Genomic DNA, 144,179 nt, shown 5'->3' with positions numbered 1-144,179 from the left:
TCTTCATTATACAGTTGCAAGAAAAAGTATGTGAACCCCTTGGGATTACGTGGAGTTTTGCATGAATTGGGCATAAAATGTGCTCTGAACGTCATCTAAGTCACAACAATAGAAGAACACAGTCTGCTGAACATAATACTACACAAACATTAGATGTTGCCATGGTTTCATTGCACATAACATGGAAACATTCACAGTGCAGGGAGGAAAAAGTATGTGAGGCCCTAGCTTAATGACTTCTCCCAGAGCTAATTGGAGCCAGGAGTGAGCCAACCTTGACTCCAATCAGTGTGATGATATTGGATGTGTTGCTGACACCTGTTTTGGGTTTACTGGTTTCAAGAAGCACTGTCTGATGTGAACCATGCCTCGCAGAAAAGAGCTCTCAGAAGACCTACCATCAAGAATTGTTGACTTGCATGAAGCTGGAAAGGGTTAAAAAAGTATCTCCTTGAGCCTTGATGTTCCTGTGTCCACGGTAAGACAGACTGTCTACAAATGGAGAAAGTTTAGCACTGTTGCTACTCTCCCTAGGCGTGGTCGTCCTGTAAAAATGGCTGCAAGAGCACAGCGCAGAATGCTGCATGAGGTAAAGAAGAATCCCAGAGTGTCAGCTAAAGACCTACAGAAATCTCTGGCACATGCTAACATTTTTGTTGACACATCTACAATAAGGAAAACATGAAACAAGAATGGAGTACATGGGAGGACACCACGGAGGAAGCCATTGCTGTCCAAAAAGAAGATTGCAGCACGTTTGAAGTTTGCAAAAGAGCACCTGGATGTTCCACAGCACTACTGGCAAAATATACTGTGGACAGATGAAACCAAGATTGAGTTGTTTGGGAAGAACACACAACACTATGTGTGGAGAAAAAAAGGCCCAGCACACCAACATCAAACCTCATCCCCACTGTGAAACATGGCGGAGGGAGCATCATGGTTTGGGGCTGCTTTGCTGCCTCAGGGCCTGGACGGATTGTTGTCATTGATGGGAAAATGAATTCCAGAGTTTATCAAGACATTTTGCAGGAAAATGTACGACCATCTGTCCGCCAACTGAAGCTCCGCAGAGGATGGGTGATGCAACAGGACAATGACCCAAAGCATACAAGTCATTCAACAAAACAATGGCTGCAACAGCACAGAATACGCCTTCTGGAGTGGCCCAGTCAGAGTCCTGACCTCAACCCCATTGAAATGCTGTGGCATGACCTTAAGAGAGCGATTCACACCAGACATCCCAAGAATATTGCTACACTGAAACAGTTTTGTGAAGAGGAGTGGTCCAAAATGACTCCAGATCGTTGTGCAGGTCTGATCCGCAACTACAGGAAACGTTTGGTTGAGGTTATTGCTGCCAAAGGAGGGTCAACCAGTTATTAAGTCCAAAGGTTCACATACTTTTTCCTCCCTGCACTGTGAATGTTTACATGTTATGTGCAATTAAACCATGGCAACATCTAATGTTTGTGTAGTATTATGTTCAGCAGACTGTGTTCTTCTATTGTTGTGACTTAGATGACGTTCAGAGCACATTTTATGCCCAATTCATGCAAAACTCCACGGAATCCCAAGGGGTTCACATACTTTTTCTTGCAACTGTATGTAGTTTATATTATTTGAAGTAAGGTGTCTGATTGCGCTTGTTTTTTGTGTTTTTAAATGTGATTACTGGTGTACTGACGGGCAATCTGATGCCATCTGGGAGGGGTGTGAAAACCACTGGAGCGCGAATCACGTATATATATGTGATTTTGCGCACTTGTGCCTCCCTGTAGCAGTATTTCTGTTATAGGGCGGTCAGGAAGCGGTTACATAAACAGTTTGTGTTACGTAGCTGCGTTACTTTAACTGACAATTGCATGGTCATGCAACACTGCACCAAAATTAAATTTACATCTTTTTTTCCCCATGAATTGGGCTTTCTTTTGGTGGTATTTGATTTCCTGTGTGTTTTTTAATTTTTTGCGTTATGAAAAAAAAGACCAACAATTTTGAGAAAAAAAAACAATATTTTGGACTTTTTGCTATAAAACATATCCAGTAAAATAATTTATTCTGCGACATGTCTTTGCTAAAAAAAAAAATCCCTATACGTGTAAATTAATTGGTTTACATGAAAGTTATAGCATTTACAAATGGCGGTATATATACCAGATTTTTTTTATATAATAATAGTGGTGATCAGCGACTTATGGCGGCGATCAGCGACTTATGGCGGGACTGTGGCAGACATTCTGACACTGGGGGGGAACTGACTTGGGGTCACTGACATCCCCAGTGACACCAAAACAGTGATCAGTGCAAAAAAAAAGCACTGACACTGTACTAATGGCACTGGGGAGGAAGGGGTTAACTTTTGGAGACAATCAAAGGGTTAACTGTGTGAGGGGAATGTTTTACTAGGTGGCGGGGGTGTGTACCACTCTGTTACACACTGATCCAGAAGGCTGTGTCCAGCGATCCCAGAAGAGTGTGCTGAAAGCTGACAGGGAGGAGAGCTCCATTGAAAACAATGCAGCCTCCCTCTCTGTCAGTGATTGCCGGCAATCGCTGGGCTCCGGCAGGTAATCACCAGCTGGGACCCGGTGATTGACACCCGCGGCCACGATCGGGCCCTACCCCGGCATGCAGGATCACGTTTATATATGTGATCCTGCACACAGGGGCCGCCTTGTAGCAGTATATGTACTGCGGGCGGCCCCCTAGTGGTTAATTTAACCGATTCCTATCCACCCTGTAGCGGAAGTACTGCTACAGGGTGGCACGGGTGTGCTAAATCAAGTATATATATATATATTTTGCACTTCTGGGTAGGGGGCGCCCTACCCACGCTGCCGTTCGCGGCCTCAGCTGTCAATCACCGGGTCCCGGCTGGTGATTACTTGCCAATGCCCAGTGATTGATGGGCATCCCTGATGGGGCAGAGAACTGTTTGTAAACAAAACAGTTATCTCCCCTGTCAGCTCCTGTGTACTGCTTTGCGGTAAAGCAGTGTGCTTACAGTGAAGCACACACAGGACACAATATAAAACAGCACACAGTTAACCCTTTGATCGCTCCACATGTTAACCCCTTCCTGCCCAGTGCCATTAGCATAGTGTCAGTGCTTTTTATTAGCACTGATCACTGTATTGGTGTCCCTGAGGATGTCAGTGACACCAAGTCAGTTCCCCCCAGTCTCAGAATGCCTGCCGCAGTCCCGCTATAAGTCGCAGGTCGCGGCACTAGTAAGTAAAAAAAAAAAAAGGCCAATATATATACCGCCATTTGTAAACGCTATAACTTTCACATAAACCAATTAATATACATATAGCAAAATACATTTTGGCCTAAATTTATGACAAAATTAGATTTTTTAATTTTTTTACTAGACATGTTTAATAGCAAAAAGTCAAAAATATAGTTTTTTTTCGCAAAATTGTTTTTTTTTGTTTATAGCACAAAAAATAAAAACTGCACAGGCGATCAAATACCACCAAAAGAAAGCTCTATTTGTGGGGAAAAAAAGGCTGTAAATTTCATTTGGGTGCAGCATTGCATGACCGTTCAATTTTCAGTTAAATAACGCAGCGCTGTAACACAAAAAATGGCCTGGTCAGGAAGGGGGGGGGGGGGTGTAGATCCTCTGGAGGGCAAGTGGCTAAAAAACTGACTTTAGTAACACTCTAATAGTAAAGCAGATAAATATTTTAAAAATACGCCGTATTTCTTCATACGTGGTATAAACTGTGTGCAGGAATTAAAATGTGTGTAAGGAGTTTAGTGCTAGAAGAAACTGAACAGAAACTCAAATTTCTTTATCCGAGACAGCATCATCTTATCAGAATTTCCCTGAAGAATCAATTTATCAGTATAATTCAATAACAAAATAAAACCCACTAAACAAACCTTCTCAAAACCCAAGGCAAGATAAAGTATCAATAAAAAAATAGTAGTTACTTTGCTTATAATTAGAATGATTCTATTCATCAGCCAGAGATCTTGATATTACATTGGATTATTGGATATTACAGGTTGTGGCCTACACAGTTTCCATAACAACCAATAGTACTGTTGTACTTTGCTCATTCTTAGACTGAATCTCTCCAAGCTAAATTGGCTCATAATATACAGTGTGACAGCTCCAAATAGCTCTGCTTTAGTTGTCTGATGGGCTGTCAATATTCAGTACACCTCAACTGTTATCGAGGCAACCAAAATACTTAGTGTCTGCTTTCCACTACACACTGACTACAAACAAGAACTGGGAGTGTACTCCTACTGTAGCAAAGGTGTCAGGGCTCCAGGTATGACCAGAAATGTGTGGACTGACACAGGGAAACACAGGCTCCAGGTATAGTATAAACAATACAATTCATTAAAGACTAAACAATACATAAACACAGTGCAACCAAACCTCCAACAGATAATAATAAGAACAATACTAAATGTAGTCGGGCAGGCCGGGTCGGTAGCAAACGGGCAGGCAAGGTACAAGGAGCAGGCGGAAGAGTAGTCAGGAATAGCCGAGGTCAGGACAGACGGAGTTCATTCGGAGTCAGGATCAAGCAGAATCAGGAATCAGGCAGGAAGCAGACAGGATGTAGGTACAGGGGCTCATGGGAAACATACACCAAGGCCCTGATCACAGGCCTGGTACTGCTTAAATACACCTCCTGCAATCAGCTTCAGGTGATGGCCTGATTGCAGGAGTGAGATTCTGGCTGCTGAGAGCACCCGCTGGCCAGCCTTGGTACTGCAGCCCACAAGGCAGGTGAGTCCCACCACCATTGGCAAGTCCATTCCTGACAAAAAGAAACTGACTATTTTTATCTCACTGACATCAGTGCCTAAGGGGTGTGGGGATGGTCTTTCATTACTAGAACCAGTGTCCAAAAATAGTCCCCATCAAAATGAATGCCAAACCCTTTGAGTCTGGTATGGATTTTAAGGGGTTACCTCATACAAGAAAAAAAAATGTATGTGGCCCCTCTCCCTCTTGAACCATACCAAACCACATGCTCCCCCCCATCTCAGCAAAACACCTTTATCCCAATTTGAAGAAGGCAAGGGCCTCTTTACCAGACAACCCTGGCCAGTAGTTGTGGGGGTCTGTGGGAAAATTTGGAAGCCCCCCTTGAATAATGAGGCCCCCACAAATACCCCCCCATTTGACTTGGTATGGGGTCCATAGTATTCATTTACAAAAAAAATATGTAATCTGCAAATAAAGATATGCAAATATTTGACAATTTCTGTTTAAAAAATAAAAATTCCCCAAAAATGTCCCTCTTTGTAAATGTGTCCTCAATCACAATGCTAGCAACAAGACAGGAGATGTGGTGTAGAGGATACTGAGTGCAGGTATCCAACAGCAGCAGGAATCACTAGTCCAATGTAGCTGTACTTAGGAAACTGGAGTCAAACTGAGTATGACTGACCAGAGGATTTACCCCTCTTTCTGACCAGAACAATTTTTGCAATACTGCGCTGCATTATTTTAACTGACAATTGCGCGGTCATGCAATGCTGCACCCAAAAGAAATTTACATCCTTTTTTCCCCACAAATAGAGCTTTCTTTTGGTGGTATTTGATCACCTGTGCGTTTTTTTCTTTTTTGCGCTATAAACAAAAAAAAACAATTTTGAGAGAAAACATTTTTGTACTTTTTGCTATTAAACATGTCCAGTAAAAAAATTTAAAAATCAAATTTCATCGTAAATTTAGGTCAAAATGCATTCTGCTACATGTATTTGCTAAAAAAAAATCCCAATACGTACATGTAAATTAATTAGTTTACGTGAAAGTTATAGCATTTACAAATGGTGGTATAGATACTGGAACATTTTATTTACTAGTAATGGTGATCAGCGACTTATAGCGGGACTGCGGCGGCATTCTGACATGGGGGGCACTGACTTGGTGTCACTGACATCCCCAGTGACACCAATACTGTGATCAGTGCTAAGAAAAGCACTGACACTGTACTAATGGCACTGGGCAGGAAGGGGTTAACATGTGGGGCAATCAAACGGTTAACTGTGTACTGTTTTACTATGAGACTGTGCGCTGTGTTTCACTGTAAGCCATACAAAGCAGTGTGCAGGAGCTGACAGGGGAGAGATCTGTGTTGTTTATACACAGGTCTCTCCCCCCTGTAGGAGATACTCAGAGATCACCGGGTGCTGGCAAGAAATCATCGGCGAGGACCCGGTGATTGAAAGCCAAGGCTGCGAATGGCGACACAGGTAGGGTGAACCTTCAGGTTGTTCTCGGGCCCTTTCCATGTCCGATGTTTTACTGCAGCAGGACCCTTTCCTGCCCTCCATGATTGTGAAACATCAGGGCCTGGTCGCATGTATGACCTTTTCGACCTGGTAATTTTGCCATTGTCTCACCTCCACCGATCAAACACACGCAGGGCTCATCTCCACCGATAGCACACACACACAGAGCTCACCTCCACCAATCACACACACAGAGCTCACCTCCACCAATCACACACACAGGGTTCACGTCCACCGATCAAACACACACAGGACTCACCGCCACCGATTACACGCACACAGGACTCACCTCCACCGATCACACACACACAGGGTTCACCTGCACCAATCAAACACACAAAGGACTCACCTCCACCGATCACACACACACAGGGTTCACCTCCACCTATCACACACAGGACTCACCGCCACCAATCACACACACACAGGACTCACCGCCACCGATCGCACACACACAGGACTCTAATGCTCAGGGATGGTGAGCTGGCAAGCCCAGATTGTGATCAACAGTTTGTCAGCCCCTGACATGCACTTCCCTGGTTTGAGGAAACCACATCATAGGGCTCTGAGGGCCACAGGTTGAGTACCCTGCTGTATACAAATGGAGGGTAGCTGACATAAACAGGGAATGACCAGGACTGGGAAAAAGGGGAGGCAACAGGATACAGGGAACTAGATGCAAGGTATAGGGTAAGGCAGAGATCAGGATAGTTAGCAAGCAGACATATGGCTAACAAAAAAAAAAAACACTGAAGCACTACTGAAAATCAAGGAAGGGGTTATAAACCTTCCAAGCAGCCAGCATCAGGTGGAGCCTAATTACTGGGATCTGCTGGCTGCTGAGAGACACCTGCTTGTGACAACTCAAATTGGGCTATTTAGCTCTGGGAACCACAGTACCAGCAGGAGGTGATCCAGGTTCTGATGCTCACCCCTTCCTTAAGCACCTTAAGCAGTGTCCTTCAGATGTTCCACTTGGCCTACAACATAATAGTCCATGTCTCTTGTGCTGGATAAATCCAAAAAGGCAAAAATATCCCATATTCCGTGTCTGAAGACTTTCCTGATTTGGCCTAGAACATAATAGTCCATGTCTCTTGTGCTGGATAAATCCAAAAAGGTAAAAATCTCCCATATTCCATGTCTGAAGACTTTCCTGATTTCCCTAGGCCCTAGCCCTTCAGCCCACAGAATACCCCACCACCAGGGTCTGACTAGATGCCTTTCCATTGGTGACTGGAAACTGGCTGGGTACCCTGCTCCCAAGGTCTATGAGCTGGCTGGATGCACTGCAGATCAGATCCTTTAGAAGGCACAAGACTTGGAATTTGCAGTTCCACAAGGCAGCACATATCCCAATGCTGGGATGCCGTGGATCATCTGAGGACTTGACACTAAGGTCCTTAACCTATATAGGTATTCTGAAGCCAGAATGTCCCTTCACCACTGGACATTCCACATATGAGTTACTTGTCTGGCTGCTAGGAACTGCTTTGCATTTTAACAGCCACAAAGGTCTTTCCAAAGCATTGGTTACCCAACTCTGATCCCCTAATGCATATGTAGTAACAGAGACTACACCTAGGTCAAGACAAATTTCAAATGGAACTCTACTCATCCCAAGAAGACATCTACTACTGGAGCTGTTATAGTAAATCCAGTTATCTAGATGTGGATGTCTGGACCACCAAGCTAAACACAGAGCAAATGGCTGCAAAAGGAACCCAAAGCAACTGTAAGGATCTTGGACAAGGCAGGTAACTCATGCCAGATATTCAACAAATGTGGAGACTCACAGCTATCAGACCCAGGCTGGGCTAGAGAAATAGGCATTGGATCAGATTGGGTTGGAGCAGCAGGCATCGGATCAGGCTGGACTGGAGTAACAGGCATTGGATCAGGCTGGACTGGAACAGCAGAAATTGGATCAGGCTGGATTGGAACAGCAGGGATCAGATCAGGCTGGACTCGAACAGAAGGCATCAGATCAGGCTAAACTGCAACAGCAGAAATTGGATCAGGCTGGACTGGAACAGCAGACATTGGATCAGGCTGGGTTGGAGCAGGAAGCATTGGATCAAGATGTACTGGATCAGCAGACATTGAAGCAGGACTGAAGCAGCACACATCAGATCAGGCTTGACTGGAGCAGCAGGCATCAGATTAGGATGGACCGGAGCAGCAGACATTGGATTAGGCTGGACTGGAACAGCAGATATCAGATCAGGCTAGATTGGAACAGCAGAGATCAGATCAGGCTAGATTGGAACAGCAGAGATCAGATCAGGCTGGACTGGAACAGCAGATATCAGATCAGGCTAGACTGGAACAGCAGAGATCAGATCAGGCTGGACTGGAGCAACAAGCATTGGAGTAAGCTGGACCAGGGGCAGACTGACTACTTGGAAACTCGGGCACTGCCCGAGGGCCCGGGTCAGTAGGGGGCCCCATGAGATGCCCCTGGTACCTTTTTCATAGGATTTTTTGAGTTTGAGCAAGGACACAGGGGCCCCATGATCCCCTATTGCCCAGAAGCCCCATGAGTTGTCTGTCCGCCCCTGAGCTGGACTGAACAGCAGGGATCAGATTAGGCTGAACTGGAACAACAAGCATCAGATCAGGCTAAATTGGAACAGCAGGCTTGAGTTCAGGCTTGACTAGAACAGGAGGGTTCTGATCAGGCTGAATGGAACAGCAGACATTGGATTAGGCAAGACTGAAGGGAACAGTAGTCATCAAATCAGGCTGGACTGGAGTATCAGGCAAAGGATTCCTGCAGTTGTTTGTTGGGCTCCGAGCAGATTGTGTTGTTGGTGGGGGAGAAGTGACAGTACTGAGAAGTGGAGAAGAGAAGGTAGCAGTGGTAGAGGAAGATTTTTGAGAGATTGCCAAGAAGCAGTGTACCAAAAATTGGCAACCACCCCAACCTATAACTAGTCTTTGCAGTAAGGTGCACATGGAAGGGCAATGCACATCACAAACAAAGATTTCCCAGCTCACTTAGCAGCTAGCCTGCAAGAAAACCAAACTGACCCTGTCCTTTATTGTTGATCAAAGAATGTTCAGATTTACCTGAACCATGCCTGAGTGCAAGGCCCCCACATTAGGGGGGCACTCGAAGCAAAGTAAACATAGAAAATCTGTGTGCATGTGGAGATAACACAAATCCAGTAATGTATAATAAAGGATTGCAGAGGTTGCTGTCAACACTGACCCTGTACTCCCTGTGACATTTTTAATCAAGAACAGCGGATATCAGGAACACAGGAGGCGACTTCAGAATTGTTGCTGCTGGTCACAAATCCCCTTTGCTGGCTGTGCAATAAGGAGAATCTGTTTGGTTGTTTTAGCAGTGTAGATGTATTGACCTCAGAGTTTCTGGTCATTCCAGCCAGCATTGAAATTAACCTTGCATGCCTAAAAGCTGACAAGATAGATGTTTGTAGTAGAGCCACAGTTTAAAGACATTTGTATTAGGGTTATAGAGTAATTATTTGTAGGAGTACAAATGTCATAAGATAATATATTGTGATGGCAATTTTTATTGCTACTAACTCTTTTTTCTTACTTACTACTAACTCACGTCTTTTAGCACTTGCTTGCTGTGACAGTACAAGGACTTCAGCTGGAAGTAGTTTCGCTGGGAAATGAAGGTTAAAAGTTAATTCCATGAACTGATGCTATGCCTTTTCTGGTCCTTGTTAATATATTGACTATGCCGATAGCTTTTCTGCTACCTTGATAGGGAAACACTTTGTTAGGATCACTGATAATAGGGGAATTGATAGGGGCCCCATTCAGATTTTGCACTGCAACCCCATGATCTGTAGTTTCACCCCTTATCACACCTACCTTATTTTCTCCAATTATATTGATAAAGATTCTATTGGAAAAAGCTTAAATAAAACATGGATTCTGCTCAGTACCTCAACCCAGATCAAGATTATATATTGGTGTTAACATAGATAAACTGTATGTCTAGTGAAAAAAGTTTACTGATGACAGATAGCTTTAACTAACTAATTCCATGTATTTGTTAAAAACACAGCAAACTCAACATATAAACAAATCCCTTAATAAAATCTCAAAAGGCATGTCTAAGGATCAATGGAATATCTTGAAACCGTATCTATGCATATAATTACCATATGCTCATATCAAAATAATTTAAATTACCATTCTAAACTGATAGCTCTTAGAGATAGAGGGACAACTGTAAGAAATAGAAAATGATAGATAAGGTGGCCACAAAAATAGATAAATGCACAGCATGCTGGACAAACATTTCCAAAATCCATCCTTTAAGCAGTTGGCAAAAAATATGGATGAGGTGTTGAATATGAAGATCTAACAGTATAATGTGGACAGGAGATGAGCCAGATTCATCCCAATATTCCTTGTATTTAGGATCACATCAACTGTGGCTACATTGAGAGTTCCATAAACAATCAAAACTGGATATATTTGTCACAGCCACAACAGTCCAAACTGCAGGGAACAACTGAATGTGGTCCAGAGGAGGAAACGGAACTTCTATAGGGGATTCTAAAATGTACAGATCAACCCTGTACGACCGTCAACCTCCCTCGCACAGCTGGCAGTTGCTATAAAAGACATCTACATGGATTCTGACATACTGTACCTAGCATTCGATTTTTAGACTGATCATTTCTTTGTGAGTGGGCATACATTCAAAATCAGCAGGGGATCAAATACTTATTTCCTTCACTGTACATATTTATTTAGCCATGTCTCATTTAATTTAACAAAGATATCCATAATTCTCAGGTTACAGCTTGCAAAAGTGTGGAAGTTCATATCCATCATATTCATTTTCATACGTATTCATATGCAATTTTAGTTACATGTGAATATCCCCATAGATGTCTTCTTTTGTAAAAAAATTAACAATACCTTTTTATGCACAATTGTTTGGAAACTTGCTTTTTACTTATTATATACCAGGCCTCATTGTGGGAAAAATAACTTTGCTAAGATGATTGGTGTGATATTCCATATTCCATTTTTGTCTATATTTAATAAATAATTATTTGTCCTTTCATTAGGCCCCTTATTCTAAATGGCTTAGCATTGCCTATAGAAAACAATAAGAATCAATTATTGAGACTGTAGAAGATGGAAATATACAGTTGAATCAGATTGGTAGTTATAAGTGACCTTTGACAATTCTTATGCAACACCTTCCAGGTTAGGCAGATAGGCGGTTTTATGTTTTTGTATTTTTTTAGGCAGAGGCTGAGTAGCAGCCTGGGATGAGTCAGCCTTTGAGTGAGACAGGAGTTCACCTCAGGACAGGCTAGGAGGCTCTATCAGGTCAGGGCTTCTGGAGCCCACCCACATCTCCAGAAACCTGAGAGCATTCTGGAGGAGGGATGGGAGAAGGGAGAAGGCCCAGATCTGCATGTTTGAGGGACCCTGTCCAATCCCCTGGCAGGACGCTGGGCATGGCGACCAGGGCAACCTTCAAATGTGGTAGAGCTTGGGGGGAGGTGTGCAGTGTCAGGTGGAAGATGGAGTGAGGAAGGCTGGAGTGTGGAGCCTGGGAGTGTGGAGCCCCAGCAACAGGCCTGAAGGCAGCCAACAACCTATGAAGCTGACAGGAAAAGACAGTGTGAGCACTCTTACACCCCCTTGGCCAGATAAGGGGAGAGGGCAGTCAGGTGAAAGACCCAACTAGCTTCTCATCTGGGACTTGTGCTAAATTGGCAGCTTCTTGGCCCCTTGCCCAGGGAATACCCTCAGTGCACCTGTGTGAAAAGAAGTAATCATTTGGGGTCTGAGGAGGTACATTAGGAAGATTCATTGGGGCTCTTCAAGGAAAGAGGATGTTGCTATCCACATTTTTGTACATAGTTACTAAGGAGTCCTCAAGTTCTACAGTACCTCGGGCATCCTATATACCCCTAGGTCCCATCCAAGTTCTTAATCCCTAATAAAATAAAAAAAAACAAGCTCAAGGACTGTTCTTTGACTCCAGTGTGCAAAGTGTGGCAAATGCATGTTACCTGGCCATGCAAAACATAGGGGGACCCAAAACTCAGCGACTCCTGAAGGGGTAGTGCTACTCTTATTCTGTATGAACTGACTACATCAGCCCTTTTAAACATTACCAAAAGTAAAACACACTTTTACAAAACTTGGCAGCACAATGTGCTAGCTATTAGCTTTACCATTTAGAAGCACCTTTTCTGTGCATCCCTCTAAAACTGGTTTCACTTTGTTAACCTCCCTAGCGGTATTCCCAAGTGTAGCTCGGGGTAAAATGTCAGTACCAAAAGCGGTAACCCCGAGCTACACTCGGGCTTACCATGCGGCGCTGCATAGGGAGTCCCTGCAGAGCTTACCTTGTCCTGCGCTCCCGCAATGTGTCCCCTGCAGCATCCCCGCCCATCTCCTCCGGCTGATGCCGGCATCCGGCTCCTGTGTTCCGGTCGGGACGTACAGGTGCCGCCGGCGGCGGGAAATTTGAAAATTTAAAAAAATTGTCATTTTTTTCAAAACACATTTTTCATAGTAAAACATTGCTGTTTCAACCCATTTCACATACATATTGTCCCTAGTGCTTTGTCCTGTGCCCTGCCTGCGTTTTGTCTGTTCTTTCTGCCTGGAAACTGAGAAATGTCCATGGCGTCCAAAAAGTGTCCCTTTAGGTCAAAAGTGGGTTTAGATCAGCTAGAGAACAGCGATAGTAAATTAGAACCACTTGCAGAATTGAGTGATAATGATTCGTGGGGGAAATTCGTCATCAGACACTGAAAACGATTTTGCGACTTTGCTCAGCAATGTGCGAACTTGGCGCTATATTTCAAATTTCAGTGTTTTCGGTTTGATTATATTATTGAATTAAATGTATTTAATGTATATTATTATTTTTTATGATTATTTATTAAATTATAATTTATGATTTCGTGTTTCAAATTTTATCATACCCGGGATGTTTAATAGACTCTTGTTCGGACAGATTTCAGTGAGTAATTCCTAAAAATTACAGCCTACAATACAAAAAACTACATATTTCCATGCAAAATAATGGTACCGCTTTCAGCACCAAAAATCTGAAATAATCATACCGCTAGGGAGGTTAATAAAGTCTCAACTTTCATGATCTGACATCCACATGTGCAATGTATTAGCCTCAATAGCCAATAAGGGACCCTATCTTTGAACAGAGGGATGGTGAAAAGGTGGGGCTTTGCCTTGTAGTTAGGCAAATTAGGTTATTGACAGGGCACACAAGCTTATAATATATTAAAGGTGATATAACATGATTTGTGGCACCTGGGTTTAGCTGAAGGTATCTGGGTTCAGTTCAATGCAGGTTTGGCAAACATGACTTCAGTTCCAATTCCGAATCCAAGCCCCACTGAATTCTATGAATATCGAACCTTAAAAATTAGTAACAGTCAATCAGTATTAGTATTTCTGAAGGTTTGAACTTATGTTACAGTGGGGAAGATAAGATTGCAGTCCATACTTTGGCAGTGAGGAAAGATCAAAGGGAAGTGCAGCCAATGTCCGGTGTCTACGGGAGCCGGCAGTGGTGGGCTCAAGAGGCAGAGCGGCAGTGTATAATTGTGCTGTGTGTAGGAACAAAAGGGCTTGATCCAGGGTAGTCAGGTGGCGGGGGCATCCCTTGTTGCTATGAAACCATGTATGTGAGGAAAATTAGGAGGTAAAATTGCAGACCCGGCACGAATGATCTGACTTAATTCATCCTCAAATTGACTTGACAAAGGAGAAATCACTCCGAAATCTATTGTCATAGCAACCAGTAAAACAATTGTCTGGTGCAGCAGTGATAGGCCACATTCAGCATTGGATGTAGCAGGGACAATTTACAGTAGATAAAATCTACCACAAAGTGTGTACTTTGATTAAAAAAAAGCTATAAATTTCATTCTAATTGCTAAGCTGTGTCAAAACAAGTCATATAGCATAGTTTGTGATCTCCTTTTTCAGTACCACACTGTATTTGTACAAAATATGACAAAATGTCAGCCCAGTGTAAAAAAGGTTCATTGTACGCTATTTTGAGAAGACAATTGTGTGTGCATGCAGATGTTTCCAAGCATAAACTCTGCAAGACATGTATTAACATACATGCGCAGACGTATTGGCATGCATGCTAAGCAGTATGTGCATAGGCGCACATGCATGTTTGACACTGGTACTGGTGCCAAACAACCTATTTAAGCTGCAATTTTACATTGGCAGATTGTTGAGTGGCATTAAGCTACTTCCTGATATGCCTGTGACCTGACTTGCTACTTTTGCCCTCCCATGTATGACCAGACTTGCCTTTGAGCTACCTTTCCTGTCTACCCTTTGTAACCTTGGCCTGTGTTTTGGGCTCTATCCTGCTTTCTGATTTAGTATCTTGCTGCCTGACTGTGATCTGACCTTTGCTTGTACGACGACTCTGCCTCTGCTTTATGTTCCTGTATCCTGCTGTCTGGCTGTTGATGACCATAGCCTGTATCCTGAAAAAATCCCTGCCTTCTGATTCAGTACCTTACTGCCCAGCTGTTGACAGCCTCTAGCTTGTGTCCTGGCTTTTTTCCTGTCTTCTAATTGGATATTACCATGTTCCTGTCTCTGGTCCTCATTTGTTGGCCCACAGTCAGCATCCAACAGCTGGAGCTGTCCACAGCATCGGCCTTCATGCCACTCTGTTTCCTCACATCCACTGCCACTGTCACCACTATCAGGAAATTTGGACAAGAGGTGCAAGAGAAGCCCTCCTCTTTAACTTAATCTCCATCAGGTACGTCACATCCAGGGTGCCCCAAAACACCTAACAACCACAAACCTACAACCCAGTGATGAGGCAGTGGGTAAGGTGAACTAAAAATATTGCAGGCATTATATGTAACTAAATTTGAGAGAAATGTCCAGCACAATAAATAATAAAAACATAACTAATTTGTTCAGCAGTATGTACTCTTTTTTTAGCTAAGATGCGATGTCAGCGGAAAAGAGCACACAGGTTTCATCTTAATTCAACAAATACCAGTGTATTATGAAATGAAGAACTAAAATAGTACATATTGGAGCAAATGCTTTTGAAGGCTTTTTGTGTTATTTCAGAGGGCAAGGACATGCAGGTTTCATAAAAAAAAATAAAAATAATTGTCTTTTTTCTAGGACTAAAGACTGAAACATTTTACAGATTTAAAGCACACCATTTAAGCCTTTTTTGGATAGGCAGCAATTTTTGAGGGAGAGAGTAAGCACATTGCATCTTCAAATAAAAAAATACTGCATTTTTTTTTAGGAGACAGGTGATGGAAAATTGTTATAGACTTGCACCACAAATCTTAAGTCTTCATAGACTGATGATGCCAAAATTCTACAGTTTAGCATAACATAAGTTTGTGTGAATAGACTACAATTTCCGAGGTACTGAGTGTTCATATTGCATTTGTAAATAAAAAAATTGTGTCCTGATTCAGAGACTGCAGAAGGAAAGAATTTAGTTTAGTAAAAATGTTCAAATGTAAAAGAAACAAACTGCACCGGTTTGCCGCACAACAGGTATGCCTTTCTAAGATAGGCTGCAGTTTCTGAGGGAGAGAACAAGCATGTTGGTTCTGGAAATAAACTGACTTTTTCAGGATACTGCAGATGGAAAAATGTTACAAATTTTCACCATGGATCTTAAGCCTATATGAACAGGCTGCAATTTCTAAGCAACTGAATAAGCATTTTGTATCAGGAAATTTCTTTCAGAGACTGAAGAGAAAAATAATTTACAGAGCAGCTCCATAGCCATAAAGCCTTTATTGGACAGGCCACAGTTTTCTGTAAAGAAAAAAATAGTGACTATTTCAAATTAAAAGAAAAAAATTGGAATCCTGGGTCTATTTAATGTAATAGTTTTAATGTTTCATATAAAGTCTGCCGTAACAGTTTAATTTCTTGTTTATTGAACTTTGCAAAGAACAACGTGTCTTATCCCAGGAAATCATTATTAGTACCATGTATTATGTCTTAGTTTAAAAAAGATCATATATTATTCCTGGAGGAATTAACACAGCATAGCTGACATTCTTTGAATTGCAATATTTGGGAAGCTTGGAGAACTTTTAAAACTTTTACAAAATATTTGCAAATTTCTACTTCTCCGAATAAAATCCAATGACCCATGGATTAAACATATTATCTTATCTATAGTTGTAAATTGTGCAGCTGCACATTGAGGAGATTATTATTATTTATATCTTATAAATGATGTCAGAGTAATCAGTATTCCCTTTCTTTCTTGTTTTGTTTGTTTTACTTATTGTTTTAGTTAGCTCTCTGTCTGCTTCGTCTCTGCAATCCCTATGTGGTAAATTACTTTGTTAGTAAGCCAACTGAAGGCAGAGAGATAATGAAAATGTACAAAATGCATTTTAGAAAGCCCCAAGCCATTGCTGACACCTTTTTGTTTACATTTTAAAATCAGTATTTTTTGCTAGAAAATGTCTTAGAACCCCCAAACATTATATAAATGTTTTTGCATTTTGTCACACTGTCACACGGTATTTGTGCTACGGTTTTTCAAATGCAATTTTTGGGAAAAAACACATTTGAAAAAAAGATTAGAATTTTATTGCACAAAACACAATACATAACACAATTTTTTGTAAAATATAAAAGATGATGTTTTGCCAAGTAAATAGATACCAAACATGTCATGCTTTAAAATTGCTCATGCCCATGTAATTGCGACAAACGGCGCAAATTTTACTATTCACAGGCAATGTTTTAAAAGCCTCTACAGGTTACCACTTTAGGTCTACAGAGGAGGTCCAGTACTAGAATTACTGCCCATGATCTGACAATCTCAGCAATACCTCACATGTGTGAGACGATCACTGTTTGCATGTGTGGGGGACCGACACATTTGTTCGCCTTTGTGCATGAGCACAGGGGGGCACTTTAATTTCTTTTTTATTATGAAATTTTTTTTACACTGTCACTTTACAAAAAAATTCTGATCACTTTTTTTGCTGTCAAAAGGAATGTAAACATCCCCTGATAGACACATCTGAGGTATTTTTAAGAGGAATCTGAGGTCTTTGAGACCCCAAATCCCTCCTTTGCACTTGAAAGCATTCAAAACACCAAGATCAGGAGGGCACACAGGTGAAAATAATTAATAATCAGAGATGCTTGCCATGCTATCAATGCACAAGCATTACCAGCTGACATATAGAAAAAGACATGCTAAAACATTGGTTAAATAATAATCGACTCAAGGTGAAAGTAAACACAAAATAATGTAAATCTAGTGTAAAACACTGCACTAATACTGATTGCGGGATGTTGACTAACCACAAGATGGCAGTGTTCTGAGGTTTTGATATTCAGACTTCATTGAAGCAAAGAAAAGCCTTGTAGAACTTTAATGCTGATGGCAGCACTTCTGCACTCAAAGAGTGAACAGACTACATTTCCCAGAAGAGCTAGTAAAGGGGTGGAAGCATAAATATTGAGAAGCCCGGTAACTTTCCGGAAAGAAAGTAGATGGTGAGAGGCCGAGGACATGTGTGTGGAGAAGGCAGTGTGGGACTCAGGGGATCCAGGCTGGATCGGGCCACATCGCTGCGAAGGAAAGAGAGACTGAAGACCGCTGACATCGCTAATGAGCAGGATAGTCAATCCTGCAGGCAGACTGATAGAAGGCATTGCTTCTTTGACAGAGGGATCATCAGAACATGGGGGACCCCTAACAGGGAGACCATTATTCTTCAGCAAACACTGTAGGCCAGGTGGGAGGGCTCCATAACCCAGATCATCACAAGTTGCAAGTGACTCTGTTATTTTCAACAGTTCCAGTTCAGTACTCCTTACATTACAGTTTATCACATTGAGACACAGACTGCCTAGCCCAGGGCTGTCAAACTCCATGTCATTGCGAGCCATATCAGCATTAAAGTTGCCCCCAAAGAGCTGGTTGTATCTGTAAGACTAGATGTCCAGAGCACCCCACCCCCATTACATCAGATGTCAAGAATCCCACACTCTCCCTAACGTCGCCGTGCACCCCCTTTAGGGGCAGAGCTGGAAAGCAGAAAGTGCAGGGTCTACAGGAGGACCAGAGGAGGAGTGCAGTCAGTTACCAGAGTTTGCTGAATGCTGAGACTAGGGGAGGCTGAGATGAGGGGGTGCTGCAGCTGCACTGAGAAGTGCAGGATTTGGCAGAGGAGTTCTATTCTCCTCTCTGCTGCCAACTGCTGAGACAAGGTGAGAGTGGTAGACAAGGGAGTACCTACAGGAGAGGTGCAGGGGCCACATGAAATTGCCTGGAGGGCCGGATTCGGCCCGCAAGTCTTGTGTTTGACACCTGTAGCCTAGCCCATTCAGTACTGCAGCCTACTGCTTTAGTGTCTCCCTATTAATCTGAAACTGCAGGACTCTGGCTACAGAGCGTGTTCCATGCAGAGAGGATTACACTTAGTATCTCATCTCAAGCCCCTTCCAGCTCTAAAGGAACGGCCAGACTACTTCAACATCTTTAGGAGTTTAAACTCTGCTGAAGTCTGCATCCAACCCTTTTTTCAATTTTAACAAATTTGTGTATTCATCTGTTAAAGAGACCTTGCCCAGTTCTCAACACCATTCTAAAGGGAATATTTCTGTTGCTTTAGCATCTTAAAGAAATCTTGCTTTACACAAAAAAGGATCTTTTTTTTAGTTTTGAATTTCAAAATCACAAACACAGTCTAAATCAATACAATACAAATAAATTTTCCAAAGCATATTTTTACAAATTCCCCACCCCCCATTCCCTTCCCCCCTCCCCCCAAAATTTACCTCTCCAACTCCTCTCCTGTTCACTTTTTCCATTTTTCTTCTTGCTCCTTCATTAATTTCTTTATTGTCCATCTCCCCCTTCTTTCCTCCTCTCTACCCTTTCCTTCATTTTACTCCATCCCTCTTTCTTCTCTTCATTTAGACTGCTACCAGTTCTGCATATCATTTTGAGATTTTAAACTCTTTCCACCGTTCCCATATTGTTTAGTATGTTTCTGTTTTTTCCTCTCCTATATGGTGTAGTTCCTCCATCCTATATATGCTGAACCCTATACAACCATTCTTTTATTTTTGGTATCTCCTGTTTCTGCCAAAATTTAGGGATCAATCCTTTTGCCACATTTATTAGATAAAATGCCATCATATTCCTATATCGTTTCACTGTTAACTCAGTACAATGGAATAAACATACCCAAGGGTCTTTCAAAATACTCATTCCCGATTATCTGAGTTATTTCCTCCCAAAACTCCTGTGTTCTGGGGCAATCCCACCATATATGTGCCATTGTTCCCTTTATCCCACACCCTCTCCAACATAATAGTGATTTCTCTACTTGTTGCCTATGTCCCCCATTAGGAGTGATATACCATCTCAGCAAACATGTATAATTCATTTCTATTGTGATCATATCTATGGCACCATGTGCTAATTTAAATATTTTCTTTTTTTGCTGTCCATTCAGTTGTGTTCCCAGCTCCTTTTCCCACTTCTCCACACACGGTGGAGAAGCAGGTCCCGATATTGCAGTAAGGATCTTATAAATACGGGAGGTACCGTGTTTTCTAATTATATCTGAACTAAGCATTTGTTCAAATGGATACAGGTATTCCACTGATCGTAATGGCTGTGGAAGCACTGTAACAAAATGTCTTAGTATTGCCACTCATCTAATGTGAAAAACAAATCCTTTTTATTTTTTAAATCTTAAAAAGAACATATTTCCCCTTTTTTAATGATATCTTTTACCTATGCATTATTGTCTTTAATCCACTTTCCAAAAATGTTATCTTTCCCTGGTGGAAAATAGTTTGTTTCTGCCAGTGGTATCAACGGTGAATTATATTCCCATCCCATATTCACATGCAATGAGTCCCATACTCTAAATACGTTCCGCGTTAAAGTGCTTGTGTGTTCAGGAAACATACAAAACTGTTGTGGTACCCAAGCAATCCTATCTAACTGTGTCTCACTTAGTGTCTTTTCCATTTTAACCCAACTTTTTCCTTGTGTATTATATTTCCAATCAACTGTTCGTGATATTTATACAGAGTGATAATATCTCTTAAAATCTGGCACATTTAGGCCCCCATTTACTTTATCTTTACACAGAACTTCGTATTTTACTCTTGGCTTTTTATTTACCCATATATATCTAAGTATAATTTTTTTATAATCTCAAAATATGTCCCTGGTAAATGTATTGGGAGCATTTGAAATTTTTATAGAATTTTTGGCACTATCACCATCTTTACCAAATGTATTCGTCCAATCCAGGAAAGTGGTCCTATTGATAGTCTCCTCAAGTCATCTTTTATCTCATTTATTATTGGGAAGTAGTTTACCTGGTATAAATTCTTAAGGGACGGAGTTAATTTATTCCTAGATCATTTAATTCTTTTGCCTCCATGTGAAAGGAATTTTTTTCAGTAAGGCCCTCTTCTCTATCAGCCGAACATTAATATTTAGAATCTTTGACTTTGAGAGATTAATGTTTAAGTTTGATAATTCTCCATAATGTTTTAATATTCTCATTAAATTAGGTAGCATCAACCTAGGATTTACAATGTAGAACATATCGTCAGCATATGCCACGACTTTATGTTCCACATCTCCTATCTGAATTCCTTTTATATCAACACTGTTCTGTACAGTTGCTCATAATGGCTCTAGAGACAGAACAAATAGCAAAGAGGAAAGCGGGCATCCCTGTCAGGAATGGACTTGCCAATAGTGGTGGGACTCACCTGCCTTGTGGGCTGCAGTACCAGGGCTGGCAAGCGGGTGCTCTCAACAACCAGAGGTTCACTTCAGCAATTAGCCATCACCTGGGGCTGATTGCAGGTGTATTTAAGGGATGGCCAGACCTGCAGTCTGTGCCTTGGTGTGTGTTTTTCCATGGGCCCCTGTACCTTGTAACCTGCATTCCTGTTCCTGTTTCTGTTTCTGCCTGACTTGTTGCCGACCCTGCCTGATCCTGACCTCTGCTGACTTCTCCTGTTTGATCCCTGGCTTGTGACCCTGACCATTCTCTCCGCCTGCTCCTCCTGTACCTACCTGCCCGATAGTTATCAACCCGGCCTGCCTGACTACGTTGTGCTCTATATGTGTATGTACCTGTGTATCTATATCAGTTTAGGTTTGGGTTTGTTTCACCTTGTTGTATGTATTTGTGTTAGCTTGGGGTTTGGTGCACTGTGTTTATATTTGTATTGTTAGTCTTAATAAATTGTCTTATTTATACCATATCTGAAGCCTGCGTTTCCCTGTGTCAGTACACACATCTCTGGTCACACCCGCATCTCTGACAATCCCTGCCTTGTTTCATTATGCATTTTAAAAAACCGTGACAACAAACCATTTACTTTCATAACTGCTGAGGGATGGCTATATAACTTTTTTATCCATTGGCTCATTTTTGGTCCTATTCCCAATACCTCCAGTGTGTCCATCATAAAACCCCAGTCTACCCTGTCAAAAGTTTTTCAGCATCAATCGACAGAATCAAAACAGAAGACTTCTCTGTCTTGCTTTTTTGCAGAAGTAACAATGATCTTAAACCATTATCCCTTCCCTCCTTTCTTAGGATAACTCCCATTTGATCTAAGTGGATCCACTCCGGCATTAGATCTTTCATCCTGGTTGCTAAGACTTTTGCATATAGATTCATAACAGTATTCAATAATGATATAGGTCTATAACTGGCACATTAGGATAGATCTTTCCACTCTTTTGATATAATTGTAATATATTCCTGCAATGACTCCTACCTCATTTCCAACCCCTCACATAATGCATTCATATACATACACATTTTAGAGACTAATTGTTCTTTAAATTTCTTATAATATGTCATTGTATAACCGTTTGGCCTGTGGCTTTTCCCTGCTGCTGTACTTTCAACGCTACTTGTATTTATTCTTGTGTCATTGGTTTCTCTAAGGCTACTAGTCTTTCTTTCCTCAATCTCGGTATTCCAGCTTCTTTTAAGTATGTCTGCTTTTTTCTCCTTCTTTCTGCTTCCACTCCTTTTAAGGCCTTTGGTTTTACCTCATATAACCTACTATAATACTTTTTAAATACATGAGCGATATCAGTGGTTGAATATACCATTTCCTCAGTCTCATCTTTGTTTTTGTCTATATAGTTCATCGCTTTCTTATACCTCAATCTTCTCATTAAATGTTTTCCTGGTCTATTCCCCCAGTGATATCTTTTTTTGCCACCATGTTAAATGTTCTCATTTCTTGTTTCATCAAATCCTTAAACTCAGCTCTTTTTAGGATTATCTTCTGATATATATACAGTTTTCTTTTTGTGTAGTTGTTCTAACACATATACATCCTCTGTTAACAGCTTGATTTTCTTCAACCGTTCTTTCTTTTTTTCTGCTCCTATAGCAATCAAGATACCCCTTATATATGCCTTATGCGCTTCCCATACCGTGGCTACTGAGAACCCTTCCATCTTGTTTGACAGAAAATACCGTTCTATTTCATCTCTAATTCTTATCTCTGTTTCTTGGTCCTGTAAGATCGTCTCATTTAGTTTCCATATGTTTATCTTGTTCTGCTCTTTCCCCCATTGTAACTTCATTGTGACAGGAGCATGATCTGATATTGACATAACTTCTATATTAATTTGACCAGAGGCTCCAAGAGTCTATGTTATACCATTATATAGTCCTAGAATACATCCCATGTGCTGGAGAATAGAATGTATAGTCTCTTTCCCTTGGATGTTTAATTCTCCAGACGTCCATCAGTTGACACTGATGCAACATCCTTTTGATAGACTTTAGACATTTACCTCCATTTCTCTGCACCTGTGACGATATATCCATCCATGGGTCCATACAGAAATGAAAGTCTCCTGCCACAATCAGTTTACCCTTCTTAAAATATATAGGTTTTCTTAATGTATTCTCCAGATATCTCATTGGGTTTTTGTTAGGACAATAGATATTTGCTAATGTACATTCCACTTCCTGTAGCTTCCCTCTCAGAAAAAAAAAATGACCTTCAGGGTCAGTCAACCTGTCATGTACCTGGTTGGGGAGCCTGAACGTGGAGAGAAGGCGTCCTCTTACGATCCCGCTTGGAGCCCTGATAGTGAAAACAGAGGGCGCAGAGCCAGGAGTGGCACGAGTGCCAGGTGGATCTGGAACTTGCGGCAGCTAGCTGGAGACCCAGGGGATCTGGTTGCAGGCCAGGTGCAGATGCAGGAACGTAGGTGCAGCAGCAGGCAGGTATGGCGGTAATCAGGATGCAGACAGGGACTGGACACCGGAGCGTGGATGCAGTAGCAGGCAGGTATGGCGGTGACCAAGATGCAGGCCAGGTGCAGGCCCGTGGGTGCAGTGGCAGGGAAGTATGGCAAACGTCAGGATGCAAGCCAGATGCAGGATCATGGGTGCAGCGGCAGGTAAGTATGGCAGCCGTCAGAATGTAAGCCAGGTACAGGTGCAGGTAAGTAGATGCAGCGGAGTCAGACAAGCCGGGTCAGTATCAAACGGGCAGATAAAATACAAGGGAGCAGGTAAGCGGATGGTCAGAGATAGCCGAGGTCAGTGCAGGCAGAGTTCTTTCTTAGTCAGGCAAATCAGAATACAGGCAACAGGATCAGGTAATATGTGCAGGACCGTAGTAGACCAGAAGGCATTGATTTTACTGTTCTGCAGGTTTAAATAGCCCGCCTGGCATGATGTGCACGCTTACTGCGCATGCGTGAGTTTCCGCGCTACTGCGCATGCGCGCCCGCACAATCCCGCACATGCGCACTCGCACCGCTACGGCCCTAGAGGATCTGTCACCGTCGCACGGCTGCACGGCAACAGGATCTCTGAAACAACCTATCTTCAACATTAAATTTTACATTCTTAGCAAACCCAATTACAACTCCTTTAGCACGTTCTGTGTCAGCAAAATACCAGGTTGGTTAGTACTTGTAATATAGCTTAATATTTGTATTCTGAGATATATGTGTCTCCTGTAAATATACTACTTCAATAGAATGTTGATTTAATTATCTTAGGATCTTATGTCTTTTAACTGGGGTATTCAGTCCCTTCACATTATAGGTCATAAACTTAATCTCATTCATTCCTTATGCATTATCTTTACTGAACTATACCCAATCTGATAGGGGAGCGGATGTATATAATCTGGAACAAGTAGGTATCTCCAGAGGAGTCCCCCCCCCCTCTATCCCCCCCCCCACCCTCCCATTCTCCCCATCCCCAACCCCCCCAGATCCCAACACCCCCTGGCTCATCTTGTGCTTGAATATATTGTGGTTCTATCCCACTGGTAATTCCACTATGGGGTGAAGCTCTGACCACACATGCCTAACCTATGCCCAAGCCCAATCCTTGGGTCTCACGTTTGGATACATGTTGGACCCTCTGAAGCCCTGCCTTTACTATGTTATTCTCTATCTACCTTAAAAATATCTTCTTTCCGACCCACCCCCCACCTCCTTTTTCCTTTCTTTTTTCTCTCTCTGTTCAACCATTATACCTTTCAGATATCCCCTGCTTCATATTCCCCTAACCTCCCCCTCCTTCCTTCACAGAGGGGGAGGGCAGACCACTATTGGAGTGATGTGAGGAAGTGGGGAAGAAGGGGGAGAAAAAAAAAACAAAAACACCTCCCTTCCCCTCAACTCTTCCACCAAGCCTTCCCCCTCGTTTCTACTGCAGTATCTTTTTAGGGACTAATTGGCACTTCTCTTTTTCCATCCCACCGCTATCCTTACCCCCCTCTGACCATACGGGGATGTTTATTGTCTGTAAGTCTAATCATTCACAGAAGTCCTGTAAATCTTCTGGAAACCTTAATCTAGTGGAACGTCCATTTTTCCATCCAATCAGACATGCTGGGAATCCCCAACTGTATTGCACATTTTCTTTACGCATCTGCTCCAATAACGGCTTCAGGGATCTTCTTCTAGCCAATGTTTCAGGATCTATATCTGCAAATATTTGTAGACTTGTTTCTCTATATTTTATTATTGAGATCCCTCTTATCTTTTTCCATATATTTGCTTTAAATCAATATATGGTATCCCCTTAAACAACGTACTACAAAATCCCACAATGCATGTAAACACTTTCACCCCAAAAAGTGTAATGATCTAATAAAATAATATGCTTATAACAAAACCAAAACAATGCCAAAATACCGAATACAAAATACCCAAATCCTGATATCTGACAATGTCCTTCCAAGTAAATAAAGTCACTCAAAAATAAAAGTCATTCATAAGTTCAAAGAAAAACCCCCATGTTGAGAAACAGCCTCCAATAAGACTTCTGGGACAAAAAACTCAAAAAAAGAGAAAAACTCACATAGTTCGTCATCCTTAGCAACTTGAATAAACCACATGTGATTCAAACACAAAAACACTCATGATCACTAATAGTGTCAAAAAGTGGACAATCGTGTAAACGTGTCAGTGAGACAATTACTTGAAAACAATATACTAGCAAAACGGTGAAAAACTTGTGAAAAAAATATATTTGTGAGAAATTGTGTCCACTTCTAAAGTGTACAATTAAATACCCTTACCAAATACAAAACACCACAGGGCTTGTAATCATCAAGGCAGGATGATGTCATATATGTTCCACCACAGAGATCCTCACACCCCTTAGATACACTCCTCTCTAAACACTAGTCTCCATACTCCAAAAACGATGCCCACCAGATATATGGAATAAGTAATAGTGTAAATCCGCATATAACCTTTAAATAATTATTTATATGCTTACATGATTTTCATCTTTAAAATTGCCATTGAAACAAAATCCTAGCAGCCAGACCTCTGGAGATCCTATGAAGCACTCTACCTGTGTATTAGATCGGAATTTCCAGGATCAAAAATGGGCGCTCGGTCACTTCCGGTTCCGCTGTGCGTCTGACATCACTTCCCTTGACGCGTTTCGTCATTGGACTTAATCATAAGGGATGTCAAGCAGGAAGGATGTATTTATACCCCTCTCTGACATGAGCGCCGAGACCAAGGCCGCCATGTCAGGGAAGGGACCGCTGCCCATACTACGATATATCTCTTTCATTGTAAACACCCGTGGCTGACAAACCCGCTGCACTCTGCATAATAATAACTGAGAATGTCCCCTAAGAAGTCATACACATCAAGGGCTGCATACATGATGCTATAAATAATACAATTAAATAATAAATTACATATATGATATTACACATTAAATTAAAATAAAATTAAAAACATATCCTCAAACACCCCTAGAGGCCAAATTAAATACATATCCTAATTACTACATAACTTCCCTTCTTACAACCATATCACATATAAATTTAATACTCTTCTTCTGATACCAACACAATAATATACTTCTTATATATTATAATATATTATAATTAGCCCCTAATTTAAATAAATGTTCTAATAATATTAAAATATAAAATATATAAATCATACTCATATGTCCCTCTATTAGAATAATATATTATTAATAATATTGCACAGCTAAAACATAAATAAAACTAAACATAAATAAATCTTAAAAAATATATTTTAAATGTTAAAATTCATATATTAAAATATAGATTAAATATGAGTGGGACCCTCTCCTCTCTAAATACAGATAAAATATATATAATCCCTATTAGACACTTCAAAAATTAAAAATTAGAAATAAAGGAATTAAGATCCAGGTCTACATTCCAACCATACGGTCTCATAGTCTTAAGCTCAAATATCCAAAAAGTTTTGTTTTGGGACATTAATTTAATTAATTAATTGCCTTTAATTTATCTCCACCTCCCCAATGAGCTTCCATCCTGTCTATTCCGCAAAATTTTACCACACTAGGGTCACAGTCATGATGCTCCCTAAAGTGTCTAGAAAGGCAGTGATCCTTTTTCCCTTTCTTAATATTATTTATATGTTCACCCGATCTAATATGTAGCGACCTGGATGTCCTGCCCACATACTGAAATCTACACGGACATTCCAATAAATACGTTACCTATTTCGTAGAGCAGGTGATAAACTTCTTAATTTTAAAATTAACACCTGTGCTACATGAAGGAAAATCCTGTATTGATCTCTTTTTCATATTGGTGACCTTGCACATAATACATTTTTTACATGGATAAAACCCTTTGAAATCAAATATATGTAATTTATTTCATTTTGGAGGAGAGATAATACTTTTAACTAAAACATCTCTTAAATTAGTATTCTTCCTGTAGATAAAAGAAGGCTTTTCTGGTAAAAATAGGACCCAACACGTTGTCCTTCATCAATATTGGCCAGTATTTACAAACTATGGATTCCATCTCCTTATATTGACAATTAAAACCAGAAATAAAAGCATACTCCACCTTATTAGTCTTATTCTTTTTTAATATCCTTATTTTTTTGTCTCCTATATAACTTTTACTAATTTCATATCTAATTTTCTCCAATACCTCAGGATCATATCCTTTTTGTATGAATCTATTTTTAATTATTTCTGTTTGCTCTATAAATTCTTTTAGCCTCGAGCAATTTCTCAGGATTCTAATAAACTGTCCCTTAGGTATGCCATTAATCCAAGAAGGGTGGTGACAGCTGCTGGTCGGGATGTACCCATTTCTGTCTGTCTCCTTAAAATAAGTCTTAGTAAATAAAACACCATTTTCTTTATAAATACTTAGATCTAAAAAATTCACTGATGTCCTATCCATATTGATAGAAAAACCTAGGACATGTTCATTTTTTTCAATGACATCTAAAAAAGCCTTCAATGTATCCATCGGGCCTTCCCAGATTTAATTTAATGTGTAATATCATATATGTTATGTTTATTATTTAATTGTATTATTTATAGCATTGTATTAGTTATAGCATGCAACCGTTGATGTGTATGACTTCTTAGGGGACATTCTCCGTTATTATTATGCAGAGTGCAGCGGGTTTGTCAGCCAGGGGTGTTTACAATGAATGAGATATATCATAGTATGGGCAGCGGTCCCTTCCCTGACATGGCGGCCTTGGTCTCGGCGCTCATGTCAGAGAGGGGTATAAATACATCCTTCCTGCTTGACGTCCCTATCCCTTATGATTAAGTCCAATGACGAAACGCGTCAAGGGAAGTGACGTCAGATGCACAGCGGAACCGGAAGTGACCAAGCGGCCATTTTTTGATCCTGGAAAGTCCGATCTAATACACAGGAGGAGTGCTTCATAGGATCTCCAGAGGTCTGACTGCTAGGGTTTTGTTTCAATGGCAATCTTAAAGATGAAAATCATGTAAGCATATAAATAAAGTATTATTTAAAGGTTATATACGGATTTACACTATTACTTATTCCATATATCTGGTGGGTATCGTTTTTGGAGTATGGAGACTGGTGTTTAGAGAGGAGTGTATCTAAGGGTCTGTGAGGATCTCTGTGGTGGAACATATATGACATCCTGCCTTGATGATTACAAGCCCTGTGGTTTTTTGTATTTGGTAAGGGTATTTAATTATACACTTTAGAAGTGGACACAATTTCTCACAAATATATTTTTTTCACAAGTTTTTCACCGTTTTGCTATTATATTGTTTTCACGTGATTGTCTCACTGACACGTTTACACGATTGTCCACTTTTTGACACTATTAGTGATCACGAGTGTTTTTGTGTTCGAATCACATGTGGTTTATTCAAGTTGCTTAGGATAACGCACTATGTGAGTTTTTCTCTTTTTTTGAGGTTTTTGTCCCAGAAGTTTTATTGGAGGCTGTTTCTCAACATGAAGGTTTTTCTTTGAACTTATGAATGACTTTTATTTTTGAGTGACTTTACTTACTTGGAAGGACATTTTCAGATATCAGGATTTGGGTATTTTGTATTAAGTATTTTTGGCATTGTTTTGGTTTTATATATATGCGTTTTAGGGCTCACCACGAGCTCTCACACATCTCCACTCCAACTTCCCGATCTCTCTGCTCCGCTACCACTAGCGCTCAGTGTGTGGGCACCGCTTCACTCTCGGTCCCTTTCTTGGGTGGTCCTTGGTGGTCCAATATAGTCCACTGGGGGGAGGAGTCACCCTCTTTGGGACCTTTTGGTACCAGTCTGCTCTGAGAGTCTCCCAGGACTCTCAGCTGTCTTCCACGGCAGGTCACCTGACCTCTCCCAGGGTCCAATACTCCGACTCTCTCTGGCCCCTGCGTCCGCTCCACCTGATGATCGGGGCCTCCTCCTCCTACCAGGACCAGTTCAGGGCTCCCCACTGACTTGCTCTCAACTTGGAGGGTCCAGGCCAGATGAGGGGTACACACAACTTGAGGTAGGGTGATGGATCCACTCAAGTATTTTTCCATCTCAGGATCGGCGTGCTCCATGCACCTCGACATGCACCTCAATGGCGCCATGCTCATGCTCCTCCCCCTGCACAAAAAAGGATCTTAACCTTGATGTGCACCAACTAGGGCCTCATCAAGCATGTAGAAAATGTGTCACCATTTTTGGAGGCGATATGAAAGGGGACATTATTGCTTATAAAAATTCCCAGCTATTGAGAACCCAAAAGTGGGTTAGTCCAGCATCTTGATAGTCCACTTCAGCTCACATGGGGAAAGACATCTCAGAGCTGGAATTGATGTTTAAACTATGATTCTGCAGGACAATCGGGTTTATTCAAAGTGATACTGTGCTTTATTACTCTGTTAAAACTTTTAGAGTGTTTAATTTTTATGCATCTATTGTCATTCTTTTTGTGCTTGCACTTTCTATACCCTGACCTCAATAAAATCAGAATATTTGTTCGCCTTAAACTGTGTGTTTTTATTTTGTGTTTCAAGCCAGGGGGTCCTCCTGGTCAAGGTTTTAAAGTGGTGTTGGCAGGGGCTCTACTTCCGAAACAGGCTCCAAACAGACAGGGAACTCAAAAAAAATACTCAGCGGCTCTCAAGAGGGTAGTGCTACAATAGGAAAAAATAATAAAAATAACAATGAATAAAGACAACACGAGTAAAAAGACCATTGCATAATGCAACCAAATGTAGCAAACTGCAACCACATGTTGTACAAACCGGCCAGAAACCAAACATAGATGAACCCCGAGTATGGACTCCGACTCAAATCAGTCAGTAAGGTCCCACTCGAAGTTCAGACTGTGTGGTATCTGTGTTTGTGAGTGGAAAGTCTGGTATGCCTCTTTTTTTTACATAATATCCTAAGCACAGTGGCTAAATGGTTAGCACTTCAGCCTGGCAGCACTAGGGTTGTCGACTTGTCAGTTTGTCATCCCAACCATGGATCCACCTGCCTGGAGGTTGCTTGTTCTCCCTGTGGCTGCATGGGTTTCCTTCCACACTCCAAAAACATGCTGGTAGGTTAACTAGCCCCTATCTAAATTGGTCCTAGTATGTAAATGTATGAATGTCAGTTAGGAACCTTAGATTGTAAGCTCCTTGGGGGTTAGGGATCAATGTAAACGTACTATATATATATATATATATATATATATATATATATATATGTAAAGCACTGCTTAAATTGACAGTGCTACAATATATAAGTACCTGAAATAAATAAAATAGAAATATCACCACCCCTCCTAGGTTGCACTATTTTATCAATGCCCTGATTCCATAAAGATGCGCGGTCAACTCCATTTCTTCCTGCTGCTGTAGCTGAAGCTGTTACACAGACAGCTCAGCAGCTGAGGATTTTTGAAGCTGGGTGGGCACCCATTATTTGTATACATCTAGAGGAAAAAAGCACACCCAAGGTGAATGTTTATAAGATTCTGCAATGAGCGGAGAATTTATAATGTAATTTACTGTATGTGTAATTATTGAAGGTCAGTATAAAGAGCTTTACAAACATACAGAGAGGTTTTTAAACAAAGTGCCACTACCACCAAAAGAGAAATAAGCAAACAAGAAGTAAAGCAGCTATGCATAGCCACCAATTACATTTCACCTTTCATTCCCTGGTAAAATGGAAAAAACAAGCTGCTTGTTTGCAATGTGCAATTGTTCCACTTTTCACCAGATTTCCTTGCTCTAGATCTTTTATACAAAATTTTAGGTCATTTTTAAAAAGGGAATTATGTTTTTTTTATACAAGGCATTCCTTTCAAAATTGCAAGTATGGGTGATCAGGGTCCTAACTTTGAAAGTGACATCTCTGCAGCTGGCTATACATCTCAAAGAAGGATATTCTAATCTAGGCTATAAGGAACAAGGTTTATTTTGAGTGAGGTTTAAAGGGTTTTTTTTCTGCAAATCTTCTGGCATGCATATTTTGGCTTACAACCATGCAAGTTTTGAAGTATACAGATTTATAGTGTTATTTCACTTTTACCTTCTAAACTATGATTTTTATACATGTAATATAGTTGCATAAGAAGGAAGTGTAAAAAAAAAGAAAATGGCCTGTCAACTTCATGTGTAATTGCTAAGTGATATGCAGTACGCAGTTTCTAAACAGTCTAAACTACACACTAGTTCTGTAACAAAACAAAATCCACTATGTTTCATGAATCCCATCTAAATAATCACTAGCCAAAGGGCAGCTCTGCTAAATTGGTGTACGTATGTAAAATGTTCAGGCTATTCCTAAAATATTAGTACTGACTCAAAAGAGTGCAATAAAATCCTCAGTGAGGAAACTGCTAAATGTTGTTGTAATGGTCAGCAGGACTCTAATATTATATGCACAAAAATAAATAAAGTAATTAAAATTCATAAACCACAGTCCACCTAGGGATTAATTCTCGGAGGGATTAAAGTACTGCTCTGATGGCAAAAGCATGATAGGAAAGAGGAGACGAGGCAGTGCAATTAATATTTTCTTTCCATGTAAATATTATGGTAAAAGCATGATAGGGCATAGAAGACGTAGGCTGTACAAGTAATATTTTTTTCCTATGTAAAGAAACGTAAAAAATAAACAGCTTACACACATTTTAAGACCAAAGTGCTGACTAAAATGCAAATTAAACTGCAGTTTTGATCTTTATGAATTGCTTTTATACTAATTAGAAATGAAAGTAACAGCTGGCTAATTTAAAGATATTCGGATACGTGTATTGAAATACAAATAATCTAAGAATTCTGATACTATGAAGTTACAGTATATGAAGGATAGCATAACTAGTTAAAGAGCAAAGTAATATTTAAGGATGTATGAACACATGCTTTATTTTTTCATTTCCATAACAGAACAGCTTGCTGGTTGGTGTCAAATGGTGATGAAGCACTTGTGTTGAATTTGCATAATGAATATTAGAGGACAATGAAGAGCGGTGAACTCATAGTCATGTTCACATAGTACAAGCCAATCCAAGGTTATCAGGGCCTCTAAGCCACATGGAATGTTGTGATCAAAAGCTTTACAGGATATATTGATGAAAAACATTCTTCGTGTTTAGGTTACCATGGTTGTAAAAATGCTTAAAGGTTTATTTGCATTTTTCAAATGCAGAATACTTACAATGTATTGTGCTATATAACTGAGAGTGTGTGTACGTGTGTATTTATTAACTAGCTAAACTAAATGATTGTATTTTTTTTAGATCAGTCTTTTTAATTAGTGTTCTGTTTCATATGCTGCTGTATACAGTGACATATCTCCTTAGACCCAGTCTGTCCAAACCAGGGGTCCTTAACTACGGCCCGCCGAGGACATTTATCTGGCCCGCCGGACAGGGGCGTATCTGCCGCGAGGCAAGGGACTAGGGTTTGGCAGGTTGGGAGAGCTCGGCAGGGCTTGGGCAGGAGATAGAAGGGCGGGATCAGCAATTCTAGAACAGGGGAAGGTGGACTCGGCTTATGAACCCGCACCACTCACCTGGCCTCTCTGCAGCCAGCCGGCCAACTATTCTGTGATCAGTGCATGCAACCGTCATGGCCAGAGGGCAGAGCCTAGAGCTGACCATGAAGAGGGGGAGCAAGAGAGGAGACTCCATTGCTGCATGTCAGGTATCACGGCCACGGACCCTAGATAAGTGCAATAGATGATCAATCTCCTCCCTCTCTCTTTCCTCCTCTCTCCCTTCCCCCTCCTCTCTCTCCCCCTTCCTCTTTCTCTCTCCCCCTCCGCCCCTCCTCTCTCCCCCCTTTCCTCTCTCCCCCCTTCCTCTTTCTCTCTCTCTCCCCCTCCGCCCCTCCTCTCTCCCCCCTCCCCCCTCCTCCTCCCCCCCCTCCTCTCCCCCTCCCCCTCCTCTTTCTCTCTCCCCCTCCCCCCTCCTCTCCCCCCTCCTCTCCCCCCTCCTCTCTCTCTCTCTCTCTCTCTACCTCCTTATCTTTCCCCCCTCTCTCTCTTTACATTGTACACAGATCTGACCAAACAAGGTGTCCTGCATTTACCGTATATTTTGCTCCATAAGACACACTTGGGGGGAAAATGTCTGTGCGTCTTATGGAGCGGCCGGCCCAGTATTCCCACCGCCGTTGTATGTCCACAGTCTCTGGTCATCTCCTGTACTATGTCTGCAGTCTCTGGTCATCTCCTGTACTATGTCTGCAGTCTCTGGTCATCTCCTGTACTATGTCTGCAGTCTCTGGTCATCTCCTGTACTGTCTGCAGTCTCTGGTCATCTCCTGTACTGTGTCCGCAGACTCTGGTCATCCCTGTACTGTGTCCGTAGTCTCTGGTCATCTCCTGTAGTATGTCTGCAGTCTCTGGTCATCTCCTGTACTGTGTCCGCAGACTCTGGTCATCCCTGTACTATGTCCGCAGTCTCTGGTCATCTCCTGTACTGTGTCCGCAGTCTCTGGTCATCTCCTGTACTGTGTCCGCAGTCTCTGGTCATCTCCTGTACTGTGTCCGCAGTCTCTGGTCATCTCGTGTAGTATGTCCGCAGTCTCTGGTCATCTCCTGTACTGTGTCCGCAGTCTCTGGTCATCTCCTGTACTGTGTCCGCAGTCTCTGGTCATCTCCTGTACTATGTCCGCAGTCTCTGGTCATCTCCTGTAGTATGTCCGCAGTCTCTGGTCATCTCCTGTACTGTGTCCTCAGTCTCTGGTCATCTCCTGTACTATGTCCGCAGTCTCTGGTCATCTCCTGTACTGTGTCTGCAGTCTCTGGTCATCTCCTGTACTGTCCGCAGTCTCTGGTCATCTCCTGTACTGTGTCCGCAGTCTCTGGTCATCTCCTGTACTATGTCTGCAGTCTCTGGTCATCTCCTGTACTGTGTCCGCAATCTCTGGTCATCTCCTGTACTATGTCCGCAGTCTCTGGTCATCTCCTGTACTGTCCGCAGTCTCTGGTCATCTCCTGTACTGTGTCCGCAGTCTCTGGTCATCTCCTGTACTATGTCCGCAGTCTCTGGTCATCTCCTGTACTGTGTCCGCATTTGTTCATAGTTTTTTTTAAACTATAGTCCAGCCCGCCAACGGTCTGAGGGACAGTGAACTGGCCCCTTGTTTAAAAAGTTTGAGGACCCCTGGTCCAGACAGTATAGTCAGCTGCTGATTTGGCACAATCTGTAGGCAGCTTAACTTTTCGATATGACACAGAAGTTGAATCCAAAGCAATTTTACTAATTGCTATTTGCAGTCCAGAGGATGTTTTTCCAGTCTATTGAAGTGTAATAAGACAATGGCTTTTGGAAGCCCAGTCTCTGCAAGTACTAATACTGACTGACGGAACATGGAATAAATGCATGGGGCAGCTAGGACTGAACTAACTAGCACTAAAGAGGAGAGAAGGACAAAAGTAGAAACTAAAATTACAGTATATAGTAACCAATTTGTAGTGGCACAAACTGCCATTTGATGTCAGCATACCCCTGAACAATAATAACCTGATGTAGTTCAACACAGCACATGAAAAAATACATGAAAGTGTCACCATAGTAACACTGAACTACTCTGGGTGATGGTCAGGGATTTTTTTTACACCCTGTAACAGCAATCTTTTGAATTGACATGAATGGATTTCATTCATAACTCGCTGTTTACTATTGTGATACTCTGGTCCACAGCTATCACATGGTACAGAGTGTTGTGATTGGCCTAGGTACCATGTGATGGCTGTGAGCCAATCACAGCATCACAATAGTAAGCAAGCTGTCATGAACAAAAGCCATACATGACAGGTTTGCTTACATGTTATCACATGACCACTATGATTGAGCGATTGTATGATACCTTGGGCACTCGCAGCGACTGGGTACCGAGCACTGTGATCTATTGTGTTCACCAAACACAGAGGTCACAGGATTGCACCACTGCGTGCCCCAGGGGGTACACCAGTGCGCATGAGTACCTTCTTGACATATGGATACGTTGTGGTGCCTGGGAAAGCTGTCCTCCACACAAGTGGTTAAAAAAAAATCTGTGTTTCTTCATTATATGGTGGATTGATGGAATAAAGTTATTTGTGCTTTCTTTCATTCTCACAGGAGGTGAAAAGGACTCTGTATTTTTTGTATGATCAACAAGTATTTCTGTATTTGCTATAATGTAATTATCCTAGTGTAGTACTACCCTCGTAAGGGCTGCTGGATTTGAATTGGGTCCCCCTATGCTCTGCATGGCCAGGCAACATGCATTTTCACACTTCGCACACTGGAGTCAATGAACAGTCCTTGAGTTTGGTTTTGTGGTTTTTATTAAGTGGTTAAACTTCGATGGGGTCTAGTGGTATATGGGATGCCTGAGGAACCATGTACAAAGATTCGGTTAGCAACGGTCTCTTCTTTAAGAGCTCCAAAGACTCATAGGTGTACTTCCTCAGACCCCGGATGATTCTTGCTCTTCAGTCTGCTGCCTTAGGGTATGCCTGAGCAAAGGGGCCCAAGAGCTGTTAATTTAGAACAGTCACAGATGAGAAGCTAGTTGGGTCTTGCACCTGACTGCCCTCTCTCCATATTTGGCCCAGGAGGTGTAAAAGTACTCACACTGTCCTCTCCTGTTAGCTTGGTGGCTTGTGGCTGCCTTCTGGCTGTATGCTGAGCTGGCTCCTTCCCTGTTACACAGGCTGTCCTCCCTGGGAGACTCTGAGGCAGTTAAGAGCCTCTTTTCCAGTGACCTGCCTGTAGGTGAGCTTCCCTCCCTGTTGTCCCCTCCCAAGCTCCACTCTCCGGCCTACCTCAATCCATCTTCCACCCAACGCAGCCCACCTCCCCCCAGGCTCTGCCACATTTGAGAATTGTCCTGGACACCATGCCCAGCCTCCTGCCAAGTGATTAGCCAAAGTCCCTCAAACATGCAGATCTCTCAGGTTTCTCAGAAGGTGGAAGAGCTCCAGAAGTCCTGTCCTCTCAGCCTGTCCTGAGGTTACCTCCCCTGGCTGACTCATCCCCAGGCTGCTACTCAGCCTTTATCTAACAAAAAACCTACACTATATTGCCAAAAGTATTGGGACAACCCTCCAAATCATTGGATTCAGGTGTTCCAATCACCTCTATGGCCACAGATGTATAAAATCAAGCACCTAGGCATGCTGCTACAAAACATTTGTGAAAGAATGGGTCGCTCTTAGGAGCTCAGTGAATTCAAGCATGATACAATGATAGGTCGCCACCTGTGCAATAAGTCCATCCATGAAATGTCCTTGTTACTAAGGCTACTTTCACACTGAGTAAATTTTGAAGCGTTTTTACATTTAAAAAAAGCGCCTGAAAATGTATGTCTATGTATGTTTTCACACTGAGGCGTTGTGCTTGCATTGCAGTATATAAATTCCTGCTTGCAGCATCTTTGGGGCATGTTTGGTGAGTTAAAAAACTGCCCCAAAAAACCTCTTCCCATTGAAATCAATGGAAAACACCTAAAAAAAAAAGTGTTTTTGGTGCAGTTTTTAAGTCAGTGTAAAAATAGCCTAAATATTCCACAGTCAACTCTTAGTGGTATTATAACAAAGTGGAAGTAACTGGGAACAACAGCAACTCATCCATGAACTGGTAGGCTACGTAAAATGACAGAGCGGTGTGAGTGCATGCTGAGACACACAGTGTGCAAAAGTCGCCAACTGTCTGCAGAGTTAGTAGCTAAAGACCTCTGAACTTTATGTGGCCTTTAGATTAACACAACAGTGCATAAAGAGCTTCATGGAATGGGTTTCCATGGCAAAGCATCAGATGCAGTGGTGTAAACACTGCCACTGGACTCTAGATCAGTGGAGACGTGTTCTCTGTAGTGATGAATCCCATTTCTCCGTCTGGCAATCCAATGGATGTGTCTGGGTTTGGCGGCTGCCAGAACGATCCTTGCCTGACTGCATTGTGCCAAGTGTAAAGTTTGGTGGAGGGGGGATTAGGGTGTGGGGCTGTTTTTCAGGGGTTGGGCTAGGCCCCATAATTCCAGTGAAGGGAACTCTTAAGGCGTCAGCATACCAAGACATTTTGGACAATTTCATGCTCCCAACTTTGTGGAAACAGTTTGGGAATGGCCCCTTCATGTTCCAACATGACTGCGTACCAGTGCACAAAGCAAAGTCCATAAAGACATGAATGAGGCAGTTTGGGGTGAAGGAACTTGACTCTCCTACACAGAGCCCTGACCTCAACCCAATAGAGCACCTTTGGGATGAATTAGAATGGATTCTGCGAGCCAGGCCTTCTCGTCACAAATGCACTTCTGGAACAATGGTCAAACATTCCCATAGACACACTCCTAAGCCTTGTGGACAACTTTCCCAGAAGAGTTGAAGCTGTTATAGCTGCAAAGGGTGGGCTAACTTAATATTGGACCCTATGGACTAAGACTGGGATGCCATTAAAGTTCATGTGCGTGTAAAGGCAGACGTCCCAATACTTTTGGCAATATAGTGTATCTAACTAACCTGGAGGGTATAACACTACAAATTGAAAACTAATGCAGTCATCATATGTAAAGACTGATAAGCTGCAAAATATTAGATTTTTGTTTGGGGTATTATTGTTTACTAGATACTGCTGTCTCGAGATGGGCAAAAAAACCCTGTATAATCATTATTGGTATTATTTCTAGGAATTCACTTGATCTACTAATGCAATCTAACTCACAAAGTCCATCCAGTACTCTCATGTTTAATACTTCTGACCTTGTCCTTTTTATTTCTGTCTTGTCTTTGCCCTTTTATATCAAACACCCACTAACAAAGATTTAGCTTTAAATCCAAAACAGGTGCAACCATCCTGACATATGCAGGAATGACTCCTAAATTTACTCTTCATGGCTGTAACCAGCCATTGCTAGTTTGTAGTCTTGCTTTGCTCTATTGCTCCTAAGTGCTTAGCTGTTAACTGTCGGTCCCCTTTTCTGCCACTAGGTATCACTGACACCTTTAGTACTAGTAGGAGGATTTACTGTAAGGCTTCATTATGAATGTTTATATCTGCCCAACCAACCACTGCCCAACTACCAGTGCTCGGTAGGGGTAAAAGTATTTGGGGTGAACTACTGCAAGCTCTCTTCCCCCTGGGCTCCAGCCTGGGGTTGGTGCATGTGATGGAGCTGCTCTGTCAGGCCTGCTGGAGGGAGGAATCCAGAAGATGGCTGGGGAGTTGATAAATGTCTGGGAGGCCTTTCCAAAGTGTTCTTTCCTCTCTGTGGAGTGTTCCAGTTCCCAATGGGGCTTCTGGCCTTTGGAGATAGCTAGTGACCCTAAACCCCTCTCCTGTGAAGGTCCTTCAGCAAGAAATACTAAAAAGACATCCCCTAGACTGAGCCTCAATTGTTGGTGTGCATGGGACTGCACTCATGTGACTGGGAACCACTTTACTACTGTGAGAAACCAGAGTATATGCTCAGTGGCCCCTTTGGGAGTAAACACTACATGTGGGGGCTTGTTAGGGATATCTCTTTGCTATGTGCTGCCGTTTCCTATAGCAACAGACAGAAAATTGTGAATTTGGGGGGTTTCTATTGCCTGTCCAGTTTGTGCATACAGGAGAGAATTGCTGCAGTGGCTGACCATTATTCCTCTTAAAGAGACTGAGTTGGCAGGGGAAATTCTAGACATGAGGCCCTACTCATGCCCATCCATCTGTCTGCCCATCCATCAGGACTTCCCAGATTGAGATCATCCTGTGGTGGATGGGAGGGGTGACGTGCACAGATGCAATGTCACTCCTCATTGGCTGGTGGTTGGAGCTCCAGAAGTCTTAGGGTACATGAGAGGTGAGTGTGACAGGGCTCTTAACGGTGCCTGCTCACAGCAGCGTTACCTGTTCGGCTTCAGAGCAATTTTTTTTATTTTCTGCATACATGTAAAAATCTAAATTTTTGGCAGTAAAATTACTTAATCCCCAAGAACATTATGTATATTTTGTTAAAGAAGAGGCCCTGTAGAATAAAAAAGTGTTATTTGCACATTTGTATGTCACATAATATTTGTGCCACTGTTTAACTTCCCTAACGGTATTCCCGAGTGTAGCTCGGGGTAAAATGTTTGTACTAAAAGCGGTAACCCTGAGCTACACTCGGGCTTACCATGCGGCGCTGCATAGGTAGTCCCTGCAGAGCTTACCTTGTCCTTGGCTCCCACGATGTGTCCCCTGCAGTGTCCCCGGCCATCTCCTCCGGCGGATGCCGGCATCCGACTTCTGTGTTCCGGTCCCTGTGACGTCGGGACGTACGGGCACCGCTGGCAGCGGGAAATTTGAAAATTTAAAAAAAGTCATTTTTTTCAAAACGATTTTACATAGTAAAACATTGCTGTTTCAACCCATTTCACATACATTTTGCCCCTACTGCTTTGTCCTGTCCCCTGTCTGCATTTTGATTGTTCTTTCTGCCTGGAAACTTAGAAAAGTCCATGGCGTCCAAAAAGTGTCCCTTTAGGTCAAAAGCGGGTTTAGACCAGCTATAGTAAATCAGAACCACTTGCAGAATTGAGTGATAATGATTCGTGGAGAAATTCGTCATCAGACACTGAAAACGATTTTGCGACTTTGCTCAGCGATGTGCGAACTTGGCGCTATATTTCAAATTTCAGTGTTTTTGGTTTTGATTATATTATTGAATTAAATGTATGATTTAGAATCTTGTTCAGACAGATTTCAGTGAGTTATTCCTCAAAATTACAGCCTACAATAAAAAAACTACATATTTCCATGCAAAATAATGGTACCGCTTTCAGCACCAAAATTATGAAATAATCATACCGCTAGGGAGGTTAAAAAACGCTAATTTTCACACAGAAATATAAAAAAATGAATTTTAGTGCAAAAACATACAATAGAATATCCATTTTTGGTTAACATAAAAAAAGACGAGGTTGCATCGAGTAAATAGATACCAAACATTCCATGCCTTACAATTTTGTGCGCCCACTATATCGCTAAAAACTACAGTGCCCAATAATCACCATAGGTGATGCCTTAAAAGCCTTTACAGCTCATTAGTTTAGAGTTAACTTGGAGCTCTTTTTCTAGAATTATTGTTATACTCACTGTGATGCTCGCTGCGATATGTCACACGTGTGGTATGATCGTGGTTAACTTTACACGTGCACACTCTGGGCAACGGGGGATGTGGCAATTTTTAAAAACATTTTCTTATACTTTACAATAATTTTACATTTGTTTTTACTTGATTGCTATCACAAGGGGTTAATAAACCCCCATGTGATAGCATTGGGCAGGTTAACAGGTACTCTTCATGGAGACATTAGGGGTCTAATGGACCCCATTGCCTCGCCTGCCCTTCACACCATCTAGCACATACCAGCTTGGTTAGATGTGTCTCCTGGCTGTACTGGCCAGTGACATCACTTTCGGTTTCACTGTTTGCATGCAAGATCAAGGCATGGATTTGCCTCTGTCTCACAGAGCTCTGTCTCCCCTAGCTGGCAGATGTGTTCCTGGGCTCGGGTAAGAACAAGGATTACCGCTGTCGGCTCCGTGAAATTGATTGGCAGCTATAGAGCTGTTTTCGTAAAATATTTTTACGAATTTCAAAGTGCTATGTGGAAAGCCACATATCTTGCTGTACCTCTGACAGTTACTTAGTTTCCTCTACCTATCCCCCTATTGTACCAGGATACTCTGTTCTTGGGCTTAATAGATTGCCCCCCATGAGGGCAGGGCCAGATTTTTTGGGGGAGGGCGGATGTAGCACCCTCTTTTAGTTAGGATGATAGGCTAAGTTTAGTTTGGGCTTCACTGCGGTCAGCAGTAATTGATTAGTTTTGTCTGGTCAAGGTTACCCAGCTGGGTGTTTGATTTCTTTCATCTGCTTCTGCAAAGAGCTTCTAGAATATAGGGCAGGGAGAGAATATCGACCAGCATCCATGGAGTCTCAACACAGCCTCAATAATTAAACCCACTAGGGGGCAAAATGCACAGCTCCAGCCTTGTAGGTGGAGAACAGAGCTGAAGCCACCTTACATTACCTTGTTTAGCATTGGTCACAGTGAGTTTGCATCCTGTGTGTGATCAGTTACCATTTTTCTGTAACCCCCACTGCACTGAAAGATTACTGTGAGGATGGCAGGGGGGCAGTGCATGGACCGAGGAAGATTTCTACTAACAGAAGAGGAATCAGCACTAGAAACACATCCTACTGACTAGGTTATGTCCCTTTGTGTTTCAGATCTCCATCATGGAGTTTAAACAGGACGTTTCAGAGAAAGAAGGGAGCAGCATAATTGTTCTATATGTCAAAGAGGATATGATAAACATGTATAAATACATCAGTGGTTCATATAGTGAACTCGGTGTAGAGTTATTCACCCTGAGGTCATCACAGAGGACAAGGGGGCACTCTTTACATCTGGAGGAAAAGAAATGTAATCTCCAAACACGGAAAGGTTTCTTCACAGTGAGAGCTGTGAAAATGTGGAATAGACTCCCTCAAGAGTTGGTTCTGGCCAGCTCAGTGGATTGCTTTAAAAAAGTCCTGGATTCTTTCTTAGATACACAGAATATAACTGGATACTAACATTTATAGGTAAAGTTGATCCAGGGAATACCCAATTGCCTCTCAGGGGATCAGGAAGGAATTTTTTTCCCTGCAGGAGCAAATTGTATCATGCTTTGCTGGGAGTTTTTTTGCCTTCCTCTGGATCAACTGTGGGTATAGGATTATTATAATTTTTTTTTTTTTTTTTTTAATGGTTGAACATGATGGACTTTTGTCTATTTTCAGCCAGACTAACTATGTAACTATGTAAATATGCAAGAGAGGCATTTCTCTTTACACTATGCTAGTGACACAACTGGAGAAAGTCTGTATGAGTTCTGGAAGTGCAGCTGGAAAAGTTATTCTTCAGTGTTGCTAACATTACTGGATGTTCATTTGATGGTACTGCAATTCTAAATGGACTATCTATAATCTATAGATCTATAATGGAGAACAGACCCACAAAAAAGTAACACAATTATGTATCCATGTGGTGCTATGCTGACATTCCTAATTTGGTGATTACAATGCCACACAGTGTTCCACTCCATTGAACTCATTCTTTGAACTCTTGGGGGTTGATTTACTAAAGGCAGACTGTTCAAGTTGCAAGAAAAATTGCACTCTGCAAGGGAATTTGTTCCAGAGCATAGTGAATGTGGTAAAGCTTCACTTTGCAAAGAATACCCAATCACAAGCAAGGAAAATAATAAAAACAGCATTTTTGCTTGCACATAATTGGGAGATAGAAGTCAGTAAAGCTTCATCACATTTACTAAGCTCTGGATAAAATTCCTTTGCAGAGTGCAACTGCACTTGCAAAGTGAACAGTCTATTTGCCCTTAGTAAATCGATCCTATAGAATTGCATTTTTTTTCTCAACATCATACAAAAAAAGCTCTACTATTTGGACTGAACATCTCTGCTCTCAGGGTCATAACAATGAAAATCTATCTAGACTTAAAGTGTTACTAAACCAACAACAGTAAAATCAGTCAGTATATACAGTAAAGCATGCTTGTTATACTCACTGTGCAATCTAGGTAAAGGTAAATCCTCTGCATTGTGTAAAAAGGCCATTTGATCCTGTTTTCTCTGCTCCTCCTCTTGTTCAAATGTCTACATCTTATCTCCTGATAAGACAGACTGAACCATAGCCATTCTGTACATGCTCAGTTTAATGTGTATTGCTAGAGAGGTTTTTTTTTTTGGGTGGGGGAGAGTGTGCATGTGATCAGCACAGGGCCAATCAGCACTGTCCAGATAGAGGTCAGGCGTTTTGCATCCTCCTAGAGCAGAAAGAGAACTCCTCCTACAAGCTTTAACCAGTACTCCGCTGCACACTGATTGAAGTCTCAAGACTTCTCTAACTGCTGATGAGAAAAGATATTTAGCAGTTTATATTTACTAAAATAATTGCACTTTCATTTTCTTTGTATTGTGGGAGACCAGATATAGTAAATGCAGAGTCCTGGGTTTAGTAACACTTTAAGAAAGCTAAAATATAGTATAACAAACATGTGCGCTGCTATACCATAAAAATAAAAAATATTAAAAAATGAAAAAAGAAAGAGATTGCTGCACTTACTCCCCAAGAGTACTCTCACTTTAAATCAATTAAATAAACAAACATGTGGTGAGCTATTTCCCCATTAAATTGGAAAATTTTAAACAAACAACAAATGCAATCCTCAATCAATCAAATAACAATAGTCCAATCCAACATGCAAAAAAAAAGTTCTGGTATTGCAATCTCATCACAGATTCCACACCGTGCATTTGTTACGGATCCACTCTCTGCTTGAGATTTGACCTACAAATTTTAATAGGTTAAATACACTTTTAAATGGACTGCGTATCCTCCAAATTGTGATCCATGGAATACTCCTTCCAGACACTATATCTTCTTTAAGTCTTGACTCCAAACCTTGTATAAAAAACAAAAAATATTCTGTAGTGCAACACCGTTTGTAATGAACTAAACTCTAAGCAAACTAAGCATATGCACTCACATTAAAGAAAAACTATATACACGTGCTCCAAAATAAAGTGATCCAGTGTTCATATTATTTCACCGTGCCAACAACTTCAGGGTGTTTCCCATCACCGAATAAGTGTACCATGCACTCACCTCCTTCCTAGACCTAATAAATAGGTCATAAACCGAGAAGACGTCACATGATCAGTGACGCAACGCGTCGGGCGGAGCCTAGTGATGTTACTTCCTGTGTTGCGCAAGCCTGAGTGAACAATAAGAGGAATGAATTTTGTTGAGGGAGTTTGATGTCTGCTTTGAATCTGTCTTTGTGAGTTTAATTTTTAATTGAATAACGTGGTTTTATTTTATGGAGTTGCACTATGGATTGTTCTTTCTTCCTTTAAGTACATGCCATCACATTGAGAAGTTTGGAGTTCGGTCTTTTAAAGGGTCAGCATAAATTAAGTAGCTATAAATAGGCAGCAGAGGATAAGCAGAAGTAACCATTGCTTCTAAGCATTTATGACCTATTTTGTAGGTCTAGGAACGAGGTGAGTGCATGGTACACTTATTCGGTGATGGGAAACACCAGGAAGTAGTTGGCACGGTGAAATAATAGTGAAGAAATAGTGTGTAGAAGGAGTATCACATGGATCACAATTTGGAGGATGCACAGTCCATTTAAAAGTGTATTTGACCTATTATAATTTGTGGGTCAAATCTCAGGGTGAGCAGGGAGTGGATCCGTAACACATGCACAGTGTGGAATCTGTAATGAGTTTGCAATACCAGGACTTTTCTTTGCATGTTGGATTGGACTGTTGTTATTTGATTGATTGAGGAATGCATTTATTGTTTGTTTAAAATTTTCCAATTTTAAACAAACAATAATCAGAGTTGGATGGAACTCTGAAAGAAATATTCCAGCAACCACCAATACTGGCCTTCAGACAACCCCCCAACCTCAGAAATAAACTAATCAGTATGAAACTTCCTTCTGATGATGATGTCACAAATAATGGAAGCAAACCCTGCAATAAAAAACGCTGCAAAGTGCAACCAAATCAATCCATCAAAATGTGTCAGACACTCAAAAGGGATCTTCAATATCTCCGGATCATACAGCTGCACCTCCAGTAATGTTGTGTACCTTATCCAGTGCTGAAAGTGTAGCAAAGGATCTTATGTTGGCGAAACAGGACAGAAGTTGCAAACAAGGATGAATCTGCACAGACATACCATCAAGGAACATAAAGAAGATGACCTTTGCACACCTGTGGGACACCATTTCACACAATCGGACCACATTATGGAAGACCTCAATGTTTTAGTTCTTAAAGGAAATTTCAAATCCATCCAGGAAAGAAAAACTTTTGAACTAAGAATGATAATTCTATTTGACACAAGAGATAACGGCCTTAATTTGGAAATGGGATTCCTCAGTCATTATCCAACATATTTATGACTCCCTCTGTGACTGCTGCTCCCCCCCCCCCAGTCTTTGCTTTTTGCTTTGCTGTTCTTATCTCTAGGCCAATCTTAGGCTTGTGTTTATTTCTGCTTTTTTTCTTTTCTCAATCCCCACATATCTTTTAACATTCTGCTAAAACTTTGTACAGTACTACTTGGACCTTGAAGAAGGGGACACTCCCCGAAAGCTTGTCCTCAAAATTGTATGTTAGTGCAAATAAAAAAAAGTATCACGGACAGTACTCAATTGTTTCTGTTTAAAATTTTCCAATTTAATGGGGAGATAGCTCACCACATGTTTGTTTATTTATTTGATTTAAAGTGAGAGTACTCTTGGGAAGTAAGTGCAGCAATCTCTTGGATTGGACTATTGTTATTTGATTGAGGATTGCATTTATTGTTTGTTTAAAAATTTTCCAATTCAATGGGGAGATAGCTCACCACATGTTTGTTTGTTTATTTACTTTAAGAAAGCTATCTAGACTTAGGAAAATTGGCAATAATAGATGATGGACCAAGTCAAGTTCCACTATAGACAAATCAAATAAATTGTATACTGTTCTACTGCTCAGAACATGATGCTAAAAACCTCTAGATTGGACAGTAAAGCTGTCAGTAAGATCATGGCTGAACATAATATGAACACATGCTTGTCTCACTCCTGCCTGTGCAACTGTTTGGGTTTGACCTAAACTCCAGGTGTTTGCAGTTCAAGAAAATGATGAACTATTGTGTTGTTGGCTGCCATAGCAACCATAACCAATAATTCACTTTATGACCAATGTTCCAGCTCCCTCCCTTTAAAATCAATGTTCCAAAGAGGCTTTGTTCATTCCGTGCTGCATCAGATAACAGAGACAGGAGCTGTTGCCTCATTACTATCCTATAGCATATTTTGAAGATTTCCCAGTATATTTTCATGGTAGATATATCTTTCTGTGTGGGTCACAACAACTTCAGTTTTCCTGCCTTAATATATATATATGTCCACAGCCCCCCACCCTGAAACCACCCCCTTACAAAATACAGGGCGTTTTCTCCCCTCTGCCACAGCAGAGGGACTAATAGTTCTCAATGAAGCAAAAGTGTGGTAACATCACGACACTTGTAGTCTGTTGATTTTTCCATAAACAAACATTTTTACTTGGAGGAATAGTCTGTGGGAGCCTGGGCATTGCACACATGATACACTGATCATGCTTGCAATACTTTGCAGGTTCCATTACAAAAAAATGACCATATACACGTTTTTTTTTTATTAATCAACATGGGTGCAGTTATTTTTTGCCAAAAGGTAGAATTTGCATTTAATTATTGGTACTTGGCCCTGTTTAGAACAGGACTCTTACTATCTTTTGCAAAGTCTATAAATCAACTATAAACTGCAATATACACTATATTGCTGAAAGTATTGGGACACCCCTCCAAATCATTGGATTCAGGTGTTCCAATCACCTCCATGGGCACCGATGTACTGTATAAAATCAAGCACCTAGTCATGCAGACTGCTTCTACAAACATTTGTGAAAGAATGGGTTGCTCTCAGAAGCTCAGTGAATTCAAGCGTGGTACCGTGATAGCTTGCCACCTGTGCAATAAGTCCATCCATGAAAGTTCCTTGCTACTAAATATTCCATTGTCAACTGTTAGTGATATTATAACAAAGTGGAAGCAACTGGGAACAACAGCAACTCAGCCACAAAGTGGTAGGCCATGTAAAATGAGAGAGCAGGTCAGCATATGCTGAAGTGCACAGTGTGCAGAAGTCTCCAACTGTCTGCAGAGTCAATAGCTAAAAACCTCCAAACTTCATGTGGCCTTCAGATTAGCGCAACAACTGTGCATAGAGAGCTTCATGGAATGGGTTTCCATGACCGAGCAGCTGCATCAAGCCTTACATCACCAAATGCAATGCAAACCGCTGGTGTAAAGCATGCTGCCACTGGACTCTGGAGCAATGGAGATGTGTTCTCTGGCATGACAAATCACGCTTCTCTGTGTGGCAATCCGATGGTCTCGGTTTGGCGGGTGCCAGGAGAATGGTACCTCCTGACTGCATTGTACCAAGTGTAAAGTTTGATGGAGGGAGGATTATGGTGTGGGGTTGTTTTTCAGGGGTTGGGCTTGGTTCCTTAGTTCCAGTGAAGGGAACTCTTAAGGCGTCAGCATACCAAGACATTTTGGACAATTTCATGCTCCCAACTTTGTGGGAACAGTTTGGGGATGGCCCCTACCTGTTCCAACATGATGTCAGGAATGGACTTGCCAATAGTGGTGGGACTTACCTGCCTTGTGGGCTGCAGTACCAGGGCTGGCCAGCGGGTACTCTCAACAACCAGAGGTTCACTTCGGCAATTAGCCATCACCTGGGGCTGATTGCAGGTGGTGTATTTAAGGGATGGCCAGACCTGCAGTCTGTGCCTTGGTGTGTGTTTTTCCATGGGCCCCTGTATCTTGTAACCTGCATTCCTGTTCCTGTTTCTGCCTGACTTGTTGCCGACCCTGCCTGATCCTGACCTCTGCTGACTTCTCCTGTTTGATCCCTGGCTTGTGACCCTGACCATTCTCTGCCTGACCCCCTGTACCTACCTGTCCATTAGTTGCTGTACCTGGCTCGTGACCTGACTACTCTCCGCCTGCTCCTCCTGTACCTACCTGCCCAATAGTTATCGACCCGGCCTGCCTGACTACGTTGTGCTCTTTATGTGTATGTACCTGTGTATCTATATCAGTTTAGGTTTGGGTTTGTTTCACCTTGTTGTATGTATTTGTGTTAGCTTGGGGTTTGGTGCACTGTGTTTATATTTGTATTGTTAGTCTTAATAAATTGTCTTATTTATACCATATCTGAAGCTTGCGTTTCCCTTTGTCAGTCCACACACTTCTGGTCACACCCGCATCCCTGACATATGACTACGCACTAGTGCACAAATCAAGGTCCATAAAAGATATGGATGAGCGAATTTGGGATGGAGGACTTGACTGACCTGCACAGAGCCCTGACGTCAACCCAATAGAACACCTTTGGGATGAATAGAGCGGAGACTGTAAGCCAGGCCTTCTCATCTGACATCAGTGCCTGACCTCACAAATGCGCTTATGGAAGAATGGTCAAACATTCCCATAGACACACTCCTAAATCTTGTGGACAGCCTTCCCAGAAGGGTTGAAGCTGTTATAGCTGCAAAGGGCGGACAACTCAATATTGAACCTACAGACTAAGACAAGGATGCCAATATAGTTCATGTGCGTGTAAAGGCAGGCGTCCCAATACATTTGGCAATATAGTGTATTTACAGAAGATTTCCGAAAAAATAGTTTTGTGTCAATGTGCCCAGGATTTGACAGTTATACTAGGCCCTATTTAGAGCAGGACCCCTATCATGTACTACACAATCTAGAAATCAACATCAGAAAGCAATGTATTCACAAAACAATTACCCCAAAAAATGTTGTGCCCACATGCTCAGTATTAATCATTTGTGCTAGGTCACAGGTAAAAAAAAAAAATTAAAAATTAGCGCATACTGTGCTAGCTATGGCCATTATTCCAGACAAGACACTCAGTAATCCAAGGGGTTCACTACTCACTTTAAATAGTGAATCATACGATTTAAAAACAGTATTTTTTATTTGCCAGTGCAGAACCTTCTCAACCACTACTAGCTGCATGTGCATAAACTCTGCCTCTTGCATGGTCATTACACAGGAACATTACTTTATTGTTGGACCCATTATTCCCCTCCCTCCTAGATTGTAAGCTCGTAAGAGTAGGGCCCTCTTACCCCTCGTACATTGTTTGTTGTTGTTGTACTGTGCCATGTATTGTCCCCCCTATTGTACAGCGCTGAGCAAACCCTTTGGCGCTATATAAACTCGTAGTAATAATAATAATAATAATAATTATTAACAGGACCCTCAACAGCCGATGTGAAATCTAGAAATCACCATTAGAGTGTCATTTATTCCCAGAATAAAATTAAAATTTTTGTCTAGGTTTTCAGTATAAAAACATTACCCCAAGGCCCCAGTTTGAAGAGGACCACCAGGAAAATTTTTAAAATCTATAAATCGCTATTACGGTGTCATTTATTCCAAGAAAAAAAATCCCACAAAACATTGTTGTGCCTATATTCCCAGTATTTATTTTTTTTTGCACTCAAGCCACAATTTGACTATGACCCCCAACAACCGCTTTTAAATGTAAAAATCATTACAGTATATTTTATTTGCACAGTATATACAGTATATTTTAAAACACCCCAAATATTGTAGTGATTATGTTCCCAGCTTTAGTTTATTAGCACTCAAGCCCCTATTTGAACAGGACATAGTATCTTTTATTTCTGGAAACACACACCGAATGTTGTATTGAGTACATTCCTAGTTCTCATTTATTGGCGTTCAAGTTCTAGTTTGAACAGAACCCCCAACAGCCATTCTAAACTGTGGAAATCAACATAAAAGTATCATCCCACACGTCTACTCACTCTGATTACAACTTTACTACCTCATTAGCATCATGCTCTCCCTGTCTTCAGTCTAATATCCCTCCAACTGACAAACAGTTAACTGTAGAAGTCTTTGCCATTTCCCCAACCTGGCCACTTCTGAGTATAACAGCTTTCAATATGTGATGAAATCTCCAATGTCCAGAAATCTTACCCACTCAACATGGCATGCCCACCTCCACATTCAGTACTTCGCTCTTAACTAGTGATGGCCAAACACCCCCCTGTTCGGTTCGCAGTCGAACATTTGAACATAGCGAAAGTTCAACCATGAACTTTTAACAGAGGGGATAATTCACTGAGCGGTATCTTACAGCATCTGAGTATGTGGTAAGACACTGCAGAGCTATTAAACACATTATTTATTGTCTCAGCGGGGTTCCCTGCTGAATGTAAAAAGAATTGCCGTCATTGTCAGGCAATTACATAAAAAAAAAAAAAACGCATGAGATCCCTTTCTTATTGGAATCTGGAAGCCCCCTTTAACAAGGGGGCCCCCAAATCCTGCCCCCCCCATGTAAATGAGTATGGGGTACATGGCTACCCCCAAATTAAAAAAAAAAGAGGTGTTGTAGAAAAATGTCAGGAAACAGTCTTTGACAAGTCCTTTATTGAAAAAAAAATAGAAAAAATGCAGAAGCAGATCCAATGTCAATCACGATGCCCGCCGCCACTGACCCGAATAAAGAATAAAAAGTGCTCCACTCTCAATGCTGGCTCCCAGCCGTCTGACAGCTGTGCCGTGATGACAGTTCTTAAATAGTGTGATGATGTCACTCCACCCCCTTGTGACATCATCATGCACTGTGATTGGCCAGGTGCATTGCTTTGTCAGTCAGGGTGCAGTGTATTGTGGGGCATGGCAGGTGAAGAGCCTGCTGAATGCCCTTGCCATTCGTGTTCGCCGAACACACGAAAGGAAAATATTCAAGTCGAACTAACATTCAACTCGAACATACAACCCATCCCTACTCCTAAACCTGTTAACATAGGGGAGGTTGCTAATTTTTTTTCTAACTCCCAGCTAACCGCCTGCCCCCTGGACCTCCTTCCCTCACAACTTAATGGTCATCCTGCTTCTCTACTGGCATCTTCCCCAAACCTCTAAAACATACACTGCACTTAAAAAGCCTTCACTGAACCCCACCAATCTGAACAACCTAAGACCCATCTCCTTGCTCCCATTAACCTCCAGATTCCTAGAATACCAAATCTACAACTGACTGACTTAGACCTCATTCACACTGGCATACTGCGCTGCGCAAACTGTTGGCGCTATATAAATCCTGTATAATAATAATAATACTACAGTGTAGATCCGATGCAAGGGACATGTTTGCCAGCACAGGGATGCAAAGGGGTCCCGTGCTCCCTAATTGACAGCCGAGAGGGTGCAAGAGCACTGCCCTGAAAGCAGAGAGTGTGTGTTTGAGTGTACACTTGCACAGCTGTCAAACTGGGAGCATGGAACCCCTATGCATCCCCGAGTGGGCAACCACGGCCCTCGCACAGGTGTACACTGTAGTACACCTGTATGAATGAGGACATACACTGCAAGCAGAGGCTGTAGATCATGCTGAAGAATTCTATCAATTTGATGCCTATTCAAGTTCTTGGGTACTGTCCTGAAGCTAGCCTATATATTCAATATTTTGGGTTCTGAGAATGTGAGGTTGTGGTTTTAAAATGTTTGTGTGGGCTCTCCTTTGACATTTAATTAAATGCAATTAAATGCAGTGTGCTATTGCAATAAAGATAAAGCATACCAACTATACAATCAAACTGTTGTGCCTCTGGTAAGTTTGTACAAAGTTGAAGCTGTAAGCATTATTTTTTTGCAGGCGCAGGAGTGACATCATCTCCACCCAGCCAATGACAGCAGCTGGCGTGCGGGACCCGGAAGCCGAACACCCGAAGATGTCACCAGGCAAGGCGCTCCAGAACAGTACATCGCGGGATCGAAGATGAGTATTGTTCCACTTTAAAGTAAAACACATATAGTATTACACATGCAATATATGAGGCCAGCATTTGATGTCACTGATCCTGCCAGTGGGAATTATACTGTTCTATAACACCCCAAACAGCTTAAAGGTATCTCCCAAGCATGTATTTGAAAGGATCAGTGTTTTCTCAATGTCAAAAATAGATTAAAGTGTTCTTCCACTTTTGCAGCCACATTAGGATATCACATACTTTGTTTTTGCTACATGTTCTCATTCATGTAGCATAACATGAAAAACAAATAAACATTACTGCTTACCATTTTATGTTTAATTTCTTTTATTACATTTTTTCTTTACAAGAATTGGAAAGGGTTACAAAATATTCATAAAAAAAAACAAAAAAAAAACAGTAACAATGTCATACAATGACAGATTAGAGGTCTGTCTTCAGACATATTGTATACTTCAAGTCGTTGACATATTAATGAATGCAGTGTCACATATTCACTGATTCACTGATAAAGTACTCATAATAAAGCATACAAGATAAATGAATAACCAAAACCTGGCCATGACAATATCAAACATATCCATAGTAGAAAAAATGACCAACAAGCACTTGGCGGAGGGTAATACATAACCCCAGTTAGGGGTCTGAAATTGTCAATGAACCAATGAACAAACTGATACCAGCAAAGACAAAGCAACATAGGTAATAACTATCATCAGCTTATAATTTTTAATGCTCTTTTCTGATAATTCCAGCACTAAAAAATCCTGCTTAGTCTTGAAGTTTATAAAGGGGCTGGGGAGCTGTGTTTGCCCTAATTAACCCTGTCTATGCTGCACTGGAAGATCTCATTAACAGTTGTAAACTAGGTTTCAACACTGTCTGTCCTAACAAAGGAATACAAATTTAGAATTTGGATGTCTTGCATTGTATGTTAATGAGAGGATATTCAGTCTATCTGTGAAGAAGATGCTCGCCATAGTGCAGCTGAAGTCTCTGGGCTTACACAACGGTGCAGGCGCAGATGTGTGAGGGCCCATTCTGCTGTGCATAGTCGTGCACTCACTCGTGACTGCCAGTTGCTAAATTTGGCGCCAATTAGACTATTTAAACCCAGCAGCACTATCAGCCTGTGCTGTCTGATCTGCAGCTTGCATACCCGTATTCCTGTGCCTGTTCCTGTGAGTGATACCTGTGATTGACCCCGGCTTGCTTCTTGGACTCCGCCTCTGCCTTCTGTCTCTGCTTGATCTGCTCCCACCATTACTGAGCTTGGCCTGTGACCCAACGATTCTTCTGCCTGCCGTTTATTCCTGATTCACTACCGACCCGGCCTATTTGATGCTGCATACAGCATGCTACTCTGCTCTGCAACCTACCTGTCCTGCTGTGACGTCTGCCTGCTACCAGCCTGCTCTGCTGCCAGCCTGCTCTGCTACCAGCCTGCCCCACTGTGTCGTCTGCCCGCTGCTAGCCTGCTCTGCTACCAGCCTGCCCCACTGTGTCGTCTGCCCGCTGCTAGCCTGCTTTGCTACCAGCCTGCCCCATTGTGTTGTCTGCCCGCTGCTAGCCTGCTCTGCCACCAGCCTGTCCAGCCGTGACATCTGCCTGCTACCAGCCTGCTCTGCTGCCAGCCTGCCCCGCTGTGTCATCTGCCTGCTGCTAGCCTGCTCTGCTAGCCTGTCCAGCCATGACATCTGCCTGCTGCCAGTCTGCTCTGATACCAGCCTGTCCAGCCGTGACATCTGCCTGCTGCCAGCCTGCTCTGCTACCAGCCTGTCCAGCCGTGACATCTGCCTGCTACTAGCCTGCTCTGCTACCAGCCTGTCCAGCCGTGACATCTGCCTGCTACCAGCCTGCTCTGCTGCCAGCCTGCCCCGCTGTGTCATCTGCCTGCTGCTAGCCTGCTCTGCTAGCCTGTCCAGCCGTGACATCTGCCTGCTGCCAGCCTGCTCTGCTACCAGCCTGTCCAGCCGTAACATCTGCCTGCTACTAGCCTGCTCTGCTACCAGCCTGTCCAGCCGTGACATCTGCCTGCTGCCAGCCTGCTCTGCTACCAGCCTGTCCAGCCGTGACATCTGCCTGCTACCAGCCTGCTCTGCTGCCAGCCGGTCCCGCTGTCTCATCTGCCAGCGAAGTGCCAGCAATTCCTGCACAGACTACAGGACTGAACAGGTACTCATTCCGTGCAGTGCTCTTGTGGTTGCTGTTCCACTTTCAGTGGCCCCCAAGCCAGAGCTGTACGAGAGGCCTTCCTTTGCCGTCAACCTCACAAGCAAGGTACGTGACACTATCCTAAAGCTGGGTACACACTATACATTTTTTTGTTCAAACCAGTGCTTAAACCAGTGGTTCTTAACCTGGGTTCGATCGAACCCCAGGGGTTCAGTGAGTCAGTCTCGCGGGTTCGGCAGAGGTGAAGACCCACACCCAACTCATATGATTCCTGCAGTAAATATTCATTATTATGTTTTTGTTTTTGTGTGAAAATCATGTTTTAATGGTTTTGTTCTTTGTTCTTAATGGTTTTGTTCATTTTGTGCACCTATGTATAAATATATACCTATGTTTTGAATTTTAAAAATCATATTTTATTTTTCCAATTAAGAAGGGTTCGGTGAATGCGCATATAAAACTGGTGGGGTTCAGTACCTCCAACAAGGTTAAGAACCACTGGCTTAAACAAAAAAAACTGTCAGATCACCGTACCAACATAAGCAAAGTTTGTGTGGTGAACTACCCCTCTGTGCTACTGTATTCTGACAGAGGGACTAACCCCAACACCACCAGAATATACTGATCAGCACTTGCATTGGCTGCAAGCATTAACTGGATGCTGGTTTTCCAGCATGTCCCTTCAACAAATGCTGCTCAATGGCTCTGCACAGCAGAGAGGTAGAAAGCAGCAGGTCTCCCTAGTAAAACAGCACACACTTTTCACATAAAACACAACTGACACACTGTTAATCCTTTCATCATCCCAGATGTTAACCCCCTTCCTGTTCACTGTACAATGTCAGTGCTTTTTATTAGCACTGATCACTGTATTAGTGTCACTGGAGATGTCAGTGGCAGGCAATTCCCACCCAGTGTCAGAATGCCCACCGCAGTCCTGCTATAAGATGCTGATCACTGCAATTACTAGTATAAAAAAAAAATAAAAACTTCAGTATTTATATTACTATTTGTACATGCTATAACTTTCACATAAACCAATTAATAAACACTTACTGTGATTTTTTTTTTTAATCAAAGACGTGTAGCAGAATACATTTTGGCCTGAATTTATGAAGAAATTTTTTTTTTTTTATTGGATATGTTTTATAGCAAAAAGTCAAAAATATTTTTTGTTTTTCAAAATTGTCAGTCTTTTTTTGTTTATAGCAGAAAAAATAAAAACTGTAGGGGTGATCAAATACCACTGAAAGAAAGCTCTATTTGTGGGGGAAATTGACATAAATTTCATTTATGTACAGCATTGCATGACCGCGACATTGTGAGTTAATCACTTCCCGTCCAGCCCATGTATATAAACAGCCGCATAGGAGCAGTGCAGGGGTGAGTGGCCATTTATAAACGTCCTCTCCCCCTTCCCTGATTGTGCGAGCTCCCTGGGAGCGCGCAGCACCGCGTTCCAGTGCCCACTGTGTCCTCCAGACACAGCAGAACACCGATCGTTGTATGGGACCTCTGTGTGAGGTCCCGATCATGTGATCACTGATTGGCCAATCAGTGATCACATGAAGAGTAGTAAGCAAGATGTCACTTCTGACATCATTGCTTACTATGTGTGAAATCTGTGAATGATCACAGAGGTCACATGGTACAAGGCTATTCACAACAGCCTTGTACCATGTGACAAGCTGTGACCAATCACAGCTAACACAGTATTTCTCAATGGCTGCAGGAATGCAGCCAGAGAGAAGGAGAAATGATTGATTTTACAGCCTTTATGGGTGTAAAAGCAATCAGTGTAAAAAAAAAAAATCTTCATCAAGTAGTGCAGTGTCACTATGGTGACACTGTATTGCTAGGGTGACGGTATGTAAAAAAAACCCCCATAAATAATAATATAAAAAAATAAAATAAAAATGTAAAAAAAGTTTTTGAAAAATTATAATTTTTGGTTATAAACTAATTTGGGTTATTCTTCTTTTTACTAAAAAGATAACTGAATAAATTGTGGCCAATATTTATGAAGGAAAACACGTTTTTTTTTAATTTTTTGACTTTTTCATTTATATAGCAAAGAAAAAGAAAAATCCCAGTGGTGAATAAATACCACCAAAATAAAGATTTATCTGTCTCAAAAAAATGCTAATAAATTCATATGGGTACAGCGTTGCATGACCGCACAATTGTCATTCAAAGTGTGGTAGCACTGAAAGCTGAGAATTGGCTTGGACAGGAAGGGGGTAAAAGTGTCCGGACTTGAAGTGAAGAGTAACACAGCGCTAAATTGCAAAAAATGGCCTGGTCAGGAAGGGGGGTAAATCTTCCGGAGGGCAAGTGGTTAATATAGGTATTGATTTGTATTTCACTGCTGAATTATTTTACATACTAAGTTTTTGTTTGTTAGCGTTGGTGGACATTTTTTTAGTCTGCATTAAGAATTTTACTTTATTATTCACAAGCATATTTGCTACGCTGTTTGCTAATGAGTGAACTGATATTATTCACTTTAGGGAGGCACAGTAGTTTTCAGTGATTTTATGTGGTTTTTTTTTATTTTTTGGAAACATGTAACTGATATTTTGTTGGCTTAATGATTTCTAGTGAGGTGGTTGTAGTATGATCACTTTATTGTTATTTGTTTTAATAAAAGAGCAGTGAGAGCAATGCAACACTTATTTAGTATATCACTTTTGGTTTGATGTGGGAACACATTTGAGTGTTTTGCAGCAGCTCTGGATTGTTCATTTAGTTACTTGCTGAATAGGTTGGTGGCAGAGCAGGACTTACATTTTTATATTTTTGCCTTTAGTTAGACTTTAAATTTTTGGCAAGGGTCACTTTCTTTGGTAGGCTCCAGAGTCCCAGTTCGCTCCCTGCTCTCAATCATAATTCGTAACATAATCCTTAACACACTAAAACCCTAAAGCTTAAAGCATAGCCAAAGTCTAAAATAAAAAAAAATTATGAGAAGGCAGGTTCTTATTACAGAAGAGACATGTAAAATAAACTTACCTGTCTGAAAATGGCATGGGGTCCCCCCAAAATCCATACCAGACCCTTATTTGAACATGCAGCCCAGCAGTTCAGGAAAGGGGGGAGACGAGCAATGGATTTTATAGATGGAGTTTAGGTGGGATTTTGGGGGGGACTGCACAACATTTTCTTTGGCATAGGGGTTCCCCTCAAAATCCATACCAGACCCGAAGGGCTTGGTATGGATGGAGAGGGGGGACCCCACATCATTTTTTAATAATTTTTAATTGCTGGCAATTTTTTCTTTTACATTCAGCTGTCAGCGGGAAACCCCACTGACAGCTGCAACATTAACGCATGCTTTTCATTACTAAAATACCACATGACTTGATAAAATAACTAATTTGGTATTTTAGCAGTGTTTTTTAGTGAATTCAAACTTTAAAAAAAAATGTTATGTAGTATCCTACCGCATACTCGTGCCTTTTCCACCGTTCCTCTAAACAAACATTAGAGTAGATCTGCAAATTTACAAGAGTGTCCACTTACACACATCAATGGAAGGGGGTTATGACAATTGGACAAAATACTGGCAAAAGATTCCCAATTTTGTCTCTTTGCTCTGATCCTACCATGAGCCTTTGAGCCAGGCAGCTCCAAAGAGTCAGCATAGGGAACTTTAGAGATCCATCACTTTCTCCAGCCCCTGAAGGGGGACATGAACACATTTACACACATACAGCACTGAAGTTTTTTTATACCTTCCTGCATTATACAGCAGCATTTGGTCACTCCACATCTTGTGGTGGCTGACGTTAGGAGCGGTTGCTGGGAGCGGTTGCATGCCTGGCTGGGTGTGACGATGTCATGCACCATTTCACTGCGCTTCTGGTGTCCCATGTTGGGATCCCCTAAGAGAGAGCTGCATCTCCTGGTCCTGTAGCTACAGCAGGACAAAGAGTGTTCAGCTCCTCCAGTTGACACCCCCATACCATCCTTTGGCAGTCCCAGGGAGCAAGGCAGCTTGACCTCTAGGTCAGCCCTTTGTGGGCCTCACTACAGGAGGTGTCCAGAGCAAAACTAGCCATATACTGGATCTTCAAGTTTAGGTATGACATTGTATATATTGTGTATTATATACTATATACTATTTATACAGTTGTGTTCAAAATAATAGCAGTGTGTTGAAAAAAGTGAATAAAGCTCAAAATCCTTCTAATAGCTTTTATTTCCATACACACAAATGCATTGGGAACATTACACATTCTATTCCAATTCAAAACATGAAGAAAAATATATCAATTTTGTGTTGTTCCTCTAAAAAAATTGAAGATAAGTGAATATTAGACTGTTCAAAAAAATAGAAGTGCTTGTATTCTTCTTTACAAACTCAAACATTCACTATATAAACTGAAAAATGTTTGAAGATTTTGCTTTCCTTTGAATCACTTAATGAATATTTGGTTGTAGTCGCACTGTTTCTGAGAACTGCTGTACATCTGTGTTGCATGGAGTCAACCAACTTCTGGCCCCTGTGAACAGGTATTCCAGCCCAGGATGATTGGACTACATTCCACAGTTCTCTATTTCTTGGTTTTGCCTCAGAAACTGCATTTTTGATGTCACCCCACAAGTTTTCTATTGGATTAAGATCCGGGGATTGGGCTGGCCACTCCGTCAATCTTGTTGGTCTGGAACCAAGATGTTGCACGTTTACTGGTGTGTTTGGGGTCGTTGTCTTGTTGGAACACCCATTTCAAGGGCATTTCCTCTTCAGCATAAGGCAGCATGACCTCTTCAAGTATTCTGATTAGAGATGAGCGAATTATTCAAAAATTCGATTCGGCTGATTCGCCGAATTTGCGGGAGAAATTTGATTCGATGCGAATTTATTCGCCGCAAATTTAACTTATTTAAAGGGTTTCTAGGCTTCAGAGAGCCTTTATATTAGTGCAGAACACTGTACCTTTAATTTAAATGCCCTTGGAGTCTGCTGGGGAAGAGAAATAATACTGTCAGTCAGTATGACATGCAGATGAGTGCCGTCGATCTTAGAATCACCGCACACTTCACTCATTTGGGCAGTCACGGGGCACGACGAAGAAGAAGAAGAAGAAGAAGAATGAAAAGAAGAAGAATTAAAAGAAGAAGAAGAAGAATGAAAAGAAGAAGAAGAAGAATGAAAAGAAGAATGAAAAGAAGAAGAAGAAGAATGAAAAGAAGAAGAAGAAGAATGAAAAGAAGAATGAAAACAAGAAGAAGAAGAATGAAAAGAAGAAGAAGAATGAAAAGAAGAATGAAAAGAAGAATGAAAAGAAGAAGAATGAAAAGAAGAATGAAAAGAAGAAGAAGAAGAATGAAAAGAAGAATGAGAAGAAGAATGAAAAGAAGAATGAGAAGAATGAAAAGAAGAATGAGAAGAATGAAAAGAAGAATGAAAAGAAGAAGAAGAAGAATGAAAAGAAGAATGAAAAGAAGAAGAATGAAAAGAAGAAGAAGAAGAATGAAAAGAAGAATGAAAAGAGGAAGAAGAATGAAAAGAAGAAGAAGAAGAATGAAAAGAAGAATGAACTATATTACTATATCAGTCTCTAATGGATGCTGGAGAGTTAAACCCCCTAACACCTGCTGTGCCCATTATGAGGGGTTCCCACCATCCCTGTGCTGAGGTTCTGGGTATGCACACCTGCTGTGCCCATTATGAGGGGTTCCCACCATCCCTGTGCTGAGGTTCCAGGTCTGCACACCTGCTGTGCCCATTATGAGAAGTTCCCACCATCCCTGTGCTGAGTTCCTGGGTCTGTACACCTGCTCTGCCCATTAGGAGGAGTTCCCACCATCCCTGTGCTAAATTCCTGGGTCTGTACACCTGCTGTTCCCATTATGAGGGGTTTCTACCATCCCTGTGCTGAGGTCCCAGGTCTGCACACCTGCTGAGCCCATTACTAGGGGTTCCCACCATCCTTGTGCTGAGGTTCTGGGTATGCACACCTGCTGTGCCCATTATGAGGGGTTCCCACCATCCCTGTGCTGAATTCCTGGGTCTGTATGTACACCTGCTGTGTCCATTGTGAGGGATTCCCACCATTCCTGCACTGAGTACCTGAGTCTGTACACCTGCCAAAAGAAAGTTTCAGGATTTTGAAGGAGCAAAATACAGTAATACTGGAACAAAAATGAGCTGCGTGGTGGAGTTGCCAGAAGAAGAAGAAGAAGAAAAGAAGAAGAATGAAAAGAAGAATGAAAAGAAGAAGAAGAAGAATGAAAAGAAGAAGAAGAAGAATGAAAAGAAGAAGAAGAAGAATGAAAAGAAGAATGAAAAGAAGAAGAAGATGAATGAAAAGAAGAAGAAGAAGAATGAAAAGAAGAAGAAGAAGAAGAAGAATGAAAAGAAGAATGAAAAGAAGAAGAAGAATGAAAAGAAGAAGAAGAATGAAAAGAAGAATGAAAAGAAGAAGAAGAATGAAAAGAAGAAGAAGAAGAATGAAAAGAAGAATGAAAAGAAGAAGAATGAAAAGAAGAAGAAGAAGAATGAAAAGAAGAAGAAGAAGAATGAAAAGAAGAAGAATGAAAAGAAGAATGAAAAGAAGAAGAAGAAGAAGAAGAATGAAAAGAAGAAGAAGAAGAATGAAAAGAAGAAGAATGAAAAGAAGAAGAAGAAGAATGAAAAGAAGAAGAAGAAGAATGAAAAGAAGAATGAAAAGAAGAAGAAGAATGAAAAGAAGAAGAATGAAAAGAAGAATGAAAAGAAGAAGAAGAAGAAGAATGAAAAGAAGAAGAAGAAGAAGAATGAAAAGAAGAAAAAGAAGAATGAAAAGAAGAATGAAAAGAAGAAGAAGAAGAATGAAAAGAAGAAGAAGAATGAAAAGAAGAAGAATGAAAAGAAGAATGAAAAGAAGAAGAAGAAGAATGAAAAGAAGAAGAAGAATGAAAAAAAGAATGAAAAGAAGAAGAAGAAGAATGAAAAGAAGAAGAAGAATGAAAAGAAGAAGAATGAAAAGAAGAAGTATTCCAGTACAGCAAAAAGTGTATCTGCAGAGAGCTCCGCTATTTCTGACAGTTCTCTGACAGTTCCTTCACATTTACAGCGGTTGAAACATTGTATCTATTTATTTCCGAATAAAAACATCTGTATCCAAAATGGAAACAAATAGATACAATGTTTCAACCGCTGTAAATGAACTGTCAGAACTGTCAGAAATAGCGGAGCTCTCTGCAGTGACACTTTTGCCGGCTGATCGGGAAAAATTTGATTCGTGCACCCGAAGTTGGCTAAAATTCGGATTCGATGCGAATCGAATTTTTCCCGATATTCGAAACGAATTCCACTTCGCCTGGTTCGATTCGCTCATCTCTAATTCTGATGTATTCAAACTGATCCATGATCCCTGGTATGCGATAAATAGGCCCAACACCGTAGTATGAGAAACATCCCCATATCATGATGCTTGCGCAACCATGCTTCACTGTCTTCACAGTGTACTGTGGCTTGAATTCAGTGTTTGGGGGTTGTCTGACAAACTGTCTCCGGCCACTAGACCCAAAAAGAACAATCTTACTTTCATCAGTCCACAAAATGTTGCGCCATTTCTCTTTAGGCCGGTCAATGTGCTCTTTGGCAAATTGTAACCTCTTCAGCACATGTCTTTTTTTCAACAGTGGGACTTTGCGGGGGCTTCTTGCAGATAGCTTGGCTTCACATAGGCGTCTTCTAATTGTAACAGTACTCACAGGGAACTTTACACCTTCTTTGATCTTCCTGGAGCTGATTGTTGGCTGAGTCCTTGCCATTTTGGCTATTCTTCTGTCCGTTTGAATGGTAGTTTTTCGCTTTCTTCCATGTCTTTCAGGTTTTGGTTGGAATTTTAAAGCATTTTCGATCATTTTAGCTGAGCAGCCTATCGTTTTCTGCACGTCTTTATATGTTTTCCCCACTCCAATCAACTTTTTAATCAAGGTACGCTGTTCTTCTGAACAATGTCTGGAACGACCCATTTTCCTCAGAATTTCAGAGAGAAATGCACTGTAACCAGAATGTACAGCATTTGCTGCCTTCCTTCCTTAAATAAGGGCAATAATTGCCACCTGTTTTTCAAAGAATGAATGACCTCACTAATAGAACTCCACACTGCTATTATTTTGAACATGCCCCTTTCAATTAGTGATTCAATTACACAGAATCAGCAGCATGCATGTCATGACTGTTGGGTCTGCTGGATTTCTATTACTCTACTACACCTGCTAGTAAATTATTTGCCATGTAGAAATATCATTTCTACCAAAAATAGTGACTGATCAGGTTAGTGATATCTGACTGCTATTATTTTGAACACAACTGTACATACACTGTTCTCTTTAGCCATTGTTTACCCAATTTTGGACCTATGTGGTTCTTGTACTTACAGACATGTACTGGCTTTACTACCCCAATTTCCTGGGTTGATTCTTACTTTGTCGAATTGAGGTAGTATATTATATCGGCCCTATCCTCCCTGTTGCTTCATCCCTGCCCTAACAAGGTTAGTACACTGTTTGGTAATTCATTTTTACTAATTGATATTGAAGTGGTCTCTATATTGGCTAGCTCTATATTGAAGTGGTCTCTATATTGGCTATATAATGGTTACATGTTTAAATATCTTCCCTGATAATCTATTATTTATTATTTATTTCCCTTCCCCCTTCTCTGGATTTTTTTTAGGCTTTATATATGCTATTTAGCAACCATTGTGGCTGAGTTGATATCTTTGAGACCTTCATTTATTTTTCTACAATTTTTCTCACTTCGGTGAATATTTACAAGTGGCTTTTTGGGCTTTAAAATTGATCCTCACATCGATCTTACAGCCTATATCTCTGGAAGGTCATCATAACATATATGTTTTTGTCCCTTATTATATTGTTATCTGGATTGGGGAAAATATATATGTATTCTATGATCTATATACCTCTTTTAGATCTTGAGAAAAACCCATCACCCCCCCCCTCTTTAGGGACTACCAAGTGGTGTTTCATTCTTGTGGGATCCTCCTGCTGATTTGCCTGACATGTGGTTGCTCCTTGCGTTACCATCATTTATCCCGACACACTGTCTGCTCTGTAACTGATACCTCAAGGCATTTTTAAATTTATATAACTAACAAACAATTTTATACTATGTGACATTATGTTATGCTTATATTCAATCCTTCTCTCTATGTAGTAACTCCTGAAGAAGTGATACTATTGCAAAACATGTCGAGTAACTACAGAGTAACTATCAAATGATTACCCATATCGACGTTCGATTTATGTCTTTTGATACCTTTACCGGGATACGGTACATTTGTGTCAATTTTCACAATTTTTGACGAGTTTTGAAAACAGCTTAGAATACTCTATCTCCCCCCCCCCCCTTTGGGTGTTTTGCATTCTTAGTGGAGTAATATGTATGTGATTGCTATTTAATGCTCTACATTTCTACAATAAAGTGATTTTAAAGATATCTTTGTTGCAGTGCCTCTAAAGTCCGCAATTGGTCTTTTTTATTTTTGGTTCATTTTTCCTGCATTATATGCACGGAGGTAAAAATTCCTTAGTGTCAGCTCCCCCCTCAGCCCCCCTCTGATACTTACCCAAGCCACATCGCGATCCACAGATGTGCACAAGAGCAGCAGCTCTCCCGGGTCTCTCTCTCTCCTCATTGGTTCAGACACAGCAGCAGGAGCCATTGGCCCCCGCTGCTGTCAATCACAGTCAGTAAGGAGGGAGCAGGGGACAAGGCTGAGTTGCACTCTGTGTGTCTTATAGACACACAAAAGGTGGCTCAAGAGCAAGCATGCACAAGTGTCCCCAGGGCACTCAGCACAGGTGAAGGAGCCAGGAGCCGAGAAGAGAAGGATGGAGGCTGCTCTGTGCAAAACCTTTCACAGAGCAGGTATGACATGCTTGTTATTTAACAAAAGAAATCTGAACCTTTAGTATCACTTTAAGGGCAGCTTACCCAGCTGGCATATAATGGTCTGCATTACTGATGGTCTCATTCAAGGCACAATTCCTTCTGGATATTCCATTCACTCCTGGCTGACGCACCAAAATGTTGTGAATATTTCTGTCTGAGACACTGAAAACTAAACTAAGTATGCCATTGCATGAGAACAGAAGAGATGAGGCACTGGGATCTGTCAAAGGATCTGTTCTATTCATTTACGTAGTACGTTTTATTTTATACCCAGGATAAGAGCAGGGATGGTGTGAGATGTTATTAAAAACTAGCAAATATGAAAATGCCAATTTTCAAAAGTCAGCAGCTATCTCTAAAAGTTGCAATACTAAATACTTGACAAGGTAGGGGTAGGATTATTCTTGCTCAAAGTTCATTATATATACAAAATGGATATTGCAAAACCATTAAACAAAATGGATGCTCTTGTGCTTAAATGTACAATACAGTGAATTTCTCTGTCATCATAAAGTTATGAAACCCTGGCCAGCAGCCCTTTAAGTGGCAGTAGCTACACCCAAGCACTTTCAGGCACACTTCATCTTGTCCCTTTGTCCTCTGAAACTAAATTAGAGGGAAGAAAAAAGACCCCAAATGGCTGCATTATGGCTGGACTGGTAGACACTTGCACTGAAAAAAAGAGTGTTGGCTGGATGGGAAGTGTTTTTTCTAGAGAGAGGGAGTGGGTGCTTTAGATCTAGAAAGAGCACCAAGAGAGATGCTGGTGTTTGGGCTGTGCTGGGCCAAGGAGAGAACTATTGTGCTGGACAGCATTGCTCTGCTGTGAGCTATGTGCAGACCTGTAGTGTTGACTCCTGAAGAGAAAGCAGAGAAAGCCATGAGGACTGTGCTCAGCTGAAGTATAGACCTGAGCTGCAGGGCAGGAGAAACTGTGCTGTCAGACAGAAGCGAACACTACAGGACCTTTCAGGGCTGTGAGCTCCAGAGAGGGAGGAGCCTGAAGGGACAGCTGACACAGGTTTGATAAGGGAGCCCCATGTGTGGCATGATCTCTTGTCTTCCCTCCAGGCAATGGAATGCTGACCCTTGGATTCCTGAACAGCATTAGTTTTGAGAGGTCTCTTGGTCACCTGTATTAATACTGACTTGACTGGCTGCAGCTTGTTTGGGAACTTTGCTTCCACTTGGAAAGTTGGCCCAAAACTTTTATAACCTTCCCTTGGTTTGTTAGTACTTAGAGAGAAAGAGAGATCTCCAATGTGAGTTCACTGGTCTTAGTGCTGGCAGACTGTGTGTTAGACCCCCAATGGTCAGTGGTATAGTTAGGGTCTCTGATTTGTCAACAGACAATATAGTCATCCCATAAATCCAGTTTTAACTGTGTTTGGTTCAAACATTTTTAGCATGTTTGCCTTGTTACTGCTGTAGCACTACCCCTTTAGGAGTTGCTGAGTATTTGGGTCCCCCCATAGTCCTGCACAGCTAGTCAACACACATTTTTCACAGACTTGCATCCAGTAGTCAGTAACCAGTCATTGAGATTGGGTTTTTAGATTTTATTAGGGGAATTTCAACTTGGGAGGGGTAAGGGGTGTATGGGATGTCCAATAGAACTGAGAAACCGAGGTCAACTTCCTGGAGCTATTTACAGGTCTCTACAGCAAACAGTCTATTTTGGAGAGCTAGCCAGCATCTCCTATGGTACCACCGCAGATAAATCCTGTTCTTTACCTAGCTGTCGGGAGCAATCCTTGAGCAAGGGGATCCGATGCCTGTCACTTTAAGGAATCAGACAGTCCCAGTAGGTAGTGAATCTGGTTTCCCACCAGAAAGCTCCTTCCTCTGTCTGGCCCAGGGGGTGCAGACTTTCTCGCTCAGTCCTTCTCCTTTGCGGCTGGTGGGTTGGTGGCTGCTACCAGGCCTTCTAGCTTTGCCACTCCTTCCCTGCTGCACAGGTGTTCCTCACTCTGGAGGCCAGTGAGGGTCTGAGCTTTCTTCCTTTCAAACTCCACTGCCTGTAGGTGAGCCCCTCTCTCCATCTGGGCCCCTTCCTAGGCTTCTGCCTTCAGCTTCCCATCCTCTCTGTCTTCCACCCAACCTCTCCTGCTGCTGAGCAGGCTCATTCACTTTTAAGGGTTGCCCTGGCCCCTTGCCAAGCCTCCTGTTGGGGATTGTCCAGGTTCCTTCAAAAGTGCAGATCAGCCGCTTCTCAAATCCACCCACTGCTTGTAGACCTTTCTCCAAAGCTCGAGCAGGGGGAATTTCCAGAAAACTGGTCTGCAGAGCCTCGCAGCTCTGACCACAATTTGATCCGTGCTAGTTATCACACCCAGGATGCAACTCAGCCCTTCTAGCTAACAATTGAGGTCTAGCTCCCCCTAGTTGACTACACTGCCATACTGCCTTAACAAAATTTCCTCTGCAGAGCTTCATTCTTAAATAAAGCCCACTTTATGTTACTGATGTGTTAATGAATGTTGGATTCAGTTCAAGGTGGGTCACCACCCTTGAAGGGTGGCAGAAGGACCCATCTATCCTGTGGCTTAGTAAATTGTAGAGCTCTGCTTTAAAAAAAGATTTAGCTTTCAGTACATTTTAGCCTTCATTTTCATCCAAATACTTAAAGCAAACTTCCACAGCTGTGGAGCACCGTGGTAGTTCATTAATTCTTCCTGTCAGTATATCTGCTTGCCATACATCTCGTAGGAGACCTGCATGGCACCAGCGATCTGCTGATCGCTAGTACAATGCTTAGAGGCTTCAGAAACAAAATATAATAAATGCACATTTTTTTTACCTGCAAAAAAATGTGCATTTATTTTTTTAAAAGGTGAACTTATCCTTTAAGTCAATGAAAAACATTGGATTGTGAGTATCTAGAGCCACTCTGTATACTCAAAGATTACAGGGAGCTTTGGGAGTTCCACTTGTTTCTAGATACTACTTGGCGGCTCACATTTCCCAGCTGTCTATGCTTCATGCCAAGACAGATATCCCGTTATGGGTACTCTTGGAATTACCCAACTGTGCTCCGCTTTCTTTAACTACATTGCTTTGGCTCCTGCCTAATTTGCGCCCTCCGGATTTGAGCCCTATCATGCCTCACAGTTTACGAACCTGGGGCTCTGTTAAATATTTGGGTAATTTGATGTCATTGTTTCTACCTCTTTTGCCGATTACACATAATCCTCTATTTTCGCCTGGCCTAGAACATCCCCCTTCTTTCTCTTGGTAGACCTCCCATGGCTTTGTCATTGTACATGATTTTCTGAACGCTCGTACGTTTCCATCATGGGAATCTCTTCGAGAATCAAGGGGGGTGCCGCCACGGGAATATTATTGGTATTTGCAGTTGCGCCACTGGATCATATCCCTCCGTCATACCTCTACATATCCTTACCGCAAAACGCCCTTTGAACATGTCTGTCAGCATTCCCCAGGGTCCCCTGGTCTCATTTCTGTAATATATGCCTCCCTTAACAGTAGGTCCTCCTCACCACCCCTGTCTTATGTCTCTAAATGGGAGCAAGATCTGGGTGTCTCGATTGCGTCGGAGGATTGGGGTAGGGCTTGGGGGATGGTGGCGAAATGTTCATTCAATACAGTCACTCTGAAGGCAGCCTACAAAGTTCTCCTGCAGTGGTACTGGGTCCTGGCTCGGACTGCTCACTTTAATCCAACTGGCAGAGATAGGTGTTTCCGGAACTGTGGTCTACGTGGGAAAGTATTGCACATTTGGTGGTCGTGCCCGCGATTGATAGGCTTCTGGTCTAGGGTTTTTGGTTTGCTACAAACGCTATTTCATATTACGGTCTGTAGAGATGCAAGGGTGGCCCTCCTGCACTGCCCAATTTTGGGTCTGTCTAGGTCTCAGCAGAAATTGGCATCCTACCTATTTATTTTGGCCAAACGTGCTATAGCTCAAGCTTGGAGAACCCCTTCGGTTGTCTTCCAGGGGGTGAAGACCCGGATGAATGCTATGTTGATCAATGAACAGATGTCTAGCATTCTTCATGATTCTCATCCGAGATTCCTTAAGGTTTGGGAACCTTGGATACGTTATTCCTTGCCAACCCTGCCTCCTACCAGTTATGGCCTCTTATAGTCGCTGCCTGTGCTAGCCCTGGATCCGTGACTCTTCTAGTTTTCCTTTCCTCCATGTTTTCTTTCTGATTATTTTTTTTCTCTTCTTCTTTCCTCTTCTTTTTCCAGTGTTATGATGGATTGCTGCTGCTATTATTTGGTTCAGCTTTTTGCCGTCCCTCCTTGATATCATTGGACATTCCGCTATTTGGCTAATACAAGTCAGCAGGATGTATCTAATTATGTATTACTGTTCTGCTCTGCCCCTGCATGGGCATATCTTGAGCTTGTTGTATTCTTAAAACAAAACTTTTTTTAATAAAAGTATTGAAACAGAAAAACATTGGATTGGCACAGAAAATAGCCTAAGACAATTCATTTTTTGCCCCATTTGCACAGAAAAAAAATGTGCATTCAGGTGAATTGCCATGCATATCTTTATAAATACACTGTGAAGTGTGTTCTACTGTTAAAAAAAACATCTGATTGTAAAAAGGGACTTCTAAACAACATTTATTTATCTTTAGTCATAATGGACTAGAGGCAAACTGTTAAGAGTATTTGCCAACAAGTCCACTTCTGAGTTTTTTAATTGACTAACTTGATGTCATTTTACTTGTTAAAATACATATGTCTGCAGATTTTACTGCAATATACAAGTTTCATCCACACTGCGGAGATTTTGTGTTTATATAAAAGCTGTCAATCCCCTATCTTCCTACACAGAAAAGTAACTATGATACATGATTGAAAACCATTCATCATCTGGTATGTAGGCTGCAAAATGATTTTCTTCTGGCTGCAGAGAAGTGAAAATTGTATTATAACTGGGTATTTTGGGATATCTAGCTGTTCCCAGAACGATAACTTTTCACACAAAAGACAAAGAAAACATGTTCATTTGACTTGTCAACTGTGACAAAGGACCAATTAAGGCAGAGAAGACAAAATAGTATTCCATACAGAGGCAATAAATTACGGGAAAAAGTAAAAAAGAAAAAAAAAATCCAGCTTGGTTGGCAAGATACTTCAAATAAGAAAGCATAGTGTCAAATCAATCCAGATTGTTCTTCACTTTGCCATTCCTTTGTGATATTTCCCTGCAATTTTCTATGTATTCTTCTTGTTAGACAGGCTTCCTTAATAAGATGGTACAGGGCTTCATCTAGATGTTGGTGAAGGTTTGAAGAATGGGAACACAATGATTTTTATTTACTGTCACTGGTTACATTTTTGTTGCAAAGTTGATCATTCTAAGGTCGTCACTAGAGATGAGCGAATCGAACATGACGAAGTGGAATTCGTTCCGAAGATTTGGAAAAATTCTATTCGCGACGAATCCGAAGATTAGCAAACTTCGGATGCACGAATCGAATTTTCCCAAAAATGGCGGCGACATGTGTGGCGACGGAGAAAATGGAGAGAGAAGATGGGGCGGGGATCTCTGGGAAGGCGCGCAGACAAGGCGCGCTGACCCATAATGCATTCATGACATGTGATCGCATTAGCCAATCAGCAGCCAGCCAGCACTGTGTAATGGTGGAGCTATAAATCGCGGCCATCTTAGAATTCTCCATTAGCCTCCGGTCATTCAAGAGAGACAGACCTGTGTGTATTAAGGGACAGAGTTAGGGCCACAGAGACTTTAGGGCCACAGAATCGTTACTCAGGGACACAGAATCGTTACTCAGGGACACAGAATCGTTACTCAGGGACACAGAATCGTTACTTAGGGCCACAGCTATCAAAGAATCGAAAATTTAAAGTGACATACACCCTTTTTTTTTTTGGTGGCTGTCGTGCACAGTTGGTGCTGCAGTTTGCCGATTGTGCAAAATAAACTGACTTTCTGCTTCACAACCACTATTGTACGTTCAAAGAGTTAAATCCATTTACACGCCGGCTGGCGGTAATATTTTTTGGGTGATTAGTGCATTCCAGTGACATAAACGTACAGTTTCCAGCCAACGGCAAGCTGCAATTGACCGATTGTGCTAAATAAACTGACTTTCTGCTTCACAACCACTATTGTACGTTCAAAGAGTTAGATCCATTTACACGCCGGGTGGCGGTAATATTTTTTGGGTGATTAGTGCATTCCAGTGACATAAACGTACAGTTTCCAGCCAACGGCAAGCTGCAATTGACCGATTGTGCTAAATAAACTGACTTTCTGCTTCACAACCACTATTGTACGTTCAAAGAGTTAAATCCATATACACGCCGGGTGGCGGTAATATTTTTTGGGTGATTAGTGCATTCCAGTGACATAAACGTACAGTTTCCAGCCAACGGCAAGCTGCAATTGACCGATTGTGCTAAATAAACTGACTTTCTGCTTCACAACCACTATTGTACGTTCAAAGAGTTAGATCCATTTACACGCCGGGTGGCAGTAATATTTTTTGGGTGATTAGTGCATTCCAGTGACATAAACGTACAGTTTCCAGCCAACGGCAAGCTGCAATTGACCGATTGTGCTAAATAAACTGACTTTCTGCTTCACAACCACTATTGTACGTTCAAAGAGTTAGATCCATTTACACGCCGGGTGGCGGTAATATTTTTTGGGTGATTAGTGCATTCCAGTGACATAAACGTACAGTTTCCAGCCAACGGCAAGCTGCAATTGACCGATTGTGCTAAATAAACTGACTTTCTGCTTCACAACCACTATTGTACGTTCAAAGAGTTAAATCCTTTTACACGCCGGCTGGCGGTAATATTTTTTGGGTGATTAGTGCATTCCAGTGACATAAACGTACAGTTTCCAGCCAATGGCAAGCTGCAATTGACCGATTGTGCTAAATAAACTGACATCTGCTTCACAACCACTATTGTACGTTCAAAGAGTTAAATCCATATACACGCCGGGTGGCGGTAATATTTTTTGGATGATTAGTGCATTCCAGTGACATAAACGTACAGTTTCCAGCCAACGGCAAGCTGCAATTGACCGATTGTGCTAAATAAACTGACTTTCTGCTTCACAACCACTATTGTACGTTCAAAGAGTTAAATCCATTTACACGCCGGCTGGCGGTAATATTTTTTGGGTGATTAGTGCATTCCAGTGACAGAAACGTACAGTTTCCAGCCAACGGCAAGCTGCAATTGACCGATTGTGCTAAATAAACTGACTTTCTGCTTCACAACCACTATTGTACGTTCAAAGAGTTAGATCCATTTACACGCCGGGTGGCGGTAATATTTTTTGGGTGATTAGTGCATTCCAGTGACATAAACGTACAGTTTCCAGCCAACGGCAAGCTGCAATTGACCGATTGTGCTAAATAAACTGACTTTCTGCTTCACAACCACTATTGTACGTTCAAAGAGTTAAATCCATATACACGCCGGGTGGCGGTAATATTTTTTGGGTGATTAGTGCATTCCAGTGACATAAACGTACAGTTTCCAGCCAACGGCAAGCTGCAATTGACCGATTGTGCTAAATAAACTGACTTTCTGCTTCACAACCACTATTCTACGTTCAAAGAGTTAAATCCATTTACACGCCGGCTGGCGGTAATATTTTTTGGGTGATTAGTGCATTCCAGTGACATAAACGTACAGTTTCCAGCCAACGGCAAGCTGCAATTGACCGATTGTGTACAATAAACTGACTTTCTGCTTCACAACCACTATTGTACGTTCAAAGAGTTAAATCCATTTACACGCCGGGTGGCGGTAATATTTTTTGGCTGATTAGTGCATTCCAGTGACATAAACGTACAGTTTACAGCCAACGGCAAGCTGTAATTGACCGATTGTGCTAAATAAACTGACTTTCTGCTTCACAACCACTATTGTACGTTCAAAGAGTTAAATCCATATACACGCCGGGTGGCGGTAATATTTTTTGGGTGATTAGTGCATTCCAGTGACATAATCGTACAGTTTCCAGCCAACGGCAAGCTGCAATTGACCGATTGTGTACAATAAACTGACTTTCTGCTTCACAACCACTATTGTACGTTCAAAGAGTTAAATCCATATACACGTCGGATGGCGGTAATATTTTTTGGGTGATTAGTGCATTCCAGTGACATAAACGTACAGTTTACAGCCAACGGCAAGCTGCAATTGACCGATTGTGCTAAATAAACTGACTTTCTGCTTCACAACCACTATTGTACGTTCAAAGAGTTAAATCCGGTTTTATTTTTGGGGTGCCTATTGAATTAAAGAGTATGTCAGACAACACGCAGAGGAGTGGCAGAGGAGGCAATGTTTCAGGAGCGAGCAGACGTGGCAGCAGAGGAAGGGGTCGAGGCAGCACTAGTCGCAGCCAGAGGCCAGTGCTCCCGGTGTCATCCAGCGGTCGTGTCTCCACCGACAACCCTGCCGTCATCGATTGGTTGACTCGGTCGTCTTCCTCTTCCCAGGTCACCTCTGACACCTACAGCCAACGGTCGGTGGGTACGTCAGACACAACCGTTAGTTGGCATGGCCCGGGAGCAAGCCCACTGAAATCACGTGTCCTCGACCTGCCCCTGTCCTTTGGTGTTCCCTCACCAAGCGAAGTATCGCATGCTGTGGGCTCAGCCCCACTGTACAGTGAGGATGAGCTAACAGAGGGCGGTCAGGAACGGGGGGAGACATCCGCCTCTTCAGCAACCAGGCGAAGAAGTACTGGCGAGGAGAGTGGCTCGGTAGCCGGTCTAGAGACAGGTCTGTCTCCTGACCCACACGCAGCCGAGGGGGCTAGTAGTGACGCGGAGACCCTAATTGATGATGATGAGGCTGATCGCACTTGGCAGCCTCGTCGTCATCAGGCTATTGCTTCCGCATCATCAGGAGAAGAGGGTGCCAGCTTGCCAGCGAGCAAAGCAGTCGGTGGGTTGCCCAGGAGGCAGCAGGGTCGCAGCAGTGTCAGTGGAGCCAAACGGCGACGGAGTAGAGCACCAGCTCCACTGCAGCCTACCACCACGGCCAGTAGTGGTGCCGGTGTGCACGGAGGAAGTAGCAGTCAGCCAGTGAGGAGTAGCGGGGGCAAAGTTTCCTACTCGGCGGTGTGGCAATTTTTCGTCAAGCCGCCCGAGGAAGCAAACGTAGCCGTATGTCGACTATGTGGCCAGAAAGTCAAGCGTGGCCAGGGGGCCAATGTTGGGACTACAGCGTTGCGTCAGCATATGCAGCGTCGCCATTCGGTGGCCTGGGAAAACCGTGATAAAGATACGGCGGTTCTGCCTGCCCCAGCCCCCGCTCCATCACCCGCTCCGTTACTTGCTCCGTCACCCGACGTCAATCGCCCTCTATCAGCCAGTCAAGGCTCCAACACCTCTGCTGAGGGGAGTTGTCGCTCGTTGGCATCTTCCGCTCGTTCAGATGCTCCTTCTCCTGCTACTCCTCTTCACGGATTCCGTCAGCAGTCTTTCTTGGAATCCGTTTCCAAGAGACAACAGTTTGCGAGCACGCACCCGACGGTGCAGAAGCTGAACGTCCTCCTGTCCAAGTTGCTGGTGCTGCAGTCCCTCCCTTTCCAAGTGGTGGACTCAGCACCTTTCCGAGAAATGATGGCTTGTGCCGAGCCGCGGTGGAGAGTGCCAAGCCGGCATTTATTCGCCAAAAAGGCAGTGCCAGCCCTGCATTCACATGTAGAAGAGATGGTGGGCCAGTCTTTGAGCATGTCGGTCTCTGCCAAAGTGCACGGCAGCGCCGACGTGTGGAGCTGTAACTACGGTCAGGGACAGTACATGTCATTTACGGCCCACTGGGTGAACGTGGTGCCGGCACAGCCGCACCAGCAACTTGGACAGGTCACGCCGCTTTTGCCTCCACGTTTGCACGTCCTTGGTCCAGCAAAGATGTCCGCCTCTACCACCTCTTCTTCCGCCGTGTCCTCAGCCGCCACCCCCGTGCCAAGTCCCATTACCCGACCGGCATATCACATGTGCAGGGCGCAACGGTGTCACGCTGTGCTGCACCTGGTATGCCTTGGCGAACGTAGTCACACGGGAGGAACTTCTGAGTTTAATGAACAGAGAAATCGACAGATGGCTGTCTCCGCGCAAACTGAAAATCGGAACCATGTTGACCGACAACGGAAAGAACATGGTGTCTGCTCTGCGTCAAGGAAGGTTGTGCCATGCGCCATGCATGGCTCACGTGTTCAATCTGGTTGTCAAGCGGTTCCTAAAATCCACCATCCCACTGCAAGACATCCTTAAAATGTCACGTAAACTTTGCATGCATTTCAGCCATTCCTACACCGCAAAGCACACCCTCCTTGAGCTGCAGCTGCAGAACGGAATTCCACAGCATCGCCTGATCTGCGACGTTGCAACAAAGTGGAATTCAACCCTACATATGTTAGACCGCCTTTACGAACAGCGAAAGGCCATCACCGATTTCCTGATGTTACAAGCGGATAAAGGTATTCCCCTGTGTAACTTAGATGTCAGCCATTGGCAGCTCATGCGTGACACCTGCCGCTTGCTCAGGCCCTTTGAGGAGGCCACGCTATTCGTGAGTCGGCAGGACTATGGGATGAACGACGTCATTCCTCTGTTGCATGTCCTGGAATAAATGCTGTTAACAATGGCTGGTCAGGGTGCGGTAGACGTGGCGCACAGATCTCAACGCCACATGACCCCTGTGGGGGCAGGACAGGAAGAAGAGGAGGAGGTAGAGGAGGACATTGGTGCTCAGGAATTATTGAGTGAAATGGGTGGTTTTTCCACTCAGCGGACAGGAGTGGAGGAGCAGGAGCATCTGGTAGAGGAGGAGGAGGAGACAGAGGACCCAGACGCACCGTGGCAGTATGCTGTGGAGATGGAGGCAGGGAGTCCCTCGCATTCCTTAGCACTAATGGCCCATAGCATGCTCGGTTGCTTGCGTAGCGACAGCCGAATAATAACCATCAGACAGAGGGATGACTTTTGGCTGTCCACCTTGTTGGACCCTCGCTACCGTTCAAAAATGGTGGCCTTTTTCACACCTGCTGAGAGGGAGGCCAAAATAAAGTACTATAAAAATCACCTACAGTCATGGCCGAAATTGTTGGCACCCTTGATATTTTTCCTGAAAATCAAGTATTTCACACAAAAAAGGTATTGCATTAACACATGTTTTGCTATACACATGTTTATTCCCTTTGTATGTATTGGAACAAATATAAAACAGAGGCAGAAAAGCAAATATGACATAATGTCACACAAAACCCCAAAAATGGGCTGGACAAAAGTATTGGCACCCTTAACTTAATATTTGGTTGCACACCCTTTGGAAAACATAACTGAAATCAGTCGCTTCCTATAACCATCAATAAGCTTCTGACACCTCTCACCCGGAATTTTGGACCACTCTTCCTTTGCAAACAGCTCCAGGTCTCTCTTATTGGAAGGACACCTTTTCCCAACAGCAATTTTAAGATCTCTCCACAGGTGTTCAATGGGATTTAGATCTGGGCTCATTGCTGGCCACTTCAGAACTCTCCAGCGCTTCTTTGCCATCCATTTCTGAGTGCTTTTTGACGTATGTTTGGGGTCATTGTCCTGCTGGAAGACCCAGGATCTTGGACGCAAACCCAGCTTTCTGACACTGGGCCCTACAGTGCGACCCAAAATCCTTTGGTAATCCTCAGATTTCATGATGCCTTGCACACAGTCAAGGCACCCAGTGCCAGAGGCAGCAAAACAACCCCAAAACATCATTGAACCTCCACCATATTTTACCGTAGGTACTGTGTTTTGTTCTTTGTAGGCCTCATTCCGTTTTCGGTAAACAGTAGAATGATGTGCTTTACCGAAAAGCTCTATCTTGGTCTCATCTGTCCACAAGACGTTTTCCCAGAAGGCTTTTGGCTTACTCAAGTACATTTTGGCAAACTGTAGTCTTGCTTTTTTATGTCTCTGTGTCAGCAGTGGGGTCCTCCTGGGTCTCCTGCCATAGCGTTTCATTTCATTTAAATGTCGACGGATAGTTCGCGCTGACACTGATGCTCCCTGAGCCTGCAGGACAGCTTGAATGTCTTTGGAACATGTTTGGGGCTGCTTATCCACCATCCGGACTATTCTGCGTTGCAATCTTTCATCAATTTTCCTCATCCGTCCACGACCAGGGAGATTAGCTACAGTGCCATGGGTTGCAAACTTCTTGATAATGTTGCGCACTGTGGACAAAGGCAAATCTAGTTCTCTGGAGATGGACTTGTAACCTTGAGATTGTTGATATTTTGCCACAATTTTGGTTCTCAGGTCCTCAGACAGTTCTCGTCTCCTCTTTCTGTTGTCCATGCTTAGTGTGGCACAGACAGACACACAATGCAAAGGTTAAGTGAACGTCTCTCCTTTTTATCTGCTTTCAGGTGTGATTTCTATATTGCCCACACCTGTTACTTGCCCCAGGTGAGTTTACAGGAGCATCACATGCTTGTAACATTCTTATTTATCCGCAGTTGTGAAAGGGTGCCAATACTTTTGTCCAGCCCATTTTTGGAGGTTTGTGTGACATTATGTCGAATTTGCTTTCTTTCCTCCCTTTTTTTGTTTTGTCCCAATACACACAAAGGGAATAAACATGTGTATAGCAAAACATGTGTTAATGCAATACGTTTCGTGAGAAATACATGATTTCCTGGAGAAATATCAAGGGTGCCAACAATTTCGGCCATGACTGTATGTAGTCAGTTGGTCTCTGCCTTTCTGCGCCAACGTCCATCCTCAGACACTGTGGGCCCTGTGCGCTCGCGTTCCGCTGCCATGGCAGCAGGGGAGGGGTGGGGTGGTAGGAGCAGTGGCAGCTCCACCAGCAGCGGCTGCCTCAGTCTGCAGTCGATGATGAGTAGCTTTCTTCACCAGCGCAGTGAGGAAACTACTAACCAGCCGCAGCAGCAGCAGCAGCATCAGGTGGACCTGGAGCAGGACCTCAAACAACAGGCTTGGGCCTACTTGGACAGCACCCTGCCAACCGAGGTAGACAATCCCCTTGACTACTGGGCAACGAAACTTGACCTTTGGCCCCAACTAGCTGAATTTGCCCTTGAAAGGCTGTCATGCCCGGCAAGTAGCGTGGCATCGGAGCGCGTGTTTAGTGCGGCAGGAGGTATTGTAACTCCGCGGAGGACACGACTGTCCACCCAAAGTGTGGAGAGACTCACGTTTGTGAAAATGAATCAGGCGTGGATTAGTCTGGATTTCAAACCACCAGTTCCTGACACAACTGACTAAATCCGCCATGAATCATGCCCCAAACATGTTATTAGGGACAAATGGAAGACCTCCACCTGATCCGTACATTTGTATATATATTTTATTGAGAGGCTGCTGGTCGGCCGACTCATGTTTTGCACATTTTTAATGACTTATACTCTGCAGGTCGGGCCCCTCATGAATTGGGGTTTTTAAATTATTTATACTTCGCTGGACAACCGTCACATGAATTGAACCTTTTTAATGACTTATACTCTGCTGGTCGGGCCCCTCATGAATTGGTGTTTTTAAATTATTTATACGTCGCTGGACGACTGTCACATGAATTTAAACTTTTTAATTATTTATAGTCGACCAGTTCCAGACCGATGGAATAGCAATTTTTTTAAATATTTATTTGACACGTGTTGTCCATCTCATCAATGAGGTGGACTGTTTATTTATTGGCCACGGTTTGGCCCCCTCCTGTTTCTTACATTGTTAACTTGTTGTATCGGTCACGGTTTGGCCACTTGTTTGGTTGTCTTGTTAAGATTTTCTGTAATGTACACAGTTACGCTTGACTTGTCGACTTTCCACAATCTACTAAGGTATAGCATCGCATCAAAGTTTTTTTTTTGTTTTTTTTTGGTCTAAACCATTTCTTATAATGTCAATTTGTAGGATACGCCGCTGTAAGGCGACCTACTTTTTTGTCACTGTGTAGACATCTATTTATAGGCCGATGTTTGGCCAGAAAGATATATTTAGTAATAACCTAGCCGTTCAAGCCGCTCACTGAACACCTCGGGAATTGCTTTGTATATCTGTCGCCTTAGGGGCCGCTGTCTGGCGACATAATTTTTTGTCACTGTGTAGACATCTATTTATAGGCCGATGTTTGGCCACAAAAATATATTTAGTAATAACCTAGCCGTTCAGGCCGCTCCCTGAACACCTCGGGAATTGCTTTGTATATCTGTCGCCTTAGAGGCCGCTGTCTGAACAGCTCATGAATTGCTTTCTATATGTGTCGCCTTTGAGGCCGCTGGCTGGACAGCTGATGAATTGATTTGTATATATGTACTTATTGTCCGCTGTCCGGACAGCTCATGAATTACTTTTTGTATATAGCCTTCCAAACCACTCTCAGAATAAGTCATGATATTCATGCTGTGTATAGCCTTATAGGCCAATGGTCAATCAAGTCATGATTGTTATAGTGTGTATAGCCTTATAGGCCGCTGTCTTTACAACTTTATAATTCCATGCAGTATATAGCCCTATCGGCCACTTTCTGGCATCCAGTTGCTGTAGCCCCCATCACCACACTGTGCCATGGGCCCCTGTACCGCCTTCTCATACTGCTGCCAGATCCATCCTCTGCCATGTGCGTCTTTGTCGTCTGCTCACGCTGCTGGGTTCCAGTTTTAAACCTAGGCCTGTGTATGGCTTCCGAATACTGCTGCCTCCACCGCCACCCTGCGCCATGTGCCTCTGTCGTCTGCTCACGCTGCTGACGGCTTCCGCTTTTTAACCTAGGCCTGTGTATGGCTTCCGAATACTGCTGTCTCCACCGCCACCCTGCGCCATGTGCCTCTGTCGTCTGCTCACGGCTTCCGCTTTTTAAACTAGTCCTGTGTATGTCTTCCGAATACTGCTACCTCCACCGCCACCCTGAGCCATGTGCCACTTTCGGGTCTCCTCACACTGCTGCCACGTCCATACTGATTCATGGCCCCCTGTACCGGCTCCTCATGAACGTGGTTCAGCGGGTTTGCATCACTTAACGGCAAATCGTTGACAAATGCTGGGACGTTCAGTGTTGTGCGCATTAAGCCAGACACCAAAGGGCAGCACAGACCTGTTATTACTCGCTCAAGCATGGCTGAACAAAACCAGTCTCTACCACAAATTGGACCCAGACCTGCCCAGGGTCTCGTAACTAGATTGCACGGAGGAGTAGAGTCCGTTATCGGAATTAAATAGACAAAACGCCACACCAAAAAGAGTGGCCATTTCCAACACTTATTCCAGAAAGAGGAACAACCCGTTTCATATACGGCCCGTAGACGTTTCACGTCTGCCACATTCAGTCGATTTAAGACGCAAGCTCCACTTCCTGTGGTCTCTGACCGTCGATATACCTTTAAGTGTCAGCTTTGAAGCTATATTCCCTCCGGAGCACTGACACTGGTGCCCTTCCGTCAACATGCCTTTAAGTTTCAGTTTTCAACCATATTCCCCACAGAAGCCAAACTCTTGGGTATCCCAGAAGCTGCTCAGCGGGTCAGGGCAATAAAGCTCCCGGTTCGCAGGTTGTTCCGTCTTATGGATGGAAGTACGACGGTATATGATCTTCTTCGCACCCACGGCATTACCTCATAAAATTTCTGCATTGCATCTGCAATCACAACGCTGACTTCCCGGATCGCCACTCAGCCATTGGACTCTTGATAGTCGTCTCCCAACACTGCTGCTGGGGGGACTTTTAAACCTAGGCCTGTGTATGGCCTTCAATTGAAGCTGCTTCTGCTCCGCCACTCTGCCATTGGACTCTTGATAGTCATCTCCCCACGCTCCTGCTGCTGGGGGGACTTTTTAACATAGGCCTCTGTATGGCCTTCAATTTTAGCTGCTTACGCTCCGCCACTCTGCCATGGGCCCCTGTACCGCCTCCTCATGCTGCTGCCAGGCCCGTAATCTGCCATGGGCCCCCGTACCGACTCCTCATGCTGCTGCCAGGCCCGTAATCTGTCATGGGCCCCTGTACCGCCTCCTCATGCTGCTGCCAGGTCCAGAGTGTGTCATGGGTCCCTGTACGGCCTCCCATTGCTGCTGTCTCCATCGCCACACTCTGCCATGTGCCACTTTCAGGTCTCCTCACACTGCTGGTGGGTTCCATTTTGTCATAGGGTGCTGTATGGCCTCCCATTGCTGCTGCCTCCACCACCACACTGTGGCTCCACACTCTGGTTTTGGCCCCGTGACTGCCCAACTGAGTGAAGTGTGCGGTGATTCTAAGATCGACGGCACTCATCTGCATGTCATACTGACTGACAGTATTATTTCTCTTCCCCAGCAGACTCCAAGGGCATTTAAATTAAAGGTACAGTGTTCTGCACTAATATAAAGGCTCTCTGAAGCCTAGAAACACCCTTTTTATAAGTTAAATTCGCAGCGAATATATTCGGCTCGAAGCAAATTTATTCGCGAGTTCGGCGAATCAGCCGAACCGAATTTTTGAATAATTCGCTCATCTCTAGTCGTCACAAATGACAAGGAGGCACACTTTTTGTTTGGAGAAAAATATGTTTAATATCTGCATATGGAAAGGATTCTTTACAGTAAGAGATTTGAGAATGTGGAAAAGACTTCCATAGGAGCCAGTTCAAGCCAACTCTGTAGTTTGTTTTTAAAAAAAGCCTGCGTGTGTTCCTAAGTGCACAGAAGATACCTGGATTTTAATGTTGTAAGTAATTGCTAAATTACTAACAGATATATCTGAATATGTCTGGATGTCAGGCACTTCCTCAAACTCAATATATCCAAAACTAAACCCATAATATTTCCTCATCCATGTGCCTCTTCTTCTGACTTCTCTGTCAAGATTGATGGCATAACTATCAACCTGCCCCCGCATGCCAAGGTGCTAGGTGTTATCCTGAACTCTCCTTTTGGCCCTACATCCAATCACTGTCCAAAGCTTGCCACCTCAACCTATGCAACATCTCCAAAATACATTCCTTCCTAACCAGTGACACCACAGCTTCTAATTTACTCCCTGGTCATCTTTTGCCTTGACTACTGTAACTCTCTAGTCTTTGCTTACCTTTACAAATGCTATCTCCTCTTTAATTCATCATGAATACTGCTGCCAGACTCATACACCTTACCAAAAGTTCAGTGTCTGTTACTCCTCTCTACCAATCCCTCCACTGGTTTCTGCTCACCCAATTAAATTCAAAACACTAACAACAACTTAAAAAGCCATCCACACCTCGGCCCCCATGTTTAACATTAATCTAGCCTTAAAATATCAACCAGATTGTTCTCTTTGTTCCTCCTAAGACCTCCCGCTTGCTAGATTCCTTGTCACCTCCTCCCATACTCATCTCCAGGACTTCTCCAGATCCTCCTCCATCCTATTTAACTCCCTACTCAAATCTGTTCATCTATCTCCTACTCTGACCACTTTTAAATGATCCATAAAAAACAATTTCTTCAGAGAAGTCTATCCTGCCCTCACCTAACAACTGTACTTTTCTCTAAATGAGCAGGGCCTTCTAAATCCTCCTGCATTGAATTGTATTGTAACTGCACTGTCTGCCCTCATGTTGTAAAGTGCTGTGCAAACTGTTGGCACTATATAAATCCTGTATTATAATAATAATATTAGACCACAAATTGCTAATCTAGGGACTATCCAATTGCCTTAAAGGATCAGGAATTTTTTTCCCCAGTGGAAAAAATTGGATCATACTTTAGAAGATCTGGATCAGGGTTCTTCAGTTGCAATTTTTGAATTTATTATGTACATTTGCCTAGCTGTTAAGCTCAGCGGACATGTTTTTTTAAAACATGAATTACTATGTAGATTACTATGAATCACTGTAAATTTAGGATTTCCATGAATGTATGAGGGTGGTCAGCCACACTTGGATGATCTGATTGCCTTCCAGTACCTGAAGGCAGGGCATTGCATTAAAAGAAAGCTTTGGAGCTGAACATTCCTGTTTAAATTAAAGTGGTATTAAACCCAAAATCAAAAATGCAGAATATTGCAGGCTACCCATCCTTAGATGTGGTGACTGCATTAGTTTTCTTTTTTAGGCTTCTTACCCCTATGTTTCCACCTGGTGATCTGGCCAGTATCACACCTTCTGTATTAGAATGCCTCCCCCATCACCAAGGATAAAACGAGCACAGAGGCATTTTTGTACAGCAGCATTGTCAGTGTGGGGGAGGGTAGCATCATATGTGCTAGTAAATTTAGATACACTAACCACATAGAATACATATAAATAAAATCAAAAAGTGGGGTCAGGAGAAAGAGTGGCAGGAGAAAGTGGGTCCTATGAGGGTTTCTGATGATTTCATGAGTATTCTGGGTGCCCTGTCATCTGCCTTGTCTGGACCTCTGTTTTATGGATTGTGGCTGAACTGATTAAATGCATCTCTCTGGAAAAGAACTGTTGGACTAGTTGCTGCGGTAAAATACATTCATAAATACACTTGTCATCCCTCCTAATTGAGATAAGACAACAGATTGGTGCCGTGACCCGGATTCAAACCGGGGTTGCTGCGAAGAAAGTGGGTCCTATGAGGGTTTCTGATGATTGCATGAGTATTCTGGGTACCCTGTCATTTGCCTTGTCTGTCCGTTCTGTTTTATGAATTGGTTCTGAGCCAATTAAATCTCTCTGGAAAAGAAACGCTATAGTTGTCTAATTGAGATAAGACAACAGATTGGTGCCGTGCAAGTGACCAGAAGAGCATTTTCAGGTTCGGTAACAGAACTTGGTGGTGACAACAGTCCTGTGAGGTGGATCCAGAAGCTGTGCTGTGACTCAAACGTCTGGTAGTGACTTAAGGGGTCTGATTCACAAACTGAACACCAGAATTATTATCTGGAGGCTGGAAAACTGAACAAAGGACTGTGCTGTAGACCAGAAGCATCCTATGAGAATCTAATGATCCTATGAGGTCACAGAAGACCGTGAGGACCCAAGAAGGACCTGGAGAAGCTCATAAGCCTAGGAGCCCAAACAGTTGGTGAGCCTACCTTGTTCCTTATTAACAGATGGGTGTTTTGTTTTTGAATTGTTCTATGGATAGTTGTTACTTTTGTTGAGAGTATAAAAGTATTTTTTTCTTTTTTGCATCTGGGTGTTAAAGTGTATTCTGCAACAAGCAGCAGTGTTTGGGTGGCATTACTCTTGCTTTGGTGACTTTGTGCTGAATGAGTATTCTTGTGTGTATCTCAATAATGGAGGGAATTTTGAAAAAGGTGGCAGAAATAAAGGACACTGAGGCTATTGTTCAAGCTATACAAGGATCTGCTGATCCATGGTGGCAGGCAGAAAAATGGGTGGATAAAAATATTTGTTGCAAAAAGTTAAATACACATAAGGCGAAGTATATACTCATTTCTGCTGCTGGCTGGATAGCAGAACAATACAAATCTGTTTTTCAGCAGAAGCAAAAATTTGAATATGGAGGTGGAGTTTTTAAAAGCTGAAGTTGAAAACTTGAAATTTCTTGTCCAGCAGGCTGCAGTATTTAACGCAGAAAATAAGCATATTACTAATGAAAATAGAAAATTATACAATGTGTTCACGTTTGTTAAAGAATGCAATAACATATATAAGTGATGTAGCGCTACTCACATCCCTGAATAAATACTGTGAGGGATTAGCTCAGTAGCGGGTTGTGCTTGACCCCCTGGATGGGTCAGAACACCGTGAAAGAGGCTCAGCACAACAGCAGGCACTTGGTGAATAAGGTTGTGCTTTATTTACAAAGTCTGGTGAACACATGGTGCATAAATCCAAAAATAGCAAAACAAATAAAAACAGAAAATAAAGCCTTGGCACACTGGGCTACTAACTACAAACACAGGTTTCCTATCTAGCTGTCTGAATACAGCCTACCGCTGCACAGACACGGGGTGTTCGCACAGTCCAAGATCACACAGATTATTTCTCACCACAGCATGGTTTGGTTGCTCCCCAGTCTGTCCTGCACAGCAGAACCGGATATTGTATGTACTCTCCAGCGCCTCAGGATATGCACAGCCAAAAAGGAAGCCAAGGGTACCAGGACAGCGACAACCAAAGGAAATGCTTCAGGGGTGCAGACCTCCTCAGATGGGGAAATCAGCCACTGGATAGAGAGAAAACAGGTGGCGCACACACCTAGTGCATTATCCATTATCTATGATGCCTCAACAGCAAGGCTCCTACTTTCCATTCATCACACATTTGCATCAGAGGCTGGTCATCAGCTCTGAGGAAAGGGATTCGTCCCCAAAACGAGTCAGCCATTTGACCGCACTGACAGTGAGAACACCTTGCCTGCCGTTGTGGCCATTGTCATTTTTCTATGCTTTTTAGATACATGCTTCATCTGTGAGTATGTTTTTATTATTCTTTCACTCCTTACAATAAACCTTGGATAATGCACTAGGTGTGTGCGCCACCTGTTTTCTCTCTGTCCTGCACAGCAAACTGGTTCCAGGTTGGAGCATTCGCCCTATGCAGCCTGGGAGTTTTATAGAGCACAGAGCCCTTGAAGCAGGCCATAGACTTCCAATAAAGTTGACGAATTATCGGCCGATATTCGGATTGTTAGTGGGGAAATTGGTCGGCCGTTTTTCGTAATTTTAAGACATTTAGAAAATCGGCCCTGCTGGAAAATCGTCGGATGATTTGGTCGTTCGGCCGATTTTCGCGGTAATTATGGTCAAATCGGCCATTCTTTTTGCAGATTTTCAAATAAATTCAATATGAAGAAAAATTAGAAATAGAATATCAAGAAGAAGAAGAAATAGATTTTGTAGAAGAGGAAGAAATAGATTTTGCAGGAGAAGAAATAGATTTTGCAGAAGAAGAAATAGATTTTGCAGAAGAAGAAAAAGTTGCAACATTGTATCTATTTGTATCCATTTCGGATACAGATATTTCTATTCAAGTACAAATAGATACAATGTTGTTTCTTCTTCTTCTTATGCATAATCTATTTCTTCTGTCAAATATAATAGCGGGGCTCTATGCAGGGACACCTCTATTATAATAACTGCCGGCCGTAGACGGGACGAAAACCAGCCAACTTTTTTTTACAATGGTAGTAACGTCGGCCGACTGAACGACCGATTTTACGATTTTCTAAAAAAAAAATGGCCGGTTTTCTCCAAGTCTATGGCCTGCTTAACTCTCTACACCTGAACTCATTACATCATCAGTGAGCCACACAGGCTCACTACACAGCACAACAGGAGAAACAGTCTGTGTAGAGCATAAACCTGGGACAAATATATCTCCCATCCTGAACACATCCCCTAGTTCGGGTGTTGGGAACCCGCGGCTCCGGAGCCGCATGCGGCTCTTTTTCACCTTTCCTGCGGCTCCGGAGCACACTGCCCACCAGGTGACAGGCAATAAGGTCGGCAAGCCGCGGCTCTTTTAATGCAGATCTTCTGTGTGCCGGGCGCCCGCTGGCAAACATTGGCTGTCAGGATGTAGGCGGGGCAGCCCGGATGTAGGCGGGGCAGCGTGACGAACTCCTCTCCTCTCACAGTCCGCCCTGAAGACCAGAACGGCGCGGGAACCCAGCGAGAGGAACGCGCGGAGCAAAGGTAAGTGAATTCACACAATATGGGGAATGAATTACTATAGGGGGGATGAATTACTATAGGGGGGATGAATTACTACGGGGGATGAATTACTACGGGGGATGAATTACTATAGGGGGGATGAATTACTATATGGGGGATGAATTACTATAGGGGGGATGAATTACTATGGGGGATGAATTACTATATGAGGGATGAATTACTATATGGGGGATGAATTACTATGGGGGATGAATTACTATAGGGGGGATGAATTACTATAGGGGGGATGAATTACTATATGGGGGATGAATTACTATAGGGGGGATGAATTACTACGGGGGATGAATTACTACGGGGGATGAATTACTACGGGGGATGAATTACTATAGGGGGGATGAATTACTATAGGGGGGATGAATTACTATGGGGGATGAATTACTACGGGGGATGAATTACTACGGGGGATGAATTACTATAGGGGGGATGAATTACTATAGGGGGGATGAATTACTATAGGGGGGATGAATTACTATATGGGGGATGAATTACTATAGGGGGGATGAATTACTATAGGGGGGATGAATTACTATGGGGGATGAATTACTATATGAGGGATGAATTACTATATGGGGGATGAATTACTATGGGGGGGATGAATTACTATAGGGGGGATGAATTACTATATGGGGGATGAATTACTATAGGGGGGATGAATTACTACGGGGGATGAATTACTACGGGGGATGAATTACTACGGGGGATGAATTACTATAGGGGGGATGAATTACTATAGGGGGGATGAATTACTATGGGGGATGAATTACTACGGGGGATGAATTACTATATGGGGGATGAATTACTATAGGGGGGATGAATTACTATATGGGGGATGAATTACTATATGGGGGATGTATTTTCAGTTTTAAAAATGTTTCTCTCAAAATAAATTTCAATCGTGGTTTTGGCGAGATTTGGCTCAGTCGAAAAAAAAGGTTGCCCACCACTGACCTAAGGCTATGATTGTGATTATGACGATACACTGTGGCCCTGATTAACCCTTTGCTTACTGGGCCCTTAAACCCCCTTCATGACCAGAGTGTTTTTTGCAATATATGCAGTGTCGGATTTGTTTTAAATGTTGCAATGTTTTTGCGGCTCCCAGTCTTTTTTTCCCTCTCGGAAACGGGTCCAAGTGGCTCTTTATGTCTTAAAGGTTGCAGACCCCTGCCCTAGTTCTTCCTAACCTCCTGTCACAATGCATACAGTGGGGCAAAAAAGTATTTAGTCAGCCACCAATTGTGCAAGTTCTCCCGCTTTCCAAAGCAGCCAATGTGATTGTCTGGATTTGTTTTCTCATTTTGTCTCTCATAGTTGAGGTCTACCTATGATGCCAATTACAGGCCTCTCTCATCTTTTTAAGTGGGAGAACTTGCACAATTGGTGGCTGACTAAATTCCTTTTTTGCCCCACTGTACATATATGTGGGAATAAAAAAACTAGTGACAACCTGTCAGGGATCTCCTCGATCCCCGCCGCGATGGTCCCGGCGCAGGCGCAGTGCGCCGCCCTGTGCAGGGACACGGGCACTAGGTCCGGGCCGGCCGCGGCGTTGGCGCATGCGCAGTAGGAGCCGCGGCCGCCCGCTGGGCACCAATGGCAGCGCAGGGCGGGATATTTAAATGGCCCTGAGCTGTCATTCAGTGCCTTCTGGTCTTACCTGCATCCTGTGAACCTGTGAACCTGTACCTAGTAAGTTATTTGACCCGGATTGTTCTTGACCAGCTGATTTCTCCTGCCCAGACCCTTGCTTTGCCTGACCTCTCTTCTGAATACCCCTCATTAGATCTGACCTGCTGTTGCTGACCTGGCGTGTGACCCGACAATTCTCTGCCCGCTCCCTTGTACCATACCGTCCTCTACGTTACCAACTCGGCCCGTCTGACTTCGCACTTGCTCAGCCATCCATCCATCCCATCGGGGTCACCCGACCTCCTCATATCAGGCTCTCCCTGGTTGGAGCCCCTGGCGAACACCCCTACCACTGACGGGTGTGCTCAGTAGTTGCGACCTGGTCTCGGGGTACTCCAAGTCCATCCCCACCATCAGGGGCTCTGGTGAACAAGTACCCTGGGACTTAGACTCCGCGCTCTGGGCACGCCTGACCAGTGGAGTGCTAGTGGTGCCGCTAGGCGGTCCCTCACAGTACCAGAAGGCCATGACTGAGCCTCGAGGAGGACCCTCCCCGATGGAGGAAGTTTGCAGACACCTGGCTACCCTGACGCAAGCTGTGAACGTGTTACAGGACAGATGTTTGCAGATTGAGAACCAGTTCCAGGCCTGCACCATATCTGGTCCTGTTTCACAAGCCCCGGCTCCTGCACCCCCGGCCGTAGCAGCCCATGAGCCAGCTCTCGGGCCTTCTGCATCACTCCCTGTGGCGGAACCCTGAGTACCCTTACCAGAGCGCTTCCACGGGGACCGCACACGCTTCCGGTCGTTCCGTGACTCCTGCCTGCTCTATTTTGAACTGCAACCACGGACCTTTCTGACAGAATCAGTGAAGGTGGGGTTTGTTATCTCCCTTTTGTAGGGTGAACCCCAAGACTGGGCCTACCGACTAAGGGGAAACAATGATCCACATCTGGTTTCGGTTGACAATTTTTATAACGCTATGGCCATCTTATACGATGATCCACAACGGGCAGCCTCGGCCGAGGCCACATTATACGCACTCCGACAAGGTCGGCGAACGGCAGAGGAATACGCCTCTGATTTTAGTCGGTGGATGGGGGACACACGCTGGAACGAGTTTGCACTTTTGCACCAGTTCCGTATGGGCCTGTCAGAGGCCCTGAAAGACGAGCTCGCCCGGGTAGAGGTGCCCGAGACATTAGAGGACTTGATTGCACTAACCATTAAAATTGACCGTAGACTACGGGAACGCAGGTTGGAGAGGTCTGGTCAGGGTCGCAGAAATACCTGGGGGTCATTCCAAGGATCCAGTCAAACTACTAGGCCAAACATCCAGAACCTGCCATCTGAAGATGCTCCCAAACCCATGCAGCTAGGCCTGGCACGGCCTAAGCTATCGCCAGAGGAACGCCAGCGCAGACGCTCCCACAGACGCTCCTACTCTACTGCGGTGAAGCTGGTCACATGGTACGATCCTGCCCGCAGAAACTGAGTAAGTTCACCTCGTCTTCCTTATCTATTGGCAATATGAATCCGTCCCAATACTTAGTGGTGCCCGTCTCCTTTCAGCTTTCAGAAAGGACCGTGGCGGTGACGGCCATAGTTAATTCGGGGGCATGCAGCTGTTTTGTGGATATCAATTTTGCTCACCAGCAGGGTATCCCCCTCCATCCAAAGGAGAAGGGGTTCCACATCTTTTTGGCCGATGGTTCCCGGATAAAATCAGGGGTGGTTAACCAGGAGACCCCTTCCATTGTTACTTCCATCGCCGGCCAGCACCGGGAGCTCCTCCGCCTGGATGCTATTGCATCACCCCTTTTCCCAGTCATTCTGGGGCTCCCATGGTTACGGGCCCATAACCCCCAAATTGACTGGGAAACTAGGGTAATCTCGTTCCCTTCCCCATACTGTCGGGAACTTTGCCGAACTTCGGGCCCGGAGGTCCCCCAGGTCCTCCTGTGCTCTGAAGGGGAGGCAAGCTTAAAACAAGTGATTCCTGCAGCCTATCATGAGTTTCTTGATGTGTTCAGTAGACGGGGAGCAGATACTCTACCCCCCCCACCGCCCGTATGACTGTCCCATTGACCTGTTACCTGGTTCACAGATTCCCTTTGGTCGAATTTTCCCCCTTTCTGAGCTCGAATTAGGGGCCCTGAAGGAATATACTGAGGACAGCCTCCGGAAGGGGTTCATCCGCCCCTCCACTTCTCCAGCAGGGGCAGGGATCTTTTTTGTGGGAAAAAAGGACAAGACCTTGAGACCGTGTATTGACTACCGGGAACTGAATAGGGTCACAATCAAAAATCGTTACCCACTACCATTGGTACCGGAATTATTCCAGAGTTTAAAGGCTGCAGTAGTATTTACCAAGCTGGATTTAAGGGGAGCCTACAACCTGGTTCACATAAGGGAGGGGGATGAGTGGAAAATGGCCTTCCGCACCCGTTTTGGCCTTTTCGAATACCTGGTCATGCCTTTCGGGTTGTGCAATGCACCGGCCACCTTCCAGCACTTCGTAAACGACATCTTTAGGGACTTCCTGGATATCTTTGTTATCGTCTACTTAGACGACATTTTGATTTTCTCATCTTCTCTGGGGGAGCACAGGATACATGTAACAAGGGTGTTGGGGCGGTTGCGGCAGCATGGGTTGTACGCTAAGGCAGAGAAATGTTGCTTTGAACAGTCTAGCATTACATTTCTGGGCCTGATTATCTCCACCGTGGGGGTCGCAATGGACCCTCAGAAAGTCTCTGCGATCCTGGATTGGCCTGAACCCACGGACAGGAAAGGCGTCCAACGGTTTATCGGGTTCGCAAACTTCTACCGGAAGTTCATTAAAAACTTCTCGGGTCTGGTCTCCCCCATCACTCAGTTAACCAAGCTTGGGACCTGATTCAGATGGACACCAGAGGCACAGGAAGCTTTTGAAGCGTTAAAGAGGTTATTCACCTCGGCACCCATTCTGGGTCACCCTGACGCCTCCCTACCCTACATCTTAGAGGTAGATGCGTCAGAGAACGCGGTTGGTTCCATTCTATCCCAACGAAAGGGCGCCAAGGAATTACTCCACCCGGTAGCATTTTTCTCACGGAAACTTACCCCATCAGAGAAAAATTACGACATTGGCGATCGAGAATTACTGGCTATCAAGACAGCATTAGAGGAATGGAGGTACCTGCTGGAAGGTGCCTCACACCCCATCCTGATATTCACAGACCACAAGAACCTGGAATACCTGAGGACCGCCAAACGTTTACGCCCACGACAAGCGAGATGGGCATTGTTTTTTTCAAGATTCCATTTCCATATCACGTACAGGCCGGGATCAAAAAACACGAAACCAGACGCGTTGTCACGCATGTACGAGGACGCCAAGGAGATCCCAGTACCTGACACTATTCTGTCCACAGGGAACTTCTTGGCCCTCCAGACGAACCTTTGCTCCAGGATAATGGGAGCATCCACAGCCATGTCAACCCCAGATGGGGCGCCCCTCCAGAACAAGGGAGGACTCCTATGGAGAGAGGACCGGATTGTGGTGCCGGAGGAAGCCCGAACCCTAGTCTTGGGACATTGCCACGACCACCCGATGGCAGGACATTTTGGCCCGGTCAAGACCCTGGAGCTTCTCCGACGCTCCTTCTGGTGGCCAGACATGGCCAAGGATTGTAAGAACTACGTGGGCTCCTGTGTCATCTGCCAGAGGAACAAGCCTTCAAGGAATAAGGCTTGGGGTCTGCTGCGTCTGTTACCCATTCCTGAACGGCCTTGGCAGAAGATCTCAATGGACTTTATAGTCGAACTTCCACCTTCACTAGACCACACAGCAATTCTCGTGGTCGTGGACCGTTTATCCAAAATGGTCCATTTCGTATGATTACGGAAGACTCCATCGGCAGCCGAGACGTCGCAAGTTTTCATTCGAGAGGTTGTAAGACTGCACGGGGTCCCTGAGGACATCATCTCGGACCGAGGGGTTCAATTTACCTCGAGATTCTGGAGGGCATTGTGCAAAGCCCTGGATATCAAACTGTCCCTTTCCTCGGCATTTCACCTTCAGACTAATGGACCAATCAGACCCTGGAGCAATACTTGCGATGTTACACATCATTTACTCAGGACGACTGGGTGCCACTTCTCCCTTTGGCGGAATTCGCGTACAACAACGCTTGCCATTCAGCAACAGGGCAGTCTCCGTTCTTCTCCAACTATGGGTTTCACCCTGTCTTCCTCCCGGATTTGGTCCCGGAATGCCCAGTTCCAGCAACACAGGATGCACTAACATTTTTCTCTTCAAACAACAAGAAACTACAGGAAGCCATCAGTCGGGCCCAAGAAGACTACAAAAAGGCATTTAACAGGAAACGAAGAGGAGATCTGGTGTTGCGGCCCGGAGAGAAGGTTTGGCTGGCTACATCTAACTTGAAGATGCTCTGCCCTTCGAAGAAGTTGGGACCTAAATTTATAGGCCCCTTTTGCATTAAGCGGATGGTCAATGAAGTGGCCTATGAACTTGTTCTCCCTGAGACACTCAAGATCCACCCAGTCTTCCATGTGTCCCTGCTGAAGCCGGTAATCCCAGATGCCTTCCCGGAACGAGAATCCAGACCCCCGGAGGCCATAACGGTCGAAGAAGAAGAAGAATTTGAGGTGGAAACAATCCTGAAGTGCCGAAGAAGGGGGGGCCAGACCCAATTTCTTATCAAATGGAAGAGCTATGGCCCTGAGGACAATTCTTGGGAACCAGCCCATAATGTCCATGCACCCAGACTTGTCCAGACGTTTCTTCGTGACCACCCATGGTGGAGAGATCGGGTGGGCATCCGGAGGTTGCCCGTAGGGGGGGGCAATGTCAGGGATCTCCTCGATCCCCGCCGCGATGGTCCCGGCGCATGCGCAGTGCGCCACCCTGTGCGGGGACACGGGCACTAGGTCCAGGCCGGCCGCGGCGTTCGCACATGCGCAGTAGAAGCCGTGGCTGCCCGCTGGGCACCAATGGCAGCGCAGGGCGGGATATTTAAATGGCCCTGAGCTGTCATTCAGTGCCTTCTGGTCTTACCTGCATCCTGTGAACCTGTACCTAGTAAGTTATTTGACCCGGATTGTTCTTGACCTGCTGATTTCTCCTGCCCAGACCCTTGCTTTGCCTGACCTCTCTTCTGAATGCCGCTCATTAGATCTGACCTGCTGTTGCTGACCTGGCGTGTGACCCGACAATTCTCTGCCCGCTCCCTTGTACCATACCGTCCTCTACGTTACCGACTCGGCCAGTCTGACTTCGCACTTGCTCAGCCATCCATCCATCCCATCGGGGTCACCCGACCTCCTCATATCAGGCTCTCCCTGGTTGGAGCCCCTGGCGAACACCCCTACCACTGACGGGTGTGCTCAGTAGTTGCAACCTGGTCTCGGGGTACTCCAAGTCCATCCCCACCATCAGGGGCTCTGGTGAACAAGTACCCTGGAACTTAGACTCCGCGCTCTGGGCACGCCTGACCAGTGGAGTGCTAGTGGTGCCGCTAGGCGGTCCCTCACACAACCTGTGTAAACACACACAATAGTGAAATCAAACTAGAGCTAGAAGCTCTATACAGGTGCCTCAATCAAATAAGTGAAATAACAGTGAAACAATGCACATCCATGCAGTGTGACACATAAACTAAATAACACGAATAATAATATCCTAACCAGGATATAATGGTGATGGTGAATGGTGATCCAATTAAAATAAAATAAACCTGTGATGGGTCTATACCACTATAGAGATGACAAACGCATGAACATGCAAAATACCTGTGTGCATAAAAAATGATAAATGCACCCGCCAAACACGTAAATAACAAAAGATGTATGCCGCAAATAAAGTCCAATATACAAAGAACAGGTACCAATATGTGAAATAGATATATAAACAAAATCAAGGTGACAAATATTTTGTGCCAGTATTGTGAAAAAACCACACACACTAAGATCAAACTAAATGTCTGATCAGTGCACCAAAGTCCAGTTCAGTGTTAGTAACACCACTGAATCCAAATCCAAAGAACACACTCGTGCTGATGTTAGTGACTGTAGGTAACTGCTGCCAAGATCCAACAGGTGGCTAGATTAGCCTCTCACCTCAGAGCTTCGACCCATACGGGTCAAAGCGTATGTGTGGGACCACCCTCTCAGATCCTCCAAGTATACAGCCTTTCCACTGGTCTGCTCTCCACGCAAAAAGATCTCCCTCTTAGGCTTCAGCACTCAGGTGGTGGCTCCTCTCCAAAAACAGGTAGGTATATGTGCCAATATCTCATTTAAAAAACATAAATACAGCTTCCCATAGTGTAATATGTTTTTTCCAAAGAAGTAAAAGAAAAGTATTCAAATTTGCACTCACATGTATCTTCAGCATACAACAGCATTTAACCTCTGCAGGGGTGCATGAACAGAGTGTGCAAAGAAAGGAAATGCATCACTACGTGCTGGCATACGCGTTACGTCACAATACCCTGTGACTTCCTCAGGGCTCCCTCAGGGCAAATGACATCCCTTTAGTAGGACACAAGACACCTGGGGAAAAGGAGGACAGAGAAATGGCTGGCTCAGGCATTTCCTTATTTGAACTATTTAATATACTAGGGCTGTCTGACCCATGTTTTCTAAGGTGGTGGAACATCCAGGTTATCTGAATCTCAAAGGCCTGCCTCCTTTTTTGCTTTAATTAGCTGTTTTTTCTAAGTAGATCATTTTCAAGAAGGTGGCTGCATGACTGATGAAGTACTCACTCTCATACTACAATGGAGGAAGTTAGTATCCAAGGTATGCAGGGTTCAGAGCCCCACCCAACCATCACAAGGCACCCCCACCCCACAGTCCATTGCTTTGGCTACTGCCACTTTCAAAACACCCTCCTACCGACCTTCAAACTTGACAGTGCTATGAATGCAACAGAGCTCCAGGCTAGATGCCCCAAGAAGTGGTATACTACCCAGGCTCATGTTTATGTCAAACTGTCTCATAAGGAAGAGAATCCCCCACAACCTCAAAGTGACTGTGTGGCTCCCATGAAAGTCAATACCCCTATAGGCTCTAGAGCTTTCACATGCTTACTACTCCCTACCCTGGGCAAAGGTACCTACAGAATTTATCCAGTAATTCACCTACAGAATTTATCCAGTAATTCACCTACAGAATTTATCCAGTAATGAACACGACATCATCCTGGGCCTTCCTCCACTTTGCCGATCCCCATGTGGTAAACCCCCCCCCAAAAAAAAATTCAGGGAAAAACCATTCCTGCTTAGGAAATATGTGGGAGTGCCTGCTCCTCTTCCAAACCCCCCCCCTTTTATCCTGTCACGGCCCTTTGAAGCCGGGCCGCCCAGGATGAGAGGTGCGACTCTCGTTATCACCCTGTCACTCATCTTCACTCATCCGGAGCAGCCGGAAGGAGGAAGATGGTCCCCTAAAGTGAGATTCGCACCTCTCCGACCATGCAGCCAGAGAGGGGCGAGTCACCCGCAGGGATGTTCTGGGCCGCGGCAGTCAGCCTGATGCCTCACGGCCCCGGCGACTGCAGCAAGGGCACAGGAGATTCCCACGCCTGTACTCGCCGACAGAAAAAGGCCGCGCTCTCAAGAGCGTGGCCCGTGTCAAGGGGGCATGCCTTGTTGCTCGGCAATGCTGGGCTGGCCATTGCCAGGGCAACCGGGAAGCGTCTTGGGCAGCTTAAAAGGCCTGCGCAGGACCCAACGCCCCTCCGTGGCTGTGTGCTTGATCCCTGCTTGGGACAGGGTGCTGTGCGGGGTCTGCGCTGAGGCCAAGCCCCACAGCCAAGACCCTGCCGAGCCCCTGAAGCCTGCTGTGTCCCTCTCTGCAAGCCTGCTGTGTTGATGTGCGCTCGGGAGAAGAACTGTGTGGGGTCTGAGCTGAGGCCAGACCCCAATTCAGGACTCCCATTGCTGTCCCTGGAAAGCTGACCGCTGTGAGGGCCCCTGCCTGCTGATCGCTGCTGACCCTGGAAAGCTGACCGCTGTGAGGGCCCCTGTCTCAAGCTGACCGCTGTGAGGGTTGCTGACCGCTGCTGTCCCTGGAAAGCTGACTGCTGTGAGGGTCCCTGTTCGCTGACCGCTGTGAGTGTCCCTACAAACCACCTGTGCCTGAGTGTCTGCAAGCCGCCCCCTGTAAGTGTCCCTACAAGCCGCTTGCTGCTGAGTGTCTGCAAACCGCCTCTCGTGAGTGTCCCTACAAGCCGCCTGCTGCTGAGTGTCTGCAAGCAGCCCCCCGTGAGTGTCCCTACAAGCCGCCTGCTGCTGAGTGTCTGCAAGCTGCCTCTCGTGAGTGTCCCTACAAGCCGCCTGCTGCTGAGTGTCTGCAAGCCGCCTCCCGTGAGTGTCCCTACAATCCGCCTGCTGCTGAGTGTTTGCAAGCCGCCTCCCGTGAGGGTCCCTACAAGCCGCCTGCTGCTGAGTGTCTGTAAGCTGCCTACCGTGAGTGTCCCTACAAGCCGCATGTTGCGGAGTGCCCTGAACTGCCCCTATTGTGTGCCCAGATTACCCTTGCCTGAACTGCCCTATTGGGTGCCCAGATTACCCTTGCCTAAACTGCCCCTATTGTGTGCGCAGACTACCCTTGCTTGAAGTGCCCCTATTGTGTGCTCAGACTACCCTTGCTTGAACTGACCCTATTGTGTGCTTGGATTACCTTTACCTGAACTGCCCCATTGCATGCCTGGATTATCGCTACCTGGACTGCCCCCCTGAGTGCATGAGCCGTCGCTACCCGAATCAGGCCCCACAGCCAAAGTCCCGCTGAGTCCCTGGGAGCCTGATGTTGTCCCTAGAGAGCTGTGTGGGAGTTATGCTGAGGTCAGATCCCACAGCCAAGGTCGCGCTGAGCCCCGTGAGCCTGATGTCTTTAGAGAGCTGTGTGGGAGCTGTGCTGAGTTCAGGCCCCACAGCCAAGGTCCCGCTGAGTCCCCATGAGTCTGGTGTTGTCCCTAGAGAGCTGTGTGGGAGTTGTGCTGAGGTCAGATCCCCCAGCCAAGGTCCAGCTGAGTCCCGTGAGCCTGCTGTTGTCCCTAGAGAGCTGTGGGGGAGCTGTGCTGAGGTTAGGCCCCACAGCCAAGGTCCCGCTGAGTCCCTGTGAGTCTGGTGTTGTCCCTAGAGAGCTGTGTGGGAGTTGTGCTGAGGTCAGATCCCCCAGCCAAGGTCCCGTTGAGTCCCCGTGAGCCTGATGTTGTCCCTAAAGAGCGGTGTGGGAGTTGTGCTGAGGTCAGACCCCACAGCCAAGGTCCCGCTGAGTCCCCGTGATCCTGCTGTTGTCCCTAGAGAGCTGTGTGGGAGCTGTGCTGAGGTCAGACCCCGCAGCCAAGGTCCCGCTGAGTCCCTGTGAGTCTGCTTACAGTGAGTGTCCCTACAAGCTGTATGTTGCGGAGTGCCATGAACTGCCCTGATTTAGTGCCTTCCATAGTTCAATAAAGCTTTGTGTGTTTACTATAGTCTTTGTGTGTTCTGTCCTGCCTACGCTTCCGTCACAGGGGGTATCATTAATCCTATTGGCACCCTCACGCATCTCCTAAGCAGTAGCGTGTTTTTCTTTGCAGGAAGGTGTGCATAACACGTCCTACCACACCCACTTGTATGTGAACCTAGCCTTACATGGAAGAGAGAAAATGTAAATAGGAACTGAAATTTGACCCCATGCTAATCAAATAGTGCACCCAAGTGGCTAGAGAACAGGTATGAAAGGAGAAAGAATGGTTCATCCCAGGGCAAGGGTTACTGTATTGTGTTACATAAGCTAACACCCCCAGGCAAGCCCTGGACTGTGACCAAGCAGCTTTAAATCCCACAACTATTCCAGCTACCTCTCTTGCAAATGACATCCCATTAGAAGGACACCTGGGGCAAAAGGAGGACAGAGAAATGGCTGTCTCAAGCATTGTACTGACCTGGCATCTCTCAGTCTTTGTAAAGAGTGAGACTAACTGGGAAAACACTATCCCCATCTTCTGTTTGACTATCATGAACTGCCACAAGATCCCACAGGATTTTCCCCATTTATACTACTGTATAGAAGGTAGATCTATGACCCTTTAACCTGGAGCACTGAAGCGTTTGGAAGGGCAGGCTGAAAACCTAAGCACAAGTTGTATTTTTCATCCAAAAACTGCATGAATGGTTATGTCGGTTTGTGTCTGAGCAGGTCACTTCAGACCTGCTCAGACACATCATCACATCAAACAGTAAAGGAGTACTAATAAATCAAATAGAAAATAAGTGAGCGCTTTAAAGGACGAGCAGCTGAAACACATAGGACAACCAAAGGATTCCTCACATAAATATAAAAGTAAAGTGCAGCGCTAAAGAAAACAAAAAAACAAAATAAAATAAACGCACATAAAGTCAATAAAAATAAGTCCGCAAAAATATGAGGGAGGGGGGAAGGGGAAGGCCCTAGGCCAAAAAAAGTCTCAAAAAAAGAAGGACGACTTCAAATGCCCATATACACTGATGAAAGATGTATATACTGCGGTAGAGATGGAGTTTGAAGATGTAGTCAGGGAACAGAGGTAGATGCAATCCCCGGATCAGTGAAGATCCCCAGATCAAGGAAGCAAACGTTCCACAAGACAGCAAGGAAGCAGTCACAGCTCCACCAAAGAGAAACACCACTCCTTCACTTCATATCAGCGGCATCTAGGAGGAGATACTCCTCATAAAAAGAAAAGCCCATGGTGAGGTACATTTAAAAAGCATTTATTAAATAAAACAGGATGCATCCAGAGTATATATATGAAAATGCACACCGCTAGTGAATAAACATGAAAACTAGCAATGGAGGCGGAACAGGACTAACCGTCCTGTCAGATGTAGTGGCCGCCGGAGCTCCCCAGTGCTCCGACGGCGTGGCGTCAAGGCGTGCGCAGGTTCCTCCTTACGCGTTACGTGCCAAGCACATCCTCAGAGGAAAGAACCGGTGTACGCCGTGGTGTGCCAATCAGAGCTAAATAGGCCAAAAGGCGCATGCGCAGTAGCCAGGCGCCATTTTGTCGTAGCTCTCAGAAGTATATGTGTCAATCCGGAATTAACAGGAGGGACAACGGGTAATACAACAATAGAACCGATACATCATTAGTACAAAGAGATATGTCATATCATTAGTAAATGATGGAACAGGTAAAAGGGGAAGGTATAATGCAACCAAGGACAATATCATGAAAATATGCCGGATAAAAGGACGCATTAACGTCGTAGTAAAATGCCAATACACTCATAGTTCCAATAGGAGCAAAAATGAGTTAATTATACTAATAATATGGTATTGGTAAAACAAAAAAATTGTATTGAAGAATCAGAAATAAATAAAAGATCCCGCTAAAAGGAGCAAAACGGAGCAAAAAAAGGGGGATCACACATGAAGAATAGGTTATGGAAAAAATAATAATAATAATAGCAATGATCATGACATGGGCCAGTGACTACATGTACCACAACAAAGTTATACATAGTATGAACCATAATCACATAAAACAGAAAATTGCATAAAAAACATAAAAGACATAAGAAGGGGAAAAAGGAGGGGGGGGGAGAGGGGGGGGGGTTGACCCCTTTGAGTTCAGCTATTGTCAATAAAACAGTTTACGTCTAGTTCGACGTTCAGGCCACGTGGATGTAAAGTATCTAGCTGGCAGATGTACCTAGTCTCTAGCTGCGACACAGCCCGGGTTTTATGAGTGCCCCTCCAATGGGGGACAACAATGTCGATTCCAATGAATTTCAAAAGGGAGGGGTCTCTCCCATGCTGACGTCTAAAATGTAATGAGAGAGAATGGTCTTTAAAACCCTTTTTAATGTTATTGATGTGCTCCCTGAGCCGATCACGTAGCCTTCTTGTGGTGCGGCCTACATACTGCTTGGAGCAGGGGCATTCAAGCAAGTATACTACATATTTGCTATTACAACATATAAATTTGTCAATGTCATAGGTGTTGTTATTAGAACTAGATCGGAAGGCAGTAATTTTCTTTTTCCTAGTGCCATCTGCTTTGCAAGCTATGCATTTATTGCACGGATAAAAACCTTTAAAGTTAAAAAGTGCTAGCGGTTTGATAGGGGGATTAATCACATTGGGAGATATAATATCTCTAAGAGTAGACGGCTTACGGAAAATGACCTCTGGTGAGTGAGGTAAGATTTTGCTAAGGATGGGGTCAGCTCTCAGAATTTGCCAATTCTTCTTAATGATGTGACGGATAGATCTATGTTGGATGGAGAAGGTGGTAATGAAGGGGCATACTAAATTCTTGGGGGGTTTGGGGTTAGATGTAAGCAATTGTTCCCTTCCCATATCTGCAACCATATTGATGGTGCCATCAAGCGTGGACGTATTATAGCCTTTTTCAATGAATCTATCCTTCAGAATTAAAGCTTGTGAATGGTAATCTTTCAGATCGGTACAGTTCCTCCTGATCCTCTGGAACTGGCTTTTAGGGATGTTAGAAAGCCAGTTTGGATGGTGACAGCTATCAAGAGGAATATAACTATTCCGATCGGAAGGTTTGAAGTAAGATTTGGTGACAATCCTACCTCCAACGTTCATAAGAACCAGATCAAGATAATTGACTTCCATCATGCTATAGGTGTATGTTAAATTGATGTTACTAGTATTGTGATTCAGTGTTCCAAAAAAATTAATGAGAGATTGTTCACTGCCATTCCATAATAGCAGGACGTCATCAATATACCTCTTGTAGAAGGATAATTCAGGCCACTCCCTAGCATAAATGACCTCCTCCTCCCAGTAGGACATAAAGAGGTTAGCGAGGCTGGGGGCAAACTTAGCCCCCATAGCCACACCTTTAATCTGCAGATAAAAATTACCATTGAACCACATATAGTTCTTTTTCATAGCAAAATCCAACAGTTCAAGGATAAAACCCGTATGTGGTGTAGTTAGGGAGCTATGATTTGTTAAATAATATTCAACTGCCTGTAACCCTTCGTGGTGGCTGATACTACTGTACAGAGCTTCCACATCTGCAGTAACCAAGTAAGTGGTGGTGTTAGTGGCCACATCTTGTATGGTGCCAGTTCCAGAGGATCAGGAGGAACTGTACCGATCTGAAAGATTACCATTCACAAGCTTTAATTCTGAAGGATAGATTCATTGAAAAAGGCTATAATACGTCCACGCTTGATGGCACCATCAATATGGTTGCAGATATGGGAAGGGAACAATTGCTTACATCTAACCCCAAACCCCCCAAGAATTTAGTATGCCCCTTCATTACCACCTTCTCCATCCAACATAGATCTATCCGTCACATCATTAAGAAGAATTGGCAAATTCTGAGAGCTGACCCCATCCTTAGCAAAATCTTACCTCACTCACCAGAGGTCATTTTCCGTAAGCCGTCTACTCTTAGAGATATTATATCTCCCAATGTGATTAATCCCCCTATCAAACCGCTAGCACTTTTTAACTTTAAAGGTTTTTATCCGTGCAATAAATGCATAGCTTGCAAAGCAGATGGCACTAGGAAAAAGAAAATTACTGCCTTCCGATCTAGTTCTAATAACAACACCTATGACATTGACAAATTTATATGTTGTAATAGCAAATATGTAGTATACTTGCTTGAATGCCCCTGCTCCAAGCAGTATGTAGGCCGCACCACAAGAAGGCTACGTGATCGGCTCAGGGAGCACATCAATAACATTAAAAAGGGTTTTAAAGACCATTCTCTCTCATTACATTTTAGACGTCAGCATGGGAGAGACCCCTCCCTTTTGAAATTCATTGGAATCGACATTGTTGTCCCCCATTGGAGGGGCACTCATAAAACCCGGGCTGTGTCGCAGCTAGAGACTAGGTACATCTGCCAGCTAGATACTTTACATCCACATGGCCTGAACGTCGAACTAGACGTAAACTGTTTTATTGACAATAGCTGAACTCAAAGGGGTCAACCCCCCCCCCCCTCTCCCCCCCCCCTCCTTTTTCCCCTTCTTATGTCTTTTATGTTTTTTATGCAATTTTCTGTTTTATGTGATTATGGTTCATACTATGTATAACTTTGTTGTGGTACATGTAGTCACTGGCCCATGTCATGATCATTGCTATTATTATTATTATTTTTTCCATAACCTATTCTTCATGTGTGATCCCCCTTTTTTTGCTCCGTTTTGCTCCTTTTAGCGGGATCTTTTATTTATTTCTGATTCTTCAATACAATTTTTTCGTTTTACCAATACCATATTATTAGTATAATTAACTCATTTTTGCTCCTATTGGAACTATGAGTGTATTGGCATTTTACTACGACGATAATGCGTCCTTTTATCCGGCATATTTTCATGATATTGTCCTTGGTTGCATTATACCTTCCCCTTTTACCTGTTCCATCATTTACTAATGATATGACATATCTCTTTGTACTAATGATGTATCGGTTCTATTGTTGTATTACCCGTTGTCCCTCCTGTTAATTCCGGATTGACACATATACTTCTGAGAGCTACGACAAAATGGCGCCTGGCTACTGCGCATGCGCCTTTTGGCCTATTTAGCTCTGATTGGCACGCCACGGCGTACACCGGTTCTTTCCTCTGAGGATGTGCTTGGCACGTAACGCGTAAGGAGGAACCTGCGCACGCCTTGACGCCACGCCGTCGGAGCACTGGGGAGCTCCGGCGGCCACTACATCTGACAGGACAGTTAGTCCTGTTCCGCCTCCATTGCTAGTTTTCATGTTTATTCACTAGCGGTGTGCATTTTCATATATATACTCTGGATGCATCCTGTTTTATTTAATAAATGCTTTTTAAATGTACCTCACCATGGGCTTTTCTTTTTATGAGGAGTATCTCCTCCTAGATGCCGCTGATATGAAGTGAAGGAGTGGTGTTTCTCTTTGGTGGAGCTGTGACTGCTTCCTTGCTGTCTTGTGGAACGTTTGCTTCCTTGATCTGGGGATCTTCACTGATCCGGGGATTGCATCTACCTCTGTTCCCTGACTACATCTTCAAACTCCATCTCTACCGCAGTATATACATCTTTGATCAGTGTATATGGGCATTTGAAGTCGTCCTTCTTTTTTTGAGACTTTTTTTGGCCTAGGGCCTTCCCCTTCCCCCCTCCCTCATATTTTTGCGGACTTATTTTTATTGACTTTATGTGCGTTTATTTTATTTTGTTTTTTTGTTTTCTTTAGCGCTGCACTTTACTTTTATATTTTAAATAAATCAAATAGGACCTCCTGCGCCATTTACAATGGACTAATGACAAGTCAGAGGAGGGACTGCTATCACCCAACCATATAACAAATGGACAATGTGCAAAATATAAAGTGAATTGGTGCAGCACTACCCCAATCCTACACTACTGCTACACTAGCTTATTAAAAATATATATATATATATATATATATATATATATACACACAAATAAATTATGTACCATGCTAATATACAATAACTTGGTAAATAGAATAGAATGCACAGAAAAACAGTATGAATCAGCCAAACATGATCTAATGGCTCGTATCGCCGAAAATATATGTGAGTAATGTATGCCACCAGTGCAATTCAGTGAATACAAAAACAGTAACTCACAAATCATAAAGTGAATTGATCTACTAGGGGATCCATGGTGAGACAAAATAGTGAATTAATAGTGTATTAATAAAGAAACGCCAGTGAAAGGAATAAACAGGAGTAAAGGTAAAAAGTCCTAATGGGACTCCAAAAAGTATGAGCTATAATATATATATAATCTATGATGAAACTCAAATCAACATATAAAGTGAATCCCTGAAATGTGGGATCAATTATCACACTGATATTAATGATGACCACGAAGGCTATAAGTAGCAAAAAGATATAGTGAAAATAGATACAGGAACACCTGCATGTTGGATTTAATTTATCACACAATAGTGATAAGTGTAGTGATTAAAAAACAAAATAAAAATCAAAAACATATATATAAGTGATATCACAACCAAGGTGATGTTCAAAAAAAGACCACTAAGAAAGTGTCACATAAAAAAATGTCCAGAAAAATAAAGTTCAAAGGTGCGTATAAAACACCAAATATTCCAACGGATCAAATAGTGCAGATGATATTGTTAAATTCGCATGACAACCAGAAGGAAATAATCCATAAACTACTGAATTGCCCCCTCACCTCCTTGAAGTGACCCAAAGGGCCAAAACGCCTGTTAGAAAGCATGAGTGAACATCCACCACCTGGTTTCCCCTTCAAGGATAATATAGGTCCGCAGTTGTGATATCCCCTTCATAGGTAAGTGGAAGAAGAGCAGGATCCCCCTCAGGGATGATATAGTAAGATTCAGCCAGCTCACATCAAAAGGCAGGATAGAATAAGAAAGAGATCTCCCATAGTGTAATACTGTTTATTGTTGTTTAAAACATGTATAGCCAAATGCCCACTCACTTTTGTAAAGCATATAACAAGCTGGAAAAAAACCTCATACTACGGGTGCACTTGCATGGGTCTTTTGGGTGTAGCAAGATGGAAATACGTCTCCACGTTCCTACACGTTACGTCCTGTTAACACGAGACTTCCTCAGGGTAACAAGATTGGTAACAGGGCTTTATATAGGGAGTCTATCTGCCAATCAAAAGGAAGAGAGGCGGACCTCCGACGGCCATATTAATGAGGTCCAGCACTGAGGACAGACGCTACAGCACACCTGCACCTCTGAAAACCTCCGGCGGCCATATTAAAGAGGTCTAACATTAAAAGCCCCTATTTAAGCACTCTTTTAACTCTATTAGGGATAATTACCTATACACATAAATAAGGGGATGACTGCTAAAAACGGGGCATATGAAGCTGCACAAAATGCGACTCCATACCAAACATTTATTAAAATATAAATAATTAAAAAAGCACTTCCCTCCAAACTAATATGCATAGAATTAGTGTGACTAAAATTCATAAATTATTAAGCCGAATATATAAAGGGAAGATATGAGTATTTGTATGACTACTTTATGTGACTATATAGAGACCTTATTATTAAGAATTATAAACCCGTTATACAAACTAAGATAACGATATATATGTCAAATAGAAAACATATATATCTGACTCTAATATTATTTATCCCTTAGAATAACATATACTAGATAAAAAGGGAATAACACACTATGAGCTAAAGTCTTATAATTACTTATAAAAAAATCAATGTTCAAACTGATAAAAAAAGAGGGGAGCTACCTCATGACCCCAATAAGGATAGGTGGTCCTAGTAAATGTGAGAAATTAAAGATAAAAACACTATTCATCCAACCAAATAATCATAAGAATGCGTTGTAAAGGTGCGTTATAGAATGTACATAACTATATATACATTATTGCCACACCCATATACAAACAACCATAACATCGAACATGCAAACTCCAGGCAGGAGGTGCCGTGGCTGGGATTTGAACCAACGACCCTAGTACTGCCAGGCAGAAGTGCTAACCATTTAGCCATTGTGCTGCCCATGTTTAACTGTAAAATAAAGATCACTGTTGGTGTTCAAACACCCATACTGCATTAAGTTAATGTCTTCTCCAGTGTGTCCTCCAACTATCGCATGAGCTTGGGAATAAGTTGCCTACTGGATGTTCTTTCAGCATATATGCAGCAATTAGTTGTGAGCTGGTGCATATGTTAAAGTTTTAGAACAGTAGTTATAAGTAGTGCCACAAGTCCCTGCTGAAGAGAAAGTAACTTTTGGCCCAAAAAGTGATTTATGCTTTCCATGTGTACTTTGCATAATGCTTCTGATGTTCAATGCAATATAGTATATACCTTTACAAAATACATCTGATTGTATGCCTATACTTGCAGTATAATTATGATTTTATAATATAGTTAAGAATGAGCAATTACCTATAGTGTGCTAAAAGTATAATATTTACAAACATTTTCAATAATTAAAAAAAATAACTAAAGTAGTGTCACTTTATAGCTCTAGTGCATTTAATAAGTAGGCTGTCATGTCATAATACTGCTGTAATCTTATAACTGAATATGACAATCTAGCATTGATGGTCATTATTAAAGAAGAAACCCATTAATCTGCTTTCAATATTTTACTATTCTTTCAAAATTAAAATTCATAACTACCATTCTCCTTTTTTTTATATTTTAACTGTTTGTAGGGATAGTTGCTCTTTTCCACATAAATCATTTCTTCATACAAATGTATCTTTTATATTACAATTATAATAAGGGAGCCCCCAGATACTGTCCCCCATGTGAATGAGTAAGAGGTACATAGTACCTCCATCAATGGACATGTCCATATGTGGTCAATGATGTCACCAAAGTCCTGGTATGAATTGTGGGGGAGCCCCCATGCAGTTTTTCTTTTAACTTTTAATAATGGTTCTTTTGTTTACATTCTGCTGTCAGCCAGGAATCCCTTGCTGATAGCAGGGATGAGTCACTGGTTGTTATGATGCTGGCAAATGCTGGCTCCTTAGCAACCAGCATCTGTGAATTGAACAGCCATCTTCCCCTGCAAAAAATTCAGCAGCATGAAAAACACATAAGAAACACATCAAAAATACGTCATAATAATGCACCAATGTTGCACTACAAAATCACACCAAAGATCATATCAAGTTGCAACTGCACTAGTGTGAACCTAGCCTAAATGCTAGGTACCTAATGTCTCAAAGGTTTGTACAGCTGGACCTTGCATTTCTCTGTATATCTTCTTCCCAGTTTTATTCCTTTGAAGGTATTTAGAAGAGCAGAGAATTTTCCATCATTAATGGAGCGTGCAATTTTTTTCATGAGTTCCAAATTGAGCATGCTGCAATGGTAGTTAAAGTTTGATGATTAGATTACTTTGCTACTAAGAGATTTACCTATCTGCTGCCCTTAATCTCCTTAGCAGCATATTGACTTCAATGTAGTGTAGCCACCCTACCCTAGATGTGTCTGTTCAAATTTAGAGGTGTTACGTTATTATTATTATTGTTATTATCCACTTGCCCTCCTGAGGATTTACCCCCCTTAATGACCAGGCCTCTTTTTGCTACTCGGCGCTGCACTAATTTAACTGATAATTGCGCGGTCATGCAATGCTGCACCCAAACAAAATTTACTTCCTTTTTTTCACACAAATAGACCTTTCTTTCAGTGGTATTTAATCACCTGTGCGCTTTTCATTTTGAGCGCTATAAACAAAAAAAGACAGACAATTTTAAAGAAAAACAATATTTTTTACTTTCGGCTATAAAAAATATATAGTAAACTCAAAGTTAGTTATAAATTTAGGCCAAAATGTATTCTGCTCCATGTTTTTGGTAAAAAAAAATCCTAATAAGTGTATATTGATTGCTTTGTGTGAAAGTTATAGCGTCTACAAACTATGGTATAGATACTGCAATTTATGCAATTTGTTTGCTATACAGCACTGCACTAGTTTAACGGACAATTGCATGGTCATGCAATATGGTACATAAATGAAATTTATGTCCTTTTTTCACACAAATAGAGCTTTCTTTTGGTGGCATTTGATCACCTGTGTGCTTTTTATTTTTCACGCTACAAACAAAAAAATTTTGAAGACAAATTTTTTTTTAAAAAAACTATATTTTCTCATTTCGATCATAAAAAAAATCCTAAAAAACTAAAATGTCATCATACATTTAGGCCAAAATGTATTCGGCTGCATGATTTTGTTTAAAAAAATCCTAATAAGGGTATATTGATTGCTTTGTGTGAAAGTTATAGCATCTACAAACTATGGTATAGATAATGGAATTTACACAGCTCTTACTTTCTGACTGCTTATCACATTTCTTGAGGTGCTAAAATACCAGGATAGTACAAACACTCCCAAATGACCCCTTTTCGGAAAGATTTATTTTTCTTCCACAAGTTTCTGGAAAATTACAAAAACATTTTATTTTATTTTTTTTTACACATAGTTGTCATTTAAATTATTTATTTCTCGCACGTGGGTATATGTGGAATTACACCCCAAAATACATTCTGCTACTTCTACCGAGTATGGGGATAGCACGTGTGTGAGACTTTTTGGGAGCCTAGCCACATAAAGGAGCCTGAAATCCAATAACCACTTTGAACGGCTGAAGGTGCGTAACTTCCTCATTTCACTTCCTCACTACCTATCACAGTTTCAGACGCCCTGAAATGTCAAGATAGCACCAACCCCCCCCCGCCCAAATTGCCCCTTTTTGGAAAGTAAACACCCCAAGGAATTTAAAATGATGTATGGTGAGTATTTTGCAGATCTCATTTTTTCTCACAAGGTTTTGAAAAATAAAAGAAAAAATGTTTTTGTTTTTATTCTTAAGTTTCCAAAAACATATGGTAACAAACAAGATCTGCAAAATACTCACCATGTTTCTTATCAAACTCCTTGGGGTGTCTACTTTCCAAAAAATGGTCATTTGGGGGGGTTAGGTGCTATCCTGGCATTTCAGGGCCTCCGAAAGTGTGATAGGTAGTCAGGAAGTGTAATGAGGAAATAAAGCCCTTTAAAAACCTGAAAGTGCTTATTGGATTTTGGGGTCCTGTACTTGGCTAGATTGCCAAAATATCTCTCACATATGGTACCCCCATACTCGGGAGAAGTAGCAGAATTTATTTTGGGGAGTAATTCCACATATACCCTTGGCATGTGTGAGTAGTAAATCATTTAAATGACAATTTTGTGTTAAAAAAAAACATTTTTTTTTGTCATTTTCCAAAAACTTGTGGTAAAAAAATAAATTCTTCTATTGATTCAACATGCCTCAGCAAATAGTTTGGGGAGTCTTCTTTCCAAAAGGGTCATTTTGGGGGGTGGGGGCATTTTATGCCCAGCATTAGAAGTTTATGCCACACATCATTCACTCTTCTAACCACCTGAAGATCAAGCCTTCTCTGACACTTTTTGTTCACATGAAAAAAATCTGTATTTTTTGCTAGGAAATTAATTTAAACCCCCAAACATTATATATTTTTTAAAGCAGATACCCTAGTGAATAAAATGGTGGGTACTACAATTTTGTATGTCACATATACTCACACAGCGATTTTGTTTTTTATTAAAAATACACTTTTTTTACTTTTAATGCACAAAAACACAATATATTGGCCAATTATTTTGTAAATTATAAAAGATGATGTCAGTTTTTAATCATGACATGATTTAAAACTGTGCATGCCCAGTGCAATGGCGACAAACTGCATACATTTTTAATATCCATAGGCAACGTTTTAAAAGCCTTTAAAAGCTACCATTTTAGATTTACAGAGGAGGTCTAGTGTTAGAATTACTGCGCTTGATCTGATGTTCACTGCGATACCTCACATGCATGGCACAACCGCTGTTTACATACCAGCACAGGGTCAACGCTCGTGCACACAGGTGGGGGGGGGGTCGCGAGGTTTTTTTTGTTGTTTTGCTTTTTTTTTATTATTTTTACACTGTGCCTTTAATTTTTTTTTTTTTTTTATCACTTTTAATGCTATCATAGGGAATGCAAATACCCCCTATAATTTCAATGGGCATTGTCATATATTCTTTTTTGAGAAATCTGGGGTCTATCAGACTCTAGATATCTCCTCTGCCCTTACATTATCTAATCAAACCAAGATCGGTGTGATCAGATGCTTTCCCAATTTACAAATGACGCAGTTTATATCCTGTGAAACTGAAGTGATGAAATGCTCGTACCTTCCGATTTCTTAGACTATAGAGATGATTGGCACCATTCTGGTCTCAATCAGCTCTATGGTCAGCTGGCAGAAACTTATCAGGTTCCCCCGATGGCACAGGACTGCGCGAGAAGGCCGTGGAAGGCAGCGGGGGAGGGGGGGCATCATCACCCGCTGCTTGTAAAAGCAATCCTGCAGCTAATTAGCTACTAGGATTGCTTTTACATGAAAGCCGATCACCGGCTGAAAAAATGATACCAGGTGATGCCTGGAACTGTAGGCATCATCCTGGTATAACCATTCAAAGTCCAGCAATGTACCAGTACATCGCTGATCCTTGTTGGGTATATATGATATGTTCTTTTTTTTTGTAGGCAGCCTGTGGGCTGAATAAAAAAAGAGAAGAAATATCTGCCAGAAAGTGTGTGGTATGCCCACCATTAGAATATACCACCCTGCATCCACCCACTTCTAATGGTGGGCACACATTAGGTCACAAGGTGCCACATGCGTCAGTTCCAAGATTGTACAAATGTCTAAATAGTGGCACATTTGAATAAAATTTGTCCACGTATAAGTGGTACCCCATATGGAAAAAGGATGACACAAAGTCCCAAAGTATCTTGCCACTGCTCCCCATGTAGTCTGGGCATCCGGGCGGCTCCACGTGACTATCTTTTCCCTCGTAAATCCGAAACTTATAAGTATAGCCTAACAATATATATGTGACTTTTCTATGAACAGATACATCACGGTGGAGACAGCTGATTGGACAATTCCACTTCCTCCTTCTCCCCCCACATGAGTTCAGAGTGTGCAGAACCCATGTCTGCGACTGAATGAAGGGCGGTACATAAGGAGTCGATGCGCAGACGTCCTTACCCTTCTGAAAAAGTCAAAGGAAGTGACGAAACGCGTCAGTGACACGTGACGTCATACGCATCGACGTTGACCGGAAGTGCGATCGCGGCCATCTTGGAAGTGGGAACATGCGGTTTATGTTTCCCTGAACCTGTCCATGTGTACACTGCTTGTGAGGAGGAGCTGTTACCACGGAATTTTTATGTGAGTTACCAGTAAAGAAGAATATCTTTTATATTGTGACTGGTTTTCTGGAGAAAAGTGGAGGAAGTGACCCTAGTCTTTGGAGAAAATTGATGAGAGGAGAGTGTCACCCAGAGTGGTTAATCTGCCCTGCTGTTTCTGCTTTAGGGTAATTACCCATCCTTATTAGAGTTGGAGAGTGGTGATCTGGGCTTTGGTTATCACCTTTTATATATATTTTTGGGTGTGGTGTTATACACTGGCAGTATTATCTGTGGAGTGGTTTTCACACATTGCATTGCTTTTCCTATGTGAATGTGCTTTCACTCATATTGTCATTTCACTTAGGTGTTTTGACACTTGGTTTGAGTATACACATTTATTTTGCATGCTGCACAGTGAGTGGCACGTGTGTTTTATTATTTAAGGTATGACACTATGTCGAGTTTTTTTTCCTTTTTGAGGTGCACGAATATCAGGATGTGCGGGTATTAAGAAGGTTTTGGTGATGAAAGAAGAAGAAAAAGTTTAAGTTTTTGTGTTTCACTTGTGAGGATTATTTTTGGGATTTTTTGATTTTATTTTTGGACACGGTGGGACTTTGGACATAATTTTTATATATAATTTTTATAATTTTTATAATTTTTGGTTTTATTTCATTTAATTTGATGTATCTGCTCATAGAAAAGTCACATATATATTGTTAAGCTGGCCTTCAAGGGTGAAGGTAGATCACTTTTCTGGGATATTATAGGTTTAAGTGTTGTGATATAGAAGTATAAGTATAGCCTGTTGTCCTCTCACAGGTCTTCTACATCTTGACCCCATATCTGGCACACTTGCTGGGGATAAATTGTTTGAATGCAAGGCGGCCAGAAAAATTAATGAGGGACTCATCAACACAGATTTTTTGCTGGGGAGTATAGACATCTGCAAATTTTTCTTTAAGGTGATTTGCGAGGGGCTGAATTTTGTGGAGCTGGTAAAATTCAGGGTCACCTCGAGGACAACAGAGTGTATTGTTGTTGAAATGCATAAAACAAATTATACTCTCATATATATGCCTGGCCATGGCAGCAGAGAACACGGGCATATCATGAATAAGGTCTGTGGACCAAAACAACCACAAGTAATTTTTATTAGTAATGCCTATGTTGAGGGTTAGGCCAAAAAAAAATGTAAATTCGGAAACCATAATGGATTTCCATGCGAATGGTCTGGCAAGGTTTGAATTTGGGTTGGCAGTGATAAATTGTTGTGCATATAAATTACTGTGGTATGATCCTCCTGCGCTCCTAAGTGGACGATACTACCGAATGTGGGGAGCTGCTAGCACCCAACCCTATACCAAATGGATAATAGAATAAACAATATTATATAAACTAGTGCAGCGCTTACCTATTAAGTAACTATTATGCATAAATAGAACAATAATAATTCATGTGTGACTATCAATGTACACTGTGAATAATACAAAGTTATCTGATCCACTCAGGGATCTATAGTGAAAACCAAAAAGTGATTGAACATAGTGCCTTAAAAAGGAAAAAAAGTGAAACCAGAAAGTCCAAATGGGACTGAAATAATGTGAAATGATGAATAAATGATATATCACAAATCCCTTAAATTGGGACCAATAACTCACAAAATAATGATCACAGAGGCTAAAATTGCCAGAGTTGAAAAAACAACAAAGTGACAAATAAGTGAATCCTTATTGGGGGATAAATCTCCTCTATAGTGATGCATGCTGTGTTATAACATCAAAAACCCTCAAGTATATATATGAAAAATCATTTTTAAGAAAAACATCAACACCCCTCAATTAGGAATAATAATATGCAATAAGTCCAAAAAATAAAAAATACAAATATAAATGAAAAATAAAAAATAAATAACAAACCGTATCAGAAAAATATATAAAAATAAATATACACATATATATAAAAGTTCAAAGGTGTATAAACACCAGGTGGTCCACCGACTTTTGAAACGTGCAGGTGATAAGAGTGGATGTGCATAACAACCAATGGGAAATAATCCATAAGCTGCTGAATTACCCCCTCACCTCCTTGCAGCGATCCAAACGGGCCAAAACGCTTGTAGGATCACAAAAGGATCCTCCATGGTAAGATTCCCCTCTGCGGGTTATATCCTTCCAAAGCGGTCCTATCCCCTTCAATAGTATGCGTTTTAAGCAGCAAGGTCCCGTCCAGAGATGAAAAAATGTGATACAGCCAACTCACATTGAGATCAGCTCATAGAAGGTTTCATCTTTTGGAGTAACGAATAGAAGCTTTGCATCACCAATCTGTTCAAGAAGCTTCTGCCTCTTGACTTCCTTCTCACTGTCACCCTTTACGATCGCCCGTGCATTTTTCATTTCTTGCGCTATAAAAAAAAGCCTGACAATTTTGAGAAAAAAACAATATTTCAGATTTTTTGCTATAAAACATGTCCAGTAAAAAAATGTTAAAATCAGATTTAGTCATAAATTTAGGCCAAAATGTATTCTGCGACATGTCTTTGCTAAAAAAAATCCCAATACGTGTAAATGAATTGGTTTACGTGACAGTTATAGCATTTACAAATGGCGGTATATATACTGGAATTTTTTTTATTATAATAAAATGGAGGTGAACAGTGACTTATGGCGGTGATCAGTGACTTATGGCAGGACTGTGGGACCGCGGGACTGTGGTGAACATTCTGACACTGGGAACTGACTTGGGGTCACTGACATCCCCAGTGACACCAATACAGTGATCAGTGAAAAAAAAAAAACACTGACACTGCACTAATCGCACTGGGGAGGAAGGGGTTAACATTTTTTGGCAATCAAAGGGTTAACTGTGTGAGGGGAGTGGTTCACTAGGGGGCGGGGGGGAATTTCACAGGAACACACTGATCCAGAAAGCTGAACTCTGCTCTCCGGAACAGTATGCTGGAAACTGACAGGGAGGAGAGCTGCAGTGTAAACACTGCAGCTGTCCTCTCTGTCAGTGATTGCCGGTAATCGCCGGGCTCCGGCGCGCGCCCCCTAGCCGATATGCAAAATCACGTATATATGCGTGATTTTGCGCAGGGGTGCCACCCTGCCGCAGTAAATGTACTGTGGCTGGTCGGCAACCGGTTATACAGGATTTATATAGCGCCAACAGTTTGCTCAGTGCTTTACAATATAACGGGAGACAATACAGCAACAATACAGTTCAATACAAGAGGGTTAGGAGGGCCCTGCTCCTTGGAGCTTACAATCTAAGAGGGAGGGGCTGGTAGTACAAAAGGTAATAACTGTGGGGGATGAACTGATAGGAGTAGCAGTTGCAGTCAGCTTAGCTGAATTGATAGTTCAATTTCTCTTCTAGGCTCTGGTCATTGTTAGTTTCTATCTGCTGCCAGTAGGTGTTAGAGGCTACATCAAACAGATCTATAAATATGTAAATCTCACTGGCAAATCACTAGAAGGTTTACTGTCAGTGGTGCAGGCTTGGAGAGCATATAAATATTCTTGGAGTGACCTTGGGAAGTTGGTCCCCCCCCCCCCCCGAGCCTCTTGCCTTTGAGAGAGATGTAGTTGCCTTTAAAATCCTCTCAGGCCTGCTGCTTAAGTAGAGTGACCACGTAGCTGGACAAAAGGCTGAGATTGAGGCCTAGTTTATGTAATCTGGGAATCTAGGTGCCATGGAGAAACTCCATATGCCTGGAGGGGTCAGAGAAGCTGAGATTGGAACTCGACGGAATATATTTTCCGCCAAGGGTGTTGGCACCTGAAAGGATATGTGCTATGCATTTAGGAGCTACATTCACATTGTAAGTCAGGTTTAGGTTCCTTCATCTGTGAAGAATTGAAGCATTATTGTCCCTTTTTTTTCTAGAGTCCGCTAGTCCATAGATGCCCTGTGCCTTTACTATCTCTCTCCTTGAAATATTGAGTAAGAGAAAATAAAGTCTTATTGTTTTGCATTTAAAACTGGTGCTTATCTGTACACATTGCTCCAGTACTGCTGAGGACTATACCCTGAGAATAAATGCTAGGCCACCCAGGTTCCACTTGCCTATGGGGGTAAGCAGGGGGTGGGGTGCTACAATACTACAAATTCAATTACTGCCAATGATTAAATCTCTCAGTAGCAAAGAGAATTAAGTATTAGTGTATGCTTTTTTTCCCCAGAGGTATGCATGTATAGCTACAGAAGATTAGCTCTTTGCCTCCTCCATTGGTACAGGTATCATTTATACATCCACAGAAGGACTGTCCCATATCAGACAACTCCCCACTGACTGTAGGATTTTCCCTGAAACATGACACCTTATGTTTTCTTCAAAAGATAGGTGGAACTTTTTGTTATACCCTTCACTGAATTAAATCTTTACCGCCTCCTTCACACAGATATATTTCATACATCAACACTGAGGACTGATGGCCACTGGCCATCTTTCCAGAGCTGATGATTCTGTCTTTATTGACTTCTCAGTCTCATTCTTCTCAGTCTTCTCATAATCTCTGAGGCATGGTACTTCACATCTTCTGTGTATGGTTTATATTTAACCTGTAGCCTCTGTGTTATCTATACCAACAAGGACATTTTGCACTTTATTCCACATTTCACCAAGTGTTTCTGGATGCCAAGATCCTAGACCTGCTCTTAGGCTTTAAGTCAACCAAGTATATTGGTTGTATTTTTCCTTGTCTCATCGCCACCCCAATCTGCTGGGGCAGCTAAGCACATCATCCATCCTCACCTCTCTTCCTACATATCCTCCTTTTATGTATTAACTGTTGTGGCATAGATATCTTTCATACAACATCAAAACTGACACCAACCAGCATGCTTCTCATTGCTGCTATGATAAGAAATTTGTCCTTGAAGCATGTGGAAATCTTCTGTATAACCATCTCACCCATAATAACATGACAGCTTAAGCAATGCACATTTTTTTTTCAAACCTGTCTTGAGGCTTTAAAACAATGGTGTGTACAGATCATTACATCTTACATCACATGTGCTCTATAAACTCCATGTTCTATTTCTGTACATCTAGCCTAAACTTGCTGCATGTTACTAATTAAATGTAAAAGACTGAACACATTCAAGCTGGCAGCTTTTGAAACACATTACCGTTTTGCACTTAGCTATTCTGGATCTCTCACCATGAATTTTGTCTTGGACAGAACTATCCTGTTACATGCAGATTCCAGATTCCCTATTGGGTTAAATATAAAATCTGCTTTCTGTTGCCAATGAGTACATCATTTTACCTGAACAAAGGTTGATTTAGCATGAGTGTTCATCACAAAATATATTTCAAAATTGACCCATTAACTGTGCAAGAGTAATGTGGTAATCTGCTAAACTCTTTTGTTATAATGACAGACTTCTTTGTTGAAAAACATTTACTGAGAAGAGAGAGGGAGCAGAAACCTGTCCAGAACATATGTAGGAATACACAGGTACATTCACCAAATGTACATGCACCAAATACAGTTAGGTCTATATATATTTGGACACAGGCACAATTTTTGTACTTTTGACTCTGTATGCCACCAGAATAAATTAAAATTAAACAATCCAAATGAATTTGAAGTGCAGACTTTCAGATTTAATTCAAGGGGTTGAACATAAGAATCAAGTACAAATTTTAAGAACTGCAACCATTTTTATACACCGTCCCTCCATTTTCAGGGGCTCAAATGTAATTGGACAAATGAACATAATCATAAATAAAATGTTCATTTTTAATACTTTGTTGAGAATACTTTACTGGCAATGACTGCCTGAAGTCTGGAACCCATGGACATTACCAAAGACTGGGTTTCCTACTTTCTGATGCTTTGCCAGGCTCTAACTGATGTTGTGTGCTTTGCATCATGAGTAGAGATGAGCGAATCGAACATGGCAAAGTGGAACTCGTTTCGAAGATCAGGAAAAATTCGATTCGCGCCGAATCCGAAAATTAGCAAACTTCGGATGCACGAATCGAATTTTCCCAAAAATGGCGGCGACATGTGTGGCGACGGAGCGGGGATCTCTGGGAAAGCGCGCAGATAAGGCGCGCTGACCCATAATGCATTCATTCATGACATGTGATCGCATTAGCCAATCAGCAGCCAGCCAGCCAGCACTGTGTAATGGTGGAGCTATAAATTGCGGCCATCTTAGAATTCTCCATTAGCCTCCGGTCATTCAAGAGAGACAGACCTGTCTGTATTAGGGACAGAGTTAGGGCCACAGAGACTTTAGGGCCACAGAATCGTTACATAGGGACACAGAATTGTTACTTAGGGACACAGAATCGTTACTCAGGGACACAGAATTGTTACTCAGGGACACAGAATTGTTACTCAGGGACACAGAATCGTTACTCAGGGACAGACACAGAATTGTTACTCAGGGACACAGAATTGTTACTGAGGGACACAGAATCGTTACTCAGGGACACAGAATTATTACTCAGGGACACAGAATCGTTACTCAGGGACACAGAATTGTTACTCAGGGACACAGAATCGTTACTCAGGGACACAGAATTGTTACTCAGGGACACAGAATTGTTACTCAGGGACACAGAATTGTTACTGAGGGACACAGAATCGTTACTCAGGGACACAGAATTGTTACTCAGGGACACAGAATTGTTACTCAGGGACACAGAATCGTTACTCAGGGACACAGAATCGTTACTCAGGGACACAGAATTGTTCCTCAGGGACACAGAATTGTTACTCAGGGACACAGATTCGTTACTCAGGGACACAGAATTGTTACTGAGGGACACAGAATCGTTACTCAGGGACACAGAATCGTTACTCAGGGACACAGAATCGTTACTCAGGGACACAGAATCGTTACTCAGGGACACAGAATCGTTACTCAGGGACACAGAATCGTTACTCAGGGACACAGAATCGTTACTCAGGGACACAGAATCGTTACTGAGGGACACAGAATTGTTACTCAGGGACACAGAATTGTTACTCAGGGACACAGAATCGTTACTGAGGGACACAGAATCGTTACTCAGGGACACAGAATCGTTACTCAGGGACACAGAATTGTTACTCAGGGACACAGAATCGTTACTGAGGGACACAGAATCGTTACTGAGGGACACAGAATTGTTACTCAGGGACACAGAATTGTTACTCAGGGACACAGAATTGTTACTGAGGGACACAGAATCGTTACTCAGGGACACAGAATTGTTACTCAGGGACACAGAATTGTTACTCAGGGACAGACACAGAATTGTTACTCAGGGACACAGAATTGTTACTCAGGGACACAGAATTGTTACTAAGGGACACAGAATTGTTACTCAGGGACACAGAATCGTTACTGAGGGACACAGAATCGTTACTGAGGGACACAGAATCGTTACTCAGGGACACAGAATTGTTACTCAGGGACACAGAATTGTTACTGAGGGACACAGAATCGTTACTCAGGGACACAGAATTGTTACTCAGGGACACAGAATCGTTACTCAGGGACACAGAATCGTTGAATTAAAGAGTATGTCAGACAACACGCAGAGGAGTGGCAGAGGAGGCAATGTTTCAGGAGCGAGCAGACGTGGCAGCAGAGGAAGGGGTCGAGGCAGCACTAGTCGCAGCCAGAGGCCAGTGCTCCCAGTGTCATCCAGCGGTCGTGTCTCCACCGACAACCCTGCCGTCATCGATTGGTTGGCTCGGTCGTCTTCCTCTTCCCAGGTCACCTCTGACACCTACAGCCAACGGTCGGTGGGTACGTCAGACACAACCGTTAGTTGGCATGGCCCGGGAGCAAGCCCACTGAAATCACGTGTCCTCTACCTGCCCCTGTCCTTTGGTGTTCCCTCACCAAGCGAAGTATCGCATGCTGTGTGCTCAGCCCCACTGTACAGTGAGGAAGAGCTAACAGAGGGCAGTCAGGAACGGGGGGAGACATCCGCCTCTTCAGCAGCCAGGCAAAGAAGTTCTGGCGAGGAGAGTGGCTCGGTAGCCGGTCTAGAGACAGGTCTGTCTCCTGGCCAAAACGCAGCCGAGGGGGCTAGTAGTGAGGCGGAGACCCTAATTGATGATGATGAGGCTGATCGCACTTGGCAGCCTCGTCGTCATCAGGCTATTGCTTCCGCATCATCAGGAGAAGAGGGTGCCAGCTTGGCAGCGAGCAAAACAGTCGGTGGGTTGCCCAGGAGGCAAAAGGGGCGCAGCAGTGTCAGTGGAGGCAAACGGCCACGGAGTAGAGCACCAGCTCCACTGCAGCCTACCACCACGGCCAGTAGTGGTGCCGGTGTGCACGGAGGAAGTAGCAGTCAGCCAGTGAGGAGTATCGGGGGCAAAGTTTCCTACTCGGCGGTGTGGCAATTTTTCGTCAAGCCGCCCGAGGAAGTAAACGTAGCCGTATGTCGACTATGTGGCCAGAAAGTCAAGCGTGGCCAGGGGGCCCATGTTGGGACTACAGCGTTGCGTCAGCATATGCAGCGTCGCCATTCGGTGGCCTGGGAAAACCGTGATAAAGATACGGCGGTTCTGCCTGCCCCAGCCCCCGCTTTATCACCCGCTCCGTTACTTGCTCCGTCACCCGACGTCAATCGCCCTCTATCAGCCAGTCAAGGCTCCAACACCTCTGCTGAGGGGAGTTGTCGCTCGTTGGCATCTTCCGCTCGTTCAGATGCTCCTTCTCCTGCTACTCCTCTTCACGGATTCTGTCAGCAGTCTTTCTTGGAATCCGTTTCCAAGAGACAACAGTTTGCGAGCACGCACCCGACGGTGCAAAAGCTGAACGTCCTCCTGTCCAAGTTGCTGGTGCTGCAGTCCCTCCCTTTCCAAGTGGTGGACTCAGCACCTTTCCGAGAAATGATGGCTTGTGCCGAGCCGCGGTGGAGAGTGCCAAGCCGGCATTTCTTCGCCAAAAAGGCAGTGCCAGCCCTGCATTCACATGTAGAAGAGATGGTGGGCCAGTCTTTGAGCATGTCGGTCTCTGCCAAAGTGCACGGCAGCGCCGACGTGTGGAGCTGTAACTACGGTCAGGGACAGTACATGTCATTTACGGACCACTGGGTGAACGTGGTGCCAGCACAGCCGCACCAGCAACTTGGACAGGTCACGCCGCTTTTGCCTCCACGTTTGCACGTCCTTGGTCCAGAAAAGATGTCCGCCTCTACCACCTCTTCTTCCGCCGTGTCCTCAGCTGCCACCCCCGTGCCAAGTCCCATTACCCGACCGGCATATCACATGTGCAGGGCGCAACGGTGTCACGCTGTGCTGCACCTGGTATGCCTTGGCGAACGTAGTCACACAGGGGAGGAACTTCTGAGTGTAATGAACAGAGAAATCGACAGATGGCTGTCTCCGCGCAAACTGAAAATCGGAACCATGTTGACCGACAACGGAAAGAACATGGTGTCTGCTCTGCGTCAAGGAAGGTTGTGCCATGCGCCATGCATGGCTCACGTGTTCAATCTGGTTGTCAAGCGGTTCCTAAAATCCACCATCCCACTGCAAGACATCCTTAAAATGTCACGTAAACTTTGCATGCATTTCAGCCATTCCTACACCGCAAAGCACACCCTCCTTGAGCTGCAGCTGCAGAACGGAATTCCACAGCATCGCCTGATCTGCGACGTTGCAACAAGGTGGAATTCAACCCTACATATGTTAGACCGCCTTTACGAACAGCGAAAGGCCATCACCGATTTCCTGATGTTACAAGCGGATAAAGGTACTCCCCTGTGTAACTTAGATGTCAGCCATTGGCAGCTCATGCGTGACACCTGCCGCTTGCTCAGGCCCTTTGAGGAGGTCACGCTATTTGTGAGTCGGCAGGACTATGGGATGAACGACGTCATTCCTCTGTTGCACGTCCTGGAACAAATGCTGTTAACAATGGCTGGTCAGGGTGCGGTAGACGTGGCGCACAGATCTCAACGCCACATGACCCCTGTGGGGGCAGGACAGGAAGAAGAGGAGGAGGTAGAGGAGGACATTGGTGCTCAGGAATTATTGAGTGAAATGGGTGGTTTTTCCACTCAGCGGACAGGAGTGGAGGAGCAGGAGCATGTGGTAGAGGAGGAGGAGGAGGAGACAGAGGACCCAGACGCACCGTGGCAGTATGCTGTGGAGATGGAGGCAGGGAGTCCCTCGCATTCCTTGGCACAAATGGCCCATAGCATGCTCGGTTGCTTGCGTAGCGACAGCCGAATAATAACCATCAGACAGAGGGATGACTTTTGGCTGTCCACCTTGTTGGACCCTCTCTACCGTTCAAAAATGGTGGCCTTTTTCACACCTGCTGAGAGGGAGGCCAAAATAACGTACTATAAAAACCACCTATGTAGTCAGTTGGTCTCTGCCTTTCTGCGCCAACGTCCATCCTCAGACACTGTGGGCCCTGTGCGCTCGCGTTCCGCTGCCATGGCAGCAGGGGAGGGGTGGGGTGGTAGGAGCAGTGGCAGCTCCACCAGCAGCGGCTGCCTCAGTCTGCAGTCGATGATGAGTAGCTTTCTTCACCAGCGCAGTGAGGAAACTACTAACCAGCCGCAGCAGCAGCAGCATCAGGTGGACCTGGAGCATGACCTCAAACAACAGGCTTGGGCCTACTTGGACAGCACCCTGCCAACCGAGGTAGACAATCCCCTTGACTACTGGGCAACGAAACTTGACCTTTGGCCCCAACTAGCTGAATTTGCCCTTGAAAGGCTGTCATGCCCGGCCAGTAGCGTGGCATCGGAGCGCGTGTTTAGTGCGGCAGGAGGTATTGTAACTCCGCGGAGGACACGACTGTCCACCCAAAGTGTGGAGAGACTCACGTTTGTGAAAATGAATCAGGCGTGGATTAGTCTGGATTTCAAACCACCAGTTCCTGACACAACTGACTAAATCCGCCATGAATCATGCCCCAAACATGTTATTATTTTTAACATAGGCCTCTGTATGGCCTTCAATTTAAGCTGCTTACGCTTCGCCACTCTGCCATGGGCCCCTGTACCACCTCCTCTTGCTGCTGCCAGGTCCAGAGTGTGTCATGGGTCCCTGTACGGCCTCCCATTGCTGCTGTCTCCATCGCCACACTCTGCCATGTGCCACTTTCAGGTCTCCTCACACTGCTGGTGGGTTCCATTTTGTCATAGGGTGCTGTATGGCCTCCCATTGCTGCTGCCAGGCCCGTAATCTTCCATGGGCCCCCGTACCGACTCCTCATGCTGCTGCCAGGCCCGTAATCTGTCATGGGCCCCTGTACCGCCTCCTCATGCTGCTGCCAGGTCCAGAGTGTGTCATGGGTCCCTGTACGGCCTCCCATTGCTGCTGTCTCCATCGCCACACTCTGCCATGTGCCACTTTCAGGTCTCCTCACACTGCTGGTGGGTTCCATTTTTTCATAGGGTGCTGGCAGATTACGGGCCTCCCATTGCTGCTGCCAGGCCCGTAATCTGCCATGGGCCCCCGTACCGACTCCTCATGCTGCTGCCAGGCCGTAATCTGTCATGGGCCCCTGTACCGCCTCCTCATGCTGCTGCCAGGTCCAGAGTGTGTCATGGGTCCCTGTACGGCCTCCCATTGCTGCTGTCTCCATCGCCACACTCTGCCATGTGCCACTTTCAGGTCTCCTCACACTGCTGGTGGGTTCCATTTTGTCATAGGGTGCTGGCAGATTACGGGCCTCCCTTTGCTGCTGCCAGGCCTGTAATCTGTCATGGGCCCCTGTACCGCCTCCTCATGCTGCTGCCAGGTCCAGAGTGTGTCATGGGTCCCTGTACGGCCTCCCATTGCTGCTGTCTCCATCGCCACACTCTGCCATGTGCCACTTTCAGGTCTCCTCACACTGCTGGTGGGTTCCATTTTGTCATAGGGTGCTGGCAGATTACGGGCCTCCCATGCTGCTGCCAGGCCCGTAATCTGTCATGGGCCCCTGTACCGCCTCCTCATGCTGCTGCCAGGTCCAGAGTGTGTCATGGGTCCCTGTACGGCCTCCCATTGCTGCTGTCTCCATCGCCACACTCTGCCATGTGCCACTTTCAGTTCTCCTCACACTGCTGGTGGGTTCCATTTTTTCATAGGGTGCTGGCAGATTACAGGCCTCCCATTGCTGCTGCCAGGCCCGTAATCTGTCATGGGCCCCTGTACCGCCTCCTCATGCTGCTGCCAGGTCCAGAGTGTGTCATGGGTCCCTGTACGGCCTCCCATTGCTGCTGTCTCCATCGCCACACTCTGCCATGTGCCACTTTCAGGTCTCCTCACACTGCTGGTGGGTTCCATTTTTTCATAGAGTGCTGGCAGATTACGGGCCTCCCATTGCTGCTGCCAGGCCCGTAATCTGCCATGGGCCCCCGTACCGACTCCTCATGCTGCTGCCAGGCCCGTAATCTGTCATGGGCCCCTGTACCGCCTCCTCATGCTGCTGCCAGGTCCAGAGTGTGTCATGGGTCCCTGTACGGCCTCCCATTGCTGCTGTCTCCATCGCCACACTCTGCCATGTGCCACTTTCAGGTCTCCTCACACTGCTGGTGGGTTCCATTTTGTCATAGGGTGCTGGCAGATTACGGGCCTCCCATTGCTGCTGCCAGGCCCGTAATCTGTCATGGGCCCCTGTACCGCCTCCTCATGCTGCTGCCAGGTCCAGAGTGTGTCATGGGTCCCTGTACGGCCTCCCATTGCTGCTGTCTCCATCGCCACACTCTGCCATGTGCCACTTTCAGGTCTCCTCACACTGCTGGTGGGTTCCATTTTGTCATAGGGTGCTGGCAGATTACGGGCCTCCCATTGCTGCTGCCAGGCCCGTAATCTGCCATGGGCCCCCGTTCCGACTCCTCATGCTGCTGCCAGGCCCGTAATCTGTCATGGGCCCCTGTACCGCCTCCTCATGCTGCTGCCAGGTCCAGAGTGTGTCATGGGTCCCTGTACGGCCTCCCATTGCTGCTGTCTCCATCGCCACACTCTGCCATGTGCCACTTTCAGGTCTCCTCACACTGCTGGTGGGTTCCATTTTGTCATAGGGTGCTGGCAGATTACGGGCCTCCCATTGCTGCTGCCAGGCCCGTAATCTGCCATGGGCCCCCGTACCGACTCCTCATGCTGCTGCCAGGCCGTAATCTGTCATGGGCCCCTGTACCGCCTCCTCATGCTGCTGCCAGGTCCAGAGTGTGTCATGGGTCCCTGTACGGCCTCCCATTGCTGCTGTCTCCATCGCCACACTCTGCCATGTGCCACTTTCAGGTCTCCTCACACTGCTGGTGGGTTCCATTTTGTCATAGGGTGCTGGCAGATTACGGGCCTCCCTTTGCTGCTGCCAGGCCCGTAATCTGTCATGGGCCCCTGTACCGCCTCCTCATGCTGCTGCCAGGTCCAGAGTGTGTCATGGGTCCCTGTACGGCCTCCCATTGCTGCTGTCTCCATCGCCACACTCTGCCATGTGCCACTTTCAGGTCTCCTCACACTGCTGGTGGGTTCCATTTTGTCATAGGGTGCTGGCAGATTACGGGCCTCCCATTGCTGCTGCCAGGCCCGTAATCTGCCATGGGCCCCCGTACCGACTCCTCATGCTGCTGCCAGGCCCGTAATCTGTCATGGGCCCCTGTACCGCCTCCTCATGCTGCTGCCAGGTCCAGAGTGTGTCATGGGTCCCTGTACGGCCTCCCATTGCTGCTGTCTCCATCGCCACACTCTGCCATGTGCCACTTTCAGGTCTCCTCACACTGCTGGTGGGTTCCATTTTGTCATAGGGTGCTGGCAGATTACGGGCCTCCCATTGCTGCTGCCAGGCCCGTAATCTGCCATGGGCCCCCGTACCGACTCCTCATGCTGCTGCCAGGCCGTAATCTGTCATGGGCCCCTGTACCGCCTCCTCATGCTGCTGCCAGGTCCAGAGTGTGTCATGGGTCCCTGTACGGCCTCCCATTGCTGCTGTCTCCATCGCCACACTCTGCCATGTGCCACTTTCAGGTCTCCTCACACTGCTGGTGGGTTCCATTTTGTCATAGGGTGCTGGCAGATTACGGGCCTCCCTTTGCTGCTGCCAGGCCCGTAATCTGTCATGGGCCCCTGTACCGCCTCCTCATGCTGCTGCCAGGTCCAGAGTGTGTCATGGGTCCCTGTACGGCCTCCCATTGCTGCTGTCTCCATCGCCACACTCTGCCATGTGCCACTTTCAGGTCTCCTCACACTGCTGGTGGGTTCCATTTTGTCATAGGGTGCTGGCAGATTACGGGCCTCCCATTGCTGCTGCCAGGCCCGTAATCTGCCATGGGCCCCCGTACCGACTCCTCATGCTGCTGCCAGGCCCGTAATCTGTCATGGGCCCCTGTACCGCCTCCTCATGCTGCTGCCAGGTCCAGAGTGTGTCATGGGTCCCTGTACGGCCTCCCATTGCTGCTGTCTCCATCGCCACACTCTGCCATGTGCCACTTTCAGGTCTCCTCACACTGCTGGTGGGTTCCATTTTTTCATAGGGTGCTGTATGGCCTCCCATTGCTGCTGCCTCCACCGCCACACTGTGGCTCCACACTCTGGTTTTGGCCCCGTGACTGCCCAAATGAGTGAAGTGTGCGGTGATTCTAAGATCGACGGCACTCATCTGCATGTCATACTGACTGACATGATTATTTCTCTTCCCCAGCAGACTCCAAGGGCATTTAAATTAAAGGTACAGTGTTCTGCACTAATATAAAGGCTCTCTGAAGCCTAGAAACACCCTTTTTATAAGTTAAATTCGCAGCGAATATATTCGACTCGAATCGAATTTATTCCACGAATTCGCCGAATCAGCCGAATCGAATTTTTGAATAATTCACTCATCTCTAATCATGAGCTGTTCCAAGCCTTCTCCACACTTTTTTCTTCTATCATTCTGGTACAGATTAATCTTAGTTTCTTCCGTCCAAAGAATGCTTTTCCAGAACTGGTCTGGCTTTTTTAGATATTTTTTGGCAAAATCTAATCTGGCTTTTCTATTCTTCAGGCTTATGAATGGTTTGCACCCTCTGTATTTGCTCTCATGAAGTCTTCTCTTGATTGTAGACTTTGACAATAATACACCCACCTCCTGGAGAGAGTCCTTCAATTGTCTGGATGTTGTAAATGGGTTTTTCTTTACCATAGAGAACATCTTACGATCATCCACCACTGTTGTCTTCCGTGGACATCCATGCCTTTTTATGTTGCTGAGCACACCAGTGCATTCTTCTTTCCTCAGAATGTACCAAACTGTTAATTTGTCCACTCCTAATGTTGCTGCTATCTCTCTGATCAATTTGTTTTGTTTTTGAAGCCTTACAATGGCCTGTTTCACTTGGACAGCTCCTTTGAACACGTGATGTAGGTTCACTGCAATAGATTCCAAATACAAACACCACACTTAGAATCAACTCCAAACCTTTTACTTGCTTAATTGATGAAAAAGTAACAAAGGAGTAGCCCACACCTGGCCATGAAACAACTTTTGATTCAATTGTCCAAATACTTTTGGTCCCTTGAAAAGGGGGGGTGGCTACTCTTAAGAGCTGTAATTCCTAAACCCTTCTTCCAATTTGGATGTACATACCCTCAAATTAAACCTGAGAGTGTGCACTTTCAGCCAATATCTATTTTATAACGATAGCTTGAATATGTTTTGGTAAATACCTGAAAAAATATAAAGTTGTGCCTTTGTCCAAATATATATGGACCTAACTGTAGAGTGAGGGCACCAACAATCTTAAAAATTGGGATGTTGTTCTGTTCTGGGGATAAGTTTAAAAATGATTCCCTTTGAGAGCTAACAGCTGAAACTTTGTGCTGCTCACGGCTCTCGTTTACTGCTGCCACTGACTATCCAGGTTCCCACTGTCAGAGTGGTTCTCAAATACATGATCATTATTTTAGCTATGATATATTAATCACAGGCTACACTGAAAAAATAAAAGCCTTGTGGTTTCATGCCTATGCTCTTATAGTTGGTTTATCACACCTCTAGGATGAATTACCTGTATGCTCCTTTTCTACAGTACATTCCTATCAGCGTCAACTCCGAGAAATGCATTAATCAGAGTTCATTTCTACCAAATCAAGGAAAAGCTCATGATGGTGGCCAGGAACTCCACAACACTCCCCGCTCCATTCGCGGGTATTAAACTTTACGCTGATCTATCCAAAGAAACCCTTCTCATTCAGAAAAAGTTGATACCTATTACAAAAGCTCTAAGAAACCACAATATCGCCAACCAATGGGGTTTCCCCACTAAACTCTTCATCAAACACCAGGGGAAGACTTTCACCATCAGAGGCCTAAACGATGGCATAAACCTACTTAAAGAGTGGAGTATATTTCCTGTAGAAGACTGCCGTCCATATCCTAATCCACACCATCCCCAACAAATGGAAGGACACTGGACCTGAATACTGGACCTTACATAATTGGACTTTCAACTTGTTTCTATTTTTGCACTCCCTCAATGCAGAGTGAAAGACTCCTTACTACCTCTTCTCCACACACTCCGTACTGTTAGCTGCTCCAGCCCGGCTGACACCCGAAGACTTCTTCAGACATCAACGAGCTACTCAATGCCCTAAAGTGACAGTAGTTCACCAAACTACCCATGTTCCTTGCCTTTTGCGTAAGAGGCTTTTAACTAACTGTTTCCTAGATTTTTTCTTCTGTTGTAACCAGTCATTACTTCTCCAAATTGACCATACCCTCGTTCGTCAAGATTCAACTACAAACCTGCTTATAACTGCCTTCCACTGGTCTTACATATCAAAAAGATCCTCACTTGATGCAGAGAAGGCATGTGACATTGGGCATTGGGGTTTCATGCAAAAAGTCCTACAGAAATTTGGCATCACAGGGCGAATACAATCAGCAATAATATCCTTATATTCAGCACCCTCAGCAAGAGTATTAACCGATGGGATACTACCATGCCCATTTGATATTTCCAACGGAACTAGATAAGGATATCCCCTATCACCCCTAATCTTTGCATTGCTATTAAAACCTCTAGCTGCAAAAAAAGACAGGATCTACATATCACAGAAATTCTATTTAATGACACAGAACACAAAATAAGCTTATTTGCAGATGATATCATCCTTCTGGTGACTAATCCAACCAAATCCTTATAAAACATAAGAGAATTACTATCCCACTATTCCAGTATCTCATTCTACAAACTCAATGAATCCAAATCTCTCATCCTTAACCTATACACTCCAACAAAAATTCAAACCTGCCTATCCAAAGACCTACCCTTTATATGGGCAAAACACTCAATCGCGTACCTCGCAATAAACCTGACCCCAAATCCTAATCAACTATATGACCTCAATCACAAAATGCTCCTCCAAACCCTCATAACCAACATAACATCGCTAATAATATTTAGCCTTTTCAAAATAGGCCGTATCACAACACTGAAAATGATTATCCTTCCTAAAATCCTCTACACATTCAGAACTCTTCCCATACCCATACCAATTAATTTCTTTCATAAAGCTCAAAGACTTTTCTCCCAGTTTATATGGGAATCCAAAAGACCTAGTTCCAATAACTTACTTACATGCACATACCACAAAGGAGGTACTAACCTTCCTCACCTATATACATACAACTTAGCCTCCCTACTTGATCAAACCTACTTTTGGTGGCACCCATCTACACAAAAAAATTGGTCAATCTTAGAAACCCAAATGTTATCCCCAGCCACACCACAATTGCACCTCCTTCTCTATTCTGCTAATAAAAAACTTTTAACAACTACACACCCCTGCATCAAAGCCTCCTTAGAAGCTTGGTCCAAAATATTATCATATTCCATACCCAAATTCATAGAAATCCATCCATCCCTCTTAGAATTCTCGTTATCTTAATCCCAGATATCAATCTTTCATCATGGGAACAAGTAGACATGTGCCTCATCTCTGACCTTTTCACCTCCCACAAACTAACCCCACCAACTACAACAAAAATATCAACTAACACCCAAAGATAAATTTACATATCTCCGAATCGCACACTGTCTTAAATCCAAAGACATCACATGCACTAAAACACTCCCTGCCTCAGCCTTTCGCTTCCTAAATACCTGTGTATAGGCATCTTTCTATTCTACTCACTCATATTAGACTCGAAACACAACTTTAGAACCACATCGATAACCAGCTGGGAAACTTTCCTCTGCCAACAATTCCCTGACACCACATGGCAAAGAGCATTTTCTATTTCATATAAAGCCTCTTGCTGTGCTACACACTGGGAATCTTACATAAAACTACTACACCAATGATACCTATCCCCATATAGACTCACCAAAAGTTACCCACACACATCTCCACAATGTTGGCAAAATTGTGGAGAACTAGGAACCCTATACCATATAATTTGGTGCTGCAAATCCATGAAATCCTATTGGAATGGCATTTTCAAAATAACTAGAGATGAGCGAATCGAACATGACGAAGTGGAATTCGTTCCGAAGATTTGGAAAAATTCAATTCGCGACGAATCCGAAGATTAGCAAACTTCGGATGCACGAATCGAGTTTTCCCAAAAATGGCGGCGACATGTGTGGCCACGGAGAAAATGGACAGAGAAGATGGGGCGGGGTTCTCTGGGAAGGCGCGCTGACCCATAATGCATTCATGACATGTGATCGCATTAGCCAATCAGCAGCCAGCCAGCACTATAAATTGCGGCCATCTTAGAATTCTCCATTAGCCTCCGGTCATTCAAGAGAGACAGACCTGTGTGTATTAAGGGACAGAGTTAGGGCCACAGAGACTTTAGGGCCACAGAATCGTTACTCAGGGCCACAGAATCGTTACTCAGGGACACAGAATCGTTACTCAGGGACACAGAATCGTTACTTAGGGCCACAGCTATCAAAGAATCGAAAATTTAAAGTGACATACACCTTTTTTTTTTTGGTGGCTGTCGTGCACAGTTGGTGCTGCAGTTTGCCGATTGTGCAAAATAAACTGACTTTCTGCTTCACAACCACTATTGTACGTTCAAAGAGTTAAATCCATTTACACGCCGGCTGGCGGTAATATTTTTTGGGTGATTAGTGCATTCCAGTGACACAAACGTACAGTTTCCAGCCAACGGCAAGCTGCAATTGACCGATTGTGCTAAATAAACTGACTTTCTGCTTCACAACCACTATTGTACGTTCAAAGAGTTAAATCCATATACACGCCGGGTGGCGGTAATATTTTTTGGGTGATTAGTGCATTCCAGTGACATAAACGTACAGTTTCCAGCCAACGGCAAGCTGCAATTGACCGATTGTGCTAAATAAACTGACTTTCTGCTTCACAACCACTATTGTACGTTCAAAGAGTTAGATCCATTTACACGCCGGGAGGCGGTAATATTTTTTGGGTGATTAGTGCATTCCAGTGACATAAACGTACAGTTTCCAGCCAACGGCAAGCTGCAATTGACCGATTGTGCTAAATAAACTGACTTTCTGCTTCACAACCACTATTGTACGTTCAAAGAGTTAGATCCATTTACACGCCGGGAGGCGGTAATATTTTTTGGGTGATTAGTGCATTCCAGTGACATAAACGTACAGTTTCCAGCCAACGGCAAGCTGCAATTGACCGATTGTGCTAAATAAACTGACTTTCTGCTTCACAACCACTATTGTACGTTCAAAGAGTTAAATCCATATACACGCCGGGTGGCGGTAATATTTTTTGGGTGATTAGTGCATTCCAGTGACATAAACGTACAGTTTCCAGCCAACGGCAAGCTGCAATTGACCGATTGTGCTAAATAAACTGACTTTCTGCTTCACAACCACTATTGTACGTTCAAAGAGTTAAATCCATTTACACGCCGGCTGGCGGTAATATTTTTTGGGTGATTAGTGCATTCCAGTGACATAAACGTACAGTTTCCAGCCAACGGCAAGCTGCAATTGACCGATTGTGCTAAATAAACTGACTTTCTGCTTCACAACCACTATTGTACGTTCAAAGAGTTAGATCCATTTACACGCCGGGTGGCGGTAATATTTTTTGGGTGATTAGTGCATTCCAGTGACATAAACGTACAGTTTCCAGCCAACGGCAAGCTGCAATTGACCGATTGTGCTAAATAAACTGACTTTCTGCTTCACGACCACTATTGTACGTTCAAAGAGTTAGATCCATTTACACGCCGGCTGGCGGTAATATTTTTTGGGTGATTAGTGCATTCCAGTGACATAAACGTACAGTTTCCAGCCAACGGCAAGCTGCAATTGACCGATTGTGCTAAATAAACTGACTTTCTGCTTCACAACCACTATTGTACGTTCAAAGAGTTAAATCCGTTTTTATTTTTGGGGTGCTTATTGAATTAAAGAGTATGTCAGACAACACGCAGAGGAGTGGCAGAGGAGGCAATGTTTCAGGAGCGAGCAGACGTGGCAGCAGAGGAAGGGGTCGAGGCAGCACTAGTCGTAGCCAGAGGCCAGTGCTCCCGGTGTCATCCAGCGGTCGTGTCTCCACCGACAACCCTGCCGTCATCGATTGGTTGACTCGGTCGTCTTCCTCTTCCCAGGTCACCTCTGACACCTACAGCCAACGGTCGGTGGGTACGTCAGACACAACCGTTAGTTGGCATGGCCCGGGAGCAAGCCCACTGAAATCACGTGTCCTCGACCTGCCCCTGTCCTTTGCTGTTCCCTCACCAAGCGAAGTATCGCATGCTGTGGGCTCAGCCCCACTGTACAGTGAGGAAGAGCTAACAGAGGGCAGTCAGGAACGGGGGGAGACATCCGCCTCTTCAGCAGCCAGGCGAAGAAGTACTGGCGAGGAGAGTGGCTCGGTAGCCGGTCTAGAGACAGGTCTGTCTCCTGACCCACACGCAGCCGAGGGGGCTAGTAGTGACGCGGAGACCCTAATTGATGATGATGAGGCTGATCGCACTTGGCAGCCTCGTCGTCATCAGGCTATTGCTTCCGCATCATCAGGAGAAGAGGGTGCCAGCTTGCCAGCGAGCAAAACAGTCGGTGGGTTGCCCAGGAGGCAGCAGGGTCGCAGCAGTGTCAGTGGAGCCAAACGGCCACGGAGTAGAGCACCAGCTCCACTGCAGCCTACCACCACGGCCAGTAGTGGTGCCGGTGTGCACGGAGGAAGTAGCAGTCAGCCAGTGAGGAGTAGCGGGGGCAAAGTTTCCTACTCGGCGGTGTGACAATTTTTCGTCAAGCCGCCCGAGGAAGTAAACGTAGCCGTATGTCGACTATGTGGCCAGAAAGTCAAGCGTGGCCAGGGGGCAAATGTTGGGACTACAGCGTTGCGTCAGCATATGCAGCGTCGCCATTCGGTGGCCTGGGAAAACCGTGATAAAGATACGGCGGTTCTGCCTGCCCCAGCCCCCGCTCCATCACCCGCTCCGTTACTTGCTCCGTCACCCGACGTCAATCGCCCTCTATCAGCCAGTCAAGGCTCCAACACCTCTGCTGAGGGGAGTTGTCGCTCGTTGGCATCTTCCGCTCGTTCAGATGCTCCTTCTCCTGCTACTCCTCTTCACGGATTCCATCAGCAGTCTTTCTTGGAATCCGTTTCCAAGAGACAACAGTTTGTGAGCACGCACCCAACGGTGCAGAAGCTGAACGTCCTCCTGTCCAAGTTGCTGGTGCTGCAGTCCCTCCCTTTCCAAGTGGTGGACTCAGCACCTTTCCGAGAAATGATGGCTTGTGCCGAGCCGCGGTGGAGAGTGCCAAGCCGGCATTTCTTCGCCAAAAAGGCAGTGCCAGCCCTGCATTCACATGTAGAAGAGATGGTGGGCCAGTCTTTGAGCATGTCGGTCTCTGCCACGCTATTCGTGAGTCGGCAGGACTATGGGATGAACGACGTCATTCCTCTGTTGCACGTCCTGGAACAAATGCTGTTAACAATGGCTGGTCAGGGTGCGGTAGACGTGGCGCACAAATCTCAACGCCACATGACCCCTGTGGGGGCAGGACAGGAAGAAGAGGAGGAGGTAGAGGAGGACATTGGTGCTCAGGAATTATTGAGTGAAATGGGTGGTTTTTCCACTCAGCGGACAGGAGTGGAGGAGCAGGAGCATCTGGTAGAGGAGGAGGAGGAGACAGAGGACCCAGACGCACCGTGGCAGTATGCTGTGGAGATGGGGGCAGGGAGTCCCTCGCATTCCTTGGCACAAATGGCCCATAGCATGCTCGGTTGCTTGCGTAGCGACAGCCGAATAATAACCATCAGACAGAGGGATGACTTTTGGCTGTCCACCTTGTTGGACCCTCGCTACCGTTCAAAAATGGTGGCCTTTTTCACACCTGCTGAGAGGGAGGCCAAAATAAAGTACTATAAAAACCACCTATGTAGTCAGTTGGTCTCTGCCTTTCTGCGCCAACGTCCATTCTCAGACACTGTGGGCCCTGTGCGCTCGCGGGAATTGCTTTGTATATCTGTCGCCTTAGGGGCCGCTGTCTGGCGACATAATTTTTTGTCACTGTGTAGACATCTATTTATAGGCCGATGTTTGGCCACAAAAATATATTTAGTAATAACCTAGCCGTTCAGGCCGCTCCCTGAACACCTCGGGAATTGCTTTGTATATCTTTTGCCTTAGAGGCCGCTGTCTGAACAGCTCATGAATTGCTTTCTCTATGTGTCGCCTTTGAGGCCGCTGGCTGGACAGCTGATGAATTGATTTGTATATATGTACTTATTGTCCGCTGTCCGGACAGCTCATGAATTACTTTTTGTATATAGCCTTCCAAACCACTCTCAGAATAAGTCATGATATTCATGCTGTGTATAGCCTTATAGGCCAATGGTCAATCAAGTCATGATTGTTATAGTGTGTATAGCCTTATAGGCCGCTGTCTTTACAACTTTATAATTCCATGCAGTATATAGCCCTATCGGCCACTTTCTGGCATCCAGTTGCTGTAGCCCCCATCACCACACTGTGCCACGGGCCCCTGTACCGCCTTCTCATACTGCTGCCAGATCCATCCTCTGCCATATGCGTCTTTGTCGCCTGCTCACGCTGCTGGGTTCCAGTTTTAAACCTAGGCCTGTGTATGGCTTCCGAATACTGCTGCCTCCACCGCCACCCTGCGCCATGTGCCTCTGTCGTCTGCTCACGCTGCTGATGGCTTCCGCTTTTTAACCTAGGCCTGTGTATGGCTTCCGAATACTGCTGCCTCCACCGCCACCCTGCGCCATGTGCCTCTGTCGTCTGCTCACGCTGCTGACGGCTTCCGCTTTTTAACCTAGGCCTGTGTATGGCTTCCGAATACTGCTGCCTCCACCGCCACCCTGCGCCATGTGCCTCTGTCGTCTGCTCACGGCTTCCGCTTTTTAAACTAGTCCTGTGTATGTCTTCCGAATACTGCTACCTCCACCGCCACCCTGAGCCATGTGCCACTTTCGGGTCTCCTCACACTGCTGCCACGTCCATACTGATTCATGGCCCCCTGTACCGGCTCCTCATGAACGTGGTTCAGCGGGTTTGCATCACTTAACGGCAAATCGTTGACAAATGCTGGGACGTTCAGTGTTGTGCGCATTAAGCCAGACACCAAAGGGCAGCACAGACCTGTTATTACTCGCTCAAGCATGGCTGAACAAAACCAGTCTCTACCACAAATTGGACCCAGACCTGCCCAGGGTCTCGTAAGTAGATTGCACGGAGGAGTAGAGTTCGTTATTGGAATTAACTGTGAGAGACTTTTAAACCTAGGCCTGTGTATGGCCTTCAATTGAAGCTGCTTCTGCTCCGCCACTCTGCCATTGGACTCTTGATAGTCGTCTCCCCACGCTGCTGCTGGGGGGACTTTTTAACATAGGCCTCTGTATGGCCTTCAATTTTAGCTGCTTACGCTCCGCCACTCTGCCAGGCCCGTAATCTGCCATGGGCCCCCGTACCGCCTCCTCATGCTGCTGCCAGGCCCGTAATCTGCCATGGGCCCCCGTACCGACTCCTCATGCTGCTGCCAGGCCCGTAATCTGTCATGGGCCCCTGTACCGCCTCCTCATGCTGCTGCCAGGTCCAGAGTGTGTCATGGGTCCCTGTACGGCCTCCCATTGCTGCTGTCTCCATCGCCACACTCTGCCATGTGCCACTTTCAGATCTCCTCACACTGCTGGTGGGTTCCATTTTGTCATAGGGTGCTGTATGGCCTCCCATTGCTGCTGCCTCCAACGCCACATTGTGGCTCCACACTCTGGTTTTGGCCCCGTGACTGCCCAAATGAGTGAAGTGTGCGGTGATTCTAAGATCGACGGCACTCATCTGCATGTCATACTGACTGACAGTATTATTTCTCTTCCCCAGCAGACTCCAAGGGCATTTAAATTAAAGGTACAGTGTTCTGCACTAATATAAAGGCTCTCTGAAGCCTAGAAACACCCTTTTTATAAGTTAAATTCGCAGCGAATATATTCGGCTCGAAGCGAATTTATGCGGCGAATTCGGCGAATCAGCCGAACCGAATTTTTGAATAATTCGCTCATCTCTAAAAATAATCTCAGAATTATCCGGTAAACCAATAACTCCCTCTCCAGAATTGGCGCTCCTACACCTAGATATTGACAGGTTTTCCATAGAACTCTGCACTATTATGATACACCTTCTCTACGCTGCTAAAAACCACATAACTAGCCTATGGAAAACCACAGAATCCCCGTCTCTAGCAAGAGTGATTGCTAACCTCAATCTCCAGTGTGAAATGGAACAAAGATTTTCTAACTCCAATCTCTAATACCATAAATTCCACAAAGCCTGGCATATACTGTATGGGCACTTCACCCAAAATGCACAATTAAAATTTGATGGCATTTATCTTTTTGGTTCTTGGAGTACTACTAACAACTACATAATAAAAACCTTGCTGAATTGTATGGTTTGTTCAACTGTTTGTCTTTAAACCCATAACCATTACGGTTCCCTCCCCCCTCCCTCACCCATTTCCTCCCTCCTTTCCCTCCTCCCCTCTCTACCCCCCCATCTTCTCCCTCCCCCCTAAGGTTCATACTGCCTTACATAGATGCTGTTTATGCAACATCAGGAATATTACTCTATGCTCATGCTTCATTGTGAACCTATGGTGGCCCATGTTATTGTCTAGAGGGTATGCAAGCTGTAGCTTAGAGGGTATGCAAGCGGTAGATTTTTATCTTAATGAATCTACTTTGTCTTTTTTACAAAAAAACTTTATCCTTACACTTTTGGATTTCGCTATGACTAGAAACTACTTTTGGTATGATAGTAATTTCTATTTACAGACAAGGGGCGTGGCTATGGGAGCTAAATTCGCTCCCAGCCTGGCCAACTTGTTTATGGCTAGATGGGAGGAGTATATTATATATGCCAGAGATTGGCCAGAACTGTACTTCTATAGGCGATATATTGATGATATATTGCTTATTTGGAAAGGGGATGAACAAACATTAGTTAATTTTTTCGGCACTCTTAATAACAAACACCTTAAACATCAAATTAACTTTTGACTATAGTAAGACTAGTGTGAATTTCTTGGATTTGACATTAATAAACCAAGACGGTACCATAATAACCTCTTCCTTTTTTAAAGGAACAGATCGTAATAGCTATATTCCCACTAGTAGTTGTCATCACCCACTATGGCTTTCAAACATACCCAAAGGGCAATTCTTAAGGCTAAGAAGAAACTGTACCTCTGTCGACACCTTTTTGTCACAAGCATCTATATTAAAAAATAGATTTTTGGAAAAAGGATATGATGAGGCATGTCTTACCCGCACTATGCATGAGATAGGAAGTATGGATAGAGAATCCTTGCTTGCTGACAATACCTCACAAAAGTCACCAAAAATCTGTCCCTTTGTTACTACTTTTTCTAGACAATACAAGACCATTTCTAGAATCATTAATCAGAATTGGAAAATTCTGAAAGCGGATCCAGTGTTAACCAAAATCCTTCCCGATAAACCTGAGATTACTTATAGAAGAGCCCAATCTCTGAGAAATCTAATAGCCCCAAACATTATCAACCCTCCTAAGAATATTTCCTTTTTAGATAATACTACCGGTTTTTTCCCGTGTAACAGGTGCATCATATGCACCTGTAATGGAAAAGGAAAAAGAGGGTATTCGACAATTTTATATCCACCAGTACTGGCAAGACATTCAAAATTAATAACTTTATATCATGTTATAGTAAAAATGTTGTGTATCTCTTGCAATGTCCTTGCAAAAAACAGTACATTGGGCGTACCACCAGGAGGCTTAGGGACAGATGTCGTGAACACGTTAACAACATTAAAAAGGGCTGCAAAGACCATTCACTATCATTACACTATAGGACCCATCATAATAGGGATCCATCTTCCTTGCAGTTTGCAGGAATTGATATAGTACAAGCCCATTGGAGAGGCACAAATAAAAAAAGAGCAGTCTCGCAAATGGAAACGAAATGGATATTCCAAATGGACTGTTTGCGCCCGAAGGGACTCAATATAGAACTGGATATCAATAGCTTTATTGATAATAGCTAACTAGGATTATCCAGATATATTTTTTTCGTTATTGATCTTAGTGTATATTTTATTTGACATTATACGGTTTCATCTGTTTGATATCATGGCGGAATTTTTTGTTATTTAGGCGATTTTAACATTGAATATTATTTTAACATTTGCATGCACTAATGATCTATAGGTGTATGTGATATCTTATACTCGTACTGACTATGTATATTCTGGATATATTGTAACTGTAAATCTGTTTGATTTTTATCATTGGTTTTTATAATGTTTAGGTATATTATCCATACATATGGGTACTCATTAATTGTACCTATATGTTTGTGTATCTATGTTTGGCAGATTCTATATATCTGTTTGTACCCACCTATATATTATTTGGTCCGTATGTGCATGATCACCAGGTATTTTTATAACTATTTTTATAACTATTTTTTATAACTATAATTCATTTTTAAAATTTAATTTTATTCTTATTTTATTTCTATGTGAATAAATAATCATATATTCATATATAGCATTTATTTATATACGTATTGCAATTTATACAATCGATATTATGGCAAACATGGGCTATTTAACACTACTCTGGATTTGTCTATTAAGGTCTATATTTGTTTTTGCCCATAGTAATATTATCCTTCTATGATCGTACATAGTTGATTTATATTGCCAAATAATGGATCGGATTGTCCCTGGTGCTCATAGCATTACTACTGCTGTCTGTCTCCGTGCACCCGATGACAGGGCATCTGCGCATACGCTATCGGGTTGGGCTACAATAAAATGGCGCCCGTCACGCGGACATCCAGCATAGGAAAGATGGCGCGCGACATACCGCGCATGCGCCATCGTTCGTATTTAAACATGTAACCAGCGTCCACCACTGCAAGCTGCACCCCTATGAGTACGAGCTTTTGCTCAAAACGCATCAGGAAAAGCTACAGTAGGTCGGACGCCACGCCGCCGGCGCCACGAGGGGCCCCGGTGGCCATCTTTGATTTGCATCTGGTCCTGGTGAGAACCGGCCAGATCTACAGAACAGCCGCATCTATCCGAGTACCAGGCAGTGAAAGACATGCTGACCAGATCTGACCAGACCAGGTTGATGGCACCGGAGGTCCAGTGACATTACATATAAATGCGCATAAAGATTGCGTATCTGGTGAGTGCGCAATCTTTACATTTCTTATCACCTGGCGGTTCCAAATATTGGACGTCTGAGGATCATCTTGGATCTTAAGAGCACCCCTCCATTGGACTCTTTTATTTATTTTGCACTTCCTTCACTTCATAGCCACCATCCAGTAGCTTTATTTTATTAGCACACAGTCACTGTTTATTATGTGTGTTTGATTTTGAATTTTATTATTATCTGCTAGGATACATAGCGCTGCACCTCCCCCTCTTTTTATACATGTTTTTGTCTACCCTGTTTTTTTTTTTCAAAAATTCAATAAAAATAAGTTGAATATAAAAACATCAATACGTTATTTCCTGCACTTTCTCCAACCTTTAAGCACTGGAGCACATTGCAAGCCTTTCTAAACAATTATTTTTTAAGGCAACTTCAATAAAGAATGTAATATCATATCAATTTGTGAATGTTGGGATATTGCTAGTTGCTTCTCTTGTTCTGTCTTGGCATCGGTTGTACTTGTGGCGAGATTCGTTTAGACCCAGTCTGTCAGAATGTGTGCAGCAAGTTGAATGATCGCCTTAACAGATAGTTTACTCAATGAATAACAACTTCGGAGGTGTTTTCCAATGCTTCTGTTAGGATCCGCCAGGCGGAGCCCTCCGTCTGCCAGCTGGTAAACCTACCCAGAGCGTGGGGTCTAAGCCCGGGCTGTGCTTTCACCAGGGCCCCTGATGGTGGGGATGGACTTGAAACAGTCCCAGGCCAGGTCACGACCTCTGAGCGGGCCACCAGCGGCCGAGGAGGCCTCCGGGGATGTATGTAGGTACCAGGAGAGCCAGCTGTGAAGAGGATGGCGGCCCCAGCAGGGTGGTACGGATAGTGGCCCCGTGGGGTAAGCGGGGTACCGAATCGGCGGGCTAGGAGTAGTCGGGTCACACGCAGGGTCAGCCAGGTAAATCAATCCGTAGGAACAGTCGGGATAAGCCGAGTCAAAACGCAGGAGCAGGCAGAATAGTCAGAACAAAGCCGGGTCAATCACAGGAGCGGGTAGAATAGTCAGAACAAGCCGGGTCAATCTCAGGGGCAGGCAGCGTAGTCAGGGTCAAAAAACAGGGTCACAGCAGGAGCAGGTATTCAGGATCACATATAGACCTTGCGGCAATTTGTGACAGTGCAGGGCATCTTTAAATAGTGCGCCCTGCACTGTCATTGGCTGGCTAGGACGCGCCCCCGGCTGTCATTGGACGCCTGAGGCGCGCCCGCGGTTTCTACTGCGCATGCGCGGCGTCCTGTCAGCCGCGGCTCACCGGGACCTAGTTCCTGTGTCCCGGCGTGATCTGCCGCCAATGCGCATGCGCGGGGGACAGAGCCGCGATTGCGGCAGACGGAGCCGGGATCCCTGACATTGCCCCCCCCAACGGGCACCCTCCGGGAGCCCCACTGATCTCTCCACCGCGGGTGAGCACGACAAAACTCCCGGATGAGCCTGGGCGCGTGAACGTCCTGGGCGGGTTCCCAGGAGTTCTCCTCAGGACCATAACCCTTCCATTTTATCAGGAACTGAGTCTGGCACCCCCTCCTTCGGCAACTGAGGATAGTCTCCACCTCAAATTCCTCCTGGTCACCTATGGCGATTGCCCCGGGAGGTCTGGATTCTCGGTCTGGGAAGGGATCCGGTCTGGACGGCTTCAGGAGAGATACATGAAACACAGGATGTATTTTGAAAGTCTGCGGAAGCTCGAGTTCGTAGGCCACCTCGTTGACCATTCGTTTAACAGGAAATGGGCCAATGTACTTGGGTCCCAGCTTCTTTGAGGGGCACAGCATCTTCAAGTTGGCTGTTGCCAGCCAAACCAGATCTCCTGGTTGAAGCAGTAAATCTCCTCTTCTCTTTCTGTCGAAAGCCTTCTTACTGTCCTCCTGGGCCTTAGCGATGGCTTCCTGAATAGTCTTGTTGTTGACGGAAAAGAAGTTCAAGATGTCTTGCGACGCCGGTACCAGATTTTCAGGCATTAGATCAGGGAGGAATGTGGGGTGATACCCGTAATTAGAAAAGAATGGCGATTGACCCGTAGCTGAGTGACTTGAGTTGTTGTATGAGAACTCCGCAGAAGGCAACAACGTCAGCCAGTCATCCTGGAGATAGGAGGTGTAGCATCGTAAATACTGTTCCAGCGTTTGGTTGGTCCTCTCGGTTTGACCGTTGGTCTGCGGGTGGTAGGCGGATGAGAGCGACAGCTTGATTCCCAGCGCTTTACATAGGGCGTTCCAGAACCTGGAGGTGAATTGCACCCCCCGATCCGACACAATGTCTTCGGGGACTCCATGAAGCCTTACCACTTCCCGAATGAAGATCCGTGCCGTTTCCGGTGCCGATGGGGTCTTCTCCAGGGGCACGAAATGCGCCATCTTCGAGAAGCGGTCGACGATCACCATTATCGCTGTGTGGCCTTGGGATGGTGGGAGTTCGACCACAAAATCCATGGCTATCATTTGCCAGGCCCGCTTGGGTATAGGTAATGGACGTAACAATCCCCATGCCCTACTCCTGGAGGGTTTGTTCCTTTGACAGGTGGGACACGTCCGGACGTAACGCTCACAATCCTTGATCATGTCCGGCCACCAGAACGAGCGCCGTAGCAGTTCTAGAGTCTTCGTCACCCCGAAGTGACCTGCCATTGGATGGTCGTGGCAATGCCCTAGGACCAAGGTTCGCACCTCTTCTGGGACCATGATTCGGTCTTCCTTCAAAACAGGCCACCGTGGCTCTGGAGGGGTGACCCAGACGGAACGGGTAGTCTTACCGAAGCATCAAGAAGCCGGGAGCGCAGTTCCGTTTGTAGCGCGAGGAAGCTTCCAGAAGGCAGGATGGTGTCTGGTACCGCAGCGTCGTCGGGGTCCTCAAACATGCGGGACAGGGCGTCTGGTTTGGTATTCTTAGTACCGGGTCGGTACGTTATATGGAATGAGAATCGAGAAAAGAAAAGAGCCCATCTCGCTTGGCGTGGTCTCAGTCGTTTTGCCGTCCTTAAATATTCAAGGTTTTTGTGATCTGTAAATATTAGGATTGGGTGAGTGGCCCCTTCCAGTAAATACCTCCATTCTTCCAGAGCGGTTTTAATGGCCAGGAGCTCCCGATCTCCAATGTCATAGTTGCGCTCCGCTGGTGTCAGCTTCCTGGAGAAGAACGCCACAGGGTGCAGTAGTTCCTTGGTACCATTCCTTTGGGACAGAACCGCTCCTACCGCGTTTTCGGAGGCGTCTACTTCCAACACATATGGGAGGGAAGAATCCGGATGGCAGAGAATGGGAGCAGAGGGGAACAGTCTCTTGAGCTTATCGAAGGCCGACTGAGCTTCGGAGGTCCACTTAAAGCGGACCCCTTGTTTCGTCAGTTGCATGATCGGGGAGACCAGGCCGGAGAAGTTCCTAACAAATTTTCTGTAAAAGTTAGCAAAGCCGATGAAGCGCTGTACCCCCTTTTTGTCGGCGGGTATTGGCCAATCTAAGATCGCCGTGACTTTCTGGGGATCCATCGCGACCCCCGCGGAAGAGAGAACCAGTCCCAGGAATGTGATCTCGTGCTGTTCAAAACAGCACTTTTCAGCCTTAGCGTATAGCCCGTGTTGGCGCAACCGTTCTAAGACCCGTGACACGTGACCCCGATGAACCTCCAGTGAGGGGGAAAAAATTAAGATGTCATCCAAGTAAACTACCACGAAAATATCAAGAAAATCGCGAAAAACATCATTGATAAAATGCTGAAAAGTTGCCGGGGCATTACAGAGCCCGAACGGCATCACCAAATATTCGTAGTGACCGAATCTTGTACGGAACGCCGTTTTCCACTCATCCCCCTCCCTGATACGAACAAGGTTATAGGCCCCCCGCAGGTCTAATTTAGTGAATATCGTTGCTGATCTCAGTCTCTGGAGGAGCTCGGGGACTAGGGGTAAGGGATAACGATTCTTTACCGTAATTTTATTTAGGTCACGATAGTCTATGCAGGGCCGTAACGATTTGTCCTTCTTCTCTACAAAGAACAACCCGGCCCCGGCTGGGGATGTGGAAGGACGAATAAAGCCCTTCCGAAGGTTTTCGTCGATATATTCCCTCAGCACCCCCGATTCCATTTCGGACAAGGGGAAGATACGGCCGAAAGAGATTTCCGACCCGGGTAGGAGGTCAATGGGGCAGTCGTAGGGACGGTGTGGAGGTAGAACGTCAGCTCCCCGCTTACTAAAGACGTCCAAGAAGTCATGATAGGCCGGAGGAATTACCTGGGATAGATTGGTGTCTCCGTCCAAGCACAGGAGGAACCGGGGAACCATGGGTCCTGTGACGTGGCAGTGACTCAAACAATAGGGTGACCGAAAATGAATCGTTCCCTTTTCCCAGTCAATCTGGGGGTTATGGGCCCTCAGCCAAGGGAGCCCCAGAATGACTGGAAAAAGGGGGGAGGCCATGGCGTCAAAACGGAGGAACTCCTGGTGATGGTCTGCCATAGTGGTGAAAATGGGTGGTGTCTCCTGGTCCACCACCCCAGATTTTATACTGGACCCATCTGCCAAGAAAATGTTGAACCCCCTTTCTTTGGTCTGGAGAGGGATTTTTTGCCGGTGGGCAAAAGTCAGATCAATAAAACAGCTACAGGCTCCTGAGTCAACGATCGCGGTCACCGACAATATTCCTCCGGGGAGCTGTAAAGACACAGGAATGGCCAGGTAACTAGACTGATCATCCCTGCCTGCAGGTAAGGAACAAGAAACGGGCGTGGACTTACTCGTTTTTGCAGGACAGGAGCGCACCTGGTGACCAGCTTCCCCGCAGTACAGACACAGGTTCAGTGAGCGCCTCCTCTGGCGTTCCTCGACCGATAAGTGGGAACGGGCCAGTCCCAGTTGCATGGGTTCCGAGTTGTCTCCCATCTCCGTGTTTCGCGGATGGTTCCCTGGGGCTGGAGTTGTATCTCTTGATGGAATCCATGCCACCCTTTGACCCTGGCCGCTCCTTTCCTGTCGACGTTCCCTTAGTCTACGGTCAATTTGAATGGCCAATTCAATCAATCTTTCCAGGGAGTCAGGTAGGCCTACTCGTGCGAGTTCGTCCTTGAGAGGCTCAGACAGTCCAATGCGGAACTGGTGACATAAGGCCGCATCGTTCCATCTGGTGTCTCCCATGCTACGCCTAAAATCGGACGCGTATTCTTCCGCTGCCCGGCGGCCCTGTCGCAGAGAGTATAGGGTAGCCTCTGCGGAAGCAGCCCGCTGAGGGTCGTCATACAAAACGGCCATGGCCTGAAAGAACTCGGTCACGGAGTCAAGATGGGGGTCGCGCCTCTCCATCAGACGGTGGGCCCAATCCTGGGGCTCATCCTGAAGGAGAGAGACTAGAAAGCCCACCTTGACGGTCTCGGAGGAGAATGTGCGAGGCTGCAAGTCAAAATATAGTGTGCAAGCGTTCCGAAAGGCTCGGAAGCGGCTCCGGTCCCCACGGAACCGCTCCGGCAGGGGAACGCGGGGCTCAGGAGCTAAGGGTGTGGCAACCGCTCCGGATACCGGGGTAGCGGGAGGTTCCACAGACGGGGAACTCTGAGCAGGGGGAGTCTGGGGGGCTAATGTCTCCATGCGGTCTTCCAGTCGGGCGCAGCGACTGTGGAAGTTCTGGAAAGCCTGGGTCAAAGTTGCCAGGTGCTGGCAAATATCCTCTAGGGACGCCGGTCCACTTCCTGGCTCTGTCATGGCCGCAAGGTACTGTTAGGATCCGCCAGGCGGAGCCCTCCGTCTGCCAGCTGGTAAACCTACCCAGAGCGTGGGGTCTAAGCCCGGGCTGTGCTTTCACCAGGGCCCCTGATGGTGGGGATGGACTTGAAACAGTCCCGGGCCAGGTCACGACCTCTGAGCGGGCCACCGGGGATGTATGTAGGTACCAGGAGAGCCAGCTGTGAAGAGGATGGAGGCCCCAGCAGGGTGGTACGGATAGTGGCCCCGTGGGGTAAGCGGGGTACCGAATCGGCGGGCTAGGAGTAGTCGGGTCACACGCAGGGTCAGCCAGGTAAATCAATCCGTAGGAACAGTCGGGATAAGCCGAGTCAAAACGCAGGAGCAGGCAGAATAGTCAGAACAAAGCCGGGTCAATCACAGGAGCGGGTAGAATAGTCAGAACAAGCCGGGTCAATCTCAGGGGCAGGCAGCGTAGTCAGGGTCAAAAAACAGGGTCACAGCAGGAGCAGGTATTCAGGATCACATATAGACCTTGCGGCAATTTGTGACAGTGCAGGGCATCTTTAAATAGTGCGCCCTGCTCTGTCATTGGCTGGCTAGGACGCGCCCCCGGCTGTCATTGGACGCCTGAGGCGCGCCCGCGGTTTCTACTGCGCATGCGTGGCGTCCTGTCAGCCGCGGCTCGCCGGGACCTAGTTCCTGTGTCCCGGCGTGATCTGCCGCCAATGCGCATGCGCGGGGGACAGAGCCGCGATTGCGGCAGACGGA

The sequence above is a fragment of the Staurois parvus genome, unplaced genomic scaffold (assembly GCF_062004578.1).
Source record: "Staurois parvus isolate SC_StPar_1 unplaced genomic scaffold, SC_StPar_1.0 ptg000468l, whole genome shotgun sequence".
In the NCBI taxonomy this organism is placed as follows: Eukaryota; Metazoa; Chordata; class Amphibia; order Anura; family Ranidae; genus Staurois; species Staurois parvus.
Note: the sequence above shows the minus strand (reverse complement) of the source record.